The 123,925-nt window shown below is 35.9% G+C and overlaps 5 protein-coding genes and 8 pseudogenes across 7 annotated transcripts; 8 read left to right on the top strand and 5 right to left on the bottom strand.

Moving 5' to 3' along the window:
* Positions 1-2,509: 2,509 nt before the first annotated feature.
* Positions 2,510-7,817, top strand: LOC143609775 (agamous-like MADS-box protein FUL-L; annotated as a pseudogene).
* A 2,369-nt stretch (positions 7,818-10,186) lies between these two features.
* Positions 10,187-15,443, top strand: LOC143609772 (AUGMIN subunit 5-like). Its single transcript, XM_077084433.1, has 8 exons — positions 10,187-10,734; positions 11,594-12,251; positions 12,339-12,515; positions 12,600-12,809; positions 12,891-13,236; positions 14,170-14,365; positions 14,438-14,570; positions 15,187-15,443. The coding sequence occupies exons 1-8, from the start codon at positions 10,223-10,225 to the stop codon at positions 15,328-15,330; spliced, it is 2,376 nt and encodes a 791-aa protein (XP_076940548.1). The 5' UTR covers positions 10,187-10,222; the 3' UTR covers positions 15,331-15,443.
* An 11,419-nt stretch (positions 15,444-26,862) lies between these two features.
* On the bottom strand, positions 26,863-46,732 carry LOC143609774 (uncharacterized; annotated as a pseudogene).
* Positions 46,733-52,594: 5,862 nt separating this feature from the next.
* On the top strand, positions 52,595-56,049 carry LOC143609769 (rhamnogalacturonan I rhamnosyltransferase 1-like). The gene is made up of 8 exons (XM_077084431.1): positions 52,595-52,877; positions 53,611-53,678; positions 53,747-53,835; positions 53,916-54,081; positions 54,168-54,457; positions 54,888-55,092; positions 55,186-55,343; positions 55,750-56,049. The coding sequence occupies exons 1-8, from the start codon at positions 52,595-52,597 to the stop codon at positions 55,970-55,972; spliced, it is 1,482 nt and encodes a 493-aa protein (XP_076940546.1). The 3' UTR covers positions 55,973-56,049.
* Positions 56,050-59,613: 3,564 nt separating this feature from the next.
* On the bottom strand, positions 59,614-62,927 carry LOC143609770 (transcription factor BIM2-like). Its single transcript, XM_077084432.1, has 7 exons — positions 62,828-62,927; positions 62,659-62,746; positions 61,591-61,660; positions 61,414-61,509; positions 60,051-60,385; positions 59,852-59,966; positions 59,614-59,749 (listed from the first exon to the last, which is right to left on the bottom strand). The coding sequence occupies exons 1-7, from the start codon at positions 62,925-62,927 to the stop codon at positions 59,645-59,647; spliced, it is 909 nt and encodes a 302-aa protein (XP_076940547.1). The 3' UTR covers positions 59,614-59,644.
* A 3,541-nt stretch (positions 62,928-66,468) lies between these two features.
* On the top strand, positions 66,469-68,073 carry LOC143609768 (calcium/calmodulin-regulated receptor-like kinase 2 pseudogene; annotated as a pseudogene). Its single transcript, XR_013149476.1, has 3 exons — positions 66,469-66,474; positions 66,506-66,709; positions 67,765-68,073. The product of XR_013149476.1 is annotated as a calcium/calmodulin-regulated receptor-like kinase 2 pseudogene (transcript).
* Positions 68,074-68,137: 64 nt separating this feature from the next.
* On the bottom strand, positions 68,138-69,587 carry LOC143609771 (F-box/kelch-repeat protein At5g15710 pseudogene; annotated as a pseudogene).
* Positions 69,588-74,139: 4,552 nt separating this feature from the next.
* LOC143609767 (WAT1-related protein At5g40240-like) lies at positions 74,140-78,922 on the top strand (annotated as a pseudogene).
* Positions 78,923-86,772: 7,850 nt separating this feature from the next.
* LOC143609766 (uncharacterized) lies at positions 86,773-89,435 on the top strand. Its single transcript, XM_077084430.1, has 5 exons — positions 86,773-87,065; positions 88,333-88,369; positions 88,450-88,686; positions 88,791-88,838; positions 88,938-89,435. Exons 1-5 carry the CDS (start codon positions 86,773-86,775, stop codon positions 89,433-89,435), a joined length of 1,113 nt encoding a protein of 370 aa, XP_076940545.1.
* A 1,046-nt stretch (positions 89,436-90,481) lies between these two features.
* On the bottom strand, positions 90,482-93,016 carry LOC143609765 (pentatricopeptide repeat-containing protein At3g02330, mitochondrial pseudogene; annotated as a pseudogene).
* A 1,147-nt stretch (positions 93,017-94,163) lies between these two features.
* LOC143609764 (uncharacterized) lies at positions 94,164-98,376 on the bottom strand (annotated as a pseudogene). The gene is made up of 12 exons (XR_013149475.1): positions 98,135-98,376; positions 97,096-97,181; positions 96,759-96,838; positions 96,633-96,688; positions 96,439-96,503; positions 96,193-96,323; positions 96,015-96,110; positions 95,830-95,942; positions 95,637-95,767; positions 95,321-95,562; positions 94,415-95,245; positions 94,164-94,333 (listed from the first exon to the last, which is right to left on the bottom strand). The product of XR_013149475.1 is annotated as an uncharacterized LOC143609764 (transcript).
* Positions 98,377-99,774: 1,398 nt separating this feature from the next.
* LOC143609763 (uncharacterized) lies at positions 99,775-100,801 on the top strand. Its single transcript, XM_077084428.1, has one exon. It carries the CDS (start codon positions 99,775-99,777, stop codon positions 100,780-100,782), a length of 1,008 nt encoding a protein of 335 aa, XP_076940543.1. The 3' UTR covers positions 100,783-100,801.
* Positions 100,802-118,204: 17,403 nt separating this feature from the next.
* On the top strand, positions 118,205-118,930 carry LOC143609773 (basic leucine zipper 43 pseudogene; annotated as a pseudogene).
* The last annotated feature ends 4,995 nt before the right edge of the window (positions 118,931-123,925 follow it).

Here is a 123,925-nt window from a genome sequence, read left to right as displayed (position 1 = left end):
AAGATATCGAAAGAGCTTTTGGAGCTATAAAAAAACAATATTATGTTCTGGCGAACCGATACGTTATTGGACTCGGGAGAGGATAATGGACGTCGTCTACACGTGTCTTATCCTACACAACATGACGTTAGAAGACGAGGGCAAAGCTATATGCCAAAACTACCAAGGTGACATTCCGCCACAACCGTCCACAATCAGTGATCAACAAAAACTTCATAACATAGCAAATATCAAGAGCCGTGAGATACACGGGGAGCTTCGACATGAGTTGGTTGAACATTTGTGGGCGAGGAGACCAGATGATCTTGTATTAGATTAGTGTTATTATTAAATATTATTGTTTGTTTAATTTTTAGTATGTTTTTTTTATTATGAATTTTCAAAAAAATGTGTGTTTTTTTAAATAATTTATTGTTTTTTTAATAATACGTTTTTTTAATACATTTATAAAAAAATAAAAAAATAAACCGCTCGCGCCCCCTCTCGCGCCCCTCCACACCATGCCCCGGGGCGCTATCACCCACTACCAACACCCCATCTTATCAAGCTTCTCTCTCTGCCACACGTCACAATATTATTGGATGGCGCCCCACTCGCGCCCCTCTCGCGCCCCCCACACCCCTCAGCCTAAGAGATGTGGATGATTTCAAGTTTTCAACAAGATTTTAAATTTTTTTCTTTTGTTATTACCAACCAAGATCTCTAATTTGATCCTGAATAATAATCACCCCTAATTGTGAGCCAACCTTAAAATAGTCTCTCTTTTTTACTCAAGTAACTATAGTGATAAAAAAAATCAAAAGTATGGTAGCCTCTTAACAGTCTTTAAGAGGCTACCTCTAAATACTTTATAACCTCCTAATGGTTAATGGTTTAGAGGTAGCTTTTAAGTCTGAATGGTTAAGAGGTAGTCATTAAGAGATAGTCTCTTAACAATTAAGAGGCTACCTATAACCATTAAGAGACAACCTCTTAATGACTGTTAAGAGACTACCAAACAGTCTTTTGATGTATTAGATAAAACTAGATGTTAGATTTTATTGAAAGGTTTAATAATAAACTTAACCAACTAATGATAAACTTTAGTTAATATTTAAGATACAGAAATCTAATTCATATCTTAATATGAATAATAAATCTAATAATGATAATAGTTACATTTAATAGCATTAGCTGTAAAACTTGTATATGGTGGATGTTGAACCAGAAGAGAGCCAGATTTTGTTGAACTTTCTGACGTTTCCTAGTTATTTCTTGTTATTAATAAATCATGTGTGTAACGATATATATTATATATATATATATATATAAATGCTGTACAAAAGCTGAATTTTTCCGTACGCATGCATCAAAGAACCTAGTACTCACAAACTAGTTACTGGCTAGTCTACAATCCCACTAGAGTTAATGTAGATAAAAAGAGCAGTTAATACATTTTCAAGATTTTGTTAGATTGAGCTTAATTTTCTTTTATTTTTTAAAAGGGATTTTTGTTTTTAATAAAAGCTATATAAAAAACTATGACTTAGAGGTCGTTTTTGTGCGTCGGCGTCAACACGTTATGGTCTACCTAAAAATAACCTTAACCTTTTATGAGTTTTTCTATTTGAATGACCAACAAAATATATATTTACAACTCAAGGTAGAACACCCAAAAGCACCAAAAGATAAACAAACAGGATACACCACCGGAAAACCAAAGTTACAAAAAAAAAAAGGAGGTTAAATCGTCACCAGTCGTCCCAGTCAAGTAATTAAAGCTAGTTTCCCACGATTCCGGATCCAAAAAGAAACCCCAAGAATCTTAATCTCTTCTATGATCCTAATAAGAGGGTCCGGGGAATTTGGTTAATGATAAGGCTGCTTCTCACCTTTCCCAAAAATCAAACAGCTAAAAGAATACATGTGTGTACCACGTGTGTGTTGTGATGTTACGGGTACTCAACATATCACAAAGAAAATAAACATACCTATCAAAATAATCATTTAACTGCTAAAAATTAACCTACCACAACCTTTATTTACAAAAACAGATACATCAGATGAAGTTGCATTAGATCTGATAACATTTTTGTTACCTAACGCGACTCTTTCCAAAGAGTTATATCTTGAAAAATGTTGCATTATGTAACAAAAATGTTACATTAGGATGCAACTTCATGTTTTTAAAAAAAATAAATAAATGTTGCATTTTGTCAAGTTGTTTTGTAGTTTCTAGCTTACAAATAAAAGTGATATATTTCTAGTATTGTTTAGTCTTTCCTGATATTTTATACTTACTTTGTTGATATAAATTATTTGTAATTTTGTTCTAAATTTTTTTGTTGATTTATAGACATTATGTATATATGAAATGTCAACAAAATAAGTATTGAAATACAAGGATTAGCACTGCATATTTTCCTAACTAATTATGTAGCATTTATAATTTTATTTTTTAAGAAATACATACCTTAATGTTTAATAATCCTTTATTGAAATACAGTGACATTCGTTTGTTTGTAACAGTATGGAGGCAATTCTTGAAAGGTATGAACGATACTCCTATGCTGAAAAGCTGCTTACTGGACCTGAAGCAGAAACACAGGTATATATATACAAGACATACTTACATATTTAACTTTTTTTTAAGGGTTAATGGATTTAAATACTCTCAACTTTTATCCGTTGGCCGGGAACACTCCTAAGTCCCAACTAACAAAATGTTTACTACCACTCTCAATTTCTTCTTATTTTGTGGCACTCCTGAGTCATTTAAAAAAATGATACATCGTAAAAAAAAAATTACTATGTTTCATGTTAGTTAAGAGTGTTTCCGGCCAACGAGTGAAAGTTAAGAGTATTTAAATCCAATAGCATTTTTTTAACTATCTTTTCATGTTCAAATGTCAAAAGGTACCTATACTAGATTACAAACAATTTTTGGACAATATAATCCAAATTCATAATGACATTATTTTGATTCTACTTGGAATATGACATTGGAATGCGACTATCTAGATTCTAGAATAGGGATATGCAAGGTTCGATTTGGTTTGGGTTTGGGCTAAACGGAACTAAAAATCGAAACTTCGGTTTCTAGATTTTGAAACCATTCGGTTTGGGTTTTCGATTTTGCTATTAAGCTTAAAATTTGAGTCAAACAAAAAAGTTGACCAAAAATAATGAGTTTAGACATAAATCATTTTGATAATTAATAACTAACTAATTATTATATATTCAGCTAAAATATCGAAGTAACATATAAGTTCTTATAAAATACTTAGAATAAAAAGTAATGAAAAAAAAAATCCTATAAATTTCGGTTCGGTTTTTTGATTTTTATTACATACAAAATGAAAAACGAACCTTAACTTTGGTTCTTACAAAAGCATAAATCAAACAATCGGTTTGTTTTTCAGTTCAGTTTTTTTCAGTTTGATTTCTATAACATGCACACCGCTAGTTTAGAAAGCCAACTGTGTATCTTTAAAAGTCGTACGTATTAATATAAACTCAACAACGTAATTTGCAAAACTCAAGACTTGAGGTTTGTCAATAAGAAACTTAAAGAAAATATTGCATACCTTTTAATCTTTAATTATGGCTGTTGACTACTGTTGTAAAGGTGGCAAGTCTGTTTTTATTGGTCTTGATTTTTTGGGTTTTGTGAGCAGGGAAGCTGGACACTTGAGTCCTCCAAGCTGAGAACAAAGATTGATGTGCTAGAAAAGAACATAAGGTACATAATCTTTTTTTAACTCATTTCGTTATGGATTCAAATACTTTATTGAAATATGATTTTAGATATGGGATATATGCAATCTCAAGAAATAATATAATGTTTAGAAGGCTATGTAATTGGGGTTTGGATCATATACAAATAGTTTTTAGCATAAGAAACATGCAAATAACTATAGTAACAAAGTAACTATTATACATTTTTGTTTTAAACTTGGGTAATTATTATTATTAATATACTCTTTTGTAGTGTAATTACTCGATCTAGTCCGAAATACACAAACCGATGTAATAATAATAACTAGCTAGTTATCTGTACGTTTATTATGTTAGAGATTATATATATTAATCATAAAAATTTTAGAGGTATGTGAGAGCATTTCCACTGAAATCTCTATCTATCTAAAAACTCGCATTTATTTAAATTTTTCTCTAAATAGTTATATAGCATATTTCAATTTCTGTCTTTATCTATATATTATATTATTTATTTTCTTTGTTGCTTAAAATACAGATCAAGATGCTTGAGATCGACACATACTGAAATACATAATCTATAATCTGTAAATTTTAAATATGTCAATAACGAATATCTATGTTTAAAGATTCAATGTATTATAGTAAAAAATTTCTAAAATTTTGAAAATAAAATAAAGACGAAGATAGATAAAAGAATAAAATAAAATTTTTAAAATTTAAAGATAGAAAACAAAGTAAGGACTCCAACTATCCAACATGAATGCGTTATGTGTTGCATTGGATTTAAATTACACTAAAAATAGATACAATCTTTCTTTCTTTTAAATAATTTTTTTTATATTTTTATCCTTACGTTTTCTCTTTCCTTCATTCATAAATACTTTCAAAAACTATTAAAAAATTATAAGAGTGAACAGTAATTTTTCAAATATACAAAAAAATCACTGCATTTTCTCTTTATTCTACTCACAACATCCTAAACCACTTCCTACATTATAAAAAAAACCTCATAAATTATAGTGGATAGGATGTGAATGATCTGAGAGAAAATTCAAAATATACCACAATTTATTTATTTATTTATTTGGTTTATCCTATGGCTGAGCACGTTCGGTTCGATTATCAGACGAAAGCCAAACCGAAACCGAATAATCGGTTATTTGAATATGCAAACCGTTCGGTTTTTGGTTTTCTATTTTTGGTTTTCGGTTAATTTCGGTTTTGGTTCGGTTGTTTTCGGTTTTTTTCAATTATGCGTTGACATTGCAAAAAAAGAAAATTAAAAAATGAAATGCATATTTTAAGCTTGCATAAGAACGTGTTAAAGTACCACAGTCCACATATGTATTGAATTCAAAAAACAAAAATTGATACGTGTTATGTGAAACTATACGAATACAAAATTGCTAAATAGAGTTTAAAATTAAAAAGTATTAAAAGTTTAGTCCCGATCTTCATTCATTGTCTTATTTATTTTAAAAGTTTAGTCCATTCCTCATCATCTTGATAATATTTATCATCATCAATCGGTTTGGTTTGTTTCGGTTTTTTAAAAATGGATAACCGAATCTAAACCGAAATTTCATTTTTTCAAAAAAAAAAAACAAAAATTAACCATCGATTAATGCTTCGGTTCGGTTTTTTCGATACAATTTTTTTCGGTTAATTCGGTTTTCCGCTCACCCCTAATTTATCCTCCCTATCAATCAATCACCCATCAATCATATTAATTAAAATTTTCAGAAATAGTGTTTTCTGTGTGTATTATTATCATTGTTTTTTACCTTTTGTTATATATTTTGTTGTTTAGATACGATTTTAAACCAAGTTTCATAAAGAAAACTGCTTAATATAGTTTAACTTTAGGTAGCGTTTGGTATGCATAAATGATAGGAGAATAGAATGATTTAATGCGTATGAATGAAAAAAGTGATGTTTGGTTGCTCAATGGATGGAATCATCCATTACATATGGAATCTCATTCCATCAAGACCATTCCTTCCTACCCCTTTCTCTGTTTTTTTTTTCATTTCATTCCTCCTCCACCCTACTTTCTTAGCAACACCATCACCACCTAACAACAACTACCACTATCATCGCCATCACCGCCACCATCACCACCACCGCCACCACCACCTTACCACCGGCGCAACCACCGCCACTGCCGTCGCCACCATCGTCGCTGTAACCACCGAAAACATTGTCATCGCCGCCGCCTGACCATCACCACCACCCAACCATCGCCATCATGACTACCAATGCTACTATCGCTTGACCACCGCCACCCCACCAACACCGTCGCCACTGCCACCACCATTTTCGTCGCCAGAGCTATCACCACTACCGTTGCCATTGTGGGGTTTTTTTTTGTAAAAAAAATTATTTTGAGTTATGAATGTTTTTATTATTTCTATTTCAATTATACAATATTTTAGGATACCAAATAACATAAAGTAATAATTCATTTCATTCTCATAGGTTAACCAAACAAGACAAAGGAATGAAATGATCCATTTCATTCCTTTGTCCATTCCATGCCTTCTTCCATTCCATTCCCCTTTCATTCCATTATCTCCAACCAAACATACCCTTAGGGTTACCATGAATTTTCCTTAAAAGTTTATGCATCAATTATTTTTTTATAAAAACAGTTTTGGGGTCGTCTTAGATTTTATAAATATGTTCATTTTAGGCACTATGGTGGGGAAGACCTTGAGCCTTTGAGCCTTAGAGAGCTTCAAAGCGTTTGAACAACAACTTGATACCACTCTCAAACGAATACGAACAAGAAAGGTATTCACTTCATCGTTATATATGTTTGTTTCTTAGCTTTTTCCCGGTCTCGTGTTAGTCAATAAACCCTCATTTTATATGCAGAACCAAGTCATGCATGAGTCCATCTCGGAACTTCATAAAAAGGTACGTAATCCTATAAATGCATAGTTTATCGATCTTAAACAATATAAGATACCTTATATGTTAAGATTAAACACACATCGTGTGAACACGAAGCAATAAAATAACACAGGGAGAGGGATTTATGTGGTTCAGTTTAAACTGACCTATGTCCAATGATGACAACTAGACGTTCTTTGTTTGAGTGATAATTTTAATTACAAGAGCATACGATATATATATATATAGAGAGAGAGAGAGTAATGTTGCCTTGCACCCTACTACTTTCATTTCTCAACCAATCGGCTCAAAAGGCCTCGAACCCAACATTCTTATGAGCTTTTCATTTCTTTACATGATCAATAAGAGACGGAAAAACATCATAAACTTTTAGCTTATTTTTCTAAAGAAACCCTTTTTAGTTGCAAAATTTATGTTATGTAGAAAGCAAGTCTCCAGTTGATGAATCTACTTACTTTTTTCTTTTTTAAATATTTTTGTGGCAGGAGAGAGCCCTTCTAGAACAAAACAATGCACTCAACAAGAAGGTATACCTCACAAATCTTAGTTTGTCTGCAGTAAATTAATATTGTTCCATCCTTTTAACTTTGATCATTAAGGGTTTTTTTTTATGTGTTGTTAATGGCTCTTAAGGGGCGTTTTCTGTCACTCATTTGTGTAAAACAATACATGTAATGGATAATGCCCCTTAATGCTCCCTTTTAATAATTGTCTTTTCAAGACACATATGGACGTTATTGTAGAAATGCCCATACCCCTTCGCTCCCTATAATGCCCCAGGGGTGGTGTAAGGGTTTTATCCGTCTGTATAATGCCCTAAAACGCATGGTCTTGTTGCAAATGTAAAAACGTATTTTTTAAATGTGGAAATAGTTGAAGGAGAATGAAAAGACCACAGAACAACAAAATGTAGGACTTCTGTTAACTCAGCCACCACCGCCACCAACTCAACCACCGCGCTCAGCTCCTCTTGCACTCGGAGGTAGATACACATACACTCTCTTTCTTTTTGTTTCTCATGCATATTAAGCAGGACTTGATGGGGTTTGAATAATTGTAGTGGATCATTTCAAGGAGCAACAGTTGTAAGCGATGATGGTGATCATTCGAGTCGAATGCATAACGTATCTGCTGCGATGATGCCGCCATGGCTGTATCGCCACATTAATCAATAAGATGAGGGCATTCAAGTGTGTTTATAAAGTGGCATAAATGAGTAATCAGTTATGTACTTTGGATTCCTGTTATAATATTGTATCTTCATTGATCACTGCTACATATACATGGTTAATTGGTTATCAATGAGTTTCTATTAATTATTACTCGAAGCTCGCTTGATATTTGATAAAAAAAAAAAGCTTGGAAAATGCTCGTTTGATTTTGGCTTGAATGTAAATGAGTTGATCGGGTCGGATTAGTTTGTAAACGAGACGAGCAAGAGCAAAGGTAAGCTCGCTTGTTGATCGCTCGTTTGGCTTGACCCCAAACACTAAAACGAGCCACTTGGACAAAAATAAATGATGTGCTGGTTAAAAAAAATAGTAGTTGCGGATCTAAAAGAAAAGTTAAGGGGTAACGTAGACTAAAAACCTTTGTTTAGGGATAGCTGATACATAAAACAAACCTAAAGCGTACTTCGTCAAGAAAGCTGAGGGTAAAGCGGGCTCCCCCTCAGCATATGTTAGATTCTCCCTGATTTGTGGGACGCCAACCCAAGATGTTATCTTTATACAAATTTTTAACGCTACTCCTATAAGTAAACTTCTTATATGAGTGTTTAAAAGGATTTGAATATTCGAACTCTAAGTGGTCCCTTGCGGACTATGATACCAATACATGCATACCATTTATTCTCCCTCAATTTTGGGAATTAAACAACGAACAAGGCTTAAATAACAAAACTTAAAAATAATAAACTTTAAAAAAATAAGTCGAAAGTTTATATTCATCTTGTAATGGTGGAGGTCAATATTAGAGGTGCACAAAACCGGTTTCTCTCAAACCAGTTCCCAGACCGATCCAAACTGTCAGTTCCAGGACCAGTTCCCTTTAAGATCTATCAAATTGGTTTTAAAACCGAACCGGCTTGAGAAAAACCGGTTTAAAATCATACCGAACCGACCTGGACCTGGGCGGTCTATCTTGCTTCTAAACCGGTTTGAGTCAAACCGGTTTTGACCAGTCGTTGACTAACCCGGTTCGGGTTAAAAACCGGTTTTGTACACCTCTAAGGCTCTAACCAATATGGTGAGCCTTGTACTCAAACCAAGACAGAGTAATTGGGCTAAAAACATGAAAGTAATCCATGGCCCAGTAGCAATACAATGAAACAATCCTCCAATTTGGCTCAAAAAAAGGTACTGGACCTGCTGGTTATGTTTCGTTTTCTATTATTTTGTTTTTAAGGAAAATGGTACTAAATTCATGACTCATGAGTGTTCCAATTAGATCATGTTTTTTTTTTAAATTATTTTTACAATTAACTTTCTATCTAATTGAAAATTTAAAGGTTTCTTTTATACATATTTAACAAGTTACCATGCTTAAAAAGACATTTATTTTTCTTTAAATTTTTGTTTTTTTTAATGTACACTGACATGTATAATACTTTTGACTTAATATAATTAAACACTGTTTTAACTTTTATGAGCCTTTTTTAATAAAACGATAATTTATTTAAAAGCTCAAATATTAAACTAGTTTCATATATAAATTTCATAGATTCCAATTCCTATAAATTCTATTTCATTGGAAAGTGTCAATTCAAAATCCGACTTCCTCAAACTCCAATTGATTTCGTAAACTTCAATTCCCTCAAAATAGTTCCATAAACCAAACATCCAAACATACCCTAAACTTTTTACTAGTAGTTAAAAAGTCAATGACATTTATTTAACTTAATACCATTGATCATGTTTTTGAGTAAGTTAGGACCTACGTATTAGAATCAGTATAAACAGTTATCATCTTGTATTTAAAAGACTCGCCGGGTATTGAAAAAATCTCTATTTTTGGTATTTTTTTTCTTATTTTTCAGGTATTTGAAAAACGCGTTTCAGGGTATGGAACCGGTTCCGGTTTTCAGATATTAACGAGTATAATGGGTCCGGTTCCGAGTACGGGTTTTGATTTGAAATGTATACCTTATTATACCTTACGATAGGGATGAGCTTGGTATCGTACCGGTGCCAAAAATCCCGATCCCGAAAATCACAAATTTTTTATACTGATACCGAAATGTTCGGTTCGGTATCGGTTTGCTACTGGTATTTAAGATGAAGTTCGGGAAATACCGGTACTGGTACCGAAGACTCAAAACCTCGGTACCGACGATACCAATACCGAATTTGCGCATTCCTGCCCCCTACGGCTTCATATGCTTAAAATCCCGGATATTAGAAAGACACGGTTCATTTTTTCCCGTTCGTTCCAAACATTCATTTTCCATTTTGAAAAAAGTTTGGTGGTTAGATCCAAACACAAACTGCCGGCCAAACCAAAACCACCTGCAGATCTCAAATTCTAGGGTTTCACTCTCACTTCAATTGAACCAGCCACAATGCAGCAGAGCTCAGCAGACGCCATACTCGAGTGGCTCCACAAGGAAATGGGCTACAGACCTCTCGGACCTTACCTATCTTCCACCAAGGCCTCCTCCATGCCGTCATCCGACGCCATCCGCAGGGTTTGCAGAGGCAACATGCTTCCCGTCTGGCACTTCCTCCTCTCTCGTGTCAAATCCGACAAAACCGTCCACACTATCCGCCGCAATATCCTCGTTCACGGCCAAAAGGATCATAATAATAATAATAATAATAATAATCCGGTTGCTGTTTCTGCCGTTGGAGATGCTTCACGCCGGAGTAGAGGTGGCCGGAAGAAAGATAATAATAATAATAATGATAATGATAATAATAATAATAATAATAATAATAATAATATTAGTGGTAGTAATAGTAGAGAAGTGGCGATACAGGAGAGGGAGATGGCGGAGAAGGAGGTGGAGAGGTTGCGGCATATGGTGAGGCGGCAGCGGAAGGAGTTGAAGGCGCGGATGATGGAGGTGGCGCGGGAGGAGGCCGAGCGGAAGCGGATGCTGGACGAGCGGTCGAATTACAGGTTTCGGTGTCGAAAAGTGTGTTAAATTGTGAAGTTTTTTTAGGTGATTTGAGTTTTTAGTTAGGGGTTTTGTATTGGAAAGCTATAATTTATGTTTGAATGATCTTAATTGTGCTATTTTTTTTATTTTTATTTTTTGTTTTTAGGTGTATTTTTTTGCTGTAAATTGAATCCTTAGGTAGGGTTTCTGTATCAAAAGGCCCTAATTTATGTTTGAATGTTCTAAATTATACAATTGATTAGGTATTGTATTGAAAAGCTATAATTTGTGTTTGAGTGGTCTAAATTTTGCATTTTCTTTAGTTTTTAGGTATGCTTTTGCGGTAATTTGAATCCTTAGTGAGGGTTTCTGTATCAAAAGACCCTAATTTATGTTTGAATGTTCTAAATTATGCAATGCAGTCATTTGAATCCTTATTTAGGGTTTCTGCAACTAAAAAGCCCCAATTTGTGCTAAAATGTTCTAAGTTATGCAGTTTTTTTTGAATTTAGGATTTTAGGCATCTTTCTACAGTAATTTTGAATCTTTAATTAGTTTTTTGTATAAAAAATCCTACTTTATATTTGAATCTTTTGTTTTTAGGTGTATTTTTGCTGTACTTTGAATCCTTGGTTAAGGTTTCTGAATCGGAAACCACTAATTTATGTTTGAATGTAATAAATTATTCATTTCTTTTTTTGTTTTTAGGTATATTTTTACAGTAGAATCGTTACTTAGGGTTTCTGTATCGAAACACCTTAATTTATGTTTGAATGCTCTAGATTGTCCAATTCTATTAGTTTTTAGGTGTAATTTCACAGTAATTTGAATCCTTAATTAGGGTAGAAATAACAATTACAATTGGCATTCTTACTGCAGGCATAAGCAGGTGATGTTGGATGCATATGATCGACAATGTGATGAAGCAGCTAGAATATTTTCTGAATATCATAAGCGTCTAAGATCCTATGTTAATCAAGTCAAAGATGCGCAAAGAGTAGACAAAGATCCTTCAATGGATGTACTAACCAGTTTCCAAACGGATAACAAAGGGTCCAAGCTTGCAGATGATGTAATTCTTATTGAAACGAGTCGAGAACGGAACATACGAAAGGCATGTGAATCACTCACTTTACAAATGATTGAAAATATTCAGAATTCGTTTCCTGCATATGAAGGAATCGGTATCCATTCAAACCCTCAAGCAGAAGCTGGAAAGTTGAGTGTTGATGTTGATGGAGATATACCTGAAGATGTGCGTGATGTTATTCGTAACTGTCTTAAAAGCCCTAATCAGTTGCTTCTTGCTATAACCACTTACACTCAGAGATTGAAATCTTTAGTCTCCAAAGAAATTGATAAGATTGATGTTAGAGCCGATGCAGATACGTTAAGGTACAAGTATGAAAATAACAGAGTGATGCATGATTCTTCACCTGATGTAAACTCACCATTACCGTTTCAACTTTATGGTAATGGAAAAAGTGGGATTGATACGCCTTCACGAGGAACTCAAAATCAACTTCTTGAAAGACAGGTATTTTATTATTTACTATCTGGCTATTGCGTTTTGATGATGAGACATATTAACAAGTGTTTTTATTTTTCTATTTTATGTTTGCAGAAAGCACACGTTCAGCAATTTGTTGCTACTGAAGATGAACTCAACAAAGCTGCAGAAGCTAGAAGCACATGCCAAAAGCTATTAAAGCGGTTGTATGGAAGTGTTGACTTTGACCCGTCACACCCTCTTGGTGTCGGTGGGACCTCACAGACTATGAGTAGTCTCAGACAGCTAGAGGTAATGCTGTATTATCAGTCAAACCTGGATAAGTTGACCCGCTAACATTATTCTAATTTTTTTTTGGATCTTGAATTTGTTCAGTTGGATGTTTGGTCAAAGGAGAGAGAAGCTGCTGGATTAAAGGCTAGCTTGACAACATTAATATCCGAGGTTCAACGTTTAAACATGCTGTGCGAAGAGAGACGTGAAGCCGAAGATTCTTTAAAGAAAAAATGGAAGAAAATTGAAGAGTTTGATGCGCGTAGGTTGGAACTAAAGTCTATATACAGTGCTTTACTTAAAGCAAACATGGTAAGATGGCATTTTTGTAATAAGCAGAAACATAATATGTTAAATACTAAAGTTAATACTCATTTGTCTTTCAAAACATAGGATGCTGCTGCATTTTGGAGTCAACAACCGATAGCTGCTAGAGAGTATGCATCAACCACCATTATTCCAGCATGCAATGCGCTTATTAATATATCAAATAATGCAATAGATCTTATCGATAAGGAAGTATCAGCCTTTTTTCAAAGTCCCGATAATACCCTTTACATGCTTCCATCAACCCCACAAGCACTTTTGGAGTCAATGGGTCCCACTGGCTCAACCGGGCTTGATGCGGTTGCTGCTGCTGAAAAAAGTGCCACCCTTTTGACTGCACGAGCCGGTGCACGTGACCCGTCTGCAATTCCTTCCATATGCCGTGTTTCTGCAGCCCTTCAATATCCTGCAGGTGTGTTTGATATTTTAATTATATTATATAAACAACAATTAACAAATATGGATTGTGAGGGGAAGTAACTTTTCACTGAATAGTAACGATAATATTATAATTTATTTTTTTAAGTTTCAATTTCACCTCTAGTACTATAAACAATATGCGTCTTTAACCCATTTAACATATTAGAAATTTTATTATTTTTTTTTCTAACAACTTGTGTGCGTTAACTTTTTCAAGAAGATTAAATGCGTGGTTGTGATTAGGGTTTTTTTCTCTCTCAATGGTCCGGCATAATTGCATTAAAAACGGAGTTGTATCTGAAATGAAACAGTTCTTTTAGTATTGTAAACTATACTGAGTACGGTTAAAATTCTGGTACCATGACGAATCAAACCAATGCCAATCGAACAACTAGGTACCATTGTCGGTATAATCGGGACTAGTATTGCTATTCGTTTTTATGGTTTTTGATCCTTATAATATAAACACGACATGTCTTTCACCCAAAATACCTTGCGTTTGTTAATTGAAAATAAACTTAGTAGGCGACTCTAAATATAAATTTTATTAAAATGGAGTTTTATTTGAAATAATTTACTTTTTTTAGTGTTGTAAACTATATTGAGTGTTACCGTAACGAACCGATATCGACTGAACAACATATGTACCGCTGTCTGAATGTTTGCAACTGGTATCTGTTTACATTTTTATGGTTTTTGAGTTATGTAAAACATGTATCAATATCCTCTTAGGCATATTATGATTTTATTGTCTTGGTAAACAAATTGAGTTTTATTTTTCTAGATCAATGTTAGCATTAATCTTATAATGTCTAATCATTATGATACTGTTTGCCACAACGTGCGGGGGCGTTTGTTAGTCTTTATACAATATTAAATTATAAAATCCAAAATACATATGATTGCTTTGATCTTTATTTATTAGGGTTGGAAGGGTCAGATGCGGGGTTAGCCTCGGTTCTTGAATCGATGGATTTTTGTTTGAAATTGAGGGGTTCGGAAGCTTGTGTATTGGAGGATTTAGCAAAGGCAATTAATTTGGTTCATATTCGGAGGAATCTTGTTGAAAGCGGTCACGCGTTACTAAATCACGCGTATCATGCTCAACAAGAATATGAAAGGTATGCTATAGTCGGGTAACATAATTCGTTTTATGTAAACATAATATCTAACTATTAATATTATTTCTGCAGGACAACAAGTTACTGTTTGGAACTCGCTTCAGAGCAAGAAAAAACAATCAATGAAAGTTGGTTGCCCGAATTAAGAAATGGAGTTGTGAATGCTCAGAAGAGTCTGGATGATTGCAAATACGTAACGGGTTTGGTAAGTATTTTCTGATGTCATAAACGGGTGGGTTGGGTTCTTAACGGTTAGGCCTGTAAACAAACCGAATGTTCAATGAACTGGTCATTAACTGTCTGGTAGGAAGTTTGTTTATTTACTAACAGTTCGTTTATTTAATAAACAAACGAACATGAACAAAAAATTTTGTTCATTTAGTTTCAACAAACGAACATAACGCATGTCTTGTTCGTTCATTTATGTTCATGATTATTCGTTCATTTACGATTGCTTATGTTTGTTTTCATTCGTTTATATACGTTCATTAGTATATGTGTGTCTAAGTTTGTTTGTTTATATATTCAGTTAAATTTTTTAGATGTACTACATTTATGCTTGTTTATATATTCATGTTGACGTTTAATTTTATTCGACATTTGACAGCTTATGTTTGTTCATTTATACTATTAACAACCGAACACAAACATAGTCATTTTTGTAACGAATGAACACGAGCAAGAAAACCTCATTCGTTTAATTGTTCACGTTCGTTTGTTTGTTTGGTTAAAGTTAAACGGATGAGCACGAGCCTGTCTCATTCATGTTCTTTCTGTCCATTTACTATCTTATTAACGGTTTTGTTTGTGTTTTGTGACAGTTGGAGGAATGGTGGGAACAGCCAGCATCGACGGTTGTTGACTGGGTAACAGTGGACGGTCGAGACGTGTCCGCCTGGAATAATCTTGTGAAGCAACTACTTACGTTTTATGACAAGGAGCTTTACGTGACTACTCACTCTTAATTCAGGTTTACACTTCAAGATTTTAGCCGCTAATTATGGATAAAAAGTTTTTTAAATGCGTGGAGTTATGCTCTGTTTTGTATAGTTGCTTGATGTGCAAGTGTTTCTTGTATGATAGTGTAGTTTCTCGTGTGCGTTTTTTTTTCTGTTTTACTATTGTTATTATATATATAACGAGCATTATCGTTTGCGTGATTTGAGGCTTCTATTTGGTTTTTCATGTAATCCGCTGACATATGAAACGAACACGTCAGATTTTTGAATCACAAAACATAACTGTGTGAAGTCTTGCAGCATGGTTGTACTATAAATTTTAAGAAACAAGTGTTACAACTTACAACTATCAGTGCGGTTTACTCGCTAATTTAAGTTGGCCTGTAATAGCCCGTCGGTGCTCCAAAAAGATTTATCTTGATTTCTTAAAATTCGTAGATAATTTCTTTGCTAAAATGGACGTCAGGAAGTTAGAAGTCATTTGCAGCGAATATGACCAGAGGTATACAAAAAAACCGGTTTGGGACCGGTTTTAGGCAAACCAAACCGAACCGGTTTGGGTTTAAAACCGGTTTCACCCAAACCAACCCAAACCGCCAGTTTCAGGACCGGTTCCCTTTGAGATCTACCATACCGGTTTTAAAACCGAACCGGTTTGAGGAAAACCGGTTAAAATAGGTTTAAACCTATTTTTATCCATACAAGAAACAAGATAGGTTTAAAAATGGTTAAACCGTGTTTGAGTCAAACAGAACATAACCGACCTATCTTGCTTCTAAACTGGTTTATAAACCGAACCGGTTTGACCAGCTGTTGATCAAACCGGTTCGGTTTTGGTTTAAAACCGGTTTTGTACACCTCTAAATATGACTGCTGATTATAATCATTTGATTTGTGGCCAAATCTATGCTATTTCAGTGCGTGACTTATTTGAAGTGCACAAAATAACGCGGGTATTATACAATGTATTATATTAATAGCATGTTGGTGTATGTGGAAAGCAACGAACGTGGTTTAGTTTTCAAGCAAAGAGGTTAAATTGACTCAACTGATAGACGACATAAAATCATTAGGCTTCTTTTTGTAAGTTGTTTCTTATAAATAAGGTATGTATTTCAATCTAAACCACTTTCATAATAAAACAATGCTTAACTAATATGCAAATAATATGGATTAAGAGACAGTAATATGCGTATAATATAGATTAAGAAACAGCAGAAGCAACAGAATGAGCCCAAAATCTAAGTAAACCCTTAACCTCCACATCATTTCTACATTCCATTATCATCAATGCTATCATTTCATCTCTTCGTTTCGATTTAAACGACTCCAACACCTTATGCTTACGAGACTCGGAAGTGGAAACTGTTGGCCGATCGCTGACGAGAATCTGGTGTTTGTACCAGTATGAGTCTAAGAGCATGCATATGTGTTCTTCACTTGTTGCCATTTTGATGATGAAGTTAAATTGATTTGTATGATTGTATATATAACTTATAATATGTCTTGGAAGTTTCATTTGGTTGGGAAATTTGAGAGAAATGGTTACATCTTGGAATTTTCACTTTTATTATTATAAGATGCAAATATTTTATAAAATATTAAAGGAAAGATGGAAGAAAATGGGATTGGATTGGCAAATTAACATGTCTAGTTGTCAACAAACATTCTAGTTGTGACCAAGTGCAACTAATATATATATTTAAATACAAAAAAATGGCTATGAGATCTCTCTAATATCAGTTGACATAATTGTCTCCTTAGTGACACCATTTGTTTATTAGTTTTGGCTTTATATTATACATCTTCAACCTCTTAAAACATTATTAATTCTTGTTGAAGTTTGAATGTTTTTTTATACAGGTTTCTAAATTTTTAAATACTAACAACATGCATTGAACTAGGGGTGTGTATGGGTCGGTTTAGGACGGTTTTAGGCCAAACCCATAACCATAACCAATATATCGGTTAATAAATAACCATCACCATAACTGATCTGTTATAGCGATTTCGGTTAATCGGTTTTGAAAGTTATAGCGAGTCGGTTAATCATAACTAAAACAATGTAATTGAGCCTAAAACTCTGGTACTAAATATTACCAAAAAAAAATTAAAAATCAAAAATAGCATGACATCAAAATATATAATCCATAATATTAATAATATATATTCAAACAAACAATAAATGAATTCATTTTTTAGTCAAAATTAAATCACATAGTAAAAAAATTGAGAGCATTATTAGTTTATTAGCTTCTTTAATTTTCTCCAAATTATCAACAAGACTTCTAATTACACTCCATAAAGTTGAGAATCTTGTAAATTGGGAGGTTCGGTTATGACGGGTTTGAAATTATCTTTAACCAAAAATGGCCCGTATTTGGCGGTTTTTAAAAATTCATTAAACCGACCCACTGGTTATGTCAGTTATCGGTTAAAATTGGTTCGGTTATGTCTGTTATGGTTCGGTTAACGGTTATGGCGGTTAATTTGCACACCCCTACATTGAACCAAGAACAACATAAGGAAGAACAATTACATGTATATCAATTGCGGGTTTGTTATCACGCTATTTTATTTACGCTATTTCAATGCAATAACAAGAGTAGCAGCAACAACAACTCTAGCTAGTGTTTCTCATGATACTTCAACCCGAGGAGCTTGCAACATACATGCAACTAAGGATATAAAAGACTAGTCCATCAGTATCATTTGGATTGAACGTCGAGTGAATTAAATACCATCATTCCTACAAAATTTTTAAATCAAGACAAGTGTTGTGGAATTTTTTGATACGAAGAGTTCAAAACAAAGATACAAAATGAACAACATCAGGACCAACTTAACAACATCCGGATCAACCATTTAATCGGGGCCATCTTCTCATCCAGAATCATAGTTACACACACACATAAATCGTATTAAAGTCTATCGCACTTCATTGTCAAACTCGTAGTGTTAAATGTTAATAATATCATTTAACTTGCAAACACTATTGAGTTTGAATACTTAGTATACGTGTTACATGACAAATTTAAAATGGAGCTATTTTGGTGGTTGAGAGTTTTCGAGTCCATTAATCGGGTTGTTCTAAATGGTAACTATATTAATCTTCATCACATCTGTGAAAGATCCAGTGCGGTTATCTCATAGTCTGATTTGTTCATATGCTGTAGTTTTCGTTATTTTTTTCTTGATACTAACTCCTAGAAAAAGTTCGAGTTCTATTTGATTCATTTCATACTAATCTTGTTTTGAGTTATTTTAACACATAGTGTCCATAGCCATTCTTATAACTCATTGTATTATATTGTAATTATAGATAGATATGATATGTTCTAAACCACTTCCATAATAGAAATAACAAAATAAAATAAAACAATATTTAACTATAATTCTTTGCATCAAACATGTACATATTTCTCACCAAAGTTAATATCAATCCAACTTTTCACTTCAAAAAATCAATGAAAATTAGATAATAATAATAATAATAAAATACGCGATAGAGCATGAAGAAGAGTAATAATTAAGAGAGAGCAGAAGCAACAGAATGAGCCCAAAATCTAAGCAAACCCTTCACCTCCACATCATTTCTACAATCCATTATCATCAATGCTATCATTTCATCTCTCGGTTTCGACTCAAACGACTCCAACACCTTAAGCTTACGAGTCTCTGAAGGGGAAACAGTTGGCGGATGGCTGATGAGAATCTGGTGTTTGTACCAGTATGAGTCTAGGAGCATGCATATGCTTTCTTCACTTGTCATTTTATTTGGTTTTAAGTGATCATTATATGTTCCTATTTATAAGTTTCATTTGAGAGAAAATGTTACATTTTATAAGATGCAAATGTGATATAATATTAAAGGAAAGAAGAAAGAAAGTGACAAATTGATATGTCAAGTTGTTAACAGACAATATATCTCGTACGACCAATTAATATTGTATTGAGTTAAATACATAAAGTGTCCATGGGATATTATCCAATATATGCACCTAATGCCAAGATTCCTAGTAAGTTGTCATTGATTAGTCACATCATTTGTTTATTGTCAAGTAACTTAAGACCAAGTGATATAAGACGTGTATTTTAATTTTTGGTTTTTGAAATATTTTTTGTGGACATGGAAAAATTAGAATATTTTATGTGTACTAAAATTTAAATCAGTCATTTTACTTGTGTTAACTTATATGAGCCTCAAATATATTTTAGGGGTACTTTTCAGGCATTTTTAGGTATTTTTCGGGTATAGACCGGTATTTAAGAAACCTGTTTCAAGTATGGAACTGGTTTTGGTTTTCGGGTATTACCGGGTACAAATTGGGTCTGGCTCGGGTATGGGTTTCGGTACTGAAATGCATACCCTATCCGTATCCTACGGGTAGGGTCGGGTACGGGTTCGGATATTAAAAACCCGGATATAGAAAAAACCGGTTCCGGGTTTTTTTTTCGGGTCCGGTTTCGGGTTTGGGTTTTCTATGCATCAAAGAGAACCTGAACCGACCTAGTACAAACCCGAACCGACACGAAACTAAGATACACGTAAAAACCGAGACCGAGAACTACACAGGCTACTTGATTTCGGGTATCATGATTCGTTAGTTTCGGTGATTCGGGTAGAAGATATGACCGAGACTGAGCATCTGGTTGTAGAAGATGAAAAGACGATGATCATAATGAAGACGGGTATCCAGCGACTAGCCTATTTGTTGGATTCTACAACAAAAACACTCATTAAGTTATGCATAGTGGACGAAAAATGGAGGGCTTCTTGGGTGACAAAGGGTGACATCTGATTTTTGTCTTGAACATTACTACACCCTTAAAATGAAAATAACTCATCTACTGACGTAGCGTCATGTGTTAAAAATCCCCTCATTTTATAGCTCTCCATTACACATAGATTCTGTTTAAATATATATTTGAGGCGTCCAATGGGCTTTAAACCACAACGGACATTATAAAAAAGGGTTTCGAAACCTTATTTTGTATGTAATGATGACATGACAGTGTTAATGGGCTTCGATACATAAGAAACAGCCTCATAGCCAGACAAAAACACAGCATGCATTTATATCAATATCATCGTACTCAGTATATCCCACCAATAGCAAAGCTATGGTAGGGTCTGAGGAGGGTAAGATGTAGGCAGCCTTACCTCTACCCCATAGGGATAGAGAGGCTGCTTCCGGTGAGACCCCCGGCTCGATAGTAGTTTTGCATCAAGCCTTGGACATAAGGCACATAGCACTCAATCATCGGGACACCAGCTGATCGGTGCATGTACCCTTATCTTTCAGCTATCAACGCCACTACATGATGTCTGATTAACCGTCCGTCACTTTTAACGTTATTTTTACGAGATTAGTAAAATAACGTCAAAATTAGTGCAATTTCACTTTTGCCCACCAGAGAGTTCACACGTATATACATTATATCTTTCAGCATGCATTTATCATACGTAATATTAAAATACTTTATACTATTAAAAAATGAAAAAGAAAGCTAGTTAAATTTGTATTATATTGTAAAAAAATGGCAATCTAGGTATAAAGGTTTGATGTGACCATTCATAATCAATCAAATCTCTAAATAAATTAATATTATTACACGTTTGCAGTTTGCTACGGTAAAACTTTATATTATTATATTTTATTTCCATTCATGAATAAAAAAAATTGATTTCCGAAATCAATAAAACAACAAATTAACTGATGAAACAACAAATTAATCAGAGTAATAAAATGGAATTAAATTGATTTGACAACACAAACTTTTTCTGCACACTTTTCTTAAGAAATTGCATAACCGAAAGAAATATAAATATAAATATATAAATAAAGAATAACAACAAATGTTGGGATTTTGTTTCTGAACAAGAGATGTGAGATTTGGCTTTTTGACATTATCCGTTCTCCCTAATACTAGAGTTTTTTTTATACACTCAGTAAACATTCACTAAATGTTTTTTTTAGGCAAAGACAAATGATACACTTCACTGATTATTTAAGTTCTTTTAATCCTCCAAGTCGGTTATAAATACCAATTTCCTCACCTCACCAAAAAAAAAAAGATAACTCTGTTGTTTGACATACCAAGGTCGGGTCCGAGTCCAAGTATTGTCTTTAAAAAATACCCTATGTTCCAGGTCCGGGTCGATTATATAACTATGTATTCTAAAACCGGGTATTTGAATATTCATTTTACGTGTATTGAAAAAACCATATTTTTTGGGTTTTTTTTTTGTTATTTTTCAGCATAAATTGAGTTTTTTTAAGGGGATATATTTTTTAAGGTATTTTTCGGGTATTTGAAAAACCTAGTTTCGGGTATTGGAAATACCCAGTTTCGGTTTTCGGTTTACCGGGTACAAATTGGGTTCAGTTCCGAGTACGGGTTTGTTACTGAAATGCATACCCTATACATACCCTAAGGGTATGATTAGGTACGGGTTTGGATAATAAAAATCCAGGTATAAAAAATCCTCGTTCCAAATTTTTTTTCGAGGTCGGTTTCCATATTAGAATTTTTGTTCAAAAAACTCGAAGCTCGGGTTCGTGACTCGCTCGATAAAAGCTCGAATAAAACTAAAGATAATACGTGAATCATTTTTGTAACCGAGCCAAAATCGACCCAGGCTTGGCTCGTTGGCTCGATCTTAACCTCATATAGCTTTAAAATCAAGCTAGAGCTTAACTAAGTTACCTCGTTTAATTTCGATCCCGAGCTCGAAATCTCCCTGACTCGACTCGTGATCAGCCCTAAACACCCGTGACCCTCCCTTCCTTCTACCTACTACCCCACACACACACACTTACCAGAGGCAGAATACACTTATAAAATGAACCAAACCAAGCTTCAAGTTTCAAACACAAAACACCACCATCTCCTTAACCCCTGCCTTTCGGTTTCTACCAACACACACACACCAAATATACATTTCTTCTTGTTGAACGGATGAGGTTCATTACTGTCTATCAAGCAGGCCTTCAATGGTATCTTATTGAACGTCATACATTAACACTCAACACAACTTACACGATGTGTTATTGAGTTTCAGGTGAGTATTGTATTTGTAGTTTATATATGTGATTTTGGTTTGAAACCGTGAAACCATCTAAATAGATTATCGGTTTGGTTTTACACAGATATGGTTTCAACACCGTCTGCCTGCTTTTGTGGAAGAAATGAATAAAAAAAGCGACAAGGATGATGCGATGAAGAAGCATCATGACTTCTTGTCATGGTTTGTACCAGGCAAAAGAAAGAGGAAGCGATAGCCCATACAAACTATATCTATATCATTTTGTATCACATTTGTCGGTGGTGTTTTGGCAGAAAAATCGCTAAAATCGAAAAGGAAAATTGTCTGATTTTGGTGATTTTCCCCTTTCTTACACGACGCTCTTTTCTTTCCGGAGGATTTGTCGGCGGCGGTCAGCGGTTGATGATGAGACTGACGTTGTTAGAATACCCATCATCTGAGGTGGGCCAGAGCCATGCCAGCTAGAGGTGTTCAAAAAAACCGGTTACGGAACCGGTTTGGCCGGTTCAACCGGAAACCGGTTTTTTAAAAACCGGTTTTTTTAAAAACCGGTTTGACCGGTTTACGTAACCGGTTTACGTATCGGTTATACGTTTTGGAGCCAAAACCGGTTTTATAACCGGTTTTTTTTATAACCGGTTTTTTTTAATAACCGGTTATTAAAAAACCGGTTAACCGGTTTTTAAAATAACCGGTTTATTACCGTTATAAAAAAAACCGGTTAACCGGTTTTTTAATAACCGGTTAACCGGTTAAACCGGTTTTCGAACGTTACCAAACGGCTTTATAGCCGTTTTTTTTTTTTTTTTGACCGTTTTTTAGCCGTTTTTTTTTTGTTTTTTTACCATTTTACCCCCACAAACATCTATATATAGTTTAGGTTGGGTATTGGTTAGATCACACTTGATTATACAACTCCAAACGCTCTAAACGTTTATTTCATACGCGATTATACAACTCCAAACGCTCTTCTTTCGTAGTCGTTTATTTCATACTCGAGTATACCACTCTTAATTCGTAGTCGATTATCATGGCCTCCCAAAGTGCTGCTTCATCGGTCAACATGGGTGCCTCGAACACGGGAGAAACCGTCGTTCGGGTCATCCCCACGAAACGAAACCAAGATATTTGGCAACATTTCGACCTATGCGAAATGTCTAACGGAACCCAAAAAGCTAGATGCAAACATTGTTTGAAGTTTTATAACAAAGAAGCAAACTCCAGTTTAAGAGCTCATGTAGAAAAGCCCTCTTGCAAGGTCTTGAAGGACGAATCCGGAAGTAGTTCGCAGCCGGAGATGACGAATCAAGGAACGGTGTTTACGTACGACCTTGAAGCGGTACGTCAACAGTTTGGCAACTTTGTGATTCAACAATCACTTCCTTTCAACCACTTCGACAACCCTCAATTCACGGAGATGATGCAAAAGTATGTTCAACCACGCTACCAACACGTAAGTCGTTCGACCCTTAGAAGAGATTGTCTTAAAGCATGGAAAAACGCTAAATCCGAACTAATTTCATACTTTTCAAACTTACAAACTGGTGTGAACTTAACAACGGATGTGTGGTCGGTACCTAATGGTTCGCCCGACTCATACATTTGTGTGACGGCTCATTGGGTTGACCCCCGGTCGTGGCAAATGATGAAACGAACCGTTGCGTTTCAATTGTTTGATTACCCGCACACGGGTAGAAATATTTTTAAACTCTTGGATAAAGTCATTCGACAATACAAGATTGAAGATAAAATCTTTTCAATATCGTTTGATAACGCGTCCAACAATACGGCCGCGGTTGGCCATTTAAAATTAAAGTATAAACCTATCTGTGATGGAGCGTTTTTTCATAGCCGATGCATTGCACATATTATCAACTTGGCCGTGCAAGATGGGTTAAACGTGATCGAAACGCAAAGAAACAATTTTAAAAGAATGTTACGAGATGTTTTTAGCAACAATTCAACATTTTCAAGATACAAAAAATTTTGTGAAGAAGCTAACTGTCAATGGTTGGGGCCTAATTGGGATTGTCCAACAAGATGGAACTCGACTTGTGAAATGTTTGAGAAAGCCATCCAACAAAAACAATCGTTAATTGCGTTTCATCAAATTTTGTCAAATAGGGGTAAATGTGCACCGTACGATCCTAGAAACTAGTTATTGATTGAGATCGTTACGGAGGTTCTTCAAATTTTTAAATCTTGCACAACTAGTTTATCCGGGGTTTACTATCCAACAAGCCCCATTGCTTTACCAAAAATTGCTGTCATGTGCACAAAGTTGACTGAAATTCATTGTAGGGGTGCACCTTATTTTGATATGGGTGCAAAAATGAAAGAAAAATTTAGAAAATATTTTCAACAACTACCCGCTGTTTTGACCTGTGCGGCTGCGTTAAACCCTTGCATCAATGTTGGTGGTGTTGAAGCTTTAATAGAAAAAATTTGTGATGAGCTAGAGTTAAACGACGATCAAAACCCCCATTATAACCAAACTTTAAAGAATGCTTTCAACACCACCTTGGCAAACATGTATGATGTTTACCTTACAAAACACGGGTCGTCTTCCCAAATTCATGACTCGTTAAGAGCTGTTGCCCAATCCCAATCCCAAACCGACCTTGAAATGGGGATGTACTACATGATTTGGGAAGACGCCGGTAAACGTCAAAGGGTAAACACCCCAAGCAGTGAACTTGGAAGGTATGGTGGTACCAACTTTGTGAAACACATGACTCCGGATGAATTTAGAAGTCTTGATTTGCTGGCTTGGTGGAGAGGTAAGGAGGATGAGTTTCCGATCCTCGCCGCCATGGCCAAAGATTTACTAACGGTCCAAGCTTCCACGGTAGCTTCGGAGTCTGCTTTTTCTGTTTCTGGCAGGGTTATATCGATTAGGAGGACTCGACTCACTCCACCAGCTGTAGAGATGTCGATTTGCTACAAGGATTACTTGGACTCTTTAGATAGGGCACAACATCAACGCTCACTCGAGGGGGAAATGGAGTATGAGGCGGCCTTGTATGAAGACGAGGTCAATCAAGGACACACTCAACCAATGACCGATGAAGAAGCCGCGTACGACGATTACCTAAGGAATAGCTCGGGATCGGGTAGCGAAGAAAATGAGTAACAAACATCAACTTGTTAATGTAATCGTGTCTAAGCATTCTTTAATGTTTGTATTTTTGAGTTACGAATATGCGATAACGATTTAATGTTTGTATTTTTAATGTAAAAGCTATAAATGAAAGTTATGTGTTTTTAATCTTCCAAGCAAAGAATGCTAACAACGAAACCCTAAACCCTAAACCCTAAAGCAAAAAAAAAAAAAAAAAAAAAAAAAAAAAAAAAAAATAAAACCGGTTAACCGGTTAGACCGGTTATTAAAAACCGGTTGTAAAAAAACCGGTTTAATAACCGGTTCTAACCGGTTTCTAAACCGGTCCAAACCGGTTTGGCCGGTTTGAGTTTTCATTGACAAAAACCGGTTAATAACCGGTCCGGTTATTAACCGAACCGGTTTTTTTCTGGATAAAAAAAACCGGTCCGGTTAATAACCGAACCGGTTTTTTCAAAAAAACCGATTTGTGCACCTCTAATGCCAGCCCAGGCCTAAGGCCGGAAGGCACTCCGGATAAGGTGGCGGTGGCTAAAGCGAGGAAGCTGAAATTTTATAGTACATCCCAAGAGCACTTTTTTTGGCTTCAGGACATACTGGGCCTTCCGACACCGTCAGCCGCCTTGATGTTTCTGATGGAGAAGAGCAGTGTGTCTTTTGCGAAAGAAATAAACAAGAAAGGCACATGGATGATGCGTTGAAGAAGCATCATGACTTTTTGTCGTTTGTACCGGGTAAAAAAAAGAGGAAGCGATAACCCCAACAAACTATATAATCATTTTGTACCTGTTTTGGCGGAAAAATCACTATATATAAGTAAAAGTAAATATGTAACATCGTCGGTTAAAACACGTACAACAATGATTAGTTACCTATATGTTAATCAACACACATAATTTAACTCCTATCGTTTATATTCTTATTGAAATGATCCAAGTTTGACAGGATTGTGAAGGCAAAAGGTCAACGTCTGCCCTGAGGAGTGTGTATAGGCTCGAGTTCATGTGTGTTTTTTAAACTAAAGAAACAAGCCAATCCCGAGCCCAAGCCCTCATGAGTCAAAGCGAGTAGAGCACTCATTCGCTACGAATAGTACTTTAGTGTTGTTGTGTAAGCATGCAGACGAGTCAGGTAATACAAAGTTATAGCTTACATGTAACCTGTGTTTGCGCCCAAAGACAAAAACGTACCATGACGACAAACGTATCGTAACCAATGGTCTCATAGAAAATGTGCAAAGTAAACAATAAACCAAGCGATTAACTTTCAACTAACAATAAAACACGTCACCTTAGGATACGAATAAGCAAAAACCGACAACACAACTAATATCCTTGACATATAGTGACAAGTAAGCGCCTTTTGGTACCTTCGTATTAGACTTTCATCAGGGTTCGGATTTGTCTTACGCCATTGCATCATAATCATCGAGCTTGTCATTATACACCATGACTTTTCTCTTAATCTTGGATGTATCAACCCATGTGATAAAATCTTTGTTACTAGAAATGCCGGGTCGGTTACTGTTTCCGGGCCCACACGGACATGTCCTTGTTCTATATATGTCACAGCTTCCTTCAAGTGTTCGGCAAACTTCAGCCTCACCAATACCGTTGCAAGACGTCGCCTAAGATCATCATAATATCAATTATTGTTAGCATGAATAAAAAGCAAGATTATTAATTTTTTTTAAAGACTGCGTCTTTCTTACCGGCAAAAAGATGAAACTGATAAGCGGTCGCACAAAGCTAAGCTTTTTTGAGACGGTATCACACCCATGTTGTACCTGCATTAACACAGGTTTAATGAATGCAATTAGAAGAACACTTTCGAAGCACTCGCAAGTGTTTACACGAAACAGAATAAACCGAGCCGCCGAATAACTGAATCCAGTAAAAAACGAACCGACGATTAACCAAATCCAATAAAAACCAAACAAAAATAACTACACCCAATAAAAATAGGCGTTTTGGTTTTATGTTTTATAAAAATCCACTTTTTCAATTTAGCATCGGTTTTGCGTCAACCATAAACCGGAAACCAAACCGAAAAAAGAAAGACGAATCCAATAAAGAAAAACTGTACCGCAACTGACTCCAATAAAAAACTGAAGGTCTGATTTTATTTCATTTCAAAAAACTGATTTTTTTGTTTCGGTTTAGGCTTACTGAAAGCCAAACAGAAAAAAAATAATTTTAAATAATATTATAATAAATAACAAGTGCCTAACATATTTAACCATAATTCACTATTTTAAATATTTTTGGCCCAAAATTTGCAAGCCTAAGTGCCTAACTAGTAAAACCAAAAAACTGAAACCAAACCATTTTCAAAAATCCAAAAACAATAAGTTCAGATTTTGGTTCGGTTTGAGCCAAAAACTGTACATCCTACATCCTATTCAAGAGTAACAAACTGAAAGAACAAAAGTCAATAATCTACACATGTTAACTACAAATTATTACTCACTAGTAAAACCAAAGAAACCGAAACCGACCCAACCCCATTGTGAAAAGCATAAACCCATAAAACCAAAAACCAAACAGTTTTCAAAAACCCAAAACCGAAGATTCAGATTTTGATTCAGTTCGATCCCAAAACTGACCTGTGCACATCCTAATCAAGGGCAACAAAACTAAATAACACAATCAATAATCTATACATGTAAACTATTAGCCTAGTAACTCCCTAGTCATTCAACTTGTAACAAATTCACTATTTTGGCTATTTTTGGCCCAAAATTTGCAAGCCGAACTAGTAAAACCGAAACCGAACCTAACCCATAAAACCGAAACCGAACAGTTTTCAAAAGACCCAGAAACCAAAAGCTCAGATTTTGTTCCCGTTTGATCCTGAAACCGGCCCGTGAACATCCTAATCAAGGGTACCAAAACTAAATAACACAATCCAATAATCAACAAATGCTAACAACCATTAACTAATTACTCATTCAACTTGTAACAAATTAACAAACACAACAACAAACTCACAGCTTCTCAAGAAGCGGATCGGTCATCTCGATTCGATACGGGTCTGTCGGTTCCATCTGCTTCAGAATATTAACCAACTTCTGAGCCATTCTGCACAAACCCGAGTACCTAATTCAAACCACACACATGTTAATTTAATTATCATTATCATTATCATTATTATTATCATTAGTAAGCGTGAATTAACAAAACGCAACAAGTTGATATTATAATTAGCATATAAAAATTGTTACTTTTTGTAGTCGTCACGGCCGGTAACGTGGACCACGTTACGTGGTAACGGTGCATGACGTGGGCTTCACGGTGGCCGCCTTCGCGTGGCCATTCGAGAAAGTTGACCTTTTTAAAAGCTTCTTCTCATGAAACTTCAATTTCCTCATCTTCGATTAGCAGCAAAACCCTAAAATCGATTGAAGAGGTAGGTCCCAGCAGAGCCCAGTTGGACCCGCAAGACTCACCTCAAAGAGGGACGTCTGCGCAGTTGAAACCGCAAGACTCACCTTCAACAGGGACGTCTGCGCAAAGGCTAAACTCGCAAGACTCACCTTGAAGAGAGACGTCTGCGCAGAAACCAACTGGATCCGCAGGACCCACCATGCTCAGAGACGTGACGTCCTTACGCGCAGTACGCAAGCTGTTCCCGCAGGAAAAGCCTCCCAATGGTCGACGTACTCCGCCTGTTCCCGCAGTAACGGATACTAGCCATCAGGGAAGGCTACCCGCGCAGCAAGGCTACACGCACAAGGCACTTAACTCTTAAATAATTCAGTAATGTCACCTGAAGAAGGAGTGAGCAAGCCGGGAACACTCCCGCCCAAAGCCGGGAATACTCCCGCCCAAATGAGCCAGTCCGTACGCTACTGGAGGACCTTTTGTACTGTACCTGACGAGGTATGGACAAAAGGTCTGACCAAAGCAGCGAAAGCTCACTGTGACAAAGGAATAGTACACAGCCGGCCTGGTCACTATCAGCCGCTGCCTACTCACCAACCCCTGTCACTATTAGCCGCTGCCTACTCACCAACCTGTCGTAGCACGTGCATAGCCTGCAGTTGGTGGAAAAGAATAGTACACAGCTGGCCTGGTCACTATCAGCCGCTGCCTACCCACCAACTACCAGCATGGCATGTGCGTAGCCCACAGTTGGCAGAACAGGAATACTATTCAGCCGGCTGTACCTTCTTGGAAACCTACCTTCGGCTATAAATACTCCAACACCTTGGAATGGTATGGACACATTACATTACCTTATCACATCTTATCTTCTCTAGCAATCTCTTAATATACACTTATATTCAAGAGCAATCTAGTCTGATTCTCACGCCGGAGGGTGGTCACAAGGAGGTACCCCCCTTCTCAGTGACGAGCTCACGGTGTCTGTTTTGGAGGTCACTAGAAGAACCATCTTTGCCGGGCATAACCCCTCGTAGGAAACATCTATTTAACCCCCAGATTATCCGTAATCTGCCCGGGGTCAATTAGTGTTTCTTCATTGGCGCCATCCGTGCATAAAAGCTAGAACTAATTTTCTCAGCTTTTTCAAAACCTCCGAAAAGATGGTTAACGTTACTCCGGTCCCAGGGCCAGAGAGTGACCAGGAAACCCCGGAAATCACAACCCCAGCTACTGGGAGGAACACCGGCGAGTACACAAATTTTACGAACACTACCCCGGTTACTCAAGCCGGGGTAAGTGCAGTAAATTTTACGAACACTACCCCGGTTACCCAAGCCGGAGCAAGTGCAGTAAACAATCATCCCCTGGGATTCATTGATACCCAGGTGGAAAGACAACAGACGAGGCTCCCCCGCCAAACACTTGAACAAGTTAAAGCGTGGGCGGAAGCACGTCAGAAGGAATTCCAAGCTGAGTTGGACGAACGCCTACGTTCCATCCAACAGGCTGACGAATTTGGAGCACTCAACAGCTCAACATGAGTAGTGAGTGCGAGTACTCGGAGGAATCCGACACCGACGCAAACCCTCGCCATAGGGCGAAAGGGAAGCGTAAGGAAACGGACTTCCAACCAAGAAGGAATTTCGGAGTCACCTTCAAACCAAGGAACGCGGGGAGGAACCCACGCGACTTCTCCAAAACCTTTAGACCAACTGCTGCAAATGCGGGAACGTCCAAGTTTGCAAGGGACATTGCGGAAGCAATCGCCCCGAGAAGTGCCAAACAGATGTCCAACATCGGCACTTATGATGGTATATCCGACCCAGACGATCATTTGAACAGATTCATAGCGGAGGCAACCGTCAGCAACTGGACGGAACCCACGTGGTGTTATATGTTCCAAATGACGCTGGTTGGAGCAGCCAGAGCGTGGTTTGACCGTCTACCGGTCCACCACATCTATGATTGGGCAGACTTCCAACAGAAGTTCAGCCAACACTTCAGTCAACAAAGAAAGTACACTGAAGAGCAATGGACAATCCTCACCTGCATCCGAGAGGAAGATGAGTCTTTACTAGACTTCATCACTCGTTTCAACTCAAAGAAGCTAAGTCTAGGCAATATTAGCGAAGATCTTGTTCGCGCTGCTTTCATTCAGGGCGCGAAAGACCCAGAGCTCATCCGCACCTTAACGGGTAAAGATGGCATGCCATCCACATGGGATGCCATCATGACAGCAGCTAAACGCTTCGCGGAAACGGAAAAGCAACTGGGTAGAGATCTTCCCCAGAGCACAAACCTCTACACCCAGAAAACAAGAGAAAATAACGTCCTTACCGCCCGACTAAACAAAAAGAGGAAGCTAGGTATTTGGCAGTCAAGGGTAAACTTCGACACCTCATCCGACTCGCACCCTCGGTTAGGCGGAAAGGACAACAGGCAGTCGTCGAACCGGAACCCCCGGTGGACGCCGCTCACCAAAAGCGTCACCGAGATTTTCGACACCGAGAGGCTCCCATGGCCAAAGGCTCCAATAATCCGAGAGCGTCACAACGCTGATCAGAGCAAATTCTGTGACTTCCACAGGACAAAAGGCCACAACACCGACGAATGCATAGACTTGAAAGACATCATCGAGACATTCGTCAGAGATGGAGAACTCGCACACCTCGTGGCGTAAAGGATGCTGAGCAGGCCAACGCGTGTAGAACCCCGGTTGGGGAATACATGAAGGAAACTGCAGCTTCAATGTTGGAGACTACATACTGCGTAAACAACGAGATCCCGAACCAGGTGCATATCGGCTCGATGGCACTCCCATCCCAACAACATGGAAGGGAGCTCAATTACACAGTCTGCATGTAGATCAATTCCAAACTTGTAAAGAAAAGGCCCATAGCCACTTCTAATGGAAATGATTCTCCTTATCACATTGACGCTGATAATCTTACCTTTATACTTATGAACTTTCCACACTGATATGCCGGTCTTCACCGCATACATAAGTGGGGAAGTAAGTCGTTGCGTGTGGAAGGCGGCAAAACCCGCATAAACACAAAAAACGGCAAACCTTCACGCAGGTCAGTCATAGGTGAAGTTCGGTCATCCCACTAAATGAAAGTGCCGGTCCTACCCGCACAATCATCATAGAGGAAACTGAACGTTAACCTATTGACAACCGCGCGTCAAACGGTTAACTTATCCAAAACACTGATATGCCGGTCTTCACCGCATAAATAAGTGTGAAGAAGTCGCGTGTGGAAGGCGGCAAAACCAGCATAAACACAAAAAACGGCCAACCTTCACGCAGGTCAGTTATAGGTAAAGTTGGGTCATCCCACTAAATGAAAGTGCCGGTCCTACCCGCACAAATCATGATAGAGGAAACCGAACTAACCTATTGACAACCGCGCGTCGAACGGTTAATTTATTCAAAACACTGATATGCCGGTATTCACCGCATAAATAAGTGTGAAAAGTCGTTGCGTGTGGAAGGCGGCAAAACCCGCATAAACACAAAAAACGGCAAGAATTTCTAAGGAAAAGATAAGGAAAACCTTCACGCAGGTCAGTCATAGGTAAAGTTTGGTCATCCTACTAAATGCAAGTGACGGTCTTACCCGCACAATCATGATAGAGGAAACTGAACATTAACCTATTGACAATCGCGCGTCGAAAGGTTAACTTATTCAGAACACTTAGAAAATCTCTTAAGGAAAAAATGAGGAAAACCTCCACGCAGGTCAGATATAGGTAAAGTTTAGCCATCCTACTAAGTGAAAGTGACGGTCTTACCCGCACAATCACGAAAGAGGAAGCAAAACTTTAACCTATTATCTGCCACGTTGAAAGGTTAACTTATCCAAAGTACTTAAGAAATTGCTAAGTTAAACTAAAGTATGCACAAGCGGAACATATATTGTTTATGCGGCAAAACAAGTGCCAAATTAAACTATAATATGCATGAGCAAGTCGTATAACGTTTATAAAGCAAGAGTGACGGTCCTACCCGCACAAAAGATTTATATTCCATAAAAATTCAACTGTTACAAGAATGGCCGGGTATCTACCCGCCTACAAGAATATAAATCTATACAAAGACGTAAATCTATCCTAACAGTGGGAAAGGATTTAAAAGATCAAGCTTCAGGGCCACTCCCTCCAAACCCACTTGTACCCGCACTATCAGTTGGCTGTGGCGGTTCAAGGAAGGTCTTGAGAATGGTTAGCCCATCATCAGCAGCAGCAACTTCGTTCACCTTCTCCACCACCGGGTGCGGGAAGGCGGCATACTGATTCACTGCTTGGTCATATACAGCTTCAGTATCCACATCATATAAAGGGAAGTTGGAAGGCGGGATGCCCTTCTCAACGAACCCTAGATCAAGCAGGAAGCCAGCCTTTTCCCCATCCTCATGAGAAGCGTTGAGGGCTGCGCTCATGGCATCGTCATATGATGCGTCCGTGAAGACCCGATGCACAACCTACAAAACAAAAATACAAGTATCAAAACCTTTTCTAAGTACAAAGAAAAGCGTAAAGATATTATGAAGCTATGCATACCTGCGACAACGCTTCTCGTAGAAGCCATTCCTTGGTAACCAGAGCCTCCTGGAGGGCAGCTTGAGCTTCATTACGGGCGCGTTCGGCTTCGTTCTTTGTAAGGTTGGCAAGCAACACATCTTTGGCTGCAGCCTCTTCGACGCCCTTTAGCTTACGCTCAGTGTGGTCAAGCACCCCCCTCTGGTCCAAGATCTCTTGGAGCTTCTTGGCATCTTCCATGGCCAAGGCATCATGAGCCTGCTGGAGCCTCTCTAATTTGGCTTTAAGCTCCTCATTCTCAGCGCGTAGAGGCTCAGCAACAACTTCAGCCTTGGTGGCCCTCTCAGTTGCGTTCTGTGCAGTTTCCTTAGCCAACCGAAGCTGTTCATTAACAGCTTGGGTAGCCTTGGAACGGGCCTCGAGACGGGCCTGAACTTCAACCTCGAGGGCCTTGAAGGCCTTCTCCTTCTCCGCAGCAACGGCGGAGAGTCTCCTGTTCTCCTCCCGGATAGCCCGCGCCTGAGCTACTTCTTGGATACGAGCCACCTTTAACTTGTCGTTTTCACGACAAAGAAGCTCGACGCGCGGCTGCATCCGGGCAAGGAGAATTCGAAGCTCGTTTGTCAGCCTACCCTCTTGGTAGCTCGACATAGCTTCTCCCAGTGCACCACTGGGGGCGGCGTGGCGCGCCCACTCGACACAATCCACAGCCGTCCGAAGGGTGGTTCCCCGGCGGATGTTCCACCGCGGAACAAACACCTCATTCGAATCCGACACTGCAAAAACAAAAAGCAGTTGGGAAAAGATGATATAAAAAAATATATATATAAAAAGGCCAAAATAATCCTACGCACCTGTAGGGTCGACAACAGGCCGGTAGCCGCCGAACCCATCACCTGAACCTAACGGATATCCATCCAAGAGGTCAGGCAGGTGGGAAGGAGGCAGAGATTAGCTAGAAGCCCCAAACATACCTGCTGAACCGGCCGGGGGCAAAGTAGTCGCCGGTGCCGGAGGCACGGTTGAAGCCGCCGCGGTAGAGACCACCGGTGGTGAACTCACTGGAGGTGAACTCATAACCGTGGCCGCCGCTGCGAAGGAACCCGCAGAAAAACTCACCGCCGGCTCAGTGAAGGACGCAGTGAATATGGCACTGACAGCCGGCGGAGACGTCACAATTGGAACAGTTGCCTCAATTGGATGAGCAACTGAACCAATGCTGCAAACAGGCGCAGCAGCCTAGGTCATCGCCTCGGGTAGGTTGACCAAACCTACCGTCATGGGTCCAGAGCTGCTCCTCCCCGCATCACCTTGGAATGCGGTAGCATCCATGCCTGCATGAAGACAAGATATTAAAAACAATGGCGGAAAGAAATTGCGAGTAAGATTAATTTATACTTACGAGTTCTCTTCAACTTGAAGGTTCTGACCAGCGGGGACGAACCCGACGGAGCCGGCCTCTTCACGCCGGTCACCGTCGTAGAACTTGGTCGCGCGGCAGTGGCAGCTGTCTCAACCTCCGAGACTGTTGTCTCATCACCACCAGGATTCCCCGCCACCTCTTCGCTTTCGGTCTCTGAGTCAGACCGATTCACCGGATCGGCAGTAGAGGCAACCTTCGCCTTGCACTTTGCGCCAGCAGCCTTCTTCTTCCTCACCAAGAAAGGACCATCTGCGGATTCCTTATCAGAAGATGACAAGATTAGAGGAACTCCAGCAGAGGTTTAAGCATGGAGAGGGCGGGGGTTAAAAAGTTCCTTACCTGGCCGCGTGGCACTCAAAATCTCGTGGCCTAGCGGGTAGACCTCCACAAACCGATCCGCCGTTTGCTTCAAGATGGGCAACTCGTTCTCATCAAGAGCACGGGTACCCATCCGAGCCAGACCATCAGCTTCCCGCGGATGCAGGAGCGATTGCAGGTCGTTTCCCTCTGAAAATAAAAAGAAACAGTTTAGCGGGAAAACCCTAAATCAGCAAGAAGATATGAACCATACCGTAAGGGACAGAGTTCAAACCGTATTCGAGGACAATAGGAATCTGTGGCGCCTCCGCCCCAGCATCTTTCCACACCCGGCTCATCCCGAGCATCACCATCCCGGACTCCGCAAAGCGGTAAACCGGAGACTGGACCCGGGAAATCTTGGAGAACCATTCCGCCTCCTCATAGTTGAAGGCGTGAAGGTGTCACACCCTCAAAATCCACTAACGGAGTTTTACCGTCAGAGGGTGTGAACTAACAGGATCGGAATCATTAGTTATAATCAAACCATAAAAACGTTTAAATGAAAATAAGTGCGGAAGCGTAAAACCATAGAAACAATGTTACGTCACGCAGGAAATCGTTTAGAAGAAGAAGAGAGGTGAAACTGTGAGTTGAGATGCAACCTCTCCTCCCTTTATATACTCATCGCAATGAATGCGATGAATTTAATGCGGAAGAGATAGGAAAACGCAGGTGCAATGAAACTATGACACGTGGAATATGCAAGCTGGCAACAACTGTTGACAGGACGCGTGCCGTAAACTTCGCGGCCACGCGCCCGAAAACTCGCGCCCACGCGCCTGAAAAAGCGTCTCGAATGACCATATACTGTCACGTCGCCATAACTTCCTGCACGTCCTGACACTGTCAGAAGAAACCGTCGGACGACGTTTCAACAGTTTGGACTGTTCTTATCCTTTCACCAACTCTTCAAATTTCAAAAAGATTCAAAAAAGATTCAAAAGTAAGCGGGACTATACCCCTTACCTTGGCAACCAAGTAACTATAAGACAGGTGCGAGTACAGTGTTAAGGCAAAACCCTTCACATACTTAGCACCTGCAGGGAATTGAAGCCAAGAATACCTCGGCAACCAAGTAACTATAAGACGGGTGCGGGTACAGTGTCAAGGCAAAACCCTTCACATACTTAGCACCCGCAGGGAATTGAAGCCAGGAATACCTTGGAAGTAAAGTAACTATAAGACGAGTGCGGGTACAGTGTCAAGGCGAAACCCTTCACATACCTAGCACTCCGCAGGGAATTGAAACCAAAAAGGATCTTCTTGGCCATGCTTGCGGAAACGGGAATAACATCCCCGCATAGCGGGAACGTCGAGAACTAGATTGTTTGAAGCTCCAAGATGGAATTGGTTGTTTAAACATAATTGATCATTATGTTCAAAACTACCAAAACCTCATGGAGAATCTACACAAGTGGAACTCAACGCTCCTGACTTGCGAGGAGGTTACAGACCTACCCGCATCATACCCAAAGATCAAGCAGAAAAGTCGGGAATTTCTACATGTGACATTAGGACTTCCGCGGGAAGAATCCCCATGGAAAACCTTAAAACTAAACCCTTTTCAAAACCCTATGCTTAAGTCCAAAAGTTCACCTCACTTATTAACAATTCATGAGAAGAACATTGGACTGGGGGGACTTGAAGAGGTAGGTCCCAGCAGAGCCCAGTTGGACCCGCAAGACTCACCTCAAAGAGGGATGTCTGCGCAGTTGAAACCGCAAGACTCACCTTCAACAGGGACGTCTGCGCAAAGGCTAAACTCGCAAGACTCACCTTGAAGAGAGACGTCTGCGCAGAAACCAACTGGATACGCAGGACCCACCATGCTCAGAGACGTGACGTCCTTACGCGCAGTACGCAAGCTGTTCCCGCAGGAAAAGCCTCCCAATGGTCGACGTACTCCGCCTGTTCCCGCAGTAACGGATACTAGCCATCAGGGAAGGCTACCCGCGCAGCAAGGCTACACGCACAAGGCACTTAACTCTTAAATAATTCAGTAATGTCACCTGAAGAAGGAGTGAGCAAGCCGGGAACACTCCCGCCCAAAGCCGGGAATACTCCCGCCCAAATGAGCCAGTCCGTACGCTACTGGAGGACCTTTTGTACTGTACCTGACGAGGTATGGACAAAAGGTCTGACCAAAGCAGCGACAGCTCACTGTGACAAAGGAATAGTACACAGCCGGCCTGGTCACTATCAGCCGCTGCCTACTCACCAACCCCTGTCACTATTAGCCGCTGCCTACTCACCAACCTGTCGTAGCACGTGCATAGCCTGCAGTTGGTGGAAAAGAATAGTACACAGCTGGCCTGGTCACTATCAGCCGCTGCCTACCCACCAACTACCAGCATGACATGTGCGTAGCCCACAGTTGGCAGAACAGGAATACTATTCAGCCGGCTGTACCTTCTTGGAAACCTACATTCGGCTATAAATACTCCAACACCTTGGAATGGTATGGACACATTACATTACCTTATCACATCTTATCTTCTCTAGCAATCTCTTAATATACACTTATATTCAAGAGCAATCTAGTCTGATTCTCACGCCGGAGGGTGGTCACAAGGAGGTACCCCCCCTTCTCAGTGACGAGCTCACGGTGTCTGTTTTGCAGGTCACTAGAAGAACCATCTTTGCCGGGCATAACCCCTCGTGGGAAACATCTATTTAACCCCCAGATTATCCGTAATCTGCCCGGGGTCAACTAGTGTTTCTTCATCGATCTTTTAAAGTTTTCTTGAATTAGGGTTTTGGTTGGGGTTTATAAATAGAAGTAGAAGTGGGCTTGGGCTAAACTCTCGTAATCGGTTTTAATGGATTAACCGAATTTAATATTTACATTGTGTTAATAGAGTTTACTTAATAAAATAAAGGTTTCCATTCATTCTCCTTTGACAAAATGGTAAAAGACATCCTCTATATTTGCTCCTTTTTTTCATAGACGTCCTTTAGCAAAAGAAATGGCAGAAAACATATTTCATGTTTCAAATCCCTTTCAAGTTACGTCCTTTGACACTAACCCAGTTAATTTTTCTCGTTAAATCTAAACATGTGTCATGCACGTGAGAGTAGTAATTGTAACTTTACATATCATTTATTTCTTTAATATATATTTTAAATTAAAATCCAGTCAACCCCTCTCTTTCTCTTTTCTCATCTTCCATCTTCAAGATCTGGCCATCATTCCCTAACCCTAAAACACCATAGCCCGAACCATCAACCACCTATTTATCGTTTAGACTTTTGGTGTATAAAGGACGTCGACGATGATTTCAGCCGCAAACCCTAGCGCGCGACGACTTCGGTTGTAAGGTCGATCCCGGCAAAATTCAACAGCGGGGTGTTTAGATGATGACAATAACAGGCGATGCGAGAGAAATGGAGTGGCTCCACGCTGTTTTCTGACGAGTCCAGGTCGAAAAACAAGTTTTTGATGCTTAAGCAATCGCGTTGTTTCGAAACCCTAGGAATTGGGGGTTAGGGTTTGGGGACGTGAACTTACAATTACAAGAATTGTGAGTAAGATGTATTGAAACCCTTGTTTTGATGTCTTTTCATGAGCCAAAGTAGAAAATGATCGGTGAAGGTGTGGTGAAAATATTAGCATTTCTCAAGGTATGCATTTGCAACTCCTGTTGGTTTTAAAGAATTAGTTTGTAAGCGATGTGATTTTTAATCCATGGATCTGCAACTCTGGATGGTTTTAACTTGATATATGACATATCCGCAACTCCGGTGATGGTGGCAATGTGGGGTGAAGATGGTGGATGCGAATGCTTATGGTTGGCGGTGGATGAATTGGGATGTGGCAAAGGTTGGTGACGGTAATGAAGGTGGCGGCTAGGGAAATGGAAGCTGGTGGATGGGTATAAAGATTTTTTTAACACTTTTATTTTAAAATATTAACTAAATAAATGATATGTAAAGTTACAATACTACCCTCATGTGCCTGGCACATGTTTAGATTTAACGAGAAAAATTAACCGGGTTAGTGTCAAAGGACGTAACTTGAAAGAGATTTGAAACATGAAGTATGTTTTCTGCCATTTCTTTTGCTAAAGGACGTCTATTGAAAAAACGAGCAAGCATAAATGACGTTTTTTTGCCATTTTGTCTTCTCCTTTTTAATAGAGTTTACTTAATAAAAGAAAGGTTTCCATTCATTCTCCTTTTCCTTTTCTTTCTTTTTCTTTCTTTCCATCCAATTTCTTGCTAAAGAATATCAGTGTTTTTTAGTTGCAAATTTTATAAATTGTACCGGATCTGAAACCGGTTTTAGTGAATGAGACTATGAACTGGTATACCATGTAGTCGATATCGCCGATATATCAGTGATATATCGGTTATCGGTCCCTTGGCGATATATAAGTCAATATATCAGTACCGATAATATCAACGATATTGGACTAATACTTGATCGATATCAGTTTTTTAAGTCTTAATTATCAACTTTTAGTGTTCAATGTTAATGTTTTAAGTCTTAATCTATTCTTACTTGCTACGATTGTTAGTGTTTTGCAATTTGCAAAAGGTTAATTTGTTAATGGTTGGAGACTATACTGAATTATTAGTGTTAAATTGCTATATATATGAATTTTACATGATATTAAAGTTACCGATATCCCACGGATATCTCATTGCGATAACCAATATCTCAGATATCGATCATTGACCGATATCCGATGTTTTCGGCATTAACTGATGTATATTACCTGACCGGTTCAAACCAGTTTTTTTGTTAATGTGGTCCGGATTAGAAACTGGTTTACCCGGCCCATAACCGGTAACTTCATAGTATGTCGGCCCAACTAAAACATCTTTTAAAAATACAAAAACACACCAATCAACTTTATATCCGACCTCATTCCCATAACTCAAGAATGACATTCTACACAAACTTGAGTACCTGATTCAAACAATCATATTAAATTTGTAATGGACTTTGTAATAGGCTAGGCTGAGCTAGGCTGGGCTAGTTTTGTAATTACACGTTGGCCTAGAATATATCTTAAGTTATGTTTGGTTAATCGAAACTTAGACTTGGCATAAAACCCAGTTCCGGATGTTGATCCAAACTAGAACCACCAGATTCAGTTTCATCTTTACCCGGTCCAAACCGGATAAAAATCTGGTCAAAAACCCGACCATACACAAAACTGGTTGCTACCGACCTGGTCCTTGACTTTGTTGACCGAACCTGGAACCAGTTCTTAAAAAACCTGATTTGTAAACCTATACCAAATTTAACATTTTGAGAAACTGAAAATCGGGATGAAAAGCGAGTGGACTATTTGCCCCGAACTAAATGACTTAATAAGATTTTGTCTTTTTCCTTTTTTTTTTTTTTTTTGACTTATTTGATTTCAAACCAAATAATGAATACCTCTGTAAAAGAGTATGTTATGTAATGATGAATGAAACAAACTAGGGGGTTTTGGTCATGCGATTCGGTTGCTCATTATTTTGTAAAATTTATATCAAATACCGGTACCCATTGTACACAACCGGTACATGTATTTGTTATTCATGTTTTTGATTTTTTTTTTCTCTGGTATTTTCACTGGTACCAATACATGTTATTTCATCATAATGACTGGGAGGGCCTTTTTTCCTCCATTATGAAGTTAATTATACAAATGGCTCATATGATTTGATTATATTTGCAACTTTGTCCCAAAGAATGTTAATTTGCAAACTTAATCCAAATTTAAAAAAAAAAATCTCAAAAAGATATAAAACTATAATAACTCAATTACATAACCAAAAAATGTACCCATCCCGATATTATACATTTTTAGTCTCTATTAACTTTCCTTATTAATTAAATTATTTTTATACGGTGACCCATACACTTTCAAACTCTACTTTTAAATTACATACCACTAAACAAAATCTGGGTTGTCAAATCTCTATTATATAATTTATATTGCTAAAATCGCCTGTGTTAATTACAGACGTTGATTTATTTGACATATAATTTCAGTTTAGTGATAACCATTTAGGAAAGAAAAAAACTTTGGAATATTGTAACTTCTGAAATTGTAGCTTATACAATGAGATCGGTACTATTTTGATTCCAAATCAAAAGTATTGGTACCGATTTGAAACTGGTACCAAATTTCTGAAATGTAGGTATCGAGTTTTTGAATATCGGTACCGCATCAGTAGTTGTTACAGAAATTCGACACTTTATGGTACTAGTACCGAATTTGTACCAGTACCAAAAATGCTGGTATTGAATTTTTAAAAAAGTGGATATCAAATACCATACCAAATAATCTGAACAGTAAGAATACTGCTACTGGTACTCGGTACCAAATACTCGTCTGTACAACCAATTCACTAAAACTTTAACTATTGTTAGGTAGCGTTTAGTATGCAGGAATGACAGTAGTAATGGAATGATTCATTACGTGAGAATGAAAAAAGTGGTGTTTGGTTACTCAATGGAATGGAATCATCCATTACACATAGAATCCTATTCCATCAAAACCATTCCTTCCCACCCCCCTTCTTTTTTTTCATTCCATTCCTCCTTCACCATACTTTTTCAACAACACTACCACCTAACAACAACCACCACCACTACCATTGGCACCACCACCAACTGCAGACACCACCACCACCACCGCCACCGCCGCCACCATTTTCGTCGCCGGAGCTACCACCGTCGCCATTGTAGGGTTTTTTTTTTGGGTTAAAAAGTATTTTGAGATATGAGTGTTTTTATTATTTCTATTTCATTTCTACAATTTTTTTGGATACCAAACAATAAAAATTAATAATTGATTTCATTTCTATATGTTAACCAAACAAGACAAAGGAATGGTAATGATTCATTTCATTCCCTTGTCCATTCCATTCATTCTCCCATTCCATTCCCACATCATTTCATTACCTCCAACCAAACATACCCTTAGTGTTATCATTGGTTGAATAATGTATCTTAACGTGATCAGGTAAAAGATTTAGATGTGTTTGTTGGAGAAAACTTGATATATCTTTTCAAGAAAATGAAAATGGCTCTTGATAGAAGGTTGATCATGTAATAAAAAAAAGTATTATTATGTTCACAATGTGTAATATATATTTTTTTTGACAAGTCTAGTTTAAGTAAGATGGACTTAGAACCTATTGATAAATTTTTTTTGAACGGTTAATTTGGATACTGTAGGTTACCGATCCATCCGATTATCTTCATTCTATCCACAGGAGAAAACACACTCATAGAGTTATAGGTGAGAAAACCCACTGACCCTACTTGAACCCCCTATTTTTTGTCTCGAGTGATACAATCCCCTTGATTCATTCTCTTCTACCCCGAAGCCAACACCAAACCACACACAAATCGGTTCGGATGTCTGAAATAACAAACACATTTCTTACTTTTTTGCAGCCATAAACATCATCCCTTGGATACTTTAAAACCAATCCAAGCCCTCCATTCATAAAGTAAACACATAGGTTTAGAGGGACTTTATGTGTATACTTTATGATTCTTATGTATTTATTGGATTTATAGATAATTGAATGGTGGGTATTTGTAATAGAACATTTATGTATATTCCCTTGCTAAGTTACCTTATTATATATTTACTTATCTCTTGAAAATCAATTACATATTTTCCCTCCCTAAACCACACATATTACATATCTCTCCATTTCATTAAAATTAACTAATTAAATAACTGTTTTACCTTAATGACATGATTAAATAAGTATTTACACATATCCCCTTCCTTAAAGCATCAATTACATATCTCATCAAGTTCAATCCAACCCAAATCGATGTAACGACAAACATATCAAACACTAATAAGCCAATCGACATCGAACTTTTTAATCAATAGTCAATATAAAAAAGTTTTAGATTACCAACAAAAACAACTCAAGTATAATAAAAAAAAGTGTTCATGAGACGGCGGGATTCAAAGGGAAAAAGTGATGGCAGTCATTTATGGAGGTGATGAGATGGCCAGAAGCTTGCCGGAAGTAGGTTGGAGAAGATGATTTGATGATGTGGGTTTATAATTACTAATATAACTTTGTTTTATAATTAATTTATTAATGGTAAGAGATATATGTAACTTGGTAATTTGATATGAAAAAGGGAAATATGTAATTGCTTGTTTAAGTGTGGTGAAATATATAATTAATGGTGTTAAGTAAGGAGAAATATGTAAAAATCTCATTTTTAATTTAGTATTCCAAAAGCGAAAAGCAAAAAGTAAAACAAAAGACTTGGATTTCTTGATTCTGAAAACCATCTTTTTAACACACAACAAAAAACAAAACCTAGAAGTGATTTTATGATACCTAAACATAATTATTTGCTTATTTGCTTTTTGAAAAGCATATAAGCAACATTGAAAAGTTCACCCAAACACACCCTTACTAGCTCGATATAAATATAGTTATTGGCCTTCACTTCACCACATTACATTATTGACCTTCACTTCACCACAAACACACCCTTACAAGCTCGATATAAATATAGTTATCGGCATTCACTTTACCGCAAACTTGCTGTGCGAACTAGAGTCTTTGGAGCTGCTATACTTGGCCAAGAAAAAAGGGGATACGCGTCAAGGAGTTAAAGTTGTAAGCACTTTAAACAACCATGTTTTAAGATGTTTAACCTTGCTAGCAATCTATATGTCATGGTCGTTCATGTCTTCATGTCACTCTTCCTATAAGTTAACCAATAAATAATGAGCTCCGTATGGTTGAACGAGTTAAAAGTATATATATTTTTTCCCTCCTAAAATAAACATAACACCTATCTAACTAATAATGCATCATTTACAATGCATTCTTTAGTTTTTTATTTAAGGGTTTGAAAAAAAAAAGATAAGAAAATTTTTTCTTTTTAATTCTTGAGTTTTTGTTTAGAAAGAAAAGAAAGAGAATGGAAAGAAAAATTAGGGTTTTTTTCCTTCAAAACTTTCCAGCCAAATATGGTCTGATTCTGAAAGAAAATTTATAGCCATATACAATATTACTAATTTAACTTATCTTTTCCTTCCTATCTAACTTAAGAATGAGGACATGATTGTAAAGTTACAATTTTTTTCCTATCTTTTCCTTCATATCTAACTCAATAATGTAATTAACAATTTCTTTTCTTTTCTTTTATTTTGACTCAAGAATGTCTTTTAAGTATATAATTTTTTTTCCTTTCTTCTCCTATCCAATCTTATCATTTTTTTTTCTTGTATTTTAAACCCGAGAATACAGTGTTAGAAATTAATATACGAGTTATATTTATTTATGCATTTTTATTTATCAAAGAGTTTCTTTTAATCCTTGTAGTCTTTAGGACATGCAACCCAAAACCTTCCCTTTCAAACCATGATGTTTAAAGGCTTTGTCTTTGTTAATGGACCACCAAATGTTATGAAGTATAATGGATATATATTCTACTAGGTTTTATCCTCCGTATTACAGGGGTTGTTTTTATTTTTCATTTATAATATTTATATATTTTTTTAATTCAATTTTATTTATTGTAAGGTAGTTAATTATATACTTAGTGTTTAATGATGAAAGAGTTTCACAAATAAATGAGTTGTTATAATCCGTTTAAAAGCTATCTGAGTTTGGTGAGACTCATGACCCGCTTATTTTTTTACTATAAAATTCTTTGTTAATTATAAATAATATATTTAAAAAATTGGATATTAATTTTTAGTATGTCTCTATTTTATATAATTTTCATATCAAATATTTGGTGAAATTAGTTTTTAATATAATGAGATGTTATAACCCGTTTAAGGGTTATCTGGGTTTGGTGAGACCCATACCCGTGAATTCGGGTTAAATGCATGAGAAGCCTCCATTTACAAATAAAGCAATCTGGTGGCTTGAGAGAATGTAGAAACCAACGAAAGAGCTTTTAAAGTCGTTTATATATATTTAAGATTAAGATAAATTTATCACAAGTATAAATGTGTAAAATTAAAGGAAACATAATCATGTCACCAACGAATCGAATCACGTGAAAGTATAAGTGTTGGGTGAACATTACATAAACTAGCATAACTGTTAAATATGTCGTACAAACTTTGAAAGAGCCCATGATTGTCTTAGGACGCACGCATGTTGGATTCTATCAAGACTTTTCATAATCGTTATCATCAGTCACCGGGGCCTAGGTGAGTTTCGCGGCCCCTTTTTCGTTTTATTGTTTTATATCTTGGGGGAAAAACATACACATACTCGTTTTATATATGATGATTTAAAAAACAAGACCAGACCTTTATGTTTACATGAGTTTAGGGCTGGAAATTCGTGTCTTAACGGGTTTAATAGGTTAGAAATGACGCGTTTAACACAAGTATCAAACATGAATACGACTCGTTTATTTATTTTATATGCCATGGTTATAATACAGTTTTAAGTTTCATGTACCAATAAGGGAAAAATGATAGAGTCTAGCCTATTAGTTTCAATTATTTAAAAAAAGGACATACCTTACTTTTTTTTACTAACATGTCTTATCGTGTCTTAAACAGGTACCCAATTGTCAGCCCTACACGAGTTGCTGTTTGGAGCTCGGGATATTCACTTTATCGTCTTATTTATAACCACTGGCTATGTATTAGTCAGGGATTCTATGAATAGTACTGTTGGGTTTGACACCCTCGATCATGGTTAGTCACTCTAACTGCCCATATGTATGGTCGAATGATTGCATAGTGTCTACTCGTGAGGAATGAGTGAGGGGAAAAACACTTGTGCTTGGGTTGGTTATGCCTCATGTTGACCTCCAACACCTAAGATCCTCCTATTACAAATTTCGACCCTGAAAACAACCAGTAAGTTGTTGGTATCAATTTCGGTCCCAACCAACAAGATCAGGATAATATTGTTTTCATTTTCAATATCTATGATAGACTTACTGCGGCAGACCTTTCTGAGTTGTATGCATGTTCTACACTTACTACACCATTTGGAAGTGGGCGTCTAGATGAAGGCCCAGATCTGAACAATATAGGCCAATACGATAATGTAAATGTTGATACAAGCCTGGGTGCTGAAGAGGAAGAGGTTCCAAGCCAAAGCTTAACTGTTGTTGTTGATGCAAGCCTTGAAGATGGTCCATCAGGAGGCGGCAAAAAGGTAAAAAACTAAAAGGTTTAAAATCACCAAACAAAATAAAGACAAGCTTTTTTAACTCCAAGAAATTTTCAGTCACAAACGTTACCCTGGACTTATTGTTTTAAGTTTGCCGATGAAAATGTTCAATAAGAAATCAAGTAAAGAAAGACATCAGTTGAGGAGTGTCTCCAAAGATATGAAGATGACTGACAGAAAAAGAAAAGAAAAACACAAGCTAGTCAAAAGCATCACAAGCGTCGTGAAAACAACATGAAAGATTGTTACTTTTTGTAATCGTCACGGCCGGTGGCATGGTACCGGTGCATGACGTGAGCTTCACGGTGGCCGCATTCGCGTTTCCGTTCCAAAAAGTTAACTTTTTTCAGCAGGTTCTTCTCATGGAACTTAAGCTTCCTCATTGAAACTCAATTCAATTACTGCAGCAAAACCTTGAAATTGATTCAAGTTTTCGTCATTTAGGGTTTTAGTTTGGGGATAATAAAATTTTAACTGGGATTTGAATAGCTGGGCCTAATGTAAGTAAAAGTAGGTTTGGGCTTAAAATCTATTAAATGGTTAAATGGGTTATTTGATTAACTGGATTTAACATTTAGACATATAGACAATACCCGGTTTTGGACCTGAATCGGAACCGGTTTCTGCACAAACCTGGTATTAGATTTCTCCCTAGAACGGAAATACCTGGTCAAAACGGTAGCTGTGTATTGGAAGTTACCGAATTTGACCGTTTGATCAATAATTGGTTACGGAATAAGCGATATTCTAATATAGTTATGGCTACAGCCGAAACTAAATAATCAAATAAGAATTCGGTTTGATTTTTTTTTTCATGTTTTGGTTTGGCTTGCTTTAATCAGTTTCAAACTGAATAATAAGGGGGTGTTTGGGATTCCTTATTTTACCTTCTTATAATTTTTCATTAAGTTAATAAGTTACAAAAATTTAACTTATTAACTTTTCCCTCTCACATCAAAAGCAATCTCAAACATCTTATTCTTTTTCAAAAAGTTAATAAGTTATAAGTTGGTGAAAATAAGCAAATCCCAAACACCCCCTGAACACCTTTGTAAAAGAATACGTTATGAGAGGTGAGCAATAATCGAATCTTTAACCGAAACTAACCGAAGAATGAATTAACCAAAAATCAGCTACGGTTTTTTGGATACCCATGGTTAACCTCAGTTAAATTTTTATTATATTGTTATTTCATCTTTTAATTTGTGAGCGAGTTGTACGTTTATCACACAACGTTAATGCTTATTCGTATTCGTTTTCGGGGTTTAGTACCTTCACATGCATTCCCTATGACGGCACATTTGTCATTTTATTTTTTTTTTCTATGAGGTAATTGCATAAAAGACCATTTTGGTTTTGATCATATTGCCTCTTTAGCTCCGTGAATGAAAAATTGTAAATTTAATACAAACATTAAAAAATTCATTTTAGAAAGATTAAACTGTAATATATAATTTATAAACAGCAACCCATGCACTTTCGAACTCTACTTTTAAATTACATACTTTAACCTATAAGACTCAATTAATAAATTTGTTTATCTAACTCTCTGTTACCGCTAAACGAAAGTCTTTTGTTGAAGTTTCTATTATATTGCCAAAGGCACCGGGAATTATAGACATTGATTTGACATGTAAACTTTTCAGTTTAGTGATTTGCATTTAGTGAAAAAAAACTTAGGATATAAAATTATAAACCTATAGTCATAACAATTTAAAAGATATAATTTATATTTTTATTCATGAAAAGTAATGTAATAAATAATTTGAGTTGGGATAAATGATAGGTAAGAGAAGTGGTGGGGTGTGACAACTGTGAGTCTGTAACCAATCAACGCACCATCATCAAGTCCCCCTGCCACCGCCGGTGCCACCACCACCGGTAATCCTCAAGAAGCCCCTTTATTATTATTATTATTATTATTATTATTATTATTATTCAAAATACATGCTTAAAGATGACACAAAAGAAATTAACATCCCCATAGACAACACTCCCTTGTACAACATTTTGAAAGGGGTATATGTGGCTCAATAAAGAAAAACTAGGACCGTTGTGATTTTTAGTTTGATCCTGATAGCATCCGGGTTTTACCACCAGTGGATCTTTGAATTCCGACGGGTGGGTTTAACCTGGAACTGGATATATTGGACGCGCTGAAGGGTTTCGTACGACTGGGTTGGACCGGCCGGTAGTGACATTTTGTCATTGGGTCACCCACTCGCCCCGTACGATAGAGGTGCACAAAAAACTCGAACCCGGAACCGGACCCGAAAAAAAATACCCGGAACCGGTTTTTGTTATACCCGGGTTTTTAATACTCGAACCCGTACCTAACCCTACCCGTAGGGTACGGATAAGGTATGCATTTTAGTACCAAAACCCGTACCCGGAACCGGACCCGATTTATACTAAGCAATACCCAAAAACCGGAACCAGTTCCATACCCGGAACCCGGTTTTTCCAATACCTAAAATCGGGTTTTTCAAATACCTGATCTATACCCGAAATTACCTGAAAAATACCAGAAAATACCCCTCAAATTATAACCCATTAAAAAAAATCCAATCTATATCAGAAAAAACCCGAAAGAAACCCAAAAAAATCCCCAAAAATAGGGTTTTTCAATACCCGAAAATAGAGTATTCAAATACCCGGTTTTAGAATACCCGATTCTATACCCGACCCGAACCTGATGCCTAGGGTATGGTTTTTAGAGACAATACCCTGACCCGAACCCGACCCGGGTATTACCAATACCCGATTTTCCAATACCCGGTCATACCCGAACCCGGTATTTAAAAAACCCGATTTATGCACCTCTACCGTACGAAGTACCTAGGCAATTTTCGCCGTAACAAAACTAAATCATATTCATAGTTAAATATTCATTTTAGAATATTTAGCTGATAAGATACTTTTAATAAATAATTCATATGATAGCTGATGACTTTATTACTTTCAAGTTTTAAGTATTAACCTTTTGTCATAAAAGATTAAATAACGTAATATTCATATTATAATATTTAAAAATAAAAACTTTCTAATATCATTTGGTTATTTTATTTAGGCATATAAATCATCTTTCTAAGTCCATGAAGCCATGATGGTAAATATTGGAATTTGTAATTTGAATAATAGATATTTTTAGCTTGACAAAAATAGTCACGGGACATTTGGAATATTGTAACTTCTGAATTGATAAAAAGCTTGTGAGAATTTGGTATGACAGGTTGTTGTAGTTTATACTTTATACAACAATAACTCACTGAAACTTTAATTTTTGTTACAGTTATCATTGGTTAAATATATATAACAGAAAGTCTTGATAACAAAAATATATATAAAAATGTTATATATATGAATTATTTGATAAAATAAAATCAAAATTTATTTCAAGACCAGAATAATATTTTATCCTTTTTATCGTGCACTGGCAAAAGATATAGATGTGTTTGGTGTAGAAAACAAAAACTTAAATAGTTGATAGAAGGTTCATGTAATAAAAAAATATTATTATGATGTTTTAAGATTTAATATATTTTATTCTTTATATGAAAATAGTGAAAAACAATTTGTTGTTATTGTTAGGCTTGTTTTTATAATTGTTTTCTGTTATTTTTTGTTCGTATTTGTTGATTTCCGATTATGACGTTATAAGTATTTGTTGATTTACGTTTTGTTATTATTATTAATTATTTTTTCTTATGTTGTTATAAGTAGTTGCTCTTATTATTTTGTTGTTAATTTTGATTTTTTTGTTGTTATTATTATGTTTTTTTCTTTGTTATTATAAAAGATTGCTTATATAGATTGGTATTGTAGTTGATATTGTTTTCTATGTTCTCATTTTTGATAGATTTGTATTGTTTCATACGTTCTCGTATTAAGATTATTTTGTATATGAACTTCCCCTTATTATGATCACAATATGTAGTTATTTTTTATATTATGAATTTATGATCACTTTTCTAGAGAAAATTATAGAGATGCAAATAAATTATTTTCAATTTACAATCACCATTTCTGAAACTAATTTGATTTTTAGTAAAATATTTTACTTATTAAAGAAGGTGATATAACCTAAAAAAACAATTGAAGATATGATGGTTTGAGTGGATATCAACTAAATCACTTTATTTACTTCCAACCCTTTGAAAATAATTTATTTTTCATTAATTTCTATCTATTAAGACTAGATTACAACTTATCTATCAAAGATGGTATAGATCATGAAGTTTCACCATATTTTCTTTCTGGTAATTAGTAGGGATAAATAACAACTCTTCATTGTTATAAAGAGACAATTGCACACAACTTTTATTAAGTGTTTCAATCTTGTCAATTTTTTTATAAATGTTAAATTTCATAGAAGTAATTGATCTAAATGGAAAGTGTAATTTTCGTTATAAAAGCCGGTTACTATTTATATATATTTTATTTATTGTTACCTAAACTTTCAAGTTCAGTTAAAAAAGAAACGCTCAGTACGTAGTTACTATAACTCACACATGTCCCGTATAATTATATAAATCTTTTAATCTTTTTTCATAATTGACACTTAACAAAAATATCATAAAACTGAAAAACCTAATTAAAGCTAACTGTCTTTAAAAGAAACTTTTTTAGTGATATTAAATGGATCAACATTTTTTAGTGACTTAGAAACATTTACGAAATTTAGTTACCAAAGTGTGTCATATGTCATTTCAATTCATTTATAGAATATACAAATATAGACAAACATTTATTAAAGAGCACCATCCTCAATAATTCTATTCTTGCAAAAATCAAAAGAATATTTTCCTTATTAGTGGATACTAGAAAGCCATAACAAAATCATGAATTACCAAATAGACAAAACACATAATAATTCTTTTGTTTTAACACGAAACACCCAACGCACAAAACGTGGTGATCCGGCCGTATCCATACAAGAAACCCCACAAATGAGAAAACTCATAAGATCTATTCATAACAAAATGCTTAAAGTTAGACTCGAACCCCTTATCTTTCATTGGACCATAATAATAATAATAAATTAATAATAATAAAAACCAAAACTTAATATAATTTAGTTGGTGGAGTGGTAAATGAGAGACTTGGTGTTTCATGTGACTCAGATTCGATTCATGCTCTCACCATTTAGTTTCAGCAGTACCGGGCAATGATGAGAGATCAGGTGAGTAGCCGATGTTCACCAGCTGGATTGTTGAACTGAACATGTTTTATCTCATCACACTGTCGTACCTTCGGCGAGTGCTCACGGGGCACTGGCCTTAGGTGAAAGTTTTCCCCATATCGAAAAACGAGTGCATCCCGATATGATGAATTTAACCAATAGCCCATTCAGACGATTCATTGGCCAAAACCTGTCACAACCTGAATCGAATCCAATTAAAACTCGAACCAAAATCGATCGTAACCTGGTCAAAAAAACCGGTTTTGACCCGAACCGAAACCAATCATAAACTGATTTTGACTTTTGTTGACCAAACCGAACCAGCTTATACACCTCTATAGTCAGTAGCCCATTTAAAGAATTTATCGTTCGTAATAAAACCAAAACTTAATAATATAATATAGAATCTTGGAAAAGTTCAACCTCCAAATCCAAATATTTCTGCAGTAAAAAAGAGTAAGAAAAAGGCAATAATCTGCTCCGTAATTACAGGCACAACAAATTCAGTTTCTACTCGTTTTCCAACAACAAATTAACACAAAACCCCCAATTCCCATCTCACCAATTACTCAATCCCAAAACCCACATTCACCAATTCAAGATTCTCAACACCCATTTCTTGATCCCTTCAAAAAACCACTTTTTGATCAAAATTACACCCCAAGATTACACCTTTCACACATTCATCAAATACCCATTTGTTAATTTGTGTCTTCACACAAAACCCACATTCATCAAATACCCATTTGTTAATTTGTGTTTTAAAACAAAACCCACATTCATCAATTCAAGATTCCTTCAAAAATTGAGTTTTTGATCACAATTACACCCCAAGATTGCATCTTTCACACATTAATCAAGTACCCATTTGTTAATTTGTGTTTTGACACTCACAAAGCCCACATTGATCATTTCAAGATTCACAACACCCATTTCTTGATTCCTTCAAAAAATCACTTTTTGATCAAATAATCAAATACCCACATCACCAAATCCAATACCCATTTGTTAATTTGTGTTTTAACAACAGTTGAAAACAGAGGAGCAGTTGGAATTGAATAATATGGGTGGTGGAGATAAGTCTAATAGTAATAGTAGCAGTTTGAATGTGTTGTCTCAAGCTAGAATGATATTGTGGATGACTAGAGGGATGACAACTTTGTTGCTGTGGATCTGTGTTGTGCAGTTATTGACAGTTGGTGAGATTTGGGGTCCAAGATTGTTGAAAACCTGGCCTTCTTGTTATTCATCTCACCAGATTAATAATAATAATAATAATAACATTCATTCTACTTCTGCTTCTTCAAATTCTTTCTTGGAAAACAAAGTTTATCTTCCACCCAAAAGTAAGTTCTTGGATTGTTTATTTAGTTGTTGAATTCTGATTGTTTGCTTATTTGGTTGTGAATTGATGTTTGCAGTAAGTCATTGTATAATTCAAGCCTTTTAGATTTTGAGTTTTACTGTTACTGAGTGATTTATTTATTTATTTATTTTTGGTGTGTGTGTTAAACTTCAAGTTTTTTGGTTTTTTAATGAATTTTTGTGTTGAGTTTCATTATATTTGGTTTCTAGAATGATTTTTATTTTTCAGTGTCAAGTTTTAAGATTTTTGGTTTCTTGAATGATTTTTTTAGTCAAGTTTCAAGTTTTTTTTAATGGTGTTAAGTTTCATTATTTTCGGGCTCTAGAATGATATTTGGTGTTAATTTTCAAGATTTTTGGTTTCTTGAATGAATTTTTGTGTGAAGTTTCAATATTTTTGGTTTCCTGAATGATTTTCTTTAGTCAAGTTTCAAGTTTTTGTTCTTTTAATGAATATTTGTGTTAAGTTTCAAGATTTTCGGTTTCTAGAATGATTTTTTGTGTCAAGTTTCAAGATTTTGGTTTCTTGAATGAATTTTTGTGTTAAGTTTCAAGCTTTTTAGTTCCTTGAATGATTTTTTTTTATGTCAAATTTCAAAATTTTCGGTTTCTCTGGAAATCTTTTATATGTATTTGTATTAATTTATGGTTGAATTGGTGGTAAATTATAGATTTTGAGTTTAAAAATCTTGAATTTGGTTCTGTTTATTGCAGGGGCTTACAAGAACAATGGTTATCTAATGGTTTCTTGCAACGGAGGACTAAATCAAATGCGAGGAGCCGTAAGTTTGTTATTTGCTTCGTTTTAATTACAAGTGATCAACTTGCTAATTTGTTATTGGATATGCAGATCTGCGACATGGTTGCAGTTGCCAGATACTTAAATGTCACACTTATTGTTCCCGAATTGGATAAATCATCATTTTGGGCGGATCCTAGGTAAGTTGACCATTTCCACAAGTCAAACTAACACTCAATAACATAAATTCTGACACTAGATTTTATATTATAATCTCCAGTGACTTTGAAGACATCTTTGATGTTGATCATTTCATTAGATCGTTGAGGGACGAGGTTCGGATATTGAAAGAGCTTCCACCGAGGCTTAAAAGACGAGTCGAACGTGGAAATTTTCGCTCATTAGCACCGATTAGTTGGTCTGATATTTCTTATTATCATAACCAGGTTTACCATTTGCTCATAAATTATGTTAAGTTTGACTTTTAAACTCGAACAATGATGCTAACGTGTCAAATATTATTGGTTCACAGATTCTTCCACTTATCCAAAGGTTTAAAGTTGTACATTTAAATAGAACTGATGCTCGACTTGCAAACAACGGTCTCCCTCTAGAGATACAAAAGCTTCGTTGTCGGGTCAATTTTAGTGGCTTGAGATTCACTCCACAAATTGAGGAATTAGGTGAAAAGGTTGTGAAGATTCTTAGGAAAAAAGGGCCTTTTTTAGTTCTTCATCTTAGATATGAAATGGATATGTTGGCGTTCTCGGGCTGCACGCAAGGGTGCAATAGTGAAGAAGTTGAAGAATTGACAAGAATGAGGTGAGTTTTTAAACATGATTTAATTTTTATTTTTATCCGTTTTGTTTTTTTGATTATTAATCAAACGGGTCAGTTTTAATGAGGTGATTTTTTAAACAAGATTCGATTTTATTCTTTTATTTCGACCCGCTTTTTTTAATTATTCTTCAAATGGGTCACTTTTAATGAGGTGACATTCGAAACAAGATTCGATTTTAAATTCGACCCGTTTTGTATTTTTTGATTATTTCTCAAATGGGTCACTTTTAATGAAGTGATTTTGATTTTTTAAACAAGATTTGATTTTAGTTCGACAAGTGTTGTATTTTTTATTATTCCTCAAACGGGTCACTTTTAATGTGGTGAATTTGTTACAAGATTTGATTTTTTTTATTTCAACCCGTTACATTTATTTTATTATTAATCATACTGCTCATATTCGAATGGCTAGATATGCTTATACATGGTGGAAAGAGAAAGAAATCAACTCCGATTTCAAGAGAAAAGAAGGGTTGTGTCCAATGACACCAGAAGAAACCGCTTTGATTTTACGCGCTTTAAGAATCAATCGAAATATTCAAATTTATATTGCTGCGGGTGAAATTTACGGTGGTGAAAGACGAATGGCGAGTTTAGCTGCTGAGTTCCCAAATCTGGTTCGTAAGACCGATTATCTAATGAAAACTAAAATTACCAGTTTACCCCTATAATACTTTAAACATATGTAAGCTAACGGTTATTATGAACAGGAGAGAAAGGAGACGTTGTTGGACCCGTTGGAGCTCGGGTTCTTTCAAAACCATTCATCACAAATGGCTGCACTCGATTATCTTGTTTCTTTAGAAAGTGATATCTTTGTTCCAACGTATGATGGAAACATGGCTCGAGTCGTTGAGGGTCATCGAAGGTATTTCATTATTGCATATCGTGTCGTTTACTTGTGAAAGGGCCAACCAGGTTGTAAGTGATCAAACCCAACCTGGCCCGGCCCGTTTCAACACAAACTCGTAATAATACTATATTTATAATCATAACACGTTAGTTATTTAAAAAATGGAGAAAACATGTTTATGGGCCAACCCAACCCGGCCCGACCCGACCTGTTTCAACACAATTGACACATTTAAGAAAAATAACAAAGATCAATCTTTTTAATCATAATACTACTTAGTTATTTAAAAAATGGTATATATGTATTCGGGTCAACCCAATCTGGCCCGGCCCGGTTTGACGTAATTGGCCCGTTTCAAGACAACTCACACTAGTCATTTATAAAACAAAATCTTAACTTTTTTTTGATGAAAATGTACCAGATACTTGGGCTTCAAGAAGACCATCCGGCTTGACCGAAAAGTCTTGGTTGACTTAATAGACAGATACAGTGAAGGGTCACTGAACTGGGAGAACTTTTCAAACACGGTCAAAGAAGTTCACGCGGACCGAATGGGCCGCCCGGCCCGGCGGGTGATGATTTCCGATAGACCGAAGGAAGAAGAGTATTTCTACGCTAACCCGTACGAGTGTTTGGATTCTTGAAAAGATTGACTTGATTAATTCTTTGTCTAATAGTTGGAGATTATGTTTGGTTGTATGTATACTTACATAGTATACATTTTGTTACATGGCTTACATAAAGTTTCTAGCTTTAATAGTTAATACCAAGTTTCATATCATCATCTTTCATTTTAGATTGTAAAAAAAAAACAATGTTTTCGCAGCCCGACTGGTTATGGAACTGACCGTCTTATGGATTTACCGCCTGGGTCGGATCGGTTTTTAAAACAGAATATTGCCATAAATTATTCAAAAATTAAAAATGTATAACTAACTTAAACAACATATAAAACTACTTTATTTTTATGGTACCGAGCCCGAAATAGTAAAAGAATAACCTAATAAATTTTAGTTAGAAAAAAAAATAATTTTGAAAATTCGATTCAAGTATTCAACCATGAACAATGAATTCGGCCTTGCTCATTGTAACCGGCTGGCCCAAACAAAAGCTATTGTGTAGCCGGCTGGTTCAATTATGAGAACCGATTATGAGAATGTTAAAGCAAGCATAACAATGTAGTAATGTTAAGTTTTACTTTATTCTGGAGGATGTAATACACAAGATATCGAACCCGAAATAGTAAATGAATAACCTAATAAAATTTAAAAGAAAAAAAAATCAATTTTGAAAATCCTGTTCAACTATGAATCATGAATCCGTCCTTGCTCTCATTGTAACCGGCCGGCCCAAACAAAAGCAGTTGTGTAGGCGGTTGGTCCGATTATGAGGACATTAAAACAAGCATAATAATGTAGTCATGTTAAGTTTTACTTTATTCTGAATAACCAAAGAAAAAAAATTTGAAAATCCGGTTCAATTATGAACCATGAGTCCGGTCTTACTCTCATTCTAACCAGCCGGCCCAAACAAAGGCGGTTGCGTAGGCGGTTGGCCCGATTATGAGAGCATTCAAACAAGCATAACAATGTAGTAATGTTAAGTTTTACTTTAAATCTTGTATAGTTATTAAACACAAGTATAGAAAATGAATAAATTCAAACACATTTTTTTGTATGTATACACCTAAACCAAAAATAACATGTTTGATCCATATATTAGGGAGAGGATAACTTTGAAATTATGAAATATGTATCATGTATTATTATTGATTAATGTACACATTTATTCATGAAAGTTTGATCCAAGAAATCCCAAGGTGTTGAATGATCCAAGAAAGGACCTTTTTGGGTCTTTTATTCAACATAAACTTTAAAATATGATATTCCTTGGATGTATGAATTAAAAGAATTCAATAATATTATTATTATAGTCACTAAAGCATGTAACTTAACTTGGAAAACAAGTAAATGGAAAATTGTGCAGACAAACCTCATTTAATTAGGAAACAAGATATCATAGATGGTATAGGCTTGCTAAATTTCAATTACACTGCATTTGATAAACTATTTTAATAAAGTGATAATTATATTATTATATATTTTTGTAGCATTCTTTATTTTTACATACAGAATATATAGAATAAACTGATTTGATGCATCAAAATGTGTGTTTTCATAACAACTTTGGTAAATTGGTGGATGGAAAAGTTAAAATACAAAGGGCGACAAAAATTAGAAATGTAAGAAGGACTTGTAAGCACACAAAAAACCCCTTAAAAATAAATGCGAAAAAAATAATAAAAAAATCATAACTCAAAATATAAATAAAAAACGAAAAAATTTAAAAAACTAAAATGTTTCCTTCGTCATTCTCGTTAAAAAAAAACGAAAGACACAATGATGAGATCAAAGTCACAATGATGAAAATGAACAAAAGACACAATTATAGCTAAAAAAAGACACAATGGATCACAAAATATAACGCAATGCTGAACATAATATAACACAATATCAAGGAAAAAAGACACAATGTCAAGAAAAAAAACACAATCAATAACGAATATAAACACAAAACACAATAATAAATATTGAAATCATGTGGTATAGATACCAAACACATGCTCGATTGGTCTATTTTGAACCATATGCATATTATTGAAACTGGTTGTTGTGAAAGGACGTTAAACCTTAAGGTTAAAATGGCACGTCACTGTCAAATAAGCGCCTAGTGAGGCTTTAATTAACGCATCTCTTTGACATAGCGCCGCCATGGTTTAAAAGCTTTTACCAAATTCAAAGCCTATCATTTTCTTATTAAAGCAAAATTAATCTTTTTTCTCCTCTTGAAGCCCCGTTAACGTGTTGAAGCCCCACCCTTTACCGCCCGGGCTTTATCACCCCGGCGCGGATGGGGTAATTGTCATATTGTGCAACTCTTGAATAGTTTTCTTTAGTTTCTTGTAGTTTTATTAATACATCATCCCTATACTTGATTACTTTATTTACATTTATGTTTTCAGATTATTCTTCATATGTAAAGTCACCCTGGTAGTGGATGGGCGTGGGGGGCGGCTGGGTGGCAACTGCAGCATGACCATCGGGAACAGTGGTCACGGGCGGTGGCACTGGCGGTCAAGATAACAGCTCATTTGTACCCCTAACTACCTCCCAGTCAATGAACACTGTTAACAAGCCGAGCTTTTTAGGCATTGGCACTGGCGGTCAATGGATGAGCCGAGCTACTTAAGATCGGCTTGTTAAAAAGCTCGATCGAGCCAAGCTTAATCGAGCCCGAGCTCGAGCCTAAAAGTAAGCTCATTTAATAAACGAGCCCGAGCCTAAGCTTCACTTATCGAGCTCAAGTTGGCTCGCGAGCCTAAACGAGCCTGCTATTTATATAATTTTTTAAAATATATATTTATAATTATTAATTAATATCTACAATGTTATGAAAAAATAAATAAAAATAACTCAATAATATATATTATTTTATACATAAAATTATAATAGAAAAGAATATATAAAAATAATTATAATCATATAAAAAATAGTTGACATATAGTAAACGAGCCGAGCTCGAGCCTAGTCGAGCTCGGGTCGGCTCGTTTGTGCCCCTAGAGGTAGTGGCGGTGGCGGGATGACAGCAGCTGAAAACTTGAGAAGTGTTTAAGATATATTATCAAAATCCGCCAGCAGTTGAGAACTTGAGAAGTGTTTATATTATCAAAATCAGACCGTGAACACCCCTAAGTAGAGGTGCACAAAAAAACCGGGTCCAGACCCGACCCGGCGGTTCCTACCCGGAACCGGACCCGATCCTACCCTACCCGCGGGTATGGACTGGGTCTTGGGTTTCCCTCTGAAACTGGAACCGACCCGGAACCGGTGGAACCGGTTCCACCAATACCCGGTCAAAACCCAGCTGTACCCTACCCGAAACCCGAAAAAAACCCGACGGAACCGGTCAAATACCCAACTATACCCGGAACCGGTTCCTACCCGGACCCGATTTTGACATTTGTTGACTATACCTGGTTCCGGTTCCTAAGAATACCCGGTTTGTGCACCTCTACCCCTAAGAAGCACAAGCCAAAGACAAAAGCCCAAACACAGACAATGTAATTAGGCGTGCTAGCGTTACCAATTAGGTTTTCTATCCTTTTGATGATTTAGTCTCAAAACAATATGACCGGATTCAAGAAGAGCGGCTTCTCTGATTCGCAATTGAAGCCTATGACTGAATATTAATATTAAAATTAATAAAGTAAAAGCAATCTGTAACGCCTTCGGATAAACATGTACAATAACGAGTAATTACTGGTTGTCTTCAGTTCTGAGCCTCTTATGTTCTTGAATGCCAACATCATCTCCAGTTCTAGCCCCACACTGGGTCATTGCCTCATATGAATATCCATGATCCTGAAAACCGATATGTTAATCAACGCGCATAAAGTGTATTTCTAACTCCTAAATAATACTCCTTATGGATCATGATACAAGTTATGGAATCATATTATTTACCATGATCCCGAATGACGTTGAAGTTGCTTTCTTGATATCCAATTGTACAGAAATACTGGCTTGTGATAAATCAACTCCACAAGAACCTAACGCATGCGTTAGATTATTCAACAGCCTGTAGAAACACCAATTAATCTCAAACAGATCAAACAAAAATTAATATAAAATTAAATAATAAATAAATAAAGCAGATGCTCACCCTTTTGAATAAGCATTTGAGATGCTAGATTCTTCTAGAACACTTGGAGTACCGTTTTGAACACCATTCCAAGTTTGTTGACTGGATTGTGAAGTCAACAGGTCAATGTCCGGGAAAGAACCCTGAGGAGTGTGTATAGGCTCGGGTTCATATGCGTTCTGTTGTAATGACACGCCAGCATGATCAGTTGTTTTGAAGGCATCGGGGCCGCTCATGTCAGGTTCTACCAAATTGTTTGGATCTGTAAGCATGGCGTGGGTGAAAACAATATTATCCTCGTCAACAGACCCGTTTTTTATGGGCTGTGATTGATCTGCAAAGGTATCAGTTCCTCTCTGTTTGGAAACAAAAACTATAGATTAATATCATGCCACGGGCACAATAAGAGTCCCTCGCTTTCAATACAAAATCAATAAATTTGACATGAGGCAAAGGCTAAATCCACTCAATGAGTGGAAGCTAATCCCATTAGCATCTAGTACAACAGCACATGACTTGTTTAATGTAATCATGTTTTTATAAACGTACACATGCTTCATGATCACATAAGGTTCTTTTGGTTATACACTTATACCTAAACTCGTTCTTTTGTTTTAGAGTTGTAAGGTAATAAACTTTGACTGCTAAAGTTGATAACTATAGATGGCAATCATAACCATTCTTCAAGCAAAAAATAAAATGCATATGAGTTCATATGGGTCACCGCGGGTCAATTTGGGTCTACTCAAGTTAGTCAACGGATCAAAACAGCCGACTATTAGAAAACTTGTTAACTGAAAAGGAGTTCACAAATGGGTTAGCGCCACACATTTGTATACACCACCGCCACATCACTGCCGCAATGACAAGACACCTGCCTAATACGACCACAGACCACTACTAGTAATAATTCTTTTGTGAGAACAATTGGCAAGCAGCCGGCCAGCAGCCTAACTTAGATTACTTAAGTTATAACCAGTACTTTTATCAGTGAGCAACCATGCCTCACCAAACTTAGAAGTTAGAACTTAGAAGATATATCGAGTCAAACCAACCAGATGGTATTTTGTGACATAAACTAATTAAGCAACATCCTATTTTACCCTACGAGTCATAGTGAAGAGTGAAGACAATAAGCAGATTCTAACTATGTCAATACAAAGTCTGCTAGTAAAATTCCAGAGCTCGTGAGAAATACAGCCCTCATGTTGTAAATACTCTTCTAAAACTGCGTTAACAGGCGATCTCTATTCATTGTTTTCTTTTATTTTGCACTGATTTTTTCCTATTTGTCTTTTGCTTAGATTGATGAGCTATGAACCAGACCCCTATGTAGGGACAATATAGTAACAAAAAACGCAGATATAAAGATTATGTTATTTACCCATGGCATCAATTTACTGAGCTCTGGACTCCAACCTTGATATGTTCCTTCATACACCTGCAATTTTTCTTGTAAAAACTGGATATATTGTATCACCTACATTCACAAAAACACTCCCAAAGTCATATGCAAGCATAAAAAATCTACAAAAACAAAGTTGCATACAATGATACAGACCTCCAACAAGAATGAAGCTCTGTCTCTTTTCTGATCATTTTCAGGAATAAGATCCCTCAGAATCTGAAACCTGCACAATTTCAAGCTTATTAACTTCATCCATAACAACAAAGTTCACATAAGTGTGTCCCAGAATTCAACATTAAAACACACAAAAACTGTGATCAAAACTCATATTTGCCTCACTATATGATCATATCAGCTGTCTCAATAAGCAGAAAACTAACCAATTCTCTATAATCCTAATTCAAACAACACATTTTTGTTAAGAACAGAGTGGCACTCAGCAGAAATAACTAACACACTCACTCACACGAATATCACGCAGAAACTGAAAATATAAACGAGACAAGAACTTTAACATGGTTTGGTCCCAACAGAGCACCTACAACCAACCACAAATAACAATTATATATAAAGACTAATTATGTTAAGTAACTTAGGGACCAAGAAACATAAATACGAGCCCAGGTTAAAACAATAACAACCACAAAACCGGCCCGAAGCCTTCATAAATCCTAACAATTGTAACCTAACCAATTCTCTATAATCCTAATTCAAACACAACATTTTTGTTAAGAACAGAGTGGCACACAGCGAAAATAACTAACACACTCACTCACATGAATATCACATGTAAAAACAGAAAACACAAACAACACAAGAATTTTAACAAGGTTCGGTGCCAGGGGACCTACAACCACGAGCTGCAAGCCTGCAACTAGGTTATTTCATAATAATCAGAACCACAAATTACAATTACATAGTGTAGTTTATATAAAGACTAACTATGTTTAGTAACTTTAAGACCAATAAACATAAGCACACGCCCTAATTAAAACAATAACAACCACAAAACCGGCCCAAAGCCCTCCCAAATCCTAACAATTATAACCTAACTTTCAAAAATAAACGAGCATAAATAAACACCTCTTATTTATTTTGCTTCTTCTCTGCTGCTCGGTCGAAGCAAAACATTTACAACCACAAAACCGGCCTGAAGCCTTCAAAAATCCATCCTAACAATTATAACCTAACATTCAAAAATAAACGAGCATAAATAAACACCTCTCATTTATTTTGCTTCTTCTCCGCTGCTCGGTTTCCGAATGCTTCAACCGATGAGAACTTGCCTTCTGTCCGCTCTTCCTCCCATCTACATTCAATTCAAAACTTCAATTTCGCAATTATTATTATTATTATTATTATTATTACTAAAATTTAAAAAAAAAAAAACCTTTATGTGAAGAAGCGTCAGTAGCTCTGGAAATGAAATCATCTTCATCCTCCTCTTCTTCTTCAAGGTGATGATGATGACTCTTCACTGACCTCACCATCACCTTCAATTCCTGCATAAAATTCATTCATAATAATAATAATAATAATAATAAGCTAAATGACGCCGCAATTACGGATACAGATGGTGCGATAACGTACTTACTAAGATGGAGGTGGTACGGCGGAGGAGTGTGGTGGTGGTTTAAATTCCGATGAAGGAGTACAAGTGTACGGGTTAGTACTGAAAAGCCCTAGCTATAGCTACCTCGATATTTTTGAAATGAAAGTTTATGGGTGCAAACCAGCCGAGATTGGCTCGTTTAAATTACATAGAGCTTGAGCTCGAACTTTGCTTGTTTCGAGCTCAGTTCGTGAATAGATTTTCAAGCTCGAGCTCGGCTCGTTTACTATTTATTAATTACTTTTTTTACAATTATAAAAAAAATATAATTATTTTTATATATTTTTTCTATTATAATTGTATGTATGAACTAATATATGTTGTTTAGTTATGTTTATCTACTTTTTCGTAACATTATATAAATTAATTAATAATTATTAAATATATACTTTAAATACTTATATAAATGGCAGGTTCATTTAGGCTTGCAAGCTTGCTCGAACTCGATAAGTGAAGTTCGGACTTGTTTATTAAACGAGCTTATTTTTAGGCTCGGGTTCAATTAAGCTTGACTCGTTTGAACCCCTAACTTTTAGTTTGTTGGTCATGGCAGAAGATAACATACGCAGTGGTGTTACGTTTACACCGTTACGTGGCCCGGGTATTTTTACAGACTAACGAATACTTCGAGCTACTAGTGATTGTTATCCACTTGCCTAGTCTCAAATCATCACTGATGATAGAACTTTGAAAAAAGAAAAAACCAAATAGACCGAATAATAATGTCTTTTACTTGGCTTGAGCTCGGCTCGTATTGAATCCGAACCAATTGAGCTTTTTCTCAAGTGAAGATCGGTTAACCGCGAATCATTTTATATAACTGAAACCCAACTAATGCAACAAACTTTCGTCACCAAGTATAATAATAATAATAATAATAATAATAATAATAATAATAATAATAATAATAATAATAATAATAATATAAGTTTTGATGAGCGGCAGTGGCAAATTCAACCTTGTTTGATTGAATAATACAAAATGATGAGAAACCCAACGCATAAATCTTCACATCCAATCCGGCAATGTCAGTATATGAGCAAATGGCACTAACCCACTTCACCATTTGACCACTTTATCGTCTTCTTGTATCATCATCAATAGGTTTGTTATTTTTCCGGCACCAATTCTTGTTTATATGCATGTTTAACATGAATAAACCATAAAGATTGAACTAAGATGTATGGAATTAAAGATTTATACGCTCGGATAAAAGATGCCCTCCAACTGTTTGATGAAATGCCCCAATGAGTGTAGTCAATGCGGAAAAATATCGGATATCAGTTATCGCGGTGGGATATTGGTAATCTATGCCGTTGATGATATATCACCATCATCGGTCCCTTGGTAAAATATCGGTTAGAATATCGGTACCGATAATATTGGCGATGTTGACTGATATTTGACCGATTTATCACCGATATTCCTGATATCAGTGTTTTAAGTTTAGTTATCATTTTTCAGTGATCAATGTTAGTGTATTAAGGGGGTGTTTGGGATTGCTTATTTTCACCAACTTATAACGTATTAACTTTTTGAAAAGTAATAAGGTGTGTGAGAGAAAAAATTTCATAAGTTACAATGTTGTAACTTATTAACTTAATGAAACGTTATAAGGAGGTAAAATAAGGAATCCCAAACACCCCCAAGTCTTAAATCATTTCCTACTTGCTACGATTTTTGGTGTTTTGCAAGTTGCAAAAGGTTAATTTGGTAATGGTAGTAGAGTATACTGAATTATTTGTGTTAAATTTCAATATATATGAATTTTTCATGATACTAAACTTACCGATATCTCAGTGAGATAACCGGTATCTCAGATATCGGTACTTGACCGATATCTGATATATTTCCAGATTATTTGCTTAGTCGGTAATTTTAATATCATGTAGAATTTATAATTTTATATATATGGCAATTAACACTAACAATTCAATATAGTCTCCTACCGTTAACAAATTAACCTTTTGCAACTTGTGAATCACTAACAATTGTAGCAAGTAAGGACTTGTTAAGACTTAAAAACACTAACATAGAATACTAAAATTTGAGAATTAAGACTTAAAACAATGATATCGGGAATATCGGTCAATATCGCCGATAATATCGGGACGAATATTATGACCATATATTACCTAGGCGCAGAGGCGCTCTGCTTTTGATTACTATGGTATCACCGATATATCGGTGATATCGATTGCATAGGTTTTGAGTCTTTAAATCTTTAATTCATCGCGCTATGCTGTCAATTTAGGTTTGTGTTTGGTTACTGTTTAATGATGCAGAAAATTTAATCTAGAAGTTGGTTACAAGATGCTCTTACTGATAGTAAAAAGAGAGCAAAAACATGGTTCACAAAGTTGATTTAGTGATCATTGGAGTCTCTGTGGGTCTGGCTGTTGGCTTACTCATAGCAACACTTGTGTTCTTTTGCATATGGTGGTACAAAAGACATAAATACCCCTCACCGACACTACCCACACACAACAATAGTTTTGCAGAAACAAGTATTATCTTGAGTGAAGTCAAACAGTCAACTTACCCTGCAAAAGCTTCACCGATTGCTGCATTGTGTAACAAGTCACCAACATCTGGATTAGTGAAATACTCGTACAAGTATGTGTTTTGACGGTTTTGTCGTTTGTTTAATAGAGAGTTTGGATTTTGATATAACTGAAATGTACGTTTCAGGGGCGTTCAAAATGCCACGAAAAGCTTTACGACTGTATTGGGACAGGGGTCTTTTGGTCCTGTTTATAGAGCGGTGATGCCAGGTGGTGATATCGTTGCTGTGAAAGCTCTTGCTTCTGATTCTAAACAAGGCGAAAAAGAGTTTCAAACTGAGGTAATGTTTATAAAATATAATTATAACCCGTTGTCTTAATTATCAGAAACTTTTTAACCATTGTCTTAAAATTATAAATTTCTTTTTGCAGGTATCACTTTTAGGAAGATTGCATCATAGAAACTTGGTGAATCTAGTTGGATATTGTGTAGACAAAAGGCAACGACTGTTGGTATACGAATACATGAAGAGCGGAAGTTTAGCAAGCTTTTTATACAGTAAGTTGGTTGATTAGTTTTTGAGCTTTTCATAGTCAATAATCTTTTCTTTATTGTGATAAACTTTTGTTAGATGAGGAGAAACCGACTTTGAATTGGGAAGAAAGGGTTCAAATTGCTCTTGACATATCACACGGGATAGAATATCTTCATGACGGGGTAAATATGTTCGTTTTCTTATCGTTTTTAATATACGTAAAAGGTTTATATTTATACTAATTGTTCAAACAGGCAGTGCCACCTGTCATACATCGAGATTTGAAGTCGGCTAATATACTGCTAGATCACTTAATGACAGCAAAGGCAAGATCTAAAATCTCACTCATAATACGTTAATATTCTTGTATGAATCATGAATGAATGTTTTTTTTTAACAAATTGGTGATGAAATAGGTTGCTGACTTTGGACTGTCCAAAGAAGAGGTTTTTGATGATAAGAAATCATGCGTTAAAGGTACATACGGGTACATAGATCCTGTGTATGTGTCTACAAACAAGTTTACCAAAAAGAGTGACATCTACAGTTTTGGGATTATACTCTTTGAACTCATTGCAGCCATTCATCCAAATCAAAACCTCATGGAATATGTCAATCTAGTAAGTTTATACTCATTTTTGCCCATTAATGATCATTTTATAAAACTGCTAGCATTGTTTATATCCAAAAGACCAGTTATTAGGCTTGTAAGCAAACCGAACAAACACAAGCATGGCATGTTCGTGTTCGTTCATATAATTTTAACCGAACAAACAATCGAACATGAAGAATTAAATGAACAGGGGTTTTCTTGTTCACATTGGATCGTTAAGAAAGTGAAAGTGTTTGTGTTCGTTTACATTCGTTTATGTTTGTCCTATAATAGTATGATTGAACAGTTTACAAACATAAGCGAGCAGACACAACCAAACATAAGTGAAGGAACATAAACGGACATAAAACTAGACTAATGAGAGATATTTTAAATTCTTTAAATTAGACAAAATGATAACAGGCCTAAGAAATTTAAATGAATATACAAACGAACAAGCTTATACAAACCAGAAATAGCGGACATAAACGAATGGACATGGACAGATTTAGGTGAACAAACATAAACGAACGAATGGACATGGATAGATTTAGGCGAACAAACATAAACGAGCATTCACTCACAAACATAAACGAACGAATAGAGCATGTGCTCATGATCGCCGTTTAACTCCATGAACAAAAACTTTTATTCAAGTTCGTTCGTTTATCAAATAAACGAACATAAACAAATTTCAAGTCGAACGGCTCACGAATGTTTCATTGAACGTTCGGTTCGTTTACATGTCTACCAATTACCTTGTTACTACTGAAAGGTATTTAGTGAAGCATCATGATTCATGCATTTATTTAAAACAATGTGAAAAATGGGCCTTCTATCATCTGAATATATTGGACTACATGTAACAAAAGAGCATTCTTTTATATTTTTTCATGTATTCGTTCCACTGTTTGACTTTAATGGTCAAAATCAAAACTGGTCAAACATTTTGCACCAATTCAACGCAATGTTTTCCAATCTATAGCATTCATTATCAATTATAAAACCTTGTAATTTGCAATTCTGTGTAACTTTCAAGAATCTTGGTTGGTTAAGAACTTGATAAATATCTGCTATTGTCAGGCAGCCATGAGTTCAGATGGTGCAGATGAAATCCTTGACAAGAAACTGGCGGGAAACTGTGATCTTGAAGAAGTTAGAAGCTTGGCTCGTTTAGCTCACAGATGCTTGCACAAAACACCCAAAAAACGACCCAACATCAACGAGGTTTCCCAGATTATAAAAAGGCTGAGACATAAACATATCATGAGATCAGAAACCCGTAGCAACGTGTCTTTCGGAGGCCTAGAATTCTCAGGGATCATAGAGATGCAACAGAATCAGTTAAACCGTATGTCCAGCATAAACGAAACCTCACAAATAACCTTTTGATACATTTGACATGCTGTTGTACTAGGTTTTTGAAACTTGAAAAAACATGTTACATGTTTAAAGTTTAGTAGATTGAAGCATCGAATCTTGGCTCATAAAAACAAACCTGACTCGTATACAACTCAAGTACACAACCGACAATCCAACACCACACCTTTTTATCAACATCATAAAGCAAACCCTTCCCTTGATTCCAAGATGTAAAAAGAATCAAATTGTTCTGTCCGAAACACTCGAATCGTTCTGCAGATAACCTTAAAAGAGCTCTAAAGAATCTCGGGGGCATTCTTGTAATTTCAACCCACATCATTTTCACATGATCCAACTCCCAAATTTTCATACTTTGAAGAGTACTGTAAACCCCAACTCTACCAACCAGAAATAACCGCTTTTCCGTACCCGAAATCAAATACCCGTCTAATAAAGATCGTGGGAATTTCGCTGGCACGTGTTCCCATAACCCCGTGTCAAGCCCGTACATCATTAACCCGAGTGGCGAAAGTGTTTCAAGATACAATCTTGGGTCACAAAATGCCATCTTTGATGAGCAAAGATTGACTGCTGGTATCTTTTGGTGTATGTTCCATTTATTAACCTTTGAATCGTATACTTCGATTGGCAACGACTGGTCACCGTAAAGATCGTTTGCAGCGTTAATCTTGAAAGACTTTTGCTTTCGGTCAACGACCATAGTCAACTGCCGGTGTTGATTGTAATGCATAGCTGGTAGTATTCTGCATGTTTGTGTGAGTGGGTTGCAAATTAGTATTTTGAAAGTTGATCCGTCAAGACCCGAAAAACAAACTAACCCGCCAGATGACCCGACTAACCAAATAGCCCAGTGAGGTAGGAATGTGAACGGGATTCTATACCATTGTTTTAACGGTAAACTAAAAACCGAACATTGTGGCGTTTGAGATTGTGAGTTTTTCCAAAATGCAAGAAGACAAGGGCCGTGTGACGGGACTTGCGAATGAAACTTCAGAAACGCGTTATCTAACAAGATCCAATTCCATCTTTTACAAACGGAACGGAGCCGAAAGATCATGAAAGGTGGGACCCACGCTAGTATCTCGTTTAGTAAATCTTCGGGTAATATAGCCCATATGTTGTCTTCCATTTGAACATCATGGTAATGAGGTGTTTTAGCAAATGTAGCCATGGTTTCTTCATCTAAACCCCTCGGTTTTGTCTTGATCGCCTTTTGTTTAGACGGGCTCGTGTTTCTTGACCCGACCCCGACCCCTCGACCTATCGGGCTCGGGTTTCTTGACCACTCCTCACCCATCCTAACCAATTGGGTCATTAAATCTCTTGACCAACAATTAGATGGCTCACCTATTCCAATCCCAACCACCATCTTCCAAGAACCTTAATTACAAAGGTTTCAACTTTCAAGAAGCCTAATTTGAAAACTAGTGTTAAATCAATGAATCTTGAAACATTAATCAATACCCAAAATCCCAAATCTATACAAACCTATACCAAAAAAAAAAAAAAAAAAAAAAAACACTATACAAATTAAGAGATATAAGCAACAAGATTAATGCTTTGAGATATAAATTACCTTAGGATTGATTTTTGGTTGAAGGGTTGATTTGATAGGACATATTACATATGAAATTCATGACCCAAACAAGAATCAAGGTTTTAAGGATGAATAAAATGATGATGATGATTTGTGAATAGAAATCATTTGGTGTTGGGTGCTTCTCATTCTGATTCCTTTTGGATAAAATAATAATGTGATATGTAATATTTAATACATGATTAGTACATTAGTCATGTTTCATGTCCCTACATCTAATTTAAATTCAAAAGTTGCCGCTATGTATGTAACGATATCTTTTAAAGGTTGAGAGTTCAAATTCTATAATAGACATGTTAGGTGAATTTAGAAGTAGATTAGCTGTTAAAAAAGCGGTAAGTTCATTATTTAGTTATTGTAGTTCTGTTAATTAATTCCATTAAACATGATCATTTGATTGTGCCGTGAGAACTTTGCAAATACTATAGATCCTTAGGGCCGAAGAATTATATCCTGCAAAATTTATGTATAGGTAGCTTTGAATTTAGGAGTAGATTAAGAGCCGTTAAAAAAAAACTATAGGTCCCTTTTTTTAATAATGTACATTGTCTTTATATATATATATATATATATATATAATTATTTTAAAGAATTATAACTTTAATTTATGGAAAGCATTATATGTTGAGATGATTATTCTTTATAAAAAGCTACCCTTTTGTTTATCAAAAGATGGTACTGTGATTGATTACTATGTGCATTTATTTTTGTTAATCTTGTCTTATTATGAGAGAATTAGTGCACCTAATCATTAATCAAAGGGAAAGTAAGGTTAAATAGTGTTGTCTTATGCTTGATGAAAAGCACTGTCATACAATTTGAAACAATTTGCAATCATGCCTATAATATCTTCAAATGACTCAATAATCATATACATATATTGAAGATTCCTAATGAAATTAAATTAATCAAATAAGTTACAACTTATACTGTTATATTTTTAACATTCATGTTCTATTTTTATTTTTCTCTACTTTGTAAAATTTTGGAAAATAAATTATTGTGTGACACAAGTCTCGAACCCAAAACTTCATGTTTCAAACTAAGATGCTTACCGACTTCACCTAAGTAGTTATTGTGTTGAATTTCTTGACTTATAAATGATATATTGTTAATTCACTTATAATTAATACTAGAAAATCATTAAACATTTAAGTCAACATCCAATGTTCTATTCAAAGAAGCTTTTAGAGATTTATGAATTGTAAAATTTTGTTTATCATTATTAATATCTTATGAATATATTAGGTTTGTTATCATGTATGTTACTAAATTAAAATTTTTTTATTGTTTTTTAACCACAGTATATCACACAGGCTCTATCCTACTGTATTAATATATTAATAAAAAGTAAAAACACATAAATATGATTTTGATATTCCCATTTTTATTAACATTTATTTTAGACAGGAATAAAAATGAGTTCTAGATTTTTACTATTGGGCTTGCTAAGATTAGAACAATAGATCAAACGGGAGGCCCAATATATTAAGAGGCACGAGTTAGGTCCTGAATGGCTACATATAGAGGTGAAAACGGGAAAACGGAACCTAAAACATGAAACAAAAAAAATCCGGAACTGGTTTTTTATACTTGGGTTTTTAATACCCGACCCTACCCGTAGGCTACACATAGCTGTAGGCCTGTAAATGAACCGAACGTTCGGGAACTATTCGTGAACCGTTCGGCGGGAAGTTCGTTTATGTTCCTTTATTTAATAAACGAACGAACATGAACAAAATATTTGTGTTCGAATTAAACGAACGAACATGAACACATATTCCGTTCGTTCATTTATGTTCATGGACGTTCGTTTATGTTTGTTTATGTCTGTTTATTTCTGTTCGTTTATTTATTAATATAAAATAATTAAATATTATCTAGATAGGTTATCTGCTCAAAGGTTTTATATTTGTTAATTTGTGTTCATTTAAGTTCGTTTATGTTTGTTTGTGTTCATTTACATTTGTTCATGTATGTTCGTTTATTTTTGTTCAATTATGTTCGTTTAGATTTTAAACAAACGAACACAAATGTCATTTTTTAAATAAACGAACATGAACATAAATATTTGTTCGATTAAGTGTCCGTGTTCTTTTAAAGTTAAATGAACGAACACGAACATGTTCATTCGATTCGTTTACAGGCTTTCATTATTCACATTGATGAACACATCGGTCTCAATCTCTAGGCTCTGCCGATTTTATATGCGTTCGTTTGTGTTCGTGAACCGTTCGTGAACACATTAATTTCCTTAATGAACGAACACGAACATAAAATCTCGTTCGGTAAGTGTTCGTGAACATTATTTTCTTAACGAACGAACATGAACAAAGCCTTGTTCGTGTTCGTTCGGTTCATTTACAGCTCTACGCATAGGGTATGCATTTCAGTATCAAAACCTTTATTCGGAACCGAACCCGATTTGTACCCGGTAATACCCGAAAACCGAATTTTGGTATTTCAGATACCTGATCTATACCCGAAATTACCTGAGAAATACCCCTAAAAAGTGCAGTCCTTTAAAAACCCAATCTATACCCAAAAATACATGGGAAAAAAACACGAATATAGGGTTTTTGACTTTTTCAATACTCGGAAATAGGGTATTCAAATACCCGGTTCTAGACCCGACCCGAACCCGGTGCATAGGGTATGGTTTTTAGAGACAATATCCGGACCCGACCCCGACCCGGGTATTGTCAATACCCTGTCATACCCGATCCGATTCCATACCCGAAACCAGGTATTAGAAAAACCCGATTGGTGCACCTCTACCTACATATGCACCAAATGTGCAACAAAATATCAAAGGTAACATGCATTGGTTTACGTTTGGTTAAGTAATTTGTGTTTTTAGTTATTCGATCGGTTTTCATACACACACCTACTTTTTAAGTTCAAAATATATGATGATCGTGCTGGGTAGTTACCCGAACTATATAATTAAGCTATATACAATCAAATACGTATGTGTTTGTCACCAAATGTTTGTCACTTTTTATTTGGATTTTTTACATCTTTGTCTATTTGGCAATTTCAGTATAAGTTTAAATAATGTAGTTAAATTCTTCACAAAGTTTAATAGTTAACTTGGATTGTGAAATAACTTAATAACAATTACTTTCCAAAGAATAATAATTGGTTTTAGTGAAATGGAGCATTTCGAAAAATATATTTATCTATGTTGACATAGTTTTATTGGCGTGTATCAGCAACTATAATGAATGAACCGAACTTATTTTGTTATTTATTTAACTAAATTATTTTGAAAAAACAAGGTTTTATTTATGGTATTTTTGGAATGTTAACTAGATAAGTTACACATATTGTTTACTATGTAATGAACTAAACCGATACCAATTGATTTCCAGCCACGCCCTCACCACATCTCGTGGATTAATTGTAGCTAGTTAAGCATAAACATGTTCAAGTGTATAATATGAGTATGTAGGATATAAGAGAGAAGAGTTAATCAAGAGCTCTAAAAAGAGGCTTATACTTTTCATATAGGTGGGGTCAAGAGTTGGTTTAGACTTTAGATCATCCATGAGGAAAAGAGAAGAGGTAGGGATGGCGGTAAAACTCAAAACCGATATAATTGGGACAGGTAATGCTTGACCCATTACGGTTTGGGATTAGCTTTGAAATTTTTCGTGGGTTTGGGACGGGCTTTGAACTTGTAATATACCAGATTACCTGACCCGATTACCTAATAACACTGACCCATTTACCCGATTTTACACTCTATATACTCGACATAACTTTTCTATATTTATAAATAGTATAGTCTAAACATTATTTGCTGAAACTTGTTTATGACAATTATATGAAAATTTTTATTTTTATAGCAATCATTATTTGTAATCGATTAATTATATTTTTTTTCAAAACCTGATATAAACCCAATGAGTTTTGGGCCGGGTATACCCAACGGGTATTTTGACAAAACCCGAAACCCGATGGGAAACCCGAAAACCCGACAGGTTTGGAATGGGCTTTCATAATCGAGAATAGGTTTGGGAATACCTATACCCGACCCATTGCCATCCCTAAGAAAAGGAAGATCTACTACTTACAATGTTTTATCACTAATAAAGGTATCTAGTTGTCACTGTGGATGTATGCCAGTATAGACCAAACTACATTGATTTTAAAGCAATATAACATATAGCATATCATATTTGGTAACCCTAATAGTTACAAAAGGCTCATTCTTTTAACTTCAAAACATAAGTTTTTAATATTCATATACATGACTAAGCACATAAATAACACTTAAGGAACCCATATGGCTTTTGTTTAACATGTAATCATGAATCATGTTGATAGAAAAATAATATAACTTCTTCCTAGGAATCGAAACGAAATTCATGAATCACGTTAATAGACAAATAATATGACCCAAATTCTATTTATACATTGGAGTCGCTGTTCGAGTTCATTTGTCTACTATTGTGACCACGGTGAAGATAGATATGGCAAGAAGTGACGAGACATGGTCACGCAAGAATGAGGTGTTGCCGTTTTTTGTTATGCTAATGACATGTTTGGATATGATCGGGCTGATAATAGTGAAAGCTGCTATGAACGATGGTTTAGCTAGCATTGTCTATGTTGTTTACCATAACGCTCTTGGAACATCGATTCTTCTTCCATTTTTTGTTCTTCATATGCGCAGGTTTATGTTATATATTTGTTTCTTTTATTATCCGAGGAAAATAATATAAACCGGTTATAAGTAACATAATATTTTGAACTTGTATAGAAACATTGATCGTCCTCGGCTCATGTGACAATCGTCAATTTCAGGTTAACTCCGTTAACTCAACTCCGTCAATTCAAACTTAAGATCATAAAATCTTTAACGCACACTTCATTACATTTAAACTAGGGTTTAAATGACGCTTAACACTTACTACATGTGTAGTCTTTCGGGATTTGCACCGAAACACAAACAAGTTGAAGCAAACGATTGAGGAATAAACGAAAAACGTCAACATAATAATTATGTGATAATTATGTGTTAACATATGTGTTACTTGATTATATTGTGTGTAATGCTAAACAAGAAACAAGAACTAAGTTAGTTAAGTTAGAAAAACAACACTTGAAAGTAGAGGGACTTGAGTGTAACTTGTGTGTCTATAAATATAACCTTAAAAATAAAACCCTAACTATTATTATTATTAATCCCAACCCGATCGCCCCCCCCCCCCCCCTCCCCTTTGCTCCTTGCTGCCGTCGACTTCCACACACACATACATCAAGAAATCAAGTGTTTAATCCAAGAACTAGGTGCTAGGAAGGTATAATTGATCATCCTTTACATTCTTGTTGATTGATTTTGATGTTTGTTGGGTTAATAACAAACCCGAGGCTGCCGATTTTGAGTATGTACATAGCTAACATGATTGTTGTTATTTGGATGATGATTTGTTAACTAGATTGAATCTTGTTGTATTGTGATTGTTGTGTCTTTGATTTGAGTTCAAACACAAACCCTAATCTTGTATGTAATGTGAAATTGATGTGCATGGATGGTGTTTATGGGTCTAGAGGGTTATATGGATGCATGATAGTTCATAGATTGTTATTATGTTGAGTTTGGATGCAAACAGATTCTGGACAGAATGTGTATACGATGTTTAAGTGACTGTAACGAAGTGTAAACGTGAAAGTTGGTTGAGATTGTGGGTACTGTAGTAAACTAGGTTGAGTCTAGTTTCTATAAAGTATAAGTTTGTAATTTTTGGACAAGTAGAAGTTAACTTTTATGATTTTACAAAAACGTTGTGCAAAGCTGAGCTGTTAGACCTGCTGTTAGGTTATGTTGTAAATGTTATATCTCATGAACTACGAGACCAATTGGGTTGGTTCCACTTCTGGAAGTTGACTCATTGAGTTAGGAACCAAAACCAAGTGGTCTTGCATTTATTGGATTTTTCGTTTAACGGGAATTGCAAATAACATTCTGTTGTGCATGAATCTGACTGTTATGAGTTTGCTATAATGATTTGATGATTGTGAGAAAACTATGAGGAATAAAAATGTAATAAAATATGTTCTGGAAACCTAAGACATATGTGCTTCTGTGATGATTTTTGGTAAATTAATTGAGATGCTATGATCGGTGAAATAGTACAATCTTTCTAGTAGGATTTCTGTCTCGGTGAAACTAGCTGCTGAGTTGTGTAAAAATGCATGAAACATGATACTTGTTATATAATTGCTATGTTTTGACCAAAATACCCTTGCGGGGAATAATTGCTAAGTGATTGCCATGATTTGGCCAAATTGCCCTTATGGGGAATAATGGCTAGTAAATTGTTATTTGTTGACCAAAATGCCCTTACGGGAAAAATTGCTAGTAATGTACATTATGAATACATGACACGGATATGATTGCTTACACATGTGATGTGTCACAAAAACACTTGTTAAAGACACACACGATTCACGAACGAAACACGAAACATGTTATGTGCATAGGTATTATGTGCCGGGTCTAGAGACTCGATAATATTCCGACACTTAGAAAAATCTCTTTGTTGTTTTAGAACGTTAGAGAGAGTTTTTCGGTGACGCGCATCTTGGTGATTTATTTTGGGAAATTCTTCGCAAACAGTGAGTTTCACTTACCCCTTTTAAACTGTTTTAAACGCTTTTCACTTGGGGGAGATAACATACTCCGATAAACGCATTTAAGATTTTGTCAGTAAATTATATATCACTTGTAAAGGCTAAGTGGCAAACGAAACATTTGAAGTCCTACACATCGAACCGGTTAATATTTGGAATAGAGAGTCACTGTTGAGTAGTACTACTGGGTTTGACAAACCCCACCCAACGCTAAACTCGACTGGAGGTCGAGCGGGTGTAATTTTGGCTAACACGTACCATGGTCTGGAGGACCTGGTGACAAGGCACTTACTAAACGAGTCAGCTTCGGTGTCGAACACTTAGTAATACTTGTTGTATAGATTAGCTACCTATCGATATATAATTTGACATAACACTATCTGGTAACGCAAAACGCTTAACGCAAAACGCCGTAACGTGGTTACGCAAAACGCTTAACGCAAAACGCCGTAACGTGGTTACGCAATACGCTTAACATAAAACGCTGAACGCAAACGCTAAACGATTTATTTTATATAACTTGTGAACTCACCAACCTTGTGTTGACACTTTTAGTATGTTATTCTCAGGTAGCCGAGGCGGGCGCGCGGTTTAGGAACATGCATTGATTGAAAACGCTTTTGTCCTGCAAACTTATTTTTAACGATTATCTTTGGTTTTAAGTCGTCCTGCGTGACGCAACTTTTGATTAAAGGTTTTTACGCTTCCGCATTTAATTACTCGTAAACGTTTTTCATGGTTTTGAAACTTTATTTTATGGTTTGATTATAACTGATGATTCCGATCCTGTTAGTTCACACCCTCTAACGGTAAAACTCCGTTAGTGGATTTTGAGGGTGTGACAGCTCACTTTCCATATAATAGCCAGATTCTTCATCCTTGGCCTCTTAGGGTAAGCATTTGATCTCATTGTTCCATATGTTAAAACAACGAGTACTAAAAAACCGACACTTATATAACAAAAAAAATCTCAAAAGATCGTTTTGAATTCTAATCAAAAAGTGGAACTTGTTATGTCTGATGGTTTATAGGCTAATAGCCTAAACGTAAACTATTGTCTATACCCAGTTTTTTCTGTTTAGCTGATTTGGGAGTCGGTTAACTTTTGGACTGGCTTCATATCACATTGTAATCGCATTTTTATGGGCCGTTGTAATGTTTTAGCATGCCATGTAACCAATTAAGACGCATTCTAATAACTGGACAATTTAGACACACTGTTATAACTAGTTTAAACACACACTTATAATCAATGGTGTGTGTGTGTAACTTGTTTCTTAAAATATATATTGCAAGGGTAAAGTTAAAATACAAAGGGAGACAAAAATGAGAAGTGTGAGAACTGAGAAGGATTTATGGTCACACAAAAAACCCATTAAAAATATATTAAAACAAAATAATAAAAAAGTCATAACGCAAAATATAAATAAAAAACAAAAAAATTTAAAAAACTAAAATGTTTCCCCCATCATTCCTATTCAAAAGGAAAAAAAAGATGAAAAGACACAATGCCGAGATCAAAGACACAATGACGAAAATGAACAAAAGACATAATTATAACTAAAAAAAGACACGATATATCGCAAAATATAACACAATACCGAACAAATATAACACAATGTTGAGTAATATAACACAATATCAAGAAAAAAGGACACAATGCCAAGGAAAAAAGACATAACTAATGACGAAAATAAATACAAAACACAATGATATACAACAAGACATAATGATGCTTTTCACTAAACACTGTTTTTTTTTAGAACGGGAAAGACGGTGGAAACATTTTTGTGTTTTTACTTTTTTCGTTTTTTTATTAAATTTTGAGTTATGGTTTTTTTAGGGGTATTTTTTGTGTGCCTACAAATCCTTCTCATCATTCTCATTTTTGTCTTCCTTTCCTTTGTAGAATAACTTGACCCTATATTGCAATACTATTTTATTTACCATTTACCAATGAATCGCACGTGAATACTGAGTTCACTTTAACAAACTTTACGTCTATTTGTTGTTTGTAGGCTTTGCCTTTGCGAGGTACTCATGTTTGCAGGTATTTACTATGGCTCTCCGACGTTGTCTAGAGCCATCTGGAACTTGAGTCCTGCGATAACATTCATGCTCGCAATCATTTTTAGGTAGTGCTTAATGAATCCATAGTGTTAATTTGATCAAACTACATTCGATTCGCATTTTCATGCTTGACCTTTAATTATGTGTTTTAGGATGGAGAGAATTGACATCACAAGTTCAAGCACTATTGCAAAATTAATGGGTACCGTAATAGCAATATCTGGAGCGACGGTGTTCACGCTCTATCAAAGCCCTGAAATTTTTGTGACTCGTGATTCATCCGATCAACTTCTTTCATCAAAATCGTCTAACTGGATATTTGGAGGTCTTATCATTTTTCTGTCAAATATATTCGGTTTCATATGGAAAGTTTTGCATGTAAGATCTCCCCATATTACACATTTACACTACCCTAGACTAGCTTTTTAAATTCTTGATTTATGCATCTAGTCCGTGACGACTAAAGAGTTCCCAGATCAGTTCACCGTAGTCTTTTTCTACTGCCTCTTTGGAACGATACAATGTATAGCTTTATCTCCTTTCCTGTGACATTTGTCAATTTAGGGTTATTTTATACTTGTATTCTTAATGTAAACCCGACCCGTTTTGTATCCCGAACCTTTCGATATTATCAAAATGATGAATTGTATGTTAAATATTTGTTTTATAGTTGTTGGATAAAAAAAAACACCCTTTTCGGTTCTTAAAATTCCCCGAAAACGCTCAAAACGGACTCCAGGGACTAAAACTACCAAAATGGAGACTTGAAGGACCCATTTGTAGTTTGTGTTTTCTTGGGTCTATAACCAACCCATTTTCATGAAACACCCTTTATGAAAGACCCATTCAACTTACCCTATATATACACACCCATCTTCTTCTTTTGTGCTTGCTCATTTCTTCATTTCTCTCTCAAATTCTTGAATTCTAAGGTTGTTCTTCGTAAGCTAATCTTTCATTTTAACTAACTTCTCAATACTTAAAGCTTGATGTTACAACATATATATAATATACACTCCTTGTTTACCTTCGGTCTTTCATTTCTCCGGTCTCGGCCGGTTGAAATGTCGGGCTAGTAAGGCAAGGTTACATGGAGGACTTTGTAGTCCTTGTTTATATATTTAACAAATCTAACCATATAACTTGTTATACTTGCTTAACTTCTACATATTTTAGTTTATTGTTCATATTTGTCAAGTTCCATGGTATTGGGTATGCGGTGACTAGCCTCGGTTTCATCCCGAGTTGAGAACCGAACCAAAAACCGAACTTTTGTTTAAAAGCTTTATTGTTAACTTTTTGAATGTAAAACTTGAGTATTATTATTTATAAGTTATTTTACAAGTTCCATGGTAATTGGGTATGTGGTAACCATCCTCGGTCTTATTCCGAGTCAAGGACCGAACCAAAAACCGAACTTTTGTTTAAAAGCTTTATTGTTAACTTTTTGAATGTAAAACTTGAGTATTATTATAAGTTATTTTATAAGTTCCATGGTAATTGGGTATGTGGTAACCATCCTCGGTCTTATTCTGAGTCAAGGACAGAACCAAAAACCGAACTTTTGTTTAAAAGCTTTATTGTTAACTTTTTGAATGTAAAACTTGAGTATTATTATAAGTTATTTTACAAGTTCCATGGTAATTAGGTATGTGGTAACCATCCTCGGTCTTATTCCGAGTCAAGGACCGAACCAAAAACCGAACTTTTGTTTAAAAGCTTTATTGTTAACTTTTTGAATGTAAAACTTGAGTATTATTATAAGTTATTTTACAAGTTCCATGGTAATTGGGTATGTGGTAACCATCCTCGGTCTTATTCCGAGTCAAGGACCGAACCAAAAACCGAACTTTTGTTTAAAAGCTTTATTGTTAATTTTTTGAATGTAAAACTTGAGTATTATTATAAGTTATTTTACAAGTTCCATGGTAATTGGGTATGTGGTAACCATCCTCGGTCTTATTCCGAGTCAAGGACCGAACCAAAAACCAAACTAAACCGAGTTCACTCGCTTAAGACACACAAGTGTGTTTTTAGCCACCAAAACTCATATTTTTCTTCAAGATTATATTTTAAATCAATTTTAGTTAGTTTCTAAACATACTTGGCATGTCGGTAACCAACTTGATCTTATAACAAGTTCGAACCGATAAGGTCGTATACTCGTTTAACGAACGTTAAGGTTCTTCACAATAGAACTACATACTTGGTAAGTCTATTTTGATTTTATTGAGTTATCTCATAACATTTATTATTTTGGGAAGTTAACTGTGAGCTTGGTCAATTACTAAGTCTCGAACCGACAAACCCGAACACTCGTTTAAACCTCGTTTTGGGTATTCTTATAACCAAGGGTTTTGCAATATCGCATTTTAACCCACATTATTACTTAACATAGGTTGAGTAAAAAAAGAAAAAAACTAATGAATAGAATACCGAGACCCGGTTTCGAGTAAACTTATTTTACAAAACTCGTTTCTTTAATTTCTCAAATATTTACATTTTAAATCCTAAACTTTATTTATTTACTTTATTTGTCATGTATTTTATTTTAAACCCTTCCAAGATTACCTACTAACACAAGACCCATTTAATATAGGTCTTGCTCGTTAAACCGATCTCTCCGATTATTCACGATACTATCTTTCAAGTTACTTGTTAATGTGAGTACTTTTTCATCCCCCGTTTTCCATCTTTCATTTTGGGGGTGGCATTGCATACTTATTCAAATTCAAATGATTTATACTTGAGTCTTAAACCACAACACGTATTGTATATGTTTACTTAAATAAATGCTCGATTTGGTGTTATATGCTTTACATGATTATGTGCAAATTCTTGAATGCTAAGGCGGGTAGCCTCTTAAATGCTAAGGCGGGTAGCCTCATCAAAGTATGATCATACGTTAATTCCGAGTATATATGGTATCCCCATATAGAAAGGTGTCGTCAATGTATTCTTATTGACGATTTCATTATTGTCATCAATGTATTCTTATTGACGGTTTTATCATCTAAATTGTTGCTATTATTTATTGTTTTCATATACTAGTTGTGGATTTCATACTATATACTTATTATCCAAAACTATGAAAATTGCTCACCAACCTTCTTGTTGACAAACTCTATTTTATGCAATGTTACAGGTTTGATGTTAGCCTGATTGGATTACTTGAAGAAACTTATTATCTTGGCTTTAGGATATTAGAAAATAAAAGAACAAGTTATTTGTTTATCTATCTATTTGGCATTTTGTATGAATAATTGTTGTGTTATTTATGATGATATGGATTTAAATGAGTTGTTTAAATATTGTAACTTTATAGTGTCATTGTGCAATGAGCAATCATGTCGCGCCTTGACGTTTCCGCCTTCATTGGTCGGGGTGTGACATTTCCTAGAACCAAATCCAAGTGAATGGCTAGTGTTCTAGGGGTAAGTGCGGTAAACTAAACTAAACTAAACTTCTTTTCATAATGTGGTGTTGGTAGATTGACATGTTTGGTTTGAAGGCTGCTTATACGATTTTGTTTCGCGTTAATGCTATTACTTGGTGCTTGGACAAGAAGGGTCCAGTTTTTGTGGTCATGTTTTCACCACTCTCCATAGTTACCGGGGTCATTTTGGGCGTCACATTTCTTGGTGATTCGCTACATTTAGGAAGGTAAATGGTTATTTTTTTGTCGTGAAAATTAAAACCGACAGAGTAAAATGGATGTTCACAAATGTAAATTATCTTAATCATATTCGGGCATCCGAACAACCAATGGATCTCCAAATATGAATATTACATGGTTTTTTTTTTTTGACATTTTTACACACTACATGTGTGTTTTCATTATAATTCAAATCCGACAATTTTAATAAATTTAGGTCACTCGTCACTAGATTCAAACTTAATTCAATTTGTCTATTAAATCATTCCAGTGTGATTGTTTTTTTTTATTTTTGTTGGGGTGGGGGGAGGGGGGGTCGATTTTCACGGCCTCATACTTCCCAACAAAATGGGAAATATTAGCGTATTGATCTCAAGACTAAATAAAATTATATCGCCGCTTCTCACTCATGCCTTGTTGCCATCAAAACTAACGGTCGAAGCCTTACACACCGCTGTGTTACACTATTACCTTCACAACATTCTTACCACCAAAATACTTAACCAAAAAAATACCTAACCATGCCCAATGTCTAAGACCATCAACATATGTGTTTTTGATCTGGATTGAATGATCAATGTAACTTGTATGGGTTCATGACTTATTGATGAGTGTATTATTATTGTTATTGTAATTATTATTAGTCATCGTAGATTCCATTTTTCTCATTCTGGTCCAAAACACTAACATCGTCTATTTTTTCTAGTTCATATTTTATAAACTGATGAAAAAAATTCAATAATATATAGATGGACGGTGTTAGGGCCCCGAAATCACCCGCCTGCCAGCGCAGACTCCTCCACGTGTATGATTTCAGTCTGGTTGGTTATGTGGGTTAAACTATTCGACAAAAATGAAAAGTACCAATACGGGAAAAGCAAAAAGTTGATGAACTAGAAATGTTATTTTGTTCAAATAGCATAGATCAAAAAGGTAATGTACAAAAAATGAATCATTTGCAAACATCATATAATAATAATAGTGTGGTTAACAAGAAGGTGGTCAAGAAAAGACAAAGGTGTTTGTCTATACCTATCCGACATACCAACATAACACACACTAATTCCAGCCACTAGACTATAGACACTCAAACAACACCCACATTCATGTTTTCATGTTTACACTTTTTTTTTTTTTCAAATGTTGAGTTTCTTGTTTTTAGGTTATCGTATTATTTAAATATGGAGAACCCCATCGTTTTATTCTGGTAAGACTATATTGTCATAATCGGGTCCACGTTAGATTCAGAGTTTGGCTTGGGCGTTCCCCCGGAAACCATACCCCTGGCTGCCACTTGACAGTCGTGTCGCTAAAAGAGCAGAATTCTCTGGCGTAACACACGGTGAGTCGAAAACCCGGGTGGGCTTGGGATTTGAACTGACAACTTTGTAAAGGCCTAGCTCAAGTCTTTATTGCCATAATCTACCAAAATGACACAAGTAGGAATCGAACTTTGGTATTCACCAGAGAATCAAAGCCTCCTATCACTAGAACACAAGTGCTAGATTTATGTTTGCACTCTTAATATGTTTAATTATTTAAAAATAAATATATTTTTTTGAACGAAAATAAATAGATTTTTAATGTAGTCAAATATACATATCTAATAATAAATTTGATGTTATGCTTTTACTTGTAGACAATGATATTTTACCATTTTATTTAATTACATTAACTTTGTTATAAATAACTAATTATCATATCTTTAAATGAATGTTAAATACGGCATAGAAAAACAAATGAAAAGACTCTTTTTCAAATTAAATGTACATTGACTTGTGATGTTGTTACTTGTTAAATATTCTAATAAATACTTTGTACTTTTTTACCCCACATATGATTTATTGACATTTTAGTCACTAAATTTTTTTCTTTTCAATATAGGTTATTCTTTGAACGGTTACATTATTGAATTAAAGTCACTTTGCCCTTGTTTTTTTTTCTCTCTATACCTAACACCTCTAAATGAATCAAACATTCTGAGCCCTGAGTTGTTCGTGAACCATTCAACGAAAAGTTCGTTTATGTTTGTTCATTTACTCATGAATCATTCATTTAATTAACGAACGAACGTGTTTATTTAATTAAATAAACAAACATGAATGGATGCTTCGTTCATTCATTTATGTACGTGAACATTCATTCATTTATGTTCGTTTTTATATGTCTGTTTATGTTTATTTTTAGATAAAACTTTAGATGAATCATTTACTTAATGTTTTATGTGGTTCGATTATGTTAATTTAAATGTGCTAATTTATGTTTGTTTGTGTTCATTATTTTCGTTTATGTTAATTATCTTTGTTCAATTATGTTCATCTATGTTCGTTTATGTTTGTAAACTGTTAACGAACACAAACATTCATTTTTAAATGAACAGACATAAACACAAATATTTGTTTAATTAAGTGTTCATATTCTTTGCCGTTCGGTTTATTAATATCTACACCTACTTATCCCAAATATGGAACTAGTAATGAAGGCCTTGGCCCCTACATACCCTAGCAATTTGGTAACTAGAGTTTACTGTAGTGTCAACCACCAAGAATAGTCTACCTTCCACCTATTTGTTTTATTTGCATTAATTCAACTAATTAAAAGCAATATACAATAGTACATTAGTATGTATATTTGGTGAAATCAAGTAAAGTGTTGGAGAGTTCATAGTCTTGTTAGAATCTTGTATAAATTGCATGAGATCAAGTGAAGGCACCAACCGATATTTACCACACGTGAGCAAGTTCTCCGAAATCATCTTCTTGATCCGCTTATGCTAAGAGGTGCGTGCTTGAATTTGATGAACTATGTATGCCTTTTGGGAGAAGAAACTTTCATGGTTTATATAAAAAACGATGTTTTTAACTATTATGTCAATTAGCTTGATACAAAATTGTTGATGCTATATAATTGATGGTCGATGCGATTATATGAATGGTGTGTCATAACACTCGGACTCCACATGTGTTGGTTTTGACAAGGAGCGGTAGAAGAGTGATTAATCACTTGTTATTGCATTTTTTTCCTATCATTTTTTAAAATGTAAATAATTTTTTTATTCATTAGCGTTACCATAAAATTGAGATTTTTATTTTTAGTTTAATAAACTATTGTTACAATTAAAAAAAAAATACTTTTAAGTGCGTTGAACTATGTGCGAATAACACGACATCATGATTATTCAATAGTAAGTCTGAATTTACCAAGAGACGATAGAATTATTTCAACAAGATATAAGAAACATACGTATCTGCGCTCAAATATTTATATTTCTTTAAATATTTATATTTCTTTTAACACATTTACCCTACATCTAAAACATACATCTCCAAATAACTTCCCACACTTTTTAGCAATTAAAAAAAAAGATTTGTAATCACTATATCATGTCTCAAATGATATAGTAGATTTCACTCTCATAATTCAACTTCACTTCATGACAACCACCATTTCTTATTTTCTTTATTTTCAAGTTTTAAAAATGACTTTATATACACTACCGCTTTTATAATTAGACTTTACCAGGTGGCTAGTTAAGTACTTTTAAACCGTCTTATTAATCGGGCCGGTTACAATACATAGGGTTACAAACGAGTCAAGCTTTATCAAGCATAATTCAAGCCTGAGCCTCAAATAAAGCTCGTTTAGTTATCAAGCAAGGCCTCGAGCATTCTGTATTTTTAAGTTCTACCCTTTCAATCTTTTTAACTTTTATGTATTAATTTCACATTGTATAGCTGAGCTCGAGCCAAGCTATGGTTTGTCTCTATTAAGCTCGTTTAATGTTTATTTTTTTCAAAATATAAAAAAATAATTAAAAAACATATAAAAATTGATTAATAATATATAATAAACAGATTAATCGATACAATCATGAAAGCTATTGAAAAACCATGATTAACATTCTTATTTAGATGAACTCTTTTTTGATTATTTGTATTTCTTTTAAAATATGTTTCATTTCAAAAACTTCCATCATTTAAAATACCCTCTTCATTTTAATTTGGCAAGCCGATTCAGAGTTTAAAAAACAACTTAAACCATCCGTAGTGGGGAGTTTTTCGTGCCAAAATGCCTAGGAACAACCCCTCATTTTGGGTGGCAAATTTCAATGCCTGTGTTCTAAGGAGAATTGTGTGTGAGAGAGAGGGAGAGAGGAGAGAGGGGGGACCAAATAATAATTCAAACTTTTAAGAAAAAACTCAAACTCAAATTAAAGTCTTGTTTGGTTGAAGGAGCTTGAAGCTTTTAGATCATGAAAAAAAACTTAAACGTTGAAGCTTCTACTAGCAGCGTTTAGAAAAAGTTAAAAGCTTTTAGTATTTAATTACTTAAATAACCTTCCAAAATAAGTACATTTAATATTATTTTTTTTAGTTATGCCCATTTTAATCATTTTATACATTTTGTTAAAAGCTCCAGCTACTCTGCCGAATATCTAAATATATCTATAAAGCTAAAGCCACCAGCTAATTTTGTCAAATATTCCCATAAATGTGAGGTTTCTTGGTTTTGAGTTTTGCTTAAACCTGTAAAATAACCATGTATAAAAGTCTCTCCCTCAGCTGACCAGTCTTTCCGTTACACTTTTACACGTGCCCACTCTCTTATTCGACGCCGGAAATCCCTCTTTATTTTCTCTCTCACACACACACGTAACAAATACAAATGACTTTTATGATTATCACATCTGCTGCAGTTTTGTAGAGTTTTAAGTTGTAAGTAAAGTTTTGTTTTCAATCTCCAGATGGGAGGCGTGACGTCATCCGTAGCGGCTAAGTTCGCATTCTTCCCACCGAGTCCACCGTCATACAGACTGACCGAATCCGGCAGGTTAACGATGACGGATGTTCCTGAGAGAGGAAACGTGGACGTGTTGAAGGTGAAGACGAAGCGAGGGACGGAGATCGTGGCGGTGTATGTGAAGAACCCCGCGGCCTCATTGACGGTGTTGTATTCGCACGGCAACGCGGCTGATATTGGCCAGATGTATGAGTTGTTCTGTGAACTCAGTCTTCACCTCCGAGTCAACTTGTTGGGGTTAGTTAGTTCAGTTATTTATTTATTTTAATTTTAGTTATGATTATGAAGATGAAGATTAGATTGGGGCTTTCCATATAGATTTATGATAGTTTTTGAATTGGATTAGTAGATGGGAGAGGTGGGCAAATAAACCGGTACTTAGCCGACCCGAAAATCAAACCAATACCGAACCGGTTTGAAACCGATTATTTAGAAACCGGTTTGAAACTGTAGGTTCGGAACCGGTTTGTTATTTTCTCCACCAAAATCGGTTTCAACCCGGTTAACCGAACCGAAACCGGGAAAAAAACGGTCAAAACCCGAACCGAAACCGATCGTAACATGGTAAGAAACTGGTTTCAACCCGAACCGAAACCGATTATAAACCGGTTTTGACTATTGTTGACCAAACCGAACCGGTTTGTGCACTTCTAGCAGAGGTTATAGGTGCACAAACCGGTTTAATACTCAAAACCGGTTCAGTTTGGTCAACAAAAGTCAAAACCGGTCTATGATCAGTTTCCGTTAGGGTTGAAACCGGTTTCTTGACCAGGTTACGATCGGTTTCGGTTCGGTTAACTGGTTTGGAACCGGTTTTGGTGGAGAAAATTACAAACTAGTTCCGAACCTACGGTTTCAATCGGTTCCGTACCGGTTTCTACATAATCGGTTTCAAACCGGTTCGGTTTCGGTTTGATTTTCGGTTCGGTTTGGTTAACCGGTTTATTTGTCCACCTCTAATCAAGACCAAGTTCCTAATTAGGTTTTTTAATCAAATCAATTTTGTGATATTTGAATAATCTTATTTTTAGCTTAGAACGTGAGGTGAAAAAATGTATGGCATATATTACAGATTTTAAGAAAGATAAAAAGTGTGTTAAAAATTAAAATCAATATAAAGTTTGGTTTTGAAAAGACATTAAGTACTATTAGCATAAATTGATTTCCATTTACTATTCGATTGAAAACAAAAGTTACATATCTAGATTATGAAGTTTCTTAAAATAAATGTATTTTATTAGTATTTTCTTTTAATGTAAATTATTATTAAAAAGAGAAAATGTGTGTATAATAAAAGAGATCAATCAATCATACCCGGTTCAATAAAAAAGAGACGGGAAAAAATAGTAAGAGTGGATATGAAGAAAGAGTGGGGAAAAAATAGTAAGAGTGGATATGAAGACGACACGTGACATGAAAATTCTTTTATTTCTTATAGAGTAGGTTGCCCCTTATGGTAGGCATGTAACACTAAACAGAAGTTTAATATTTTGGCTGTTGACAGGTATGACTACACCGGGTACGGGCGATCTTCTGGCAAGGTAAAACTCTTAAAACACGCATTTCTAATTTACGTGACGATTTAATTAGCCTAATCTGTTTAGTTATGTTTATATTATAGCCAACCGAGCACAACACTTATGCTGACATAGAGGCTGCATACAGATGTCTCATAGAGACATACGGTGCAAAAGAAGAAGACATTATATTATACGGTCAGTCTGTCGGTAGTGGGCCCACTCTAGATTTGGCATCGCGTTTGTCAAGATTAAGAGCCGTTGTTCTTCACAGCCCGATATTGTCCGGACTCAGAGTCATGTATCCTGTAAAACGAACGTACTGGTTCGATATATACAAGGTTAGTTATCATGTATCAACCTATTATAGTTTTATTTGATTTATAACGCGTCAAATATAATATGTTCGTTGATCGTTGATAAGTTTTATTTTCTTGTGACGCAGAATATTGATAAGATAGCGTTAGTCCGGTCTCCTGTTTTGGTAATTCATGTAAGGTGTTTAATGTAATTAAAATTGTTACATTTGAAAGAAATTATATTATTATTATTATTATAGTATTTTTTTATTTTTTTATTTTTTTTAATGTAGGGAACTGCTGATGATGTTGTGGATTTTAGTCATGGTAAGCAGCTTTGGGAGTTATGTGTCGAAAAATACGAACCGTTATGGGTAAAAGGCGGTAACCATTGTGATTTAGAGCTCTTTCCAGAATACATACGGCATCTTAAAAAGTTCATTTCAGCGGTTGAGAAGTCGGCCCGTTTGAAAGGCCCATGTGGGCCCGTTACCGATAATGGTGACAAGCACCGTATGAGTACTGATTGTAGAGATAAACACAGACCTAGTACCGACTCAAGGCTGAGCGTTGACTGTAGAGACAAGTCAAGATCGAGTGTTGACCGGAGGGAAAAGTCAAAGAAGAATATGGAAATGGGCAGGAGGTCAACCAACAGCATTAACCAGCCCGAGAAAGGAAGAAATAGTATCGATCGGTTTGGTGGTATGGTGCGGTCCGCGGTGTTTTGTAATATTGATTGTTTCAAGCCTAATGGAGCAACAGGAGTAGGAAAATCATGTCAGAAATGAAGGCTTTCCAGAAATACAAATGATTTATGTATTTTAGTGATTTAATTTAATGTAGGTAGATGATGTATGTTATTAAGTTTATTTAATATTTTTCTAGCTGTTTAATGTCATGGACCAAAATAACTAATAAGATTAGCTTGATCATTTAATCATAATTGTCAACAAATACTTTCAACTTTGTAATTTGTTTGAATAACGAGGTGTCACATACAGATTTGAATGTCACTGTAACTCACAATTAGAGGTGCACAAACTGTTTTAAAACCTAAAACCGGTTTGGGTTGAAAACGGTTCGGTTTGGTCAACAAAAGTCAAAACCTGTTTATGATCGGTTCAGGTTGAAACTGGTTTCTTGACCAGTTACAATCGGTTTAGGTTAGGGTTTTGGTAGGTTTCGGTTCGGTTAACCGGTTTGGAACCGGTTTCAGTAGAGAAAATTACAAACCGATTCTGAACCCACAGTTTCAATCACTTCAAAGCCGGTTTCTACTTAATCAGTTTCAAACTGGTTCGGTTTTGGTACAATTTTTGGGTCGGTTTGCTTAACCGTTCTTTTACCCACCTCTACTCACAATCTTTCTGAACAGTAATTCAATATAAATATAAATAGCTTTTTGTTTTTTGTTGTTTTTTTAGATTCAATTTCACCCATATACTATAAATTAAAAAATGTTTTTAATTGATTTTTTAATATTTTCATTTTCTCAAATAACTTGCATTTGTTAACCTTTATAAAAAAGCTAATATGCAGTTGTGATTATTATTTTTCTCTCAACTTTCAGATATAAATTTTATTAAAAAAAAAAGAAGTATTCAAAACGAAGCATTTTTTTAGTTTCGTAAACTTGTTACGAGTGTCTTTACCATAACTATACCGTGAAGACCTGAACCGATACCAACCGAACAACGTAGGTACCATTTCGGTATTATCAAGACAAGTATTGTATTCGTTTCTGTACCTCAAATGTTGCAGGCTGCTTTTGTACACAGATTAATGTCTAATTGTTACAATACCATTCGCTGCAACGCGTGGGGACGTTCGCTAGTTAATCATAATCATAACTGTCAACAAATAACTTCAAGTTTGTAATCAAATATATATCAGCATCCTCCACATATCCAGACCATGTCATCTCACCTACTAACTCATCCAACATGTCATAAATCTCATTGCATCTAGGATGAGCTTTATCACCAATCACAAACATATGCACCTCAGACTGCACCTCAATCCAACTACAACCTGGTTCTTTCTTCAACCCAACATGTCTCATTGTCTTCCTAATCTTTGACATGTTTTCCCACATGCCAGCATCAGCATAAATATTTGCCAAAAGCACATACGCGCTCGAATCTTGCGGGTCCCACTGAATAAGCCGACTCGCAGCAGTCTCAGCCGCCTCAACATTCTTTTGCAACTTGCATATACCAAGTAATGTTCTCCATATAACATCATCCGGCTCGATCGGCATGTCATTAATAAACTTTAACGCCTTGTTAACTTGACCCGACCGGCCTAATATATCCACCATGCATGAGTAATGTTCTAATTGCGGGCTTAGCTTATAATCACTAGACATTGAGTTAAAGTATTGTAACCCTAATTCCACTTGTCCCATATGCGCACACGCTCTTAAAACCGACACGAAAGTCGCATGGTTCGGTTTCACATTGTGTAATTTCATGGACTCGAATATACTCACAGCCTCGTTTCCGAGCCCGTGGTTCGCATATCCACAAATCATCGCGTTCCATGTGACGAAATCTTTATTATTCGACTTATCAAACATTAACCTTGAATCTTGCATGTTGCCACATTTTGAATACATGTCAACTAAAGTGCTGCAGATGAACACATCAGTTTGCATTTCTTGTTTAATAATTTGACCATGTATTTGTCTTCCTAAACTTACGGTTGCAAGATTCGCACACGTGTCGAGAACCGTTGCAAATGTGAAGTTGTCGGGTTTAGTCCCGGAGGTTAACATATTATGAAAGAATTTTTGAGCTTCTTCACTTTGTTCTTGATCTGAAAACCCCGAAATGATTGCGTTCCATGACACCATTGTTTGATCATCCAATCTTTCATGAAGCTTTTTCGCATCTTCAATATTCAAACACTTGCAATACATATCTACAAGCGCGCTTCCAACAAAAGATTCAAAACCCGACCCTGATTTTATGATTCTACCATGAATCTCCATCCCATAGTTTAAAGATTTCAGAACCGCACACGCTTTTAACACGCTACCAAAAGTGAATTCATCGGGTTCTAGACCCGAACTTAGCATTAAAACTAGAAGTTCTAGTGTTTCATCTACATTACCGTTTTGTTCATACGCAGCAATAAACGCATTCCAAGAAACCGCGTCTCGCATCGGCATTTCCTCAAAAACACGACGCGCGTCAGCCAAAGCTCCACATTTTCCATACATATCAAGTATCGCGTTTCCAACGCACACATTTGACTGCAATATACTCTTGATCGTCAACCCGTGTAAACCCACTCCAAAGGTGTATGATTTAACCACCGCACACGCACTAAACGCACCCGATAAACTAATGTCATCAAAACCAAGATCGGTGGTCATTAGGTTACGAAGCAGCTGCAAAGCTTCAAACCCTTGACCGACACGCGCGCAGCCTATAATAATCGCGTTGTACGACTGCAGATTACGAACTGGTAACGTGCAAAACAGCTTCTTGGCTTCATTTAACCGGTCGCATTTCGCATACATATCCAAAGTTGCGGTTCCTACAATTAAATCAGAGCCAAAATTCATCTTTAGCGAATGACCGTGTAACTGAGAACCAAAGTTTAACGCATTCAAGCCTGCACATGACCGAAAAAGACTCGCATACGTTGATTGGCTAACTCCTAACCCTTGTTTTTGCATATTCTTGAATAGTTTTAAACCGGATAAAAACTCGTAATTTTGTACACAACCGGCTATCAGTGCGCTCCACGACACCCAGTTTTTGGCAGGCATTTCATTGAAAAAGTTTACGGATTCTTTAAATTTCTTGCATTTTGCATACATGTCTACGGTCGCACTACCCGCCACCACATCATAAACCAATCCAGTTCTAACAAGAAGCCCATGAACCTGAACCCCTAACCCATAATCCTCTATCCCCAAACATGCCTTCAAAACGACAGCAAAAGTCGTCGCGTCCAACCCGACACCCGCCCTTCTGATCCGCATAAAAACCTCAACCGACCTCCCATAACTCCCATTCTGTAAGTACCCTGAAATCAATGAGTTCCAAGAAACTACATCTCTCTCAGGCATTGAATCAAACACTTTCTGGGCAATGCCCATGTGCCCAACCACAGCGTACCCGAAAACCATGGCGTTATACGACACGGTGTCTCGTTGAGGCATTTTGTCGAACGCCTGGTGTGCGTACTGCATTTGGGAACATTTGATGTACATTTGGATCAAACAATTTGTAACAAAGGTTGTCGGTTCGAACCCGGATACAATCATGTGAGCATGAGCTTGTTTTCCAGGGTTCAGGGTTTTGTGATGTGAGCATTTTTGGTATATGTGGGAGAATGTTGTTTTGGCGGCCAACATTTGAATTCATAATAATAACCAAACAATCAATTAAATAAGCATTGAGACGGTTAGTAGTAGACGTGAATCGGTGAATTTGGTCAGTTTCTATCATGTGCGCATTATTGCCCTGGAACTAAAACAAAAAAATAAAATAAAAATTGAGATAGACCAATGGGTAAAACTCGAGCCTAGGTAAAACCGACGGTTGTCGATCCTAGTTGTTGAGGCGGTGAGTCTACGCAAATTTGGTCAGTTTTTCAGTCACGTTTGTTACCGTACTGGAACTAAAAAAATAAAAACAAAAAAAAAAGGTAAATCGGCATTCGATCGTTTTTTGTTACGCTCGTTATGGTACTGGAAGTCTGGAACTAGAACAAAACACAGTGAGTGTGAGTCTACGCGAATTCGGTCGGTTTCCGTCACATTTGTTACAATACCCAAACTAAAAAACAAAACAAAAACAAAACTGCGTAGGCTCAATTCATATAAAAAGATAAAAATGCATTTTTCAGTTTTCGTTACGTGTGTTACGGACCAGAACAAAAAAATGATTTGTTTAATCGGTTCGGGTTAAGCATGCTTGGTTTAATCGGTTCGGGTTTCAGGGTAGGGCACATATTTTGAACAAAATAAAAAAATAGCATTTTAAACATAATCGTAGTCATAATCATTACAACGAATAATATTTTCGGGGTGTTACAACTATCAGTTTTCTTTCCACCAGCCTGTTCAGTGCCAGTACTCTCGACGCCACCACCAGACCTTCAATCACTCGATTACTGGTTTACAAAATAACTTGTGCGCACTTTTAACGTTTAACAAAATTGACCCATACCCGGGTCAAATTTTTTTCTTTCATAAGTTAACAAGTTTTACGATAGCTACTCATTTTGACCCACCCAAGCCCGTTAAATAATTTAAGATAATCCAATTTGACCCGTTAAATAATTTAAGATGATCCGATTTGGCACATTGACTAAATTAAGATGATCCATATGAACCCGTATACAAGCTTTATCATGACTGCCGCATATAATAAGAAGTATGAAATCTTCATGCAACAAGTTAACCCTAAACGTTAAACCATAAACCCTTAACAAGCAGTTCAATATTTTGGTTGTGGCCATGTACGACGGGCCCAAGGCGAAGTCTCAGAACATATATCAAGATGTTATATTATACGGGCAGTCCGTTGGTAATGGGCCCACTCTAGATTTGGCATCGCGTTGAGCTGCTGTTCTTCATGTATCCTGTGAAATGAACATACTGGTTTGACCATCTGCACTTAGTATCCCAAACGATCATTCAACGACGTCCGGCCATCACCCGATTGACCTGAGTCAACAGAAATCACAAAAACAAATAAAGCCACACAGCATATAACCGTACTTCAATATGATCAGTTTCAATATTTACCTTTCGGAGGCACCCAAGCCTCGTAGTCAGTTTCACTTTCCAGAAACGAAGGCCTCTCCGGTCCCAAAACCTTCTTCGCCTTTTTCGCCTTTTTCTCTCCGTTATTACCCCTTTCAGCCTCGCCACCATCCATATCTTCATCATTGATTGCTTGAACTCCTCTCGTATGCTTCAACAATAATGCTACAGCATCTTCTACTCCAACTGACGACTCAACCGGCTCCGAAATGACCGGTTTACCCTTATCCTTTTCCTCAACCTGTTTTCTCTTCCTAATAATCAGACCCGGTGCTGCATTTTCAAGATCATCTTTATTCACCAAAACCTCCTTTCGGTCCTTATAATCTACAAACCCATCTGATTCCGGTTCCAGTTCCGGTTCTGCTAATGGTGTCTCGTGGTCCTTTTTTGTTTCTTTGGTTTCAACTGCCCCGAGCCATTGTGGCTTTGTAACAGTATACACAACAGCTTTCGGTTCGGTTGCAGCTGCAGTTGTTGAAACAACCTCAACCGACTCCTCTTTCATGTTTGCTTTTGTGGTAATAGTGGCATCTTCAGTTGCTTGTTTTTGGACATTTTTACCCTTCTCTACTGTTGCCTTCTTCACAACTGGCGTTTTAGGAATATCCGGTTTAACAGATTCTATTTTTGTAGAAGCTTCTCCGGTAGTAACAGATTCTCTTTTTGCAGAAGCTTCTCCGGTAGTAACAGATTCTCTTTTCCTAGAAGCTTCTCCGGTAGGATCAGCTATTTTCAGCAAATATACAACTCGTTCCCGTTCTGAATGCAGCTCGTCTAATTCCTTCTGGATTGACTTTGTTTTATCTTGCACTGCAATAGAAAAAAATTACTTATATACCCCCAACGAATACATGACAATATGATATATAAGAGAAGAATACAAACCTAGTTGAGAAGAGAGTCCAGACATGAACGCATCAAGTTCGTCTCCAGTTTCTGCCACGTCATCGTTGGTGGGGACCACTTTGTTCTGCTCCTCAACAAGCAGTTTCTGCTTTTCTTCAATTTGTTTATTGATCGCGTCTTTCTTTTCGATAAGAGAATCAGCTGTTTCAACCGACTTTCCATCTGTACCCTTCTGTTTAGAAGGTTTCTTCTTTGTTCGGTCATAAAAGTCATCTTCATCACTGGAAAAATAGTTTTGATTTAATCAACTGATTTGAGTAAGAAACTACATATTTAGTTATTGTCAACAAAATACCTCATATACTCATCTTCATCATCTGCAGCGGCACCCTTTTTCTTACCATGCACCCTACCACCACGTGCACCTAAACTTTCACGAATACTGTCATTTAAAGTTTCTTCCAAGTTTTCAAGCTCTTCTGCAACCTAATAATCAAATTCATTAAACATCAAGTAACAAAATTGTAAATTTGGTTAAAAAAATGTACCTGAGCCATTCTCTGTTCGTTACGCGCAATCTGAGATGTTGTCCTTGTGTTAAACCACCTTGCGCGATGTCCTTTGCACGAATAGCATCTATCTCTTTCTTCATATTAGCAATCTGTAAAAGAATATAAATTTCTTTATTGAAAATGACTGAAATAAAGTAATAAACCTATAAAAGTGGGCTTGCCTTTTCAAGCCTCTTTAAAACTTTTTCACGGGTTTTTTCTTGCTTTTCTGTAAGCTGTCCTTTGAATGTTTGCCAAGTTATTTCATCAAGATCATCCTAGAAATAAGATAAATACAGTTAAGATTCCAAAATACAAAACAGAAATTACATAATCTTATAACTCAGAAACAACTTAAACCTCGTTTTCTTCAACAGCATCTTCATCCATTCCCCATGAGATACCATCTGCAAGTGCTGCTTCTTTTTTTGCCCTTAGAAGTGAAGCTTCCATGTCACGTCTTTCGTCTCCTATCTTCATATTCCTACACTCTTTAAGTCTTTTTCCTTGCCAAAGTAAATATAATATCAAAATTTCAATTTTACAAAGAAATCAATTGCACTCAATATACTTAAATGAACAATTATGATTAACTGCGGTTAATGCTTTTAATTACACTTACCGGAGGCATCAAGTCAGACGGTCCTTGAAATATGTATAGCCGAGTTGAACTGTACCCAAGAAAAGCAAAAGAAAGAATTTTTATCAGAAAGAATTTTAAATATGATGAAATGACAAGGCTAACACACAGTGGCACAATGTAACTAATATTAAGTTAACACACAAGGGTAAAAGCTTACTGGCCAAATCGAAGGACATCGCCAACATGCAGCTCTACATACACCTTCTTCTTCACCTGAATATTGGAAAAAGGGCTATTAAAGAGATCATATTTCACATTAAATTGTGAAGTTAAATAAACATACCTGGTTTTTGTTTAAGAATGTACCATGCGTGCTACTCAGATCATATATAAAAGCACCACCAGATTTGTTGAACTGGAGAACTAGCATAGAGATAAAATGTGATCTTAGTTAAAATCCCAATGTGAAAGTAAAATTTCTCGATATAGATCAAAAGGCACAAAAGTATAATAACAACAATTGCAGGACTAATAAGTTTGGAACAAAAAGTATACTACTCTCTACTCTGAACAATTTCATGTCATTATAAAGCAAAACAACTTCCTACATGATGCTTTTACATGTCATACGAAACATTATGCAAAAAAAATAAGCAGCCTGAATGAACACCGAAGCTTACCAGCATGAAACCGAGAAATAGTTGGATGCTCAAGGATAAAATCACAAAGATCCACTCTCCCAAACATGTAAGCCCCCTTCTCATGCCTGAATGATCACGAACATACGCAATTGAACAATTTCATTACCACAACAAAACACAGAGCAAGCATTATGTATCCTATGCTGCATAAATTAAACTATTAACCCCAAATTGTAGGGGTGTGCAAAGTCGGTTCAGTAATAGAAACTAAACCACAACCGTAACCAAAAGGTCGCTTATGGGTCGATTTCTAGTTGAAATCGGTTCGGTTATGGTGCTCCAAGCTCAATTATGAAGTGTTGAACCTAAAATATCCCAATTTCCAAGCTTGGTCATGGTGTTCCGAGCTATGTTACAGATAGTCGTAGGCTCGTAGCATGCATTTAAACATTCGAAGTTGAAAATAGATATATAAAAGCCAAAAATAGAGACACAAAACTTGAAAAAACATAAACAAACAAGATTCAGTTCGGTTTCAGTCAAAGTCAATTATCGAAGACACATTAACCATAACCATAATCATAACCTTCGGTTTCGTTCAGTTACGGTTAATTTCAGCTAATATTTTCTCGGTCAACGGTTCAGTTATGGTGTTCCAAGCTAAATATGAAGTTTTGAACCTAAAATATCCCAATTTCCAAGTTTGGTCAGGGTGCTCCGAGCTATTTTACCGATAGTTGTAGCATACTTTAAAATGCTCAAAGTTAAAAATAGATATATAAAAGACGAAAATAGAGATACAAAGTTTGAAAAAACATAAACAAACAAGGTTCATTTCGGTTTCATGTTAAACAGTTAACTAACAAAGACACATTAACCGGAACCATAACCAAACGATCAGTTAATCACTTAATCATATTTCATTTAACCATAACCTTCGGTTTTGTTAACATTGCTACTAAATTACAGTTTCTCAACCTAATTAGCATGGCAGCTACTATAATTAGGGCAACAATTAGCTAATTCAAAACACTGTATAACAAATTAAACACCAAATTAACTAATTAATAAAACTTACACGTCTAATTGATCGATAATAGATCCATCTTTAAGCACTTCGAGAAAATAACCGTGACACGGAGGTTCACTCCACGTCGGAATCGTGTACGGCACCGCCAGTCGACTACCGGCAATGTTCTTCTTACTCTCCGGCTCAATAATGTCTTCATTTGGCGTCGAATTATCGGTGGAACCATCGGTAGGTAGCTGTGGTTGTGTGTTTTGAGGAATTGGAGGTGGAGGTGGAGGTGGAGGTGGCATAAGCTTAGCTTCTGCCGGTGAAGATTGATCGGAAGTGGTGGTGGAGGAGGCATGTCCGTCGTCATATTTGGGGATTCAGGCAGGCAACTAGAGACGCTGGCGGTGGTTAAATATTATGTTTAGCCTTAGTTAACTAAACAGGTGTCCGGGCGATGCGGGATGTACGGGTAACTTGAAATTCAACAAGTGTTCGGTGTGGTATATGCGTCACAGGTGGGCGTGCGCACTTGACATTTAAGTTATTTAACACACATGGTATATGTTTGGCAAAACTAGCCGGTAGCTGGATGCCGGTGAAACAATAATATTAAATATACTTATTTTGGAGGTTATTTAAGTAATTAAAATACTAAAAGCTTGTAGCTCTTTCTAAACGCCAGTAGTTGGAGTTTTAAGCTTTAAGTTTTTTCTCATGACCTAAAAGCTTCAAGCTCCTTTAACCAGACAAGTCTTTTAATTGAGTATGAGCTTTTTCTTAAAAGCTTGAAGCCCTAAAAGCTCCTTGCGAAACATACCCATAATCAGTGTCGGATATTCGGAAATTTTGTATAGTTTGTTTTGTCATTCATGCAAAATTTCTAATGTTGAAACTTGAAACGTTCGTTATTATAACCGTTTGTGATGATGATATAGGATCAAATCAGTCCTATCAAGTAAGTATGATCATGATTCGTGAAAACGATAAGAATGATTTAAGGGTAACGAGAGTAACAAGTTGGAACAAAGATACATATAGTTAAAGGCTTTGATACGTAGATAATTGTATATTTATATTACATCATATCGCATCTACACTTGTACTATTATGACAATCTTATGGGCCCATTCGATCGCGGTCATTATGCTAATGATCACTCTTGTTTTCTTCTGAGTATACGCTCTTTATTCATTTATCCAGTTGTTATTCGGAGGGTTATCGCCATACATTGTTAAATAATAAAAAATTGCCACAAGGGAAGTATGCAATCGAGTCACAAGGGTGGCACGTGTTCAATAAGTAAACGAACCATAAGATTAGTATGTGATCAAGTAAAGTAAATGGTCACAATAATATTACGTGATCAGACTACAATGGTAGCATGTGATCAACTAAATAAACAAACACAATTATGATCCAGTAAAGTAAATGCCTACATCTACGTTAATCGATCGCATCATATACACCAGACATCAGTAATTTCAAACCCAATCATCCGTTCATTATCATTCAAACACGATTAACAATCGAATTTCCGTCTCGCTTTTAATCATTTACATTAACGAACGTTAAGTTTTTCCGTTAAACCATCCCGAATATTATATACTTCTTAATGATATGAAACACCATTTGTCAAAGAGCGTGAGCCAAGAACCAGCACCTAATTAGGGTTTCGACTTGACACCTTCAATCAACAATCAATGGCGGACATCACAAAACATCCTAAATCCGATGAAGACGAAGACGACGTTGTCAACATCGACAACACAGACGTTCCGTACATCTTCAACTTGGACCCATATTCACCCCTCAATTCATCCTTCTTCGTCCCATCTTCATCATCTTCATATAACACTAATATTAATCAGGTAAACTCGAATTCATGCTCTTGTTGCTCATCTGAACCAGACCCAGATGCCGATTCAGCCGATTCAACCGTTTACCCTGATTGCTTGTACGCCCACGATGACGAAATTGAATTCGATCAGATGGATTTCATCACAGATTTGTTCGGTTCGAGTAATATCGAAAACCCGAGTTTAGAATCAGGCTTAAGAGTTGCCGGGATTGATTCCGAATCCGATACTGAAGAATTAGCTCAATTTACTCAACAAATTAATGACAGTGATAATCGGGTTAGTGATAGTGATAATAATCGGGTTGATGATGATGATGAATATGAACGAGACGGGTTGAGCTCGGTGATTGATCGGATCGAGGAGTTATCGGTTTCGTCGGACGGTGAACCGAGTGTCGGTGTGTTGGAATGGGAGATTCTGTTGGCGGTTAATAATCTGGAACGGGATCTTGAAGCTGTGACCGATGGGGCGGACGGGTTTGTGTACACGCCCGAGTTCGATACGTTGATTGGGCAGTTCGTGGAGACGGTTAGAGCGTTGCGAGGGAGTCCTCCGGCTGCTAAGTCGGTTATTGATAATCTGAAGACGTGTGATGCGTCATATGCTGATGACGAAGATGAAGTGTGTGCAGTTTGTAAAGACGGGATTTTGGTTGGGGAGAAGGTGACGGAGCTGCCGTGTAAGCATTGTTATCACGGTGAGTGTATCGTGCCGTGGTTGGGTATTCGGAACACGTGCCCGGTTTGTCGGTTTGAGTTGCCAACGGATGATGTTGAGTATGAGAGGAGCAAGAACCGGGTGGTGTATGATGATGACGAGTTGCGAGTCGGGTATGGTTTTGAATCTTGATTTTTTACTTTAATGTCATAATGTTGTTATATGTTAATGTTAATATACCTGTAAATAGTTTGATGTTAGTTCTGTTGTGAAATGTTAAATTTGAACTCATGTTAAAGTGTTAATGATGAATAAATGGAACTTCATTTGGAGATAAATATGTGCAGTTAATATTAATATTTTGGTGATTTGGATCTGGTAGAACGAGTTTCAGTTTAACGTAGGACGTTTTTGGTTCGATCATCGGGTTGGGAGATTTGGGAGTCGGGATTCTGTTTAAACTTTCAACTGAAGTTACTAGTAATAGCCGATTAACCAACCGTACGGCATCCTGCAATCTTTTTAAGTGTTTCTAGGGGTGCAAACGAGCCGAGCCGAGCCCGAGCTCGGCTCGTTTAACTTACACAGAGCTCGGCTCGTTTCGATCTCTAGTTTCAAAGCTCGAGCTCGGCTCGTGAGTAGATTTTCAAGCTCGGGCTCGACTCGTTTACTATTTTATCAATTATTTTTTTTGTATAAATTATAATAATTTTTATATATTTTTTTTTCTATTATAAATGTATGTATAAAATAATATATATTATTTAGTTATTTTTATTTATATTTTATAGCATTATATATATTAATTAATAATTATTAAATATATATTTTAAAAATTATATAAATGACATGCTCGTTTAGGCTCGCGAGCCGGCTCGAACTCATTAATTGAAGCTCGGGCTCGGGCTCGTTTATTAAACGTGCTTACTTTTAGGCTCGAGCTCGGGATCGGGCTCGATTAAGCTCGGGTCGATCGAGATTTTTAACGAGTCGATCTCGAGTAGCTCGACTCGTTTGCACCCCTAGGTAGAACGGGTTTCAGTTTAACGTAGGACGTTTTGGGTTCGATAATCGGCTTGGGAAATTTGGGAGTTGGGATCCTGCTTAAACTTTCTCCTAAAGTTACTAGTAATAGCTGATTAACCAACTGATATGACATCCTGCAATCTTTTTAGGTGTTTCTTATACCTATAACTTTAATCAATTCAAAAAATCGCATACCCTATATGCTTGTATAAAGTGCACATCCGAACACCCAACGATATATAAACTACAGCCCAAAACCCGACTTGGTAGTATCTGAATCGAACAAGTTTCAAATGTTATTCGAATCGGTTTTTGTATAAACTTACACACTTATAAAAACTGATTGGCTCGAATTGATCTAGTCGAAACCACCTATAGGTAGCTTGAGAGGTTCTTACTAGTTCTTTGTTTGTTTGGGCACGAGTGGTTGGTTTAGGGGTGTAAAAGAACCAAGCTTGAGGTTGACTTGTTTTGACTTACAAGGACTCGAGCTCGAGTTTGGCTCGTTTCAAGCTCTTTTTCTAAAGCTCAAGCTCAGCTCGTGAGTTGTTTTGCAAGCTTGGGCTCGGCTTGTTTGTTATTTATTAATTAATTTATATACATTTTTTACTCATTTTATATATTTTGAGAAAAAACGTTAAACAAACTTAAGCTCAGCTCGAGATCATTTAGTACCTAAAACAACCCAAAGCTCGCCTCGAGCTCGACTATGAAGTGTAATGTAAACTTAATACATAGAAGTCCAAAATAGGTAACATTTAATAATACATATGACTCGACGAGCCTAAACAAGCTTCCCATATAAGGTTCGAGCATAGGCTCGATAACTAAACGAGCTATATTTGAGGGCTCTGCTCGAAAGAGTGCCACTCGTTTCAAGCTTTTTATTGATCCAAGCTCGAGTAGCTCGGCTTGTTTGCACCCTTGGTTGGATTGGAGTTGCTCATTGTAGTTATGGGCCATGATATATGCTAATGGGCCTGTTTCACTTATTCCAAGCCCATTGGGTCCCCAACATGAATATCTTGTCTGCATACCAAAGCAGAGGTACAACGCCACTTTATTGTTTAGGATTAACAAATTGTTGTCAATTTAGTACTTCATAGTTAACATAAATAAATTCTTATAAAACTATATAATCTTGGTTTAAATCCGCCTGTCTTGAGCACACAATGTGAGATGCGCATGATACAGTGCTGAGACCGCATCTTTGTAGTTGATGCAATTCCATGATGTGCATGTGAGACGACTGATGCGGCACCTTATGCAGTTGACCAGCATTTAAACAAATCAGACCTTCGCTTAATATGAGTATGAGATTCATCGATTAAACAAAGTAGAATGATTGAGCAATAGTTTGAACATACCTGACCAAGTGATGTCCTTATATAGGTGTTGAATCAAGACAAAGATGGGTAAAACGATACAATGTTCAAATGCAACTATGACAGTTAAGCAGTTATCTTCAACATCAGATAGTAGTGAATGAAGCAACTTTTTCATTACCGAATTTTAACTTCACCACCGACCTTATGTTTACTACAAAATGATAGTACCTTTCAAAGTTCATTTTCAATCTACCTTTTGCCATCCATGCTGATAGATGCGTTTCGGATGAAGCAACTTTTTTGCTATCATTGTTAAGCAACTCTTTTGTTTTCCATTCATGCTGGCTTGGCAACGTGGCCCTTGCCAGGGGCGTTGCCCTTAACCCAACCCGCCCAAGACAAAATTGTTTCAAGCACAACCTTGCCAGGGGCGTTGCCCTTACATACTTGTCCAAGACAAAATTGTTTCAAGCACCGACAGAACCGGAAGCGCCCCTTCTTTCAAAGAGAAGAGGACGGATTATTCATATTTCATTTGATGGTCAGAGGCGAATTGAAAGCTAAGCAGTGGTAATTCTAAAGATTCCCCGGGGAAAAATAGAGATGTCTCCTACGTTACCCATAATATGTGGAAGTATCAACGTAATTTCATAGAGTCATTCGGTCTGAATGCTACATGAAGAACATAAGCCAGATGATGGAACGGGAAGACCTAGGATGTAGAAGATCATAAAATGAGTGATTCGGCAGATTTTAATTTTTATATATCCACCCATGTGGTACTTCATTATACCATATATATAAGATCCATCTGTATAGATATCACCATCTACATCCAGAAAGCCGTATGCTTTGGAAGAAGCTTGTACAGTTTGGGAAGGGGTTTTGATTGATTAAAAAGAAGAATCTACTTCAACCGATATGCCCTTAGGCACGGCCATACATAACATAGAAATCACACTTGGAAAGGGTGGACAATTAGCTAGAGCAGCGGGTGCTGTAGCGAAACTGATTGCAAAAGAAGGGAAATTGGCCACATTAAAATTACCTTCTGAGGAGGTCCGTTTGATATCCAAAAACTGCTCAGCAACAGTCGGACAAGTGGGGAATGTTGGGGTGAACCAGAAAAGTTTGGGTAGAGCCGGATCTAAGCGTTGGCTATGTAAGCGCCCTGTAGTAAGAGAAGTAGTTATGAACCCTGTAGACCATCCACATGGGGGTGGTGAAGGGAGGGCCCCAATTGGTAGAAAAAAACCCACAACCCCTTGGGGTTATCCTGCACTTGGAAAAAGAAGTCGAAAAAGGAATAAATATAGTGATAATTTGATTCTTCGTCGCCGTAGTAAATAGGAGAGAATAGAATTTCTTTCTTCGTCTTAAAAAAAATAGGAGGAAGCTGTGACACGTTCACTAAAAAAAATCCTTTTGTAGCGAATAATTTATTAAAGAAAATAAATAAGCTTAACACAAAAGAAGAAAAAGAAATAATAATAACCTGGGCGAACGACGGGAATTGAACCCGCGCATGGTGGATTCACAATCCACTGCCTTGATCCACTTGGCTACATCCGCCCCTCTACTATATATCTAGTATCTAGTATTACTATATTTTTAAATTAATATAAAAAATAGATTCTTTCTAATAATAAATAAAGAAAAGTAATCAATAAGCAAAATTTATATTTGTCTTTATTTTCGATTGAATTTGAATTGGAAATAAAACTTCATAAAATATTTGGAAAAGTATATGATATAGAAACCTATAATATCAATGCAAAAAAAAAAAGATAAGAAAAGAAATACAAAGAGAAAAAACGCAAATCGAACCAAACTAGAAAAAGTCCTCGTTATTTTGAAATAAACTATGTAAGGCAAATAGTACTAAATAAAAAAAAGGAGCTATATAAGGGGTTCTGCCGGTTCTGCCCGTAGCCCGTTAACAAGAAACGCCCCTTGGAAATCCCTCATAATATTGAAGTGATATAGGTCCTTCAGTACCGAAGTCACAAGAGTCTTGGACAAGTATGTACTCCATACCTCCTAGTTTGTATAATGTATATTGTGAATTCTCATTTGGTGTACAGGTTAACCCCAATCATCCAAATAGCCCGATGACTCTAAAATCACAAAAAATATAAAAATAAAAATAAAAAACTACTTATACAACTATTGAAAATAATGGACAATTTTACAACAATAACAATATACTTCTTCTTTTCTTTTTTTTTTTTTTAAAAATTTTGATTTCTATGTTTTTAAGAATAGTTTGCAAAGTACATTTGAGTACTTGTAGAGTACTAGCTAGTGATGAATGCAGTGGTGAATGAGTTGTGTACAAGTGGTGAGCCATATGATGTATTGGGTTCCTTCAACACCATATGAATCCAGAACACACAAACCCCACTTTACACTCACTCTCTTTCTCATCACAAACAGTAGATGGTATTTGATGTGTGTAATTATTATTAGGAAACATGATTTGGTGCAGGAGCCTTCTCATGCTGATCTTGTAATGTTTTTTGATTGCAACTAATTTGATCAAATAGAATCCTATATATGTTGAGGAAACAATAAAAACAAAAGTTGAAGTCTAGAAAGATGTGGAAAATAATAAAAATACTACTTCTTGAGTTCTTGCCATCAAAAGCCAATTTAAAATGTATTTAATTATCAAGTATCTCAATTAGTTTCTGAATGCAGTCATCTTGATTTGGTTTGGTTTGGGCTAGTGAAACCGTTCGAATTTGGTTTTTTCAGTTTCGGTTTTTGTTTCAGTTCGGTTTTGGTTTTTGTCATTTGAGCTTCGAAAATTTTGGGTTGAAAATGAAAGTTGGCCATAAATAATGAATTTAGGTATAAATCATTATGTTAATTAATAGCTAATTGATTATTATATATGCATTTAACAAAAATATTTTAGTTGCATACTTATAATGAAAAAAAATGAACATCTAGAAACTCGGTTCGGTTTTACAACATGCAAAACAAAAACCGAACAGTAAATGCGGTTATTACAAACATAAAACCAAACCGTTAGTTTTTGGTTCGGTTTTTTCGGTTTCAGATTGTTTTTTTTGGTTTCATACACACACCTAATCTTCTGTATGTGGAGAGTTTCTTATTCCAAGTTTCTAAACTCCTTGATATAGCTTTTATTCCCCTCTATCATTAGAAGTTTCTTAACTCCTTGATATAGGTTTTTAGATTCTCGGTTACACTAATTGATTCTCGCAGTTAGCACGTTAATTTAATTTGTACGTTAACTTTCCTTATATAAATATTAATCATTTCAGTTAATTTAATTCGGTTAACTCACATATTGCCATTTTTATTATAACCAAAATATCCGAATTTTAACTAGGTATGATATGTCTAATTAATAATAAAAACGATAATAACCGACTTAGCGAATGAAGCGGAATAATAATTATTGTAGCGAGGTAGGATCAAGTTGAACTTGAGGTCCACATGAGAATGTTTTAATATCACGAGTTTGACCACTCGCTTGAATTTAAACCCGCTACTCAAGAATATTGCGCCTCACATGCTTTTTTAACGATTCATAATCTACTTCCACAATCACTACATACACTTGTATCTTGTAGTATTTGTACACTCGACCTCTTAGATAGACAGAAGATATCTTACCACCATGGCGTCTCTTGATGTCCGTGTCACATGTTCAACCACTTAAAACACATATGATTCCTTACCATTCGAAGTATTAAGTGGACACTCGTGATTTGTAGTCTTAATGATACGGTTTATGCAGGACAAAGCGAGTATAGTAAAAGATCACTAGTGTTGATAGATGAGGGTGCATATCTCTATGATTTAATTGTAGTCAATCAGATTGAAGTCCTAGATATTCTTCCATCTTTGCCATGGGTACAAAGCATGGTGTAAATGTCACAAGTCACACATCATGTTCATTTACAATTGGCATCAAACATGACAAAAATACTTGTCGTTGTCACATAGGTTTTATAACACACTTAACTCTGCTAAGTTTAAGGGTGGTTTCGCCTTCTATATTTTGTCATTTGGGTAATGATTGTAACTATCAAGGAGTCTACAATGTAGGCAGATAGTCTACACATGATGATTGTAAGGAGTAAACTCATTTTCTTAAGGGTAAATAGTATAGGAGGTGCGGAGTGCACAATTGATCTAACTATTCTAATTTTTTGGAACAACGCGGTATATATAAGGTAGCGACAATGATAGTTACGGAGGTTATAATCACCATCGAATACGTACGTATTCTTCTCCATATGCATAATTCATATGAAAAATACGTGTTTTGTTGGTGACTTTAGTGTCATCATGATATTTTTGGGTAATTAGTTCTTCACTTAAGACAAAATGTTAAATTTGAATATACATTAATATAAGTTAGGAGGTGTAGAGGGCATACTTGATGTTGATCAAGACTGTTCCAACTTCTGGTAACAAAGGGGTATGGGGCTGTTATGGAGATAAGAAGGTTATAACCACTATCTATTGTTAGGATGGTTATATAACTACCAATAACAATTATGATGGTTATACAACTACCGGTGGTAGTTATAGCGGTTATACAACCACCAACTACTCACCCCCAAATATAAGACGTCCTTTTGTCATCTCCCGAGGACTCAGGTTCACGAAATTCACACAATCACAATTTACATACATAGTTTTTATTAGAAGTATGAGTTTAATCTAATTGAAAGTTTAGAAAAACCACAAAATTATTTCAATCAAAAAATATTTTCATAACTCTCAGATTATCCAAACGTCACGAATCCTACATGTTTGACCATGAGTACTTTTAGCTTCCGCAAGCTTAACCTTTTAGCTTTTGAAAAATAAGTCTATGTTTTAAAATACAAGGCTTGTATGAATGTGAGTGCTTAAACGTTTATTTTAAAATTGTAACTTTCTAACAAACCTCTAATTATAGAAAACTATAGCTTACTTTTTATAACCAAATTACCATATAATCTTTTAATAATTGTGTAATTTGTTTACGGTTTTATTTGTGTCATATAACGTGATTTTATTTTCGCGTAGAGTTAACTTGTCAAACACATATGAATACAAATAAAAGTGACATGTTTCGATTTTATATTAGATTTTCAATTCGGTTTATCAACTATCAAAGATACCCTAATCTAAGAGACAGAGTCTAGCATAAATGCGGGATACCCTCAATTTCTACAAATAAAAGTGACATGTTTCGATATTAGATTTTCAATTCGGTTTGTCAACTATCAAAGATACCTTCAATTTCTTGACGAATTATATTAGATTTTCAGTTCGATTTATAAAGTTTTTTTTTTCAGTTCGGTTTATAAAGTTTCTTGACGAATTATGTTTCGATTTTATATTAGATTTTCAATTCGGTTTATAAAGTTTTTTTTTCTCTTTGTTTTATGTATTGACTACATCCAGTGCTGCAAAAATCCCGACTAGACATCGATTAATCCCTGATTAATCGCTAGTCTCCACTTCACTGATTAATTTTGGCTAATCGGCCAATTAATCAGTCAATGCTCAAATCCGGCCAAAATCGCGGTTTCAGCGAGATTCCGACCAAAATCAGTGATTTCTGGCGAGATTCCAACCAAAATTAGCAGGTCAGGCGAGATTCCATAAAAACCATCGGTTTCCGACAAGATTCAAGCCAATTTCCGGCAGGCCAATTTCCGGCCAGAATGTTTTTATGTATGAATAAAACTGAAAACTACATATAAAAATATGTGCATGTGTATATAAAATTGAAAATTATAAATTAAAGTCCGATCCGATCAATCCCAATTAATCCTGATTAGTCGATAATCCCCACCCCACCGTTCGACTAGCGATTTTTACAACACTGACTACATCTTCATAATTTTATTTTAGCCTATACTACGCTTTCAGCTATTCTTGTCAGGAAATACCCAGTACCCACACTAATAATAACAATGATAAATAATACGTCACCCGAGAAAGTACTAGAAGGCAATATTTTGGTTAATTTACGATAAAAGAAAAACCCAATTTGCTTGAAGCAAACAAAACAACTTTATTATCCATGATCTTAGTGGACCAAGACTTTATTGTAAGCACGGTTGGTAAGCACATATGAGGCAATTATATTGCGTCTTTACAAAAGTAAATAATAATAAAAAAGAAGTCTTCAAACGACTATTGATACTATTTTATGCAATTTCAGCTTGTGATAATCGTCTTATCCTCTTTTAACCAATCTTAGGAGATATGGATGATGGCTCTATGTTAACTATAAATGTATACATTATAATATTTGTGATAGCTGTTAGTGTGATGTTAACTCAACCTTATATAGGAACTAATTGATAATGTTCCAAAAATATAGCTTTCATATTTCCTATAAATGAGATTGATAACATTAGAAACCCTATAGAATCCACTTTCAATTTAAAATATTTAATCAGATAATTTAAAATGTTCAATAAGAACAAGAATGTAACTTGTAGGTAAGACTATATATGAAGCGGTGTGAAACATGTGCATCTAGTAAGACCAAATACGACCTTTTTATATGTAGGGAATCATCATAACGTTGAGTTGACACAACACAATTAAAGATTTTGACGGTTGGCGGTTATACGTGTCAGAAATTATTTGGTTTTGTCATAATAACTCGCCAGTGAGAAAAACCCACGACAATAACTCAGATACTATTTATGAGTACGCATATTAGCAATGACTCAATAACTATTGATCGCCCAAGTGGCTGCTGCACACTTACTGCTTATAGCAATATCAACTTCTCTGTTCTCCAAGTTGTTGCTCGCTATTATCACTAATGGATCAAGTTATCATTGGTCATAGTTATAACTGATGTCGGTTACTATTGATGCTTAGCTTTCGTGCAAATCGAAGCTAGTTTCTTTGGCCTTGGACCACTAGGGTGTGGTCCCCAATCCTGCCAAGGGTATTATGCCCTCTTTAAAACCCCGATCACTAGGAGTTTCACTTCTTTAAGAGGGTGTTTAGGTGAGATTTTAAAACTTGTTTATTTGCTTGTTTACTTGTTAAAAAGCAAAATATTTTTGGCAAAGCTCTTTCAAAAGCTTCAAATTGAAGCTTTTCAAAAGTTGCTTTTATTTTTCAAAAAGCAAATAAGCAAAAAAACAATTTAAAAAGCTCACCCAAAGACCCCCTAAATCACATGTTCGAAAAGTTGCTTAAAATAAAAATAGTCTTCTAGCTACAAGTATACAATTCACAACTTCTGACTTGTAACAAACAATGGTATATAGAAAATTAATGGGAATTAAATGACTTAGATTATACTAAAATCACAAAAAGAAATGGATCGAAGTGAGCGAATTACTTTCTTTTCTTATTTTTTTATTTTATTTTATTTTATTTTTTGAGAGAGAGAGAGAGAGAGGATGAGGTAATACAACTTGTTTTGTCTGGTGGGATTGTCAAGTAGTTTTGGAAGCCATAAAACAAAGTGTATGCAATCAACTTTTCTCCACAGGCTAAAGAGTCATAATGCTAATCATTTTAGAAGAGACGTCAACATAAACCATATCTTTGGCTAATTGAGAACAAGATCATTGCTATCAAAGCAAAATAAATACTTCTACTAATATTCTATATGAGCTAATGGGATGAAAATATAATATAATACAATAAAAGCTACTTGGTATGAAAGCTTGAACCTTCTTTCTTTCATCAACACATGTGGAATGAATATATAATATAATACAATATTTCCACCATCCCTTAAGTAGGCATCAGTCTCAGGGTTTGGCTGAGACTGATGCACTGAAGTCCAATGGCAAAAAGCGGGGAATTCGTTAGCTCGTTATTTAATACGAATCAGTGAAATGACATAATCCATCAAAATTATTCAGCAGGCCTCAGAAGGAATTCCCGGGGAGAGGGGCTATGAAAATTTAGAAATCCGCCGTTTTGATAGAGTAAAAGATATGGAATGAGTTTGACTATCGATTCATTAGTAAACAACCTTCTCCGACTTTTGAATTGTCGAAGCAAGAACTTTATGCGAGAGTCGAAGCCCCAAAGGGACTAAACAATAACCTTGATTAAGGTATCAAAGAAACATAAACATTAGAAGGAAATTAATAACACTTTTTGTATGATTAAAATGTCCTTTATTTGGTTACAAGTTGAAGAGGAAAAGAAAAGGTGTAGTAGAGTTGCACTTGATTGTCGTATGGAAATCGTGTGGCCTTTCACTAGAGTGGGGTGCACAAATGGGGTTAAAAGTGACGATATCCACAAGATATATATTCAATATCCAAGTATCCTTCCAAATATAATCATAGCATTAACATTATATTAGCACCTGAGACTACTACTGAACAATAAATTACTGTTGAATTGACAGGTCGGGCTAGAGAGAAAAAGCTTAATGTGGTGCTCACTTCACCCATGCGCTAGCTAGACCATAATAATATATCATGCACTAGAACCCTAGCATATATATAGTACTACTCCTATGGGGATTATGTTCATCATTAGGTTATATCTTGTGTTCAAGCAGTCCCATATATAATCATAAACATACACTCTACGATCCTTTATGTTAACTCTAAAACACAGATGATTAATGATTTTCGATCGGCCAGTTTGTATATATTTCGGGTTGTTAGTTTATTAATTATAGTAGGAAATTCGATACTTCATATGTGTTTATTGTATTTCAGGTCACGGGTAACTAAAGCAGTAGTTAATTTGGATATGTACGAGCACGGGATGAAGACCCCGGATGTCCAACACGTGAATCGAGATGAAAAACTAATACTGCTAGTGAAGGGACCCATCGCGATACGCGATGGGATGGAAAGAAGGCCATCGCGTATCGCGATGGTATTTAATATTAATAAATTGTTGACTTTGGTCCATCGCGTACCCCGATGGATGGCACAGACAAGAAAGTTAATTTATAACTCATTGTGACGACCCTATTCGACATCAAACTTCTTCCAGGCAGTTTCTAAGGCAAAGAGAGACTTCTCCATTCCATTCAATCAATCGTATGTTCCATATCATCAGAATCGAAGATCTAGAGATGTTGATACACGGCTAGTCTTCTAGAATCATACCCGGGATATACAGTGTGTAAACTTTCAGTATTTTTCTCATGTACTTAAAAAACAAATGATTTGTAATTGTTATTGGTTAATCTATGAGCATTGATGTTTAGTATTGCTGTGTATTCAGTCGGTTTAGATTTATGTCGATCAGAACGATTAGTTTGCCGGTTGCTATAATAATTGCTTATAGGGTTGTTTGATTAGTTGATTGCAACGAAACATACAATTGCCCTTAGTTGAGTCATACTAGCAGGGACCGTAGTGTCGTGTGTTAGCGATTGTTGATGCCTGCAGTTTAGCTCTTTAAGCAATCTTTATTTGAATAGTGATAGTTAATCTGTTAAGTTGCATGAGAGTACTGTTTAGTTGCATATTTGAATCCCGGGTGTGATTTGCTTTTGTTTATTACTTAAATTTGTTAAGTTGATTAGTAATTATTAAACTCAACTCCTTTGCTTGTGTGATAAGTACTATTAATTGCTACTTCATAATATTAGAAATCTGTTACATGTGATTAGAAACTGAATTTAATTGTTTTTGATTATATAACGACAGTCTAGCATCAATTAACATTTAACATATTATAAGCAATTCACTAATTAACTTATGTACCATGGAGTAAGTGTACGTTTAATTAACCAAAGAGCTAGATTGTGAGCTATGTCGGTAATTTCGGACTCCCGGTCACAACTCGTGAAACTTGAGTTACCAATAATATGACAAGCCAATCATCTTTGTTATGTTTTATAATTACAATATGTTTCTTAATTGTATTTTAATTAAAACTGGCGATTCTTTGACTAGCAAGTTATGGTTAGTATATACAAACGAGTTATAATAGATTAGGGTTTTAATAGTCAATTGATAGAGTTATGCACTCTAATAGGAGTTTTTGAGTTAGATCCCCTCTATAATATATCGAGGGCTATTCAATAATCATTTTGAGTTTAAGTTTTGGTGGTTATACCGGCACCAAAGGAATGAGGATTCCCGCTAATCCTATGCCAAAGATATGCCGTAAGTATAGATCAACCAAAATGAAAAGGTTGTCTTGCCTATGCTGACTATATGTCGTCGCTGTAGATAATAAGTCTTGTAGTGACACAAAGAGCTAGACTGTGAGCTACCGGCACTAAAAGAATCAGATATTATGTTTCTACCACCATTACTACTTTATGGGTTGGATAGAGACGAAGTTGGTGTTAAATCAAGCACCGTCCATGTGGGACGCCTGTCCGTAACTTAAGGGCATTGTCCTAATCCTGTCAATATTATTTTACCATAAGCTCCTTTGTTTTTCTCTTGACTGCTCAATGAAATCAAGGGTATAACAGGAACATCAAGCATTATACATGGAACACAACAAAAAATCTGATGGTAAGGTTTGTTTTTAACTCTCATGCAAATCATTTTTTTCAGACTCTTTCCAATCCACACATTCTTTTTAGACAACAATACAAATTTTGTTCTTTAAACATAAATTTATGAATCAGGTTTTTTAAAAAGTTTACTTTTAAATGATGTTCTTTATATGGCAACTTTCTTTGCTTTTCGTCATTTACACTAACGAACGTTATGTTTTTCTGTTAAATCACCTCATGTGCAAAGCATATGAGAGCATATTAGTCTTTTTACCCATATTGTATATCTATTTATTTTTAATCATAAATAAATTAATAAGGGTAAAAAGACTAAAATGCCCTCATGTGTCCTGTACATGAGGTGATTTAACAAAAAAAAAATTAACGTTTGTTAGTGTAAAGAATGAAAAGCAAGAAAAGTTGTCAACTGTCAAATAAAGTACATCGTTCAAAAGTAAACTTTTTAAAAGATCTGATCCATAAATCAACTATGTTTAAAGGACAAAATTTGTATTTCTGACTTCTTTTTACTGTATGTTAACTCATGCTAATTGGTGTAAAAAATATTTGATGATAATCAAGAAAATCTATTTTCTTCCTTGATAGATTCTTGCATGCCCCACATGTGCTGTGTCTTTATGAATCAATTTCCGCATTATGCTAATATTTCTAAACTCATGCATATATACAGTCATCCTTACGGTTGAAACGATACTCAAGATGCCATATGTAGAGCAACACGAAAAGAAATGGAACATCACAAGAACAAATCAAGGACAAGAAAAGAAATAGCAGTCTCTTCCTGTCCAAATATATATAAGTATATAACTTCAACCATTTAGTGTACTCAACTATGGAGTATTAATGATTATTCCAAGTACAAAAGTGATTTAACTTCATATCGTCACAAAATACTTACTGCTTACTCTTTTACCAAATAGTTTGGATTTATATAGATGGCCTGGCTAGCGAATTCGGAAATTAAATTCGCGTGGAAGACGAACGAAGTTTGTGCTAAATCGTACATGTGTTAATAATTCATTTACTTACATGTTAACGTGTCGATTTTTTATTGCAACTTCGTGATTTCTTGTCACTAATTGTGTGATTAGTGGATTTACAAGACACTAAGTAAAAGTTGAAAGATTTGGAAGATAACCGAGGTGAAAAGATCAAGACGGGCATGTGATCACAATAGGGTTCGACTATTATCGAGCAATCTAAAAAAAATATAAGGACACGAGATACAATAGCTAATGCAATATTCAACAAGAAATTATTAGAATTATAAACATTATTATGGTTTACTGTCAATATTATTGCATGTAACATACATTTAAGATAATATTAGCCTAGGATTTGATTATGTCGGGTATATTTGATATGCAGCCAATGAGAATAACCATTAAACGGTTATTTTTTTGCCGCCAACCATCACAACGGTTCACAACCGTTGCAACCCGCCATCTAGATTATATGAAGATATTGTAAACTTTAATTGTTACCAAGATTAATTCACATATAAGATTAACCCACTTCGCTTGTATGTTCATTCGATTTTTCGACTGATTGTGTTAGCTAGTGTCTGTTGTTGATATCCAATAAATGTTTCATGGAACCTCTAGTAATTCACATGCATCATCACTTTGTGATTGTATGGAGAAGTTCTTATTTTGACTTTTGAAATTACTAAAGAAATCAATGGCTTGTGATTGATGGAAAAAAGGATTAATGCCCCATATAGCATAGTGCACAACATATAGAAGAAATATAGTGAAAACATGAGTCATAATACCTTGATTAGAGCAACAACAAAGTTCGTTACGGTTAGACGAGTTAACAGAGTTCGTCACTAGAGTCTCTAAACAAAACTTTCCGAAAGCAGAGTTGTTTAAGACATTGATGGATCAAAGTCATATAGTAATCACAAGAAACAACATGAGGTGTAGTAACTATATGAAACGAAATTTTGGGCGTTAAATAACAAAATAAACTAACTACGCTAAGTTAATTAACTATCTTCATGATTTTTAAACTAGTTACTCTAGCATATGACAACATGCAAATACTATTTTAGCATATTCAATGGTAATGGTATATGACTATATGTTAATACTTTTAATCAACATATATAAATTATATGATTAAACGTACAGTAGTTTACATGGTTTTGAAAACATTCATAGGTGACAATATCACATCACAATCACATCACACTTTCTCTAGCTTGACCACTTACCAATTACAATTTAAGTTGTGCCTTTTTTCCTCCTCCAAAATGGCCTTGAAAACTAATCATTTGTCATCGTGGGTTAACTTAATGCAATAATGACTAAGAATTAATTGCCATAGGTTGATGTCTAAGTGTGTCACCCGAAGACGTGATTCCTAATGACGCGGTAAATAATCTTTTCACCCGCTCTAAAATTCCGCTCTTCGTTCCATTTATTTAAGATCAGGGAGATTATGGATCAATCAGGTTACGCTATATTTTAAACAGGTTAAACCAAAATTAAACAAAACAAGATGTGTCTAAAGTCTAAACAAATTATTAGAGAACTAAAAAACACCATTAATTTTATTTTTATTGCCCGCGAGCTCCTACTTAGTTTATTAAAATATCTGGATTATTGTACTAAATAAAGTATTTGTTTTTTAATTATAATTAACTAGTTAATTATTAATAAATCCTTCTCAAAAATGGGCAAACTAGATATTAATTACTTCCCCTATCTTGCAACAAAACTATCTTATACTATATGGTTTAAAGCACCTTCAGCGGGGTCTCTGTAAACTCAAACGTGGAAGAGTGACAACTGAGATGCAAGAGAGAGAGGAGAGGAGAAAGAACAAAACGATCGTTTGTGACCTTGGAGAGTTTTGTCAACGTGTACAATTGACAAGTAGGGAGGCAGTTTGTGACTTTCGTGTTGATCTTATTAAAATTTAGTATTTAGAGTTTTAGTATGTAATCTACGTGCCCAGTTTATTAAATGGAATGATGAAAATCAGCCTTACCTATCTTATATAACTTAGCAAAGGCCAATATTAATTAAGGTTGAGTTGTGACCCTTTTTTTCTTTAATTTGATTGCTTTATTAACACCAATATTAATGAATTATTCTGCACTCTCTTCCCCATCCCCACCACTCCATGAGTGATGAAAGCATATTTCAAGATCTATAATCTTATCCACCATAAAAATAGTATGCTTGGCATTGGCCAAAAGAAAATGCCTTGTGCAATCATGTATCCAGTTGACCATCAAAGGGGCACATGCCTTGTAAATATCAAAAATAACAATGAATTATTTATATATATACACAACAGTAACCGTAGCTATATATGTATATCTATACTATATATAATACATGAGACGTCAGCAAATTACGACACCTATTTTTTAAGTAATTTACTAGTTGTAAAGCATAAGTTACATCTTTAATAGCATGTAAGGTAGGGCAAACTTGTCCATTACAAAATACGCCTAGAAATAGTTACAACATTTGTAACATCCGGCCCCTCACACCACCAATATTGTCCGCTTTGCCCACGAAGTGCTCACGGATTTATTTTTTGTTGCCCAGGTGTAGACTTCCTAGGAGGTCACCCATCCTGCTACTACTCCCACCTGAGCACGCTTAACTGTGGAGCTCTCCTCTCGTCCACTATCATTAAGCCCAAAACGCGTTGATGATTTAAGAGGCGAGACATTTACTTATGAACCAACGATCTCTCTTATCCACGGCCGATGTGGGATATGCCTAGGATGTTACAAACACCCCCCCCCCTTTGGACTCATCGTCCTCGATGAGGTTTGCCCCGCCATCCAATCCAGAATGTGAGATTCGCCTAAGGTGTACCTCGCGACACCCTGGAGGACTCACCGTCTCTGATGAGGTTTGCCCCACAATCCCGAACGGCACAAGAGTGGCTCTGATACCACTTGTAACATCCGACCCCTCATACCACCAATATTGTCCGCTTTGCCCACGAAGAGCTCACGGATTTGTTTTGGTTGCCCAGGTGTAGATTTCCTAGGAGGTCACCCATCCTGCTACTACTCCTATCTAAGTAAGCTTAACCGTGGAGCTCTCCTCTCGTCCACTACCATTAAGCCCAAAACGCGTTGATGATTTAAGAGGCGGGACATTTACTTATGAACCAACGATCTCTCTTGTCCACGGCCGATGTGGGATTTGCCTAGGATGTTACAACATTACCCTCTCAACTTTAATTAACTTTTGTAAATTTAAGAAATAGTTAAAAATATGAACCTTCATCTCTACTCATGTATTTCTTTTTATTTAATTTGTAAACCAACTTTTCACCAATGATTTTCTAACGACCGTAACTTTTTCATACACTAATATATATATATATATATATATATATATATATATATATGTAATTGCATCATAAATATGAGCGTTTTATTGTCTTTAATTTGGGTATGGTATTCTATAGGTTTTTTTCTATTAAAAAAATTAACACGTTACGTATGGGCGTTCACAATTCGGTTTTAACGGTTTCTAAGTTGAACCGTGAGCCAAACCGTTGGTTTGATTTTTTTATCATTGAAAACTATAACTGAACAATTGAAAATTTAAACTGAATGGTTACTAATGGTTTGGTTTCACGTATTGAGCTTCAATAATAAGTTTACAGTTCTGGTCGGTTTTATATGATCGATTTTCGATATAAACTGTAAATCAAACCGTTTGCAATGATTACTAGGATTTTTGTATCCCGCCGCATCACACGAACACATTTATATTTATAGTAGATACATTGACAAAATTGATACAATAATACAAATAACATTTCTTCCACACATGCATAATACCCTACTTGTCCACAACCAGCCTTATTCTCGGACCCACTCAACCTCTTTGAATACTATAAATTGCCCTAAAAATTCTTATAGTACTTACTATCTGAAACCTAAATCTTGCCAAACTTAACTTACTTAAATAATATTATAGCCATGCAAGCCGGTGAGTTTACTGATCAATATTCTCACTATAACCTTCTTCATGGAAACCAAAATCCAAACATCCTAAACCTACACAACTCACCAATCGTGCCGTTTAACGAGCCGTCGAACACACTCTACAATCTCCATATGAACCCTCAATACCAAGAACTTAACATGCAAACGCCGTGTTTCCGGAGCAACTCGACTTCTGATGAAGCAGATGAGCATCAACTAAACATTATTAATGAGAGGAAGCAGAGAAGAATGATATCTAATCGAGAATCAGCGCGTCGATCGCGTATGCGAAAGCAGAAGCATTTAGATGAGCTTTGGTCACAGGTTGTTTGGTTGCGAAATGAAAACCATCAACTTGTTGACAAACTTAATAAGTTTTCAGGGATTCATGAGGAAGTTGTTCAAGAGAATGCTAAGCTTAAAGAGGAAGCTTCCGAGCTTCGAGAAATGGTGACCCAGTGGCAGATTAATGGCGCCTACCCGAGTTTAAGGGACCTTGATGATATTTCAAACCCGTCCATCTCAAGTTCCTCAGACTTCTTCTAGTGTGTTTTCTTTATTAATATGGTCATGTTTAATAAATCTATTACTATGTATTCTATGAGTTCCATGAGGAAGTAGTACAATAACATCTTTATTTTTTCAATCATAGCCTATATATAGTAAGGATTCTTTTTTTTTTTTGTTTTTTTTTTGATGTCTAACAATAATATTATAATAAAAGGATCCAATTACAATAAATTGGCAGGTAAGCAGGTAGCAAACGGGCAACAAGGATCCAATTATAATAAAAGGATTCTAAACATATGAGCATCGATCTCCAACGCGCACTCCACAAACCTCCGTCTCACCATGTCACATCAGATATTCAAATCTCCTTAAAAAAACCTTAATTTAGTTAATTTCCTATAACACCAACCTCAATAAACTCAAATTAAAAAAATTAAAATTATATATGTATATATAATATAAATATGTAAAATGCGTGTGAGACGGAGGGGCCCATGTCCAAGTCCGAAACAAGGTTAGCAGAAGCGAAGTTAGCCTTGGCGTCGCTCCACACTAGTGGGTTCGGATTAGGGATTATTTGCTTAATTGATTACGCGTCGATCATCCAGACATGGCTTGCAAACCTCTCATTGGAGGTGCTCTAAGTAAAGGTTGATCAGTACATATATATTGAGTATAGTAAAGGCAAGTACTTGAATTTGACTTTTTGAGGTTAATATATATGTATAACAAGACAGTAGCAGTCACCCTCTTGGTTGAGAAGGGTGGACAGGATAAGCTAGAGCAAGGTGGCTTAGAAAAACTGCTGTTAAAAAGAAAAACATGTCAAAAGGTCCACCCAAAATGCTAACTTTTATGCACTATCCAACCTTGCATGATCCCTCACTGATTTAATTTGGCTAATCCTAGGCTCTGAAGATATCATTAATGTGCACTAAGTATCAATATTAATCTGGTATGATAAACTATTATGGAGCTCATGAGATATATTGTAAGTCTGTTTTCAAATATGTTACAAACTTTTCTTTTTTCACTTCAATATATTTCATTAAACATTACACCATAGTACCATCGAAATAGAAGGAAAGCGGACACAAGTTGCGCAACAATCTGCGCTGCTAGCCCTTTTACTTCAATGTATACAGAGTTGAACATATGCAGGTACAACAAGAGAAGTATCCTATATTCCTATGTCAACTGAGATAATCCATGTATATCTCGATATCATCGTTTTTCCCACACACACACATTAATATGATTTTTTACTTCTTAATGAATGTGCTTGATCATGCTTAGATTATTCTACATTTAAGCTGGTAGCAGTGTTGTAAAAGTCGGATTCCAAAGCCGACTAGTCGGTCCTTGGACCCCTACCTTGGAGACTTTTTTCAAGTCGGCCTGGATTAGTCAGAGGCGGTCAAAGCCGGTCAAAAGTCGGGTGAGGGGGGCTTGGCGGTCAAAAGTCGTGCTAGTCAGGCTAGGATTTCTATAAGTCGGTAAAAAGTTGAACACAAAGTCGGGCTAGGCGGTGAAAAGTCGGGCTAGGTGGGCTAGGGTTCTCTGAAAGTCCGTAAAAAATCATTCAAAAGTCGTTGAGTCAACTAGAGTACCTTTTTACGTGAATTATGCTTATTTTGACAAATATATAATATCCAAAAGTTATTTTTTTTATATTTATCATGTCCGAGTAATCTCTGAATATTCCCCGAGTACTCCGAGTACTCCCAACTCCCCAGTCGGCTGCCTATGGTCCGCCTATTGACTTTTGCAACCTTGGCTGGTAGCTAGTACTCAGCTCCTAGCCAAGTTTTATATAATAGTTAATTAGTTATTATTATTTGATTCGTGGGTTATATTTAAGTTTGTTTGTTGATGAAGATTGAAGAGAAAGATAGATAAACCGGATAGTAAACCAATCAATTAATAAAACTCGATCTGTGACTCTGGAGATCGACACATCGCCACAAACAAAAGACGGAAAGCTACATGGATGAGACCGAAGCACTTAAAATTGTGGTCTCTACCATGATTTCTTTTTGGCAAAGCAGCATATAGCTTTTGACATCATATATTTCAGTATAATATACTCAATCATGTCTGCCATGAAATCATATATCCAAAAAGATTTAGCATATTATACATGGAAGAAAAAGGTCTTATGCAACTGATCAGTGTGTTGTTAGCCTCATATATAATTGTTAACCAAGTTTGAGTCAAAAGTGTATTGATTAGAAAGTATGTATAGTGTCTATTGTGCATTATTAATAGGTTAGGGACTCATTATGGCACGCTTGTTCATCATCGGACTCTATGTATGTGTGTGTATATATATATATATATGCGGTGATCATGTAAAGATAAGAGTTCTTGATCGATCAACGAGAATTGTGTTTTAGGGTACGTTTATCCCTTTATGAAACTTTTATTTGCTACGGAATATTTGGGCTCCCTATCTTTGTCACAACAAGTATAGTATATGCGAACGACTTACTTGAACGAGCGGGTATGCCATCGTCCAATCCAGCACTCACGTTCCTAGGGAAAATGTTAAGACGGGTGGGTGTAACTTTGAATATTTAAGTTTTGACAACTATGATCTCTTGAAGCGATGGCGTCTCATGATTTGTGAATTTGGGAACTGTGTTTCTAGTCCTTGGATCTAACAACGACATCAAGGTCATTGACTGATCGCATTTGTTCAAATATGTAGTAAATGGAACCGCCTTGAAGTGTCCTTTTGTAGCAGATGGAGTTGAACATAGATTTGGATATTATCTTGGTAGGATATCGTCATATACCCTAGTTGCGCAACCATAGTCAAAACATTGACGTATCGTCGTATCCTCATTACAGCCATTTAAACCAACGGGTCAAAAACGCTTCAAACAAGCACAAGAAGTGGCACCAAAGTACGTCGAACAAGATTTGGGTCCTAAATGGTAAGTGGGAATTATTTCAAAGCAACTACGTCCATGAAGTATCAGAAAAATCATATATGGTGCCGTGATATCTTACGAACATGTCGATGATCATCCTCCATGCGATGAACTAGGGAACCACATTATTCTTACACATTTACGGTTCCTGCATGGTGCCACGTTAGCTTCGATCGGATGTTATCGAGCATTTATGGTATTTAGTTTTATTTTTAGGTTGTTGTAATTTTTGTACTTTTATATCCGTTACTTTTTTATTTAAATTAAATGTGAAACATGAAATATACAAATAAATTTTAAAAATAAATTAAATTGAAACATGTTGAAAGAATGGGGAAATTCAGAAGGTGTCACCTCAAAAAGATTGGAAGAAATGGGGAAAATAGTGAAAACGGGATGACTTTCTGTGCCATAAAAAACTTTTTATAAGTCTCATTATCAACCAGTGGTGGGCTCAGGGATCGTGGTGTTGTTGTGAGTCAGGCTGCGTTAAAGGTTGAATCCGGCAAAGTTGTCAAACCCGAGTAAGCCTATTTAGAGAATCAACATGTGTTTCTTCCTTTTGCTTTTAATACATTTGGGTTTCTAGCCACCGGAGGCTGTGAATTTTCTGATCAGGATTTAGTGTGTCGTACATGGTACTTTTTCGGCTCCTAAGTACCAAAGCTTCGTTTTTAGTAGGATTGGCTTTGCTATGCAAAAAGGGGTTGCAGCGCAGGTTGTTGCTCGTTTGTTTGCCACTTTGTTGTAATCGTTTAGCAAATATTTGTTAGTTATGCGAGTATCATGTAACGAACGATTGTTCTCGTTATTTTTTTACTCTATTTGGTTTCATTTCTAACAAAAGATAAAACAAAACAAACAAACCATTGTATATGGAAAAGATGTACGATTAGAGAAAAATATTTAAGGCTTTGCTAAGCAACTTCTCCTTTAAATGTCATAAGCAAACTAAAGATGTGTTTGGTTTACATATTCAAGTGAATTCACTAAAATTGGAATTAGTATTGGAATTTTTTTTTCTAATACGTTTGGTTCATAGAATTTGTTAGTGTTGAAATCTTAGTTTCATTCTTAATCTAGATTTAGAATTGAAGTTAATTCTATAAAATTCTTTCTAAAACATGAAGGCACTCATCGTTGTCGCATCCGCCAACCCCATTCCCACCTCTTAGCACCCCTCACCCGAGACACCACAGTCACGGCGACGGTAGACGTTATCTTCAGTTGCTTATAACCTATATATAGTGTTGATAAGGGACACTTTTCGTTTATTCATATACGTTAGATGAATAATTTGTCACAAACACAAAAGAATATTGTCTATATTTCTGTTGACTCAAGCTTTATTGAGGACACATATAATTTGTCTAAAAATTGATAAGTTTTAACAAATAGACCTCTCAAAAGAATTTTATAGAATTAACTCCAATTCTAAATCTTGTTGGATGAATTGGTTTGGGCTGTTTATCCTCAATGGGGTGAATTAAGGGGTTGAATCCCAACCCAAATGCTTATTGGGCTTTAGACTTCCCCAAATGCTTTAAAATAAGGCTAAAATTTATGTGCAAGATGATTATATGTTTCTTCAAAGTTAAGTGTGGTGTTCAAATCGTTAAATTAAATAGTTTAGTTTTTAAATTTGTATTGTATTTCAATGTATATTTATATTTTTTAAACGTAGATAAGAAACATTTTGAAACTTTGGAATTTTGCACATCCATGTAAAGCGCTACGGTGTACGCCTTTGGGACATGTGTAGTGGGCGCCATCCATGACTGTGTCGTCACTTCTCGGGGCGCAAAGACGGTTAAAGCAGAAAAGAGGTATAAGCCAGTCAAACGAAGCCATATGGCTATGGTGGCGCCTCCATGGGCTTCTACCACCACACATGGCCTTAGTGGCGCGAGCCTAGGTTTGCGGTGAGCCAATTTAGTTTCTCCAAACTTATTAGATTGGAATTTAAATTAATATATTGAAATGATTTTCGGGTTTCCAATCTATATTTTTACTGAGTAAAATAACCTGATTTATACCATATAAACAAAAGGCTTGTTAAGATTCAAAGTAAAAACTAGCTCCAACTGATAAGTGT

This window comes from Bidens hawaiensis, unplaced genomic scaffold (assembly GCF_021521415.1).
Source record: "Bidens hawaiensis isolate Kalapana, Puna unplaced genomic scaffold, B.hawaiensis_p1.1 tig00013580_1, whole genome shotgun sequence".
NCBI classification, from domain to species: domain Eukaryota; kingdom Viridiplantae; phylum Streptophyta; class Magnoliopsida; order Asterales; family Asteraceae; genus Bidens; species Bidens hawaiensis.
Note: the sequence above shows the minus strand (reverse complement) of the source record. Positions and strands in the feature narration are given on the sequence as shown.

What these genes read in the sequence shown, in the direction of transcription:
- LOC143609772 (XM_077084433.1), top strand. Translation starts at nt 10,223, where the DNA reads ATGGGCTACAGACCTCTCGGACCTTACCTATCTTCCACCAAGGCCTCC. An exon ending in ATCAACTTCTTGAAAGACAG is followed by an intron (nt 12,252 to 12,338) that starts GTATTTTATTAT and finishes TTATGTTTGCAG; the next exon opens with AAAGCACACGTTCAGCAATT. An exon ending in GCAAATACGTAACGGGTTTG is followed by an intron (nt 14,571 to 15,186) that starts GTAAGTATTTTC and finishes GTTTTGTGACAG; the next exon opens with TTGGAGGAATGGTGGGAACA.
- LOC143609769 (XM_077084431.1), top strand. Translation starts at nt 52,595, where the DNA reads ATGGGTGGTGGAGATAAGTCTAATAGTAATAGTAGCAGTTTGAATGTG. An exon ending in TAAATCAAATGCGAGGAGCC is followed by an intron (nt 53,679 to 53,746) that starts GTAAGTTTGTTA and finishes TTGGATATGCAG; the next exon opens with ATCTGCGACATGGTTGCAGT. An exon ending in CTGCTGAGTTCCCAAATCTG is followed by an intron (nt 55,093 to 55,185) that starts GTTCGTAAGACC and finishes TATTATGAACAG; the next exon opens with GAGAGAAAGGAGACGTTGTT.
- LOC143609770 (XM_077084432.1), bottom strand. Translation starts at nt 62,927, where the DNA reads ATGGTGAGGTCAGTGAAGAGTCATCATCATCACCTTGAAGAAGAAGAG. An exon ending in TGACGCTTCTTCACATAAAG is followed by an intron (nt 62,747 to 62,827) that starts GTTTTTTTTTTT and finishes AATTGAATGTAG; the next exon opens with ATGGGAGGAAGAGCGGACAG. An exon ending in TCAGTAAATTGATGCCATGG is followed by an intron (nt 60,386 to 61,413) that starts GTAAATAACATA and finishes GTTTCCAAACAG; the next exon opens with AGAGGAACTGATACCTTTGC.
- LOC143609766 (XM_077084430.1), top strand. Translation starts at nt 86,773, where the DNA reads ATGGGAGGCGTGACGTCATCCGTAGCGGCTAAGTTCGCATTCTTCCCA. An exon ending in ACGGGCGATCTTCTGGCAAG is followed by an intron (nt 88,370 to 88,449) that starts GTAAAACTCTTA and finishes TTTATATTATAG; the next exon opens with CCAACCGAGCACAACACTTA. An exon ending in ACTGGTTCGATATATACAAG is followed by an intron (nt 88,687 to 88,790) that starts GTTAGTTATCAT and finishes CTTGTGACGCAG; the next exon opens with AATATTGATAAGATAGCGTT.
- LOC143609763 (XM_077084428.1), top strand. Translation starts at nt 99,775, where the DNA reads ATGGCGGACATCACAAAACATCCTAAATCCGATGAAGACGAAGACGAC.